General features: G+C 44.1%; 1 protein-coding gene across 1 annotated transcript; it reads left to right on the forward strand.

The window, feature by feature from the left end:
• Window positions 1–44,905: 44,905 nt before the first annotated feature.
• LOC147629692 (Metallo-hydrolase/oxidoreductase superfamily protein) lies at window positions 44,906–116,710 on the forward strand. Its single transcript, XM_086811232.1, has 8 exons — window positions 44,906–45,165; window positions 45,278–45,416; window positions 78,001–78,126; window positions 111,717–111,875; window positions 111,972–112,090; window positions 112,243–112,434; window positions 112,521–112,611; window positions 116,431–116,710. Exons 1-8 carry the CDS (start codon window positions 45,032–45,034, stop codon window positions 116,512–116,514), a joined length of 1,044 nt encoding a protein of 347 aa, XP_086667358.1. The 5' UTR covers window positions 44,906–45,031; the 3' UTR covers window positions 116,515–116,710.
• The last annotated feature ends 27,469 nt before the right edge of the window (window positions 116,711–144,179 follow it).

Below are 144,179 nucleotides of genomic sequence, written 5' to 3' on the forward strand. Positions count from 1 at the left end.
AAATAATTAGCAAGATAATGTGCTCACAAAATGATGGATTCTAGGCATGGCTCTGATACCATGTTGAAATTAGGGCAATGTGATGAGCTATGGTGGATCAAACACTAGAATCAACATCATTAACAAAGTGATTAGTAAATAATTAAGATGTAATTAGTGAGTAATTAGCAAATAGCTTAATGTAGACATGGATAATCAAAAACCAGTAAATTCTCATTAGGCCAATGCCTCAATTTATAGAGTTTAGATCCAAGCATCAAATCCCACTGATTTCTCCTTGATTCACTCCACCTCTCCCAGAATATCTCCACCTCTTTTGCTTGATTCTCTCCACCTCTTCACTTTTCCCAGAATATCTCCCAGAATATCTCCACACTTCCAAAATCTTCTCATGCTACCCTTTATTCTCTCCCAGTAGATTCTTCTCACCTTTTCACAGGTTCTTTCACATTTACACATTCTCTTTTATAGCCTCTAACCAAGGGCTTGTTCTCGCACACACCCTATTCACTTGTATATTTCAATAGCCCTCAACCTTTCAGAGAACATCACATCTGAAGCCTCAAAGAAGGGATTGTCCAGGCTGGCCCATGGAGCTACGGAGCTATTGACCAATTGGTCTTTCATGCGCTCATTTTCTTTGTGCATAGGGCTTGGTTGGTGTCATGCAACTCTGGACCTCAACCAGTAGCTCTCCGGGCTCCTTTATGGGTACTCCGGGCTCCTTTCTGGGTACTCCGGGCGGCGACAGCATCGGCCTTTACCTTTGCGAGTTTTGCTTGGAGTCTGGCCATTTCTTCTTTTGCTTCCCTTAGCTATGGTTGGTGTCGTGCAACTTTCGGACCTCAACCACCAGTAGCTCTCCGTGCTCCTTTATGGGTACTCCGGGCTCCTTTCTGGGTCCGGGCAACAGCATCTTTGTGCCTTCTATGGCTAGGTCTACATCGGCCTTTACCTTTGCGAGTTCTACTTGGAGTCTGGCCATTTCTTCTTTTGCTTCCCTTAGTTATGGTTTCCACTGTAGCCTTGTCTTTTAGGTCTGCTGTACCCTTTCTGCTACTTGATGTGCCTCCTCTATTTGTATCTAAAGAGCAGTTTTGTAATTTTCCTAATCTCTGGGCCCTTCTTTTCTGAGCTGATTTTCAGTTTCCATGCAGTGGTGCCTTTCCAACTCCAGTGCATTTAGCTCATTGATGGTGTCTATTTTAAATTTTGTCCTCCTTTCAAGATTCTGTTTGTATTCTTTTGCCTGATCTTTGGCCTTGTCTCTGTCTTGGAGCATACTCCTTGGAGGGTGTGGCATCAATCAACTCCTACTGGAATGTCTTATTTCTTTCTTCGCCTCCTCCCTCTCCCAGTGCTCTGCTTTCTCAAGTAGTAGCCTTCAGTGCTTTTTCCAGACTCTGGTCTTCATTTTCCACTTGTTTTGGGGGATTCCTTGCCTATTAGCTGTTGCTGTGGCTGCTGTTGTTGTTACTGTGGTGTCCTGTCTGCATCGTCATCTTCCTCTAGGTCCTCATGAATGAAATGTTGTGGTTTGTAAGACATCTACTCTTGAATTTCTATTAGGGCTTGTAGTGCATAATCCCAGACTTTGCTGAGTCTAGCTTTCACTGTTTTTATTACTATTGCTTTGGCATCTAGCTAGCGGAAGGCAAATACTCTCTTCTTCTTCCTGCTTCTTCAAGACTTGGGCTTCTGACTGGGCAACCTCCAATGCCGTTGTCCTGATTGATGATGCTCCTGGCCTTCGTCTCATATTCCTCCATCAAAGAGAGAGCCTATGAGAGGATGTTTTGGGCCACAGACATCAACCCTTTGTTCATGTGCAGCTCCTGTGGCTGGGGAGTTCCGCCTCCAGCTCCCCGGCTAGTTTGAAGCTATAGCTTGGGCCTTCCTGCATCTTCTATGCTAGAGTCGCCACCCAAGGCCAGAGTTCTGCTCTGGTACGACAATTTCTGTTCTTGTAGGCAGCTTCCCCTTTTGAGCTACTTCTTCCCTCTTTTTCTGATGTTCTTCTTCTCTCCTCTTTTTCTCTTCTTCCTCCTTCCTTCTCTTTTCTTCTTCCTCTTTTTTCTTTTCCTCTTCTTCTAGCTTCTTCTTCTTTTCTACTTTTGCAGTGGCTTCCTACTTCTATCTCTCCTCCAACTCCCTTTTTCTTTATGTTTCTTGACATCTTTCAGGTCAGGTAGCATTTCTTCATCTATTATGTGTTTTCTCTTCTCGCTGGCTTTTTGTGCAATCTTCTGCCATTCCTCCTCAACATCTATATCATCTTCAAACGATCTGAAGGTCACTTTGGCAGCTTTCCAGGATCCTTCAGCTTCCCTGTGATGTTGTTTGGTGTAGGCATCTCTCATGTCGTCCTGAGATCCATCGACCTGGCAGCCTGAGCAATTTCCCTTAGATGCGCATGCACTACTATTGGCTATTTCTCCTTAGCCTAGGTGGCTGCCCTTTTCACCAGATTTTCTTTGTAGATGGTGGCCCATTTTATCTTCTCTCCTGCTTCTGCTGCTCTGAGCAGTCTGTAATTTTTATTGGACATATCCTCTGGCTTGCCCATGAACATGACGTTCTGCAAGAAAAAGATGAACTATTCTCGCGCCGGGTCGCATCAGCCATGTCCTTCACCTGGCATGTTGTCAGCCTTTGGGATTTCTTCTTCCACCCTAGGCTTTAAGTTTGTGTCCATCGCTTTATCCATTGACAATCCTAGTGCATGATGCACTGCGAGCTTCGAAGCCTCTATAGACTCCTTCCCCTCTATATGTAGAGTGTTGGTCTCTAGAAATTCATTAATAAGCTTTCCCCCATCCGCGGGGTCTTGCATTTCCTCCCACTGGTGCTCCAGTAGTTTTTTGAACCCGCACTTCCTCGCCCACTCATGATGTTCTTTCTTCCTCATGTCAGGGATTATCATGGTCATATAGAGGCTTTTATTAGGTATTTTGTCTGGCCTTAGGGACTTGTTGATCTTTGGCATGGCGCTGTCTTGTGAGAGTGCTATAGATGGGTGAGAAAGTTGTGAGAAAGAGGGCAGATTGTGAATTTGCATGTTTCGACTCCTTGTGCTCTTTTTTGTGATGTTTTCTCCTTTTCGCTTCCTTTTTTGGGGCGTTGTCGTTTTCGGCTTCTCAATTTTTGATATGATGTGATCCCCTTGATTCGTATCATGCCTGCCGTCTCAACTTTAATGGCATTAAAGCATCCTTGGTGTCTTCCCATCTTACTGTTTACAAGTGAAGTTTCAATGATATTGTGACACTTGTCCTTCATGAAGTTGCTTATGCCGACATCGTGGCTTTTTGAGTTGTTGACGTGGATCAAGCTAGCTACACCTGATTATTTTATTTTTTCCTGACCTCGATTTGATTGGTTGTGGAAATCTAAGCTTTTGCGGGGACTGGCCACCCTTCTATGGCTTTGTGGTTTTTTGAATTCTTTGCATCCACCTCCACTAGTGAGATCATGCCACAACCTATGCTCTGGGAGGACCAGCTCCTTGTCCTCTGCTTATCCTTCTTTTGGTGGCCCTTGTATTTTCTTATCTTGAAGCCATTTCCTGTCTTTGGAAAAAGTGTACCATCCAAGTTCTCTAAGGTAAAGCCATTTTGGCTGACCGGGTCTTTTACTATGAATGGTCCTATCACTGGATTTTGAACTTTTCGGGGTGAGATCCTAGCTTGGAGTTGTAGACCAATACAAGGTCTCCTTTTCAAAAATCATGTGCTTGAGATGCCTAGCAGTCCAAGCCTTTCTTCTCCGCTACACTATCTCCGCCTGTAGAGAGCTGATTTGCCTTCCTTCCTCTAAGGCTAGGAGTTCCTGTATTCTATGCTCCCAGATTCTTCCATTGGTGGCTTCTCTTGGATGGCCACTCTCAAACTGGCACCACAAATTCCATAGGCTTTACTGCTTCCAACCCATAAACTAGCTTGAATGGTGTTTGCCCAGTTGAGACTTTGTAGGATATGTAGAATGCCCATAGGGTAGCATCTAGCTTCTGGTCCCAATCATTTTTGTTTGCATTTATATTTTTCTTTAGAATTTTTGTTAGAACCTTGTTGGTAGATTCCACCTAGCCGTTGCACTGTGGGTAATAGGGTGAGGGCTTCTTGTGATATCTCTCCATCAACCCTTTCATTACTTTGTTCATGAAATGTGTGTCCTGGTCAATGACTATTTCCACTGGTAACCCATTCCTGGTCAATGACTATTTCCATTGGTAACCCATTCCTAGCAATGATGTCCTTAAAGATGAACTTCACCACCTCTTTTGTGGAGTTACTCTTTAGAGCTTTAGCTTTCGGCCACTTGATGAATGCTGTCCTTAAAGATGAACTTCACCACCTCTTTTGTGGAGTTACTCTTTAGAGCTTTAGCTTTCGGCCACTTGGTGAAACAGCCACAATGATTTACTCACATCTGCTGCCTTTTGTGGGTGACTTGATTGGTCCAAAAAAATCCAATCCCCACTTCATGAATGGAGATAGCAGCAATATAGGTAAGATGCCCAATCTACTGGAATCTCCGGGTTGACCCATCCGTTGTGACAGACATCACATTGCTTTGCTTCACTATTGGCATCCCTCATGTTAGTTGGCCACCACAGGCCTGCTTGCAAAATTTTTGGGGCTGTTATTTCTCCACCCATGTGTCCTCCGGTGATACCACAGTGTGCTTCTTTTAACACTGCTTGCTACTCATGATCCGGGACACATTTGTGTAGGATCTGGTCTATGTCTCTTTTGTAGAGCTACCTAGTAATCATGGTGAAATGTCTGCTTCTTAGGACAATTCTCTTCTTCTTGTCAACAGTGTATCCTTTCGAAAAAGTCCCATCTTCCAGAAACTGCATCATATCATAATATTAGTTTTCTTCTAGTTCACTTGCTGCTATTGTGAATAAGTTGGTATCTGGGAGTTGATTATCTACACCATCCAGAGCATGTTCTCTGCAATCCACTCTAGACAAAAAGTCCGCCCCACTGCATTTTCTTTTTCGGGTGTGTGTTGGATGGTGAACTCAAATTCTTAAAGTAGGAGCATCCATCTTGCCATTTTTTCCACCAGAAAAGCTTTGTTCACTAGATAAATGAGGGCTTGATGGTTCACATGGAAAACAAATTTGTTTCCCAAGAGATAGTGTCGGAACTTGTTCATGGCATAGATCATTGAAAGGGCTTCATGCTATGTTGTGCTGTAGTTCCTTTCCGCCCTTGTAAGGACTTTGCTAGCATAATGGATGGGCTACATATATCCTTTTTTCTTTTCTTGCATTAGTGCACTACCCATTTGTCTAATGCATCTACATACACATGGAACATTAGATTCTATTTCGGATTGATCGTCTCACTGGTGCACGACACCATGCTCTTCAACCATTGGAATGCCTTTTGACACTTCGAACTCCATTCATACTTTGCATCCTTCTTGGTAAGTGCAAATAATGGGTAAGCTACATGTGCTAGATATTTCAAAAATCTAGCATGCCACTTCTCCTTACCAAGGAACATGTCAAGTTGCTTAATGTTCTGAGGAGTAGACATTTTGGATATGGCCTCCACTTTAGTCGGATCTATAGCCAATCCTTGGATTGACACAATGTGTCCTATAACAGTGTTCCTGATTTTATTGCAACAACAGCACACTTGATTGGTTTTAACTTCAGCCTTGTATCTCTGCATCTCTACAGACATAGCCTCAAATGATAGATGTGTTTTGCCTTGTCTATGGACACACTAAAATATTCCACAAAAGCCTCCATGAAATCTGTCAGGTAGTCATAGAAAATCTCCTGCATCATTCTCTGGAAGGTAGCAGGTGCATTTTTCAAGCCAAACATCATGAACGGTTGCCACAAAGACACATCAGTGATGAAGGCAGTCTTCTCCCTGTCTTCTAGAGCTATCTTCACCTGGTTGTATCTCGATGAAAACATCCAAAAAAGAGTACATTTCTTTTTCGGTTATCTCATCTAGCAAGGATTCCGTGAACGGAAGTGGAAAGGGATCTGAGTTAGTTGTGGCATTCAACAAATTTTGATTTTCCAGGTAGATTTTTGCACTGGCACGATGAAACCCACCCTTAGTAGTCTATCAATTTCTTCTTTGACTTGATTTGCATAATTTGGGTTCATTCTGTACCTCTACTGTGTGTGACAGGTATAGCTCCCTCTTTTAAGTTGATGCTGTATTCGAAGAATTTAGGGTCGATGCCCTCCATGTCTTCATATGACCAAGCAAAGACATCTTAGTATTCCTTTAGCAAGGACACCAACTCCTGTTTTGAATTCTTTTTCCAGTTCCAGGCTGATCTTCACATGCCTTTTTTCTTTTCCATCCCCTAGATTTACCTCTTGTAGTTTGTCTGGGCTTACTTTTGCAGCATTGTTTTTCTGGTTCTCCTTTTGCTTTTGCACCCAGTATATCGGATCTCCTAGATCTCTTCTTCTTACTCCAGATTCCGGGCCCATTTAATTTCTTTCGAGGATTTCTCCTTCAAGGTTTTGCTCAGTTTTGAGCCCTCTGCTTTTGCGGAATTTGCTTCTTTTTTCTTGATTTGTTTGTTTGCCACTTCCGTGTTTTTACCCTTTGCTTCCGCATAATGCCCTATTACTTCATCCACATGTAACATGTACAAGGGCACCAAGTCCAGGTGTTTGTGGAGTATTCTGTTCTCTTTATCATCATCAAAGCCTTTTGACATGTTTTATGTTTCAGCATGGACTGGCCTCTGAGCAGGTTTTACTGATCCCCTTGCATTAGAAAGATCAACATGAACTTTTCGCTTTCCCTTTTTGATGGTGATTTTGTTCTTACCCCAGTCCTGCTTTACCTTGCCATGTCTCAGCCAAGGCCTTCCCAATAACACTTGGTAAGACCCAGTGTGGTTTTTTGTGGTAATAACCACTAAGTGGACCTTAAAGTCAACTTGTTTAATTTTCATTGGGACATTTTTGATGATTCCTTTAGGTGCTACCACCCTGTTATCTGCCATTCTTATGTTGAATGGAATGGGCTCCCACTTGAGGCCCAAACCCAATGCAGTTTCCTCAGTGATGACATTCACTCCAGATCCTCCATCCAGTTTACATTGGGAACAAAACACATATTCGTGAAAATTTGAGCCTTTGCTCTTTTTCATTTCTTGCATCAGTTGCTTTTACCTGCAGCATCAATTCTCTGGGGCTTGCTTGTGCCTTCCCAATTTTCTTCTTTTTGTCTTTCTTTTTCTTTACCGCCACTGGCGTGTCCTGTGAGGAGTCGCTTTAATCATCCTCTTTAGTGGTGACACTCTTCCTGGGTTTCCTCTTTTTTCTTCTTTCTCGACTTCATTTTTCCTGACATTTTGGCTAGCTCAACCAGTTCCTCGAACTCCTCTTCAGTTTCTTTTTACTTTGTGCTGACTGTTGCATGAATGTCTAGCTTAAGCCTTTGGAAAAACCAATGAGCAACAACAACAATGTGCATAGAGGGTCAGGTTTGTTCTGCCACTCTCTATCTCAAGCTCAGTAGCTTTGTTGCATAGGCTTCTACATTCATGTCCTCTTGTCGGAGCTCTCTCATTTGAACAGAAAGTTGAGTTACAGACTTTATCTTCTAAAATCTTTCCAGAAAAGCAGCCATGACCTCTTCATAGGTTTGGAAATGGTTGTCTTGATATCTTGACACCCACTTCGTAGCTCTGTCTTTTGTTGCCATATGTATAGGCAGTGATGTGTGTGAACACACTTAGGACCGCCGGGGTACTTTTTCCCTCTTTAGGAGGTTTTTTCCCCCGGCTTGTATATACACCCATCACTCTAGGGCTAACTTATCTTTTGTACATTGACACAATCTAATACACTTTGTGTTGTGTGCAATCTTGTTCCTTCTTCTCCAAGCTTTGTGTGCTTTCCTGCAACCCTAATTCCAACAATTGGTATCAGAGCAGGCATCGGCTCCCAGGGCTACGCCGCCAGCACCCTCCGACTCACGTTCTCCGACTGAGGTGAGTTTTCACGAGCGCTTGCAGGTCCCTAAACTCTGCAAATAAGCCCATAGGGCTTGGCGTTCTCAGAATTCGCATCTGAGGTCGTTTCGGGCTCCGTTTTTGCATTTCAAGTTCTGCACAAGTGTTTTCATCATTTTCTGCAGAAATTTTGACAGTGCAGTTTTCTGCAAAATAGGCATACGTGTTCTATTGTGGATCGTGCTACATAGCACAAGTTGTCTTCTGTTCAGTCTTTGCTTCATTACAGGTAGCTTTTGCATTACTTTTCAGTCAGTGGCCATGGCTGATAACAGTAATGATGTATTTCGCATGTTGTCTGCTGAAGACAAACTGGATGGAGACAGCAACTACCCACTTTGGGCATACATGATGCAGCATGTTTTGGTTGCAAAAGGAGTGTGGAACATTGTGCAGGGTACGGATGTACGTCCAGGTTCTGTGGATGTAGGATCTGTTTTGAGGATGTTGCAGGTTCTAGCAGCTCTACTGTTGCTACTGTTTTACCCATTGCTGAACAAGCTCGTTGGGATGGTAAAGATGCGTAGGCTCATGCCTTGATTGCACTTTCTGTCAAACGTAACATCACCCCACATATTCGTTCAGCTAAAATAGCAAAACAGGCTTCGGATATTCTAGCTGGTTTGTATGCAGGTCATAACGAGGTAAAAATCGCTTACCTGCGTAAAGAGCTAGAATTGAAGATTATGCAAGAAGATGATGACATGAATGTTTTTCTTGCTGAGATTAAAGATCTCAAAGAACAGTTGATTTCTACAGGTGAGATTATTCCTGATCATTCTCTTGTGCAGACTGTTCTTGATGCTTTACCTGAGACATATCAGACTTTTGCTTCCACGTGGAGACTTCTTAATGAGGACAGACCTGATGCTGTCAAGTATGATACTTTAGTCAACAAGCTCTTGCAAGAAGCACAGTCCAGGCAAAACAGGGCCAGGCAGCGTGCAGTTGATCAAGCATTTATTGCTGCTTAGCAGTAGAGAAGAAGTGGTAAGGCAGCCCCTTCCACTGTTTCTTCTCCTATTAGTAGGTCTGTAACTTCTTCTCCTTCCACAGGTAGCAACAATAAGTCTGAGAAGGCTCTTGATAAAGGCAAGAAAAAGACCAAGTGCAACTATTGTAAGGCAAATGATCATGTCATTAAGAATTGCCCTAAGCTAAAGGCTAAAGAGGCAAAGAAGAAAGAGTCAAATGCAGCCACAATAGCGGATGCTTCTACAAATGCAGATTCTGTAAATGTTGTGCAGGATACAGAATGGGCGTTTAGCGTGTATTGCCAGTATGACCCATCTGTACATGATGCATGTTTGGCAGTTTCTGTTGACTCTCATGTATGGTATTTTGACAGTGGTGCTACAAAGCACATTACCTCGCATCGTGATATGTTCACTTCTCTTGAGGCTGTCGCTAATGGGAATACTATCACATGTGCCAATAATGCTTCTTACCCAGTGAAGGGCATTGGTAAAATTATGCTTACTGCTGCAAATGGCAGCGCTTTCACACTTTCAGATGCTTTGTATGTGCCAGGGATAAAGAAGAATCTATTGTCTGTCTCTGCGCTTGCTAGACTTGGACTTGTAATCAAATTTGTGGATGACAGATGTACTGTTCATGATTTGACTTCTGGTGATACGATTATTGTATCTGGCACCTTGTTTCGTGGGCTATATAGGCTCAATTCTTATAACAAGTGTGTGGAAGATTCAGCAAATGCAGTTTTTGATGAAAAGGCAGTTTCAGATGTAAAACTATGGCATGCTCGTTTTGGTCATCAGAACTTTGCTAGTTTGCTGCGTTTGCAGAAATTTGATATGGTTGCTTCATTGCCCCCTCTCTTGAGGCAGAAACATGTTTGTGAAGGCTGTATTTTGGGCAAAATACAACGTTCTGCGTTTTCAAAGGATGGTTCTGTGTGGGCCACTCGCAAATTGCAGCTTGTACATAGTGATGTATGTGGGCCTATGCAAACTCCGTCATTTGGTAAACACTTGTACTTCGTGACTTTCATTGATGATTACTCAAGGCATGCATGGGTATATCCACTGAAGGCAAAGTCCGAAGTGTTTTTGTGCTTCAAACAGTTTTTTCTTATGGTTGAAAATGTATCCAATTATACTGTGGGAACCCTCCGTACTACTGATCGAGGGGGGGAGTACATGTCTAAAGAGTTTGATGCATTTCTGGCTAGTCGTGGGATAAAACACCAATGTACAGTGCCGTATACCCCTCAACAAAATGGTGTTGCTGAGAGGAAAAACAGGTCACTTATGGAGATGGCACGATGTATGGTCAAGAGCCAAGCTTTGCCACATGCGTTTTGGCTTGAGGCTGTCATGTGTACTGCATATGTACTCAACAGGTGTCCCACTAAGGCCTTGCAGTCTATTACTCCATACGAAGCTTGGCATGGTAGTAGGAAGCCTTCTATTGGTCACTTGCATGTCTTTGGTTGCTTGGCCTATGCTTTAGTGCCTGTGCAACAACGCAGAAAATTGGATGATAAGGCTGTCAAATGCATTTTTGTTGGTTACAGTGCTGAGAGCAAGGGTTACAGATTGTATCATCCACAGTCAAAGCATATCTTGATTAGTCGAGATGTTGTTTTTGTGGAAGATGCTGTGCAGCCTTTATTATCATGTACCAAAGAGACAGGTGTGAGCTCACGCGATGTATTTGATACATTGTTGCCTCTGTTTACAGGTGGAAATTCAAATGTAAGTCCTAATGAGGCAAATATTCAGCCTATGCAGATTTCAAACGACATCATAGATCAGCCTATTCCTGATGCAGATTTACAGAATGTAATTCATGAGGATAGGGCTGAAAATGAGCAGGCTAGAGGTATGCCTAAATGGCTGGTGCAAACCTTGCGTGATAGTAAGATTGATGCACCTATGACTAGTCGTACTCGTTCAGGTTTTCAGCATGCCTCTTATGCATCAGATTGTTATGCTTTGGCTGTGTCTAGTATGTGTGAAGAGGAAGAACCTCTTTCATTTGATGAGGCACAAAATTCAGAAAATTGGTTGGCTGCAATGCAAAGTGAATATGATGCTATAATCAAGAATGGTACATGGTCTTTGTGTGATTTGCCCATTGGAAAAAGGCCATTGGATGTAAGTGGGTTTTTAAGTTGAAACGAAAGCCAGATGGCAGTGTTGATCGCTATAAGGCGAGACTTGTTGCAAAGGGTTATGCTCAAGAAAAGGGCATTGATTTTGATGAGACCTTTGCTCCCACTTGTCGTATGACTACCATTCGTAGCATTTGTGCATTGGCAGCTCATAATGGTTGGAATGTACATCAGTTGGACATAAAGACTGCAGGAAAACAAAGTGTGCAGGTTGAAAAAGGCTTTATATGGTTTAAAGCAAGCTCCACGAGCTTGGTATGAAAAGATACATGCATATTTGACTGCACATGGTTTTCAGAATAGTCCAACAGAAAGCACTTTGTATGTTAAACATGTGGATGATGTACATCTAATCATTGCTCTCTATGTCGATGACATGCTGCTCACAGGACCAAATGAGATGACATATTGCTGATTTTAAGACTGATTTGAATGCCTCTTTTGAAATGTCAGATTTGGGGCATTTGCATCATTATTTGGGGATACAATTTAAGCAGTGTGATGGAGGTATTGCTTTGTGTCAGACAAAGTATATTGAGACATTGTTGCGGAGATTTGGCCTTGAAGACTGCAAGCCTATTGCTACTCCAATGGAGACAGGTTTGAAGTTGAGTCTTCATGATGCTGGAGATCACTTTGATGTCACACTCTATCAGACAGCTGTTGGTTGCCTCATTTATGTATGCATTACGAGGCCAGACATTCAGTTTGCAGTCTCACAGGTGAGCAGGTTTATGCATAGCCCAGGGTCTCAGCATTGGAAGGCAGTTAAACGCATCTTTCGCTACTTGAGTGGCACCATACATCTTGGGTTGTTTTATCCCAAGGGGGGATCGTTGCCGCCAGATTTACATGCTTTTTCGGACTCAGATTGGCCTGGTTGCTATGACACAAGAGTGTCCACAAGTGGTTTTTGTTTCATGCTCGGTAACTCATGCATATCTTGGTTGAGCAAGAAGCAATCTACTGTGGCCACTTCTAGTTGTGAAGCTGAGTACAGGGCAGCTTTCACAGCTATGGTTGAGTGTGTGTGGCTCAGACGGCTTATGGCTGACTTGGGTGTTGGACAGGAGTCTGCCACCTCTATCTTCACTGACAGTCAGAGCGCACTGGCAGTTGCGAGAAACCCTGTTTTTCATGCTTGCACAAAGCACATTGAGGTGCATTATCACTATGTGAGGGAGAGACTCTCAGCAGGAGAGATCAGCTTGGCCTATGTGCCAACACAGGACAACCTCGCCGATCTTTTCCCAAAGGCGCTTCCTCGTGAGAAGTTCGAAGCTTTCCGCAAAGCTTTGGGCTTGCTCCCCTTTGTGGATTGATCTACTTTGGGCAATGAGTGCCAGCTCTCGTTCACACCATCACTCCCAGGGGGGATTTGTTGCCATATGTATAGGCAGTGATGTGTGTGAACACACTTAGGACCGCCGGGGCACTTTTTCCCTCTTTAGGAGATTTTTTTCCCCGGCTTGTATATACGCCCATCACTCTAGGGCTAACTTATCTTTTGTACATTGACACAATCTAATACACTTTGTGTTGTGTGCAATCTTGCTCCTTCTTCTCCAAGCTTTGTGTGCTTTCCTACAACCTTAATTCCAACATCTTTGAAGGTATTCATGAAAGCATCTCTGCGGATTTCACTAAGCTCTGGCTCTTCCACATCTCAAGGTGTGGCTACTTTCCAGTATTGCTCAAACCTCCTCACATGTGCAGATATGCATCTTCCCCTTTCCTCTTGAGAACACCAGGAAAATTTTGGCTAATGATACAATGGCTCCCTTGAACCTCTGGGGGTTTTGTTATGGTTGTTCTTCTTGGTTTTGTTGCTCCACCCTTTTTGGGCTTTCCGAACTTGGACTGTGGACGGCTTCTTGCTCTTGGTACTCCTTTTCTTGGTCCAAATTGTGCCTGAATTCGGACATTTCTCTTGTTTGTGTGGGATTGCAGAAGTTTTTGCATTGACTCCTTGATTGTAATGGTGTGATGCACTCCCAGTTACGAGCTTCCTAGAGTATCTCTTGGAAGGCATTACTTTTCACCATCCTTAGATTCTTGAACATGCGGAAAGCATGCTTGAATCTGGTTGGGTTGTGTGGTGAAAGGTTCTCCGCACTGACATTTTCGGAAAGTTTCTTCCATGTTATGGTTTCTATGTAGACTTGTTTTAAGTGGACCCACAACTTTCCTTCGCCTGAAAGTGTGGAATGCTACTCGGCGGAGGTCTTCTTGCTTTGCTACAATTTCCTCAACTTGAGAGTTTTCCAGCCAGGATACTGTAGAGTTTCTTCCCGCAGGAAGTTTGCTCGTGGAGTTGCAGTAGCGGTCTAGTAGAGTTGCGGCGGTAAGGGTTTTCCTCAGCACAGTTCTCAATAGGAAGTTTATCCTAGGAGAAAATTTATTTTCCTTAACAGAATGTTTATATTCCCTAGCAAGATCGCCAAGTATTTCTCGCTGATTTCCCTCTTAGAGCGGAATGGCAAGATAACAGTCTGGTGTGATAGACCAGCTAGGCAATGCTATGGGAGATGTGTAGTCACCCATTGGAGTTTCTGGATACAAATACAAACTCTTAAGTGGTCATGGGGATACATAGAACACTACTCTATTGTGCAAACCTTCACTCACACTCTGGATACAAATACAAACTCTTAAGTGGTCATGGGGATACATAGAACACTACTCTATTGTGTAAACCTTCACTCACACTCTCTCAGTTCTTACTCTGCAATCCTCCAGTGCATATCTCACTCACTCTCATTCATACGCATCATGTTTATTAAAACAAAAACATATCATACTTAATCCACATAATTCAGAGAGTAATATAGAAATATGATGGAATGGCAATATTGCTCTTGATTACTTTCTAGAAGTATTGTAGAATATTACAGAGAAATTGCCTGACACAAGCTATCACTTCCTGAGTACTATCTCTATAACAGGCTTTATAACACAGACTATTAACTACTAGTTGAGAGCATACAATAACTGCACCCTTTATACATTCCTTCTCTCTTTGAGTGTTTGTCTCCCTCTCTATCTATCATCAGTAGTGATCAGTTGCCCTTTTAAGCTGAGACTTCTTGTTCTCTGGCAATGACTCTCTGGTGGTTACAGTCCGCCACCTTCACATGTGCGATACCGACGTGGTGCTCACGACATGTGGAGTGGGTTGACTGCACCTTCTGCCCACCATTGAGCTGCTGGGCATAGCAATGTACAAAGAGTGATGTAATCCAATCACATAGTAATACAAACGCCATGATTATGATAATTTTTTGTGTCCTGTATGGTGTACAAGAGAGGCTTTTGAAGTGGATTTAGGTACTGTTTTACAAGTAATTTCTGTCTCGTATGGTGTACAAGAGGATGAAAGTAGAGCTTTGAGAATCCCAAATACATGTTTCCTCGAGAAACCTGTTTCCATATGAAACCCTTAGGGCTGTTTCTCTTTGAAACTTTTGTCCTGTTTTCATATAGAACCATTCACAGCACCATTCAACAACAGCGCCAACGACGGCATACATCTAGTTACCTGTTCCCTCATGAAACATATGGAAACATAGAGATGCCCATAACTGTAGGTTCCTCTGTTCCTTTCTAGCCTTACTTCCATACCTTCTTTCAGCTCTGGTAGCTGATTCAACCACTGAAATCATGTGCATTGGCTAATGGAGGTCTCCTTGCTACTGCACTTCTATATTGCTTGTTAAGACCCTTACAAAAGTAATCTCCCAACTGCTCCATGGAAGGCTCCTGTGCTACTTCCAACCTATTATTCAAGTTTCTGAACTTTTGTGCATGCCCTATCAACTTTCGATGGTAGGATAGAGGCCTACCATGGTGGTGACGGGTGACGGAGAATTAGGGTTCGATTCTGGAGAGGGAGCCTGAGAAACGGCTACCACATCCAACGAAGGCAGCAGGCGCGCAAATTACCCAATCCCGACACGGGGAGGTAGTGACAATAAATAACAATACTGGTCAATAGAAAAATCATCAACAATCTAGATCCTATGTGAAATCCTAGTAGTTATCATGCCCCCCACCGCCCCCCCTTGGGATTTCTATCCGGAGGGGTGTGGTGCTCTCGAGGTGTGCTAGCCCGCGCCAAAAATTTTGCCTCTATATGGGTGGTGGTGCTCGCTTGAGACGGGAACGGGGCGGACCGCAGAGCGGGGGAAGGGTGAGGTGAGGAGTTATAAAAAGCAAGTGAAATACTCTTTAACCCCCTAAAGTGTGGCACTACTCAGTTGTCGATGTAACCTACCTTTCTAATGCATGCAACATTTGTTGTCCCTTACAACAATAGTAGTTGTCCACTCTTGTAAACTGGGTAGATCATAATAAAAACTGACGTATTTTCCCTTGCACCATACCATTACTTAAATCCACTTGTAACCAATACTTAAAAACCCACTTTTAAATCAATACTTACATCCACTTGATTGCATCATAGTAGAGAGCTTGATTACAAGCACAGTATCAGCATGTACAATTTCTGTTGTAGCATTTTTTAATAGAACATAACTGCTACGGCCTGAAAGTAGTTTTTGGTAGTATACACCGTGGATAACTTTGTCCCTCTCACGAGGGTTGAAGACATTACCCCAGCCATCCTTCACCTACTTCTCTAGTACCATCTTTTGTGTCTTACTACAGAGGTCTAGTAGACCTCGTTCTATGCATTCATAGTAGGTGCGGAGAGCACTACAAACTTGTCACCGATCTCCACCATATCTGGCAAGCACTTCGTCATATAACAGTACAGATATCATCTAAACTACTCTCATCATATCGCCCTATCTCATTGTAAGATTCGTCCTCAGCCTAAATATCAAATAAGCCTCTACTTCAATCCCTTGTAATCATTTTATGATTCTGAATACAAGAAAATATCATTTTTCCTTGTTTTGCCTAGTGAGATAAAAAAAATTATAGAGAGTGGTAAATCAAAATTGGGATATTTTTGGATAAATAAATTCTTCAAATATCAAAAAAATGTTTCCCTGAAATAGAAAATCAAAATAGATTTTCCAAGGTGCAATTGGAATTAATTAAAATTGATTCAGAAGACCTTAGCCTAGCACCCAAAGTCACCAAAGTTGACGCGAGAAGTTTCAAGTGAAAGTGCAGAAAAGTTATTCACGTCGTGAAATGATTTCTTGCAATTTCACACCACGAATCGCTCACACAATTAGCGTTATAATTAACGTCGAAAATCATGGGATTCCCCTTCCAAAAATAGAAAACATTATCTTGGCACCTCTGACACCTTGCAATCTGCCAAAATTTTTGAGCACGTGTAAGTTCAGGAAGGCGTTCATGACGTGAAACGATCTAAAGCTTTCACGACGTGAAACCCTTACGGTTTCACGATGTGAAGTGACCTGAAGCTATTCACGGCATGAAACCGTTACTGTTTCACAACGTGAACTGATTCGAACTGTTCACAGCGTGAACTGATCCGAACTGTTCACAGTGTGAAACCCTTACTGTTTCATGACGTGAAATGCACGGCGTGAAATGATTTTTCTATTGATTCACGACGGCGGGTAGGCTGCCAAAACCAATGATTGGACAGGTCGAGGCCACAAGGGTCAGCTAAGGAATGCGTATTATACCAAAAAGAGGGAATCCAATCTTAAGGGTACACAAATTTTTGAGCATGTGAAAGTGCAGGAGAACTTTCACGACATGAACCAATTCTGGCAGTTTCACGATGTGAACCACTATCTGCAGTTTCACGGCATCTGAAACAGAGCGACAAAATCAAACGTAAAATAAAATTAGGTTGACAAATAGCTCATCAAATCATATATACATGCACTTAAGATCCGTAAAACTCATCGGAGACGATCTTACGCCTGACGATAAACAGAGCGACAAAATCAAACGTAAAATCAAATTAGGTTGACAAATAGCTCATCAAATCATGTATACATGCACTTAAGATCCGTAAAACTCATCAAATCATGTATACATGCACTTAAGATCCGTAAAACTCATCGGAGACGATCTTACGCCTGACGATAGTGCATCGAATCACCCAGGATCTTCCTACCAAAGAAGTGTGGGATCAAGACATTCCGCAACACACACCTGAGTGTCTTAAGAAACCTGACCACCTCTGAAACTAGTAGTGAAGAGTCCATGGAAGAAGGACTGAGATACGCTGGGTTTGGGGAAGAGGATAAACCACCCTCCCCAACTAGGTCTAGTAGTATCATTGATATCGTCTGGTGATTTTTTGGTCTCCAAATTAGCCATGAGGAAGAAGCGCAATCTGCGGGCATGGGTCCGTCAACCAGCACTGGACTCGGGGTCCATGACAAGAAGTGCCATTCCAATTGTCGAATTCTAGGCTGTCAAATACCGGCACCCCTCAAATAAGATAAGACATGGAAAGTGCGACTAGGACGGGTCAAATATTCTTCCCCACTACTGAGGAAGTAGAGTTAGACCTCAAACGAAGTGAGGTGGAACGACAACTACGAGAGTTGAGCTTAAGGAAACAAGAGCTCAACACTCGTAGGACAAGAGCTGAGAAGAAGGAAACTAGAAGTCTTAACCCACTTCAGTCACGGGGGAAGGAACCAGAAATAGCTATGGGTAGAAGTGAGGGAGAAATTCCAAACTTAGAATCCATAAACGAGGAATCCAGAACGGAGGAAGGATTTACAACCATAGAAGAAGAGGGTAACCTGGTTGGTAGGGTAGTTGAAGTAGAGGACCGACTCTACACCAAAAAAGATATTGAGCAAATGATCAATAATCCTACGTTCTTATAAGACATGGAACTCTTGATTCTACAAAAACGTACGGAGTCTCGATGATGAATGGGGGTCATTCCAAGATACCACAGGCTGGACCATCCCATCATGGACCCGAAATACCTAGAAGGATCAATACAGATAGGGGACGTGGCCTAGGAAGGGGGGGGAGAAATTCCCCAAGGACCTAGGATAGATCCAAACATGGACCTTAATGTAGCCACAAGGGCGGATCTGCTCGATATGGCGGTAGAGATGGGTCGGGGGATGGTCAGAGAACTAGGTACTACTCTAGAATCCGGACCTTCCCAAATGAAACCACATATGATTTCAAAACTTGTCCAAAAGTTCTCTGGGGGATCCTATCCAACATGTAGAGATTTTTGAATCCACATGTGAAACCTGTGGGCCGGTTAGTGATGTGACCATGATACATGCTTTCTCACTGACCTTGGAAGGAAAAGCTCATCAATGGTTCCGAACTCTTAAGCCTGAGGATAAAGTTAACTTCGTAAGGCTAAAGAATGTTTTTGTGCCCAGTTTTTCCCGTAGTGGTGACAGGTGGAGCCCTATGGCACAATTACATAATAATAAACAAAAGGAAGAAGAGTCAATAAGAGACTATGTTTCTTGTCTGAAGCACTTAAATTGAGACCATAAAATGCACAATTACATAGTATTAGCCCGACCTGCTACTCTTGATGCATGCTACAAATTGGCAATCGAATATGAAGACAATATGTTAGAATTGCCACAACCAGAAGATGTTAAAACATCTTCAGCAGCTACGACTTCGCATGTCTCGAGTCACCAAGAAATTGGAACCCGAAGCAAGCAAGTTAGAAACATGACGGTGGATGAGCTCAGTAATGCCATACTAGAAAAATTGAAAGTCGAGGGAAGTGAAACATCTGGGCATGGGCATAATCACCTTTACCCCCGCAAGGGAATTGGTGTGGTGCTCTATGTGTAGATTAAATCACACCACCATCAAGTGTCCACAGAGGCCATTACTCTATTGTGTTCACTGTGTAAAATTAGGAAATCATGACACTTCAATATGTAGATATCCAAGGTTTCAAAATGTTACATAGCTACCAGTACTTAGAGCCCCATTGGCTTTATCCGTGCCACCTGTACAGATCACCCCGCTACTGTGGGATAACCCAACTCTTCCTACTTACCTAGGGGGATGTTTCGGGTGCAAGACACTTCACCTTTGCTGCCACCAGTTCTACCACCACAACCACCACAGGCTAAGATCAATTAAGTGTTGATTAAAGAGCCGTTAGAAGATGTTAATATGGTGCGGGAAATAGAACTTAGTGGAGAGTATTACGAGGATACGGCTGAGGTCACACCGGAATACTACGTCCTACACACCAGTACCTGTGTTTCAAACCACCATACAATGGAAGGCCAAGGACATGAATTGGAATTCGAGAAGGGGACCGCTACAATGGTTTGGCTGCGGAGGGCTACATCGAGTAGCCGATTGCCCAAACAAGAATATGAGTCATACACATCAACCACAACAAGTGGCGGTTTCACCCAATGACATGCCAGTGCTCACCTGTACTAAATGTGGAATTGATCATTTGATCAAAGACTGTCTATACCGAACAAGTAGCCCTGCTTCTACTACCAATCCAATCACCATCCGGACCATTAGTGTACAACCTGGGAAGATCACACCGCTCAATGTCCTGACAAGAGCTCAAGCTCAACTAGAAGACAAGGGAAGAAATCGAGCGAATGCGACTATTCCCAAAACTGGCCAAAGGAGAAGAGTTAAAAAAGTGGGTAAGCGTGAGACACGAGTCACAATCCAAGACGAATCCGAAGAAGATACAATTGATACCGGATCCACCCAATCGAAGGATGAAGGGGGTCAAGAGATCAATCATAGAGGATCAGATCAAGGGAAGCAAGGAGAGCAACCGATGACTCCTAAGGGGGTCGATGAATATCCTAATGCCGAAGAAGAAATAAAAAAGCTTGAAGATGCCAAGGCCTTAGTTGAAGGATACCAATGGCTTCATGATGCCAAGCTAAGGGCCAACAGGGTAAGGGATAAAGTTTACCCACGAAATGTGCCAAACCGAGATAGGGTATTTCAACTCCAATTCAAGAAGGAACAGAAGTTTTCCAGGGAGATGCAAAACGGAGGGTGGTCCGAATGATAACTACTAGGGTGAAAGAGGATGGGCTGTCCGCATCATACGATGGCCTTGCAAAGTCAAGGAGGTGGATATTGCAGGACCGGGGGAAGAAGTTCGGCCTGTATACTTTGCTAAAGATTTGACTTCGGTTGAAGAGGAAGAGCTCATTGCTCTCCTTAAGGAATTTAAAGATTTTTTCGCTTGGAATTACAAGGAGATGAAAGGGGTACCACCTGAGGTGGTATAGCATACGATTCCAATCATGGAAGGTTCGAGACCAACTAGGTAGAAACCATACCAGATGAATCCTAAGTATGCAACAATGTAATAAGCTTATTGCTGCAGATTTCATCTATGAAATTGAACATACGGATTGGTTGTCACCCATCGTGATAGTGCCTAAAAAGAATGGAAACCTTAGGGTATGTGTTGATCTTAAAAAGGTTACTGTAGCCACTAGGAAAGACCATTACCCACCATTACCTTATACAGAACACGTTTTGGAAAGAGTGGCTTTGGGAGAGAAGCGTACAGCTTCTTGGATGGTTTCTCCGGCTACGATCAGCTGTCCATAGCACCAGGGGATGAACACAAGACAGCTTTCAACACAATGTGGGGGACATATGCATAGAGTATGCATACAAGGTTATGTCGTTCGGCCTCACAAATGCCCCAAGAACCTTTCAACGGTTGATGTGCATAGTAAGGACTACTTACAAAAGTGGTTGAAAGTATTCATTGACGATCTATGTGCACACTCTTAATGGGTAGACCTTTTGACCTTGCTTAAGGAAAGTGTTCAAGCGATGTCAATTATATTGTATTTCGTTGAATCCCTTGAAGTGTCAGTTTTTGGGTCAAGCATGGTGTGATATTAGGACACATTGTCTTAAAGAATGGTATATCCACTGATGATAATAAGGTCAAACTAATATTAGAGCTGCCACCACCTACCAATTACAAAGGAGTGCAAAAGTTTATGGGTCATGTGGGGTATTATCGACGCTTCATAATTTTTTATGTTGAGATAGCCAGACCTTTATACAAGCTTCTCATTGTCTTTGAGTGGACTCAGGAGTGTCAGGAAGCATATGATCATCGAAAGCAAGCATTGGCTAGCGCACCAATTCTACAACACCCCAATTGTGATCTCGTATTTCACGTGCATATTGATGCATCAAATTTTACAATTGGTTGCCTATTAGCCCACCAGCCTGGTGAGTTTAAATTGGACTATCTAATTTGCTTCGATAGTCGTCAGTTAAACGATGCAGAGGTGAATTACACCACCACCATAGAGAGAGAAGGATTGGTCATGGTTTACGCCGTCAAGAAATACCGACATTACCTCTTGGCCAACAAATTTATATTTTTCGTGGACCATCAAGCCTTACTATACCTAGTAAATAAACCTTGCACCATGGGGAGAATCACACGATGGTTGCTATTATTATTGGAATTCGACTTTACAGTCATGGTGAGAAAGGGAACACAGCATGTGTTAGCCAATCACATGTCAAGAATTCCAAATGGGAATGCCTGTTTATTTAAGTTAGACATGGTACCCGAATGGAGTGAAGAAATCTTGGAGTATCTAGCTTATGGGTTTCCACAGGAAATACCTTTCAACAAAGACAAAATGCGACGGCTTATCAAGCTTGCTGCACCTTATCAACTGATTTTGCAGGTGAGCTATATAAGCTAGAAAAGATAACGTACTCAAAAGATGCATTAGAGAGGATGAGTTCGTCATCACCATATTGGAAGAAGCTCATTCAGGGACAGTTGGCGGGCATTTTGCTGGAGAAATCATAGCTTGAAAAGTTCTTCAAGCACGACTATGGTGGCCTACGTTATTCAAAGATGCCATTGAATTTGTCAAAAGATGCGAAGAATGTCAACGTTTCGCTATCCCACAGCAAAGGGACGAGATGCCAGTTAACCCCCATCATTGTAAGACAACCATTTGAGAAATGGGGGATAGATTTTGTGGCACCTATTAGTCCAGTGACACATCCATCTCCCAAGCCCGATATGTAATCGTAGCCACTGACTATTTCACAAAGTGGGCAGAAGCCCGAGCCTCAAAGAGAGCTGATGCTAGCAAGATTTATATATGAGCAAATCATCTCAAGCTCACATTTTATCAATGAGGTGATTGATCATTTACTTGCAGGGTTCCTAGTAATCCATCGAAAATCACCTTATTACCCACAGGCCAATGGTTAAGCAGAGAGTACAAACAAGATTTTGTGTACTATCTTGACAAAGACATTGGAAGCAAATTGAACAGACTGGGAGCATAAACTGACAGCAGCCCTCTGGGCCCATCACACATCATATAAGGTAGTGACGGGATATACTCCCTTTCGTCTAGCTTATGGGGTTGAAGCAGTTATGCCCATGGAAAACCTAGTCCCAAGCTAAAACTACACAGGAAACTTTGGTTCGACAAAAACCTTAAGCAAAAAGAACTAGAAACGGGGGATCTTGTCCTCATGTATGGTGTCGGTAGCACCAGGAAAAAGAAACTTAAATACCAAGGTCTGGGATCGTTCCGAGTGGTGTCGAAAATCACACGTCAGGGATCTGTCCGAATTGAAACAATTGACGGCATCCAAATGGAGGGTTATGTCAATGGAAGTAAACTAAAAAATATTTTGGACCACTGACCCAAGAGATGCTCTTGTAAGAACATCTCTTAAAACAACAAAAACAACTTGCAAAAGAAAAAATCCAGCAACCGCAAGAAGAGGCTAAGGCTAGGGAGGCCAAGGCCAAACAATTAACGCACAAAAGATTGATACATGTCAACATGGCAAATGTGACCCTTTTGGACGAAGGGGAACTAAATATTGAACTAGCGCGACTCAAGGTGGGATTGATTGTAGCTAAGAGCCATGCAATAAGTATTGCAATAATTGATACAGGATCAAGTCATAACTTGATCGCCTATGAGACGTGGGTAGCATTAGATAAACCAAATCTTGAACCCACTGATGCACAAGTTCGTAGCGTTCATTTGACAACCACAAAAGCGGAAGGGTATTTTAATGTTAATATTTCCATCAGAAATAATTCCTTGGTCGGAAAGGTGTGTGTCGTGCCTGCAGGTTCCATGGAAGAAGAGATGATTCTAGGAGACCCCATTCACCCTTCAGACAAACACTTAAAAAGCTCCAATCCAGAAGGAATTTTTATCGACATGTGTTTGACTAGGTCTTCCGACCTAGGTAATAGGTTTTGAGGACTGAACCTACATCAGAAAGGTGGGGGATGTTAATCCCATTTTGGATTAACAAACATGATTCTCAATTGAGAACATTAATAAGTGTCATAAAATGGCACTATAAAAGTTGTACATTATGAGATATTGGCCACCCAAGGCCTTGTAAGTTTTGGGCACCCAAGTGTGAATAAGGGCCAATTGTATATAAGGCATTTTCTCATAATGAAGAGACACAATCCCCTTTGTGCTATTGAGAGTTCTCCCTTTGGGTCTTGAGAGAGATTGAAGTAGTGAGAGCATTCTAGCATTGTCCCTCTTTTATGCTTGTGTGAGAGAGTGAGAGAGAGAGTGATTGTCCTATGCAAAGGTGTGAGCAACTCCATGGTGATAGCATGGAGGTGGAGCTTGGAGTTTGGAGCTTAACGACGAGTGAGCTTGGAGGCCTCAAGGGACTCAAGATCGAAGCATTGGTAAGTACCCTATGACAGTTGTGATCTATTGCTCATCCAGTAGGTGAATGTGTAGAGTTCCCTCTTGGAGGTGTGGTAGCCCATAACACCTTACCATGCCTGCTCCCAAACACATGCGAACACCTATCAGAGATAAGTACTTGTAAATGTAGTGAGTTCATAGCATGGTGTTAAAACAATGAATTCTGTGATTCATTACTGTAGAAAGCAACTGAAGTCTTGAAGAGACATGGCATGCAGAGGGTCTTATCGACCTATGAAGTAGAAAGGTCAAGCCGCTTTGAATTGGAACGCTGCGCCATACGACCGAACCCAATGACATCTGAAGGAGAAGCCTTTTTCAATCAACCGCTTGTGATGTTGTAAGAGACAATGCTGCAGAAATAAAGTGTCGTGCTGCTTGTCATTAGAGATATAGAAGATGGACTGCTTCTTTATTTCACCATTTCCCTTTCAGTACCATATATGTACAAGAATAGTGCACTGATTGCTTTGCCAATGCATTGACTAAATTTCATTCTGAATTTTGAAGGTGTAATTCTCAGCAAATCAATGACAGAAACCACTACATCATCAGGGAAGTGGTGGATGCATTCTTTAAATTGTGCATGGTGCCAATGACTGTGAAAATTGTGGGTGATGAAGATCTTCAAATGGTCTTTGAACTATTTGATGAAGACCGATGGAACGGTCTCCTTATGCACCAGCTTGATTCTCTTACTGTCACCTCACTAATTTTTTTCTATGACGTGCTGATATGCCTTCCGCCTAATTGAGTCACCAACATCATTCAGCTCGTGTGGGTAGAATGGAGGCTCAGGGCAATGTCCACATTTACCATAGATTGTGCCATTTCGATGATGACTCCTTTGGACACTCTCCAAATCTGTGTGACTAACTGGTAAGTGGTGGTGTTTGCTGAGCACTTTACTTGCTCTGTCCCCGTAGACCTACACAGCATACATTCACAATTGCAAGTGACTCCATGTAGGTTCACAACATTAGACTACATGGAGTTAACTGCTTGACAGAGAAGTTCCATGTGCGAGCATGATATACACAACAGTAAGGGTTCCTCACTTTGCATTAAAGATTATATCAATGAGTTTAAAAAGTGCGAAGAAAGGAAATAAAAACTTGTCCCATGCCACCAATTACACTAGAATGTTGCCTCAATACATCTCAAAACTGGAATGTATTACCTCAACTACCGACTATACTATTTGAAAAGTGTTGTGTACTGTCAATCAGAGTGTTGGGCACTATGTACATAGAGTACTATGTACTAATAGAGTACTTTTCTTATACAATACTTTCTTGTGAGATAGTAGCATGTATTATGTACTAAGATAGTATTGTGGTACTATCTTCATAATTGTACTACTTTTTTACTATGACTTGCAAGAGAGTAATAATAATAGAAGACTGGGGATAAGTATCAAAATGTAAAGTACTCTAGGCTACTAAACAAACATGAAATTATACTGTGTCTCATGCACTTCTACTATACTGATATGATAATGAAATGCTACTATGGCATGTGAAAAAAGACAACAAAAAAAATAGAAAGGATTCAAACATGTGAAAAAAGAGAAAAATTGTAATATCAAGGCTAATCATGCATGAAGTTGGAGATATGTACCGATGTCACCTCCAAAAAATGGATAAGACGGACTTCATACTGTTTGTGACTAACCCGATTTCTCCAAATGTCTTTCTTATTTGGAGAGACCCTAGTATTACACTTTAAAAAATCCACCACAAAGGTCCACTACCTCTGGACTCAAACAGTCAAACCTGTGTTTGGGACCACCACATTTGCATTTGAAATCTACATCGTGGTGGATGTCGACCCTTTGTTTCTTCAAAAATCGAGCTTGAATGTTAAGAAATCACTTATCTGAATCTCATGGTGGCTATTGTTTGCAATCATATATAGTGTAGCCCTCTTGGCAGCCAACTTATCTTTGCTCTGTTCTCCTTTTATATTAGAAAGAGAGTCCTTCAAGTTCTCCACAATTGCACTTTTGACGTCCATGATGGGAAGAGCAGTAGCTTGTATGACATCTTGCATTTCAGAGGGTTATAAAACTTTCTTGAGAACTCCAACTTTCATTCCCAAATCAAGGTTGAGCATAATTTGTTTAAAATGTCACACTGCTGAGGACAAGCCCAACTAACGCGTTTTCCTTTTAGAGATAAGTGGATGTTGTGACTTCCATCTTTCATCTACCTCTTAGACACTTGAATTGCTGTTGTGAGAATCTTCATAGTGTGGTGTGCAGTCAAATCTTTGTGACCCATGGAACGTGCTTGTAAACAAAAAGAAAAGTAAAGCAATTTAGATCATGTATCTTGGTTGATTCTATCAAGTCCATGGACCTTATTTATTAATTTATAATATAAAGCAGGGTAAAGATAATAATGGAGCACTAGACACTCTGGTACAATACCTACATATTATTGAAATTATTGGTGCAATCTTGAAATTATAATGATTAAAGAACAAAATGGACTTTAATACAGAAGGATTAATTGACTAGACTCCAACACAGTAGAGAATTGCAACTACAACAATTAACAAGAACACCAAGACAAGTACTTACAGATAGGGTTGAAGAACGACTCTCTCTCTTCGTGCAAAGTAGAGTAGCCATAATTTAATAAGAAATCTCTCTATCCGTGCAAAGAAAAGGTAGGAGTTGCTTCATAAGTAGTCTCTGCATGTGCATGGAAGAGTACGAATGCTTTGACATGAAGCTAAACTAGCAGTGCCTTAACATGAAGAAAGAGTGGCCATAGACCATTAGAAGATAGCCTGAAAATACTATTTTTAGAAGTGTGAAAAGAGCATTTCAATGGTTAATAGTATTTCAAAGTACCATTAGTATTCAACCTTTCTTACTAAAAATAAGTTCAATTAAGAAGCTTGAAAATACTATTTTTAGAAGTGTAAAAAAAACGTTTCAACCGTTTTAATAGTATTTCAAAGTACCATTAGTACTCAACCTTTCTTTGCCAAAATAGTACTATTTTTGGACACCCTTTCATGCATCCACCCAGTGGCTAACACCTGTCTAATGCCAGCATGATAAGGGGCTACAACTACACAAGTGATTCAAAAAATCACGCTCTGTTTGACTCCATCAGCAACCTAATCTTGGTTTGCCATGTGAGGAAGTTGTTCCCGTTGAATCTCTCTAGGTGGTTTGCCATGTGAGGAAGTTGTTCCCGTTGAATCTCTCTAGGGCTAGGTTACCTTTGTCTGACTCCATCATGCTCTCAATAATGACGGTGATGAGAAGCTAGCAGTGTAGCTCCAGAGATTTGGTGATGGAAATGGTGAGAAGCTGGTGGTGCAGCTCCTCAAAGACAGGACAGCTAATGGCGCAGCTCACGTTAGAGAAGATGTCATTATTGCAGAGGCAGGATGGGGGCGCCGACCTTGACAGCTTGCAGCAGCAGATGGGAACATTCAGCCAATGAGGCAGCTGCATCAAACTTGATAGGTGACAGCGACATGAATACCTTATCAGGGTGGGTGGAAGTGGGAAAAAAGCATTGCAACAAGTGTGGCATACGATGACTATCGTAGGTCGTCGGCATCAGTAGAAGTGATGGATATGTGAGGCACAAGAAGTAGCGGGCACGTTCGCAGTGCTCCACACTACTCATGGTGGTGGGGATATGGCTAGAGAGGGCTAGAGGTGTGGCAGTAGACGGGGACTGTCGCGTAGGTCATCGGCATTAGCAGAAGTGATGGATATGTGGGGCTGCTGAGGCACAGGTAGTATAGCGGGCAAGTCAGCAATGCTCCCCACTACTCATGGTAGTGGGGACATGGCTAGAGAAGGCGCAGGCAGAGGAACGCGCATGCGACTATGGAGTTGGCTGTCAGCAGAGTGGCACGAAGGTGTAGCAGTGGTGGCTATCACAGTAGCAGGCGTCCGGACGATGATCATCTATTGGCAACGGGCAATGTATCCAAGGGCGATTTCTTCTATTAGACCAGTAGTTGTGCTGACCATCGTACTGCTGAGTTGGCGAAAGCAGGAGAGTAGCCAACTCTGATACCAAATGGTAGTTTAGGGTTAGACAGGTGAGTTCCTAATGTGGTTGGTGGAGAGCCATGTTGTATGAGTGGTGATAGAGGAAGAGAGAGACAATACGAGAGAGAGAGAGAGAGAGAGAGAGAGAGAGAGAGAGAGATATGTTGCACTCCTGATTGATAGCTTCACTAAGTACAATGCTTTTATACCCTTAGAGGCTCCTTTGAGTGACATCATAGATTATTTCAAATAGCTATTATTATTGAACTACTCTAAGAATGTCTTCACACACTCTTACTCACTTACTCACATAAATGAGTGTTCACACACACATAAAGAAACAATAACGTTTATCATAGATTATTTCAAATAGCTATATAATATCTAGATATTATTCTAACCACTCTAAGAATGGCTTCACACACTCTTACTCACTTACTCACATAAATGAGTGTTCACACACACATAAAGAAACAATAACGTTTTTAGGGGTTGTTTACATTAGACACACATGGGTACACATACTGAGACTCTGCTAACCCACCTATCAGACAAGGACCTCCTATGGTATATTATTCTCCCAGCCCTGCTCCTCCACCAAACATTCCTCAAGCTACACCCACTCTAGCTATGGCAGGGTTGAAACCATAAATGTTAAGATTAGTCATGGAAATAGGGAGGGGGTGGTTGCGGGTATCACGCCCCCAGTAGGAGTACAACCTGCACTTGCACCAAGATTAGAGCAGAATAAACCCGCTAACATCTCGAAGCTTATCACTAACTTTGATGGGAATGGAGATCCTATCCCACACCTGGAGACGTTGAAGTAGATTTGTGAAGCTTTTGGCCATGTAGAAGATCAAGTCAAGGTGAGTGCCTTCGGCCTCACCCTTGATGGCAAAGAAGGCCAATGGTTCAGGTCATCCTTAAAAGCTAAGGATAAGGCCACCTTTGAAGCTTTGAAAGAGGCCTTCAAGGTAGGATATTCTCGGCAATGCACCAGATGGAGCCCGATGGAGTAGTTGCATAACGTTAGATAGAAGAAAGGAGAAACCATCAGAGACTACATCAATAGAGTTAGATATCTCCACTCAAGCTGCAGTGCCAGAGACAACTTCTTGACAAAATATTAATAGGGAGATTTCTAGAGGGTCTTGATGATGTGCTCTTACACAACTCATTGTATGCTAGCACCCCAGAATTCATTGCGCGGAGGGGATAGGGATCTTTCAGCGAGCAAATTGGCTAAAGTGGATAAAGGAGGTCCTAATCAAGCACACAACGAGATGCTATGAACTATAGTGGATGGATTAAAGAGGCCATGGACACTATATTAGAGGGGGGAACGTGTGAGTTATGTGAAGGAGGTCGTAATCAGGCACACAAGGAGATGCTATAAACTATAGTGGATGGAGTAGAGAGGCCATAGGCACTGCACTGGAGGGGAGAAGGTGTAAGTTCCTTGAAGGGGGAAGGAGGAGGTCCACGGTGGACGGGAGTTGGAGTGGGAGATCACTGAGTGTGGCCACACCCACGTGAGCAAGCTTTGAGACTCTTGAAGGGGGCGGGAGTTGTGGGTGGAAGGGAGTTGGAGTAGGAGATCATTGAGTGTGGCCACACCCACGTGAGTAAGATTTGAGACTCTTGAAGGGGGCAGGAGTGTTGCCATATATATAGGCAGTGATGTGTGTGAACACACTTAGGACAGCCGGGGCACTTTTTCCCTCCTTAGGAGGTTTTTTTCCCCGGCTTGTATATACGCCTATCATTCTAGGGCTAACTTATCTTTGTACATTGACACAATCTAATACACTGTGTATTGTGTGCATTCTTGCTGTGCTTTCCTGCAACCCTAATTCCAACAATTGGTATCAGAGAAGGCATTGGCTCCCAGGGCTACGCCGCTAGCACCCTCCGACTCACGCTCTCCGATTGAGGTGAGCTTTCACGAGCACTTACAGGTCCCTATACTCTGTAAATAAGCCCGTAGTGCTATGCGTTCTCAGAAATTGCATCTGAGGTCGTTTCGGGCTCCGTTTTTGCATTACAGGTTCTGTACAGGTGTTTTCGTCATTTTGTGTAAAAATTTTGACAGTGTAGTTTTCTGCAAAACAGGCATACGTATTCTATTGTGGACCGTGCTACATAGCACGAGTTGTTTTCTGTTCAGTCTTTGCTTCATTACAGGTAGCTTTTGCATCAGTTTCAGTCAGTTGGCCATGGTTGAGAACAGCAAGGATGTATTTCGCATGTTGTCTGCTGATGACAAATTGGATGGAGACAGCAACTACCCACTTTGGGCATACATGATGCAGCATGTTTTGGTTGCAAAAGGAGTGTGGAACATTGTGCAGGGTATGGATGTACGTCCAGGTTCTGTGGATGTAGGATCTGTTGAGGATGTTGCAGGTTCTAGCAGCTCTACTATTGCTGCTGTTTTACCCACTCCTGAACAAGCTCGTTGGGATGGTAAAGATGCGTAGGCTCATGCCTTAATTGCACTTTCTGTCAAACGTAACATCACTCCACATATTCGTTCAGCTAAAACAGCAAAACAGGCTTGGGATATTCTAGCTGGTTTGTATGCAGGTCGTAAACAAGGCAAAAATCTCTTACCTGCGTAAAGAGATAGAATCGAAGATTATGCAGGAAGATGATGACATGAATGTTTTTCTTGCTCAGATTAAAGATCTCAAGGAACAGTTGATTTCTGCAGGTGAGATTATTCCTGATCATTCTCTTGTGCAGACTGTTCTTGATGCTTTACTTGAGTCATATCAGACTTTTGCTTCCACGTGGAGACTTGTTACTGAGGACAGACCTGATGTTGTCAAGTATGATACTTTAGTTAATAAGCTCTTGCAAGAAGCGCAGTCCACCAGGCAAAACAGGGCTAGGCAGCGTGCAGTTGATCAGGCATTTGTTGCTGCCCAATAGAGAAGCCCAACAGAGAAGAAGTGGTCAGGTAGTCCCTTCCACTGTTTCTTCTCCTATTAGTAGGTCTGCAACTTCTTCTCCTTCCGCAGGTAGCAACAATAGGTCTGAGAAGGCTCTTAATAAAGGCAAGAAAAAAATCAGGTGAAACTATTATAAGGCAACTGATCATGTCATTAAGAATTGCCCTAAGCTAAAGGCTAAAGAGGCAAAGAAGAAAGAGTCAAATGTAGCCACAATAGCGGATGCTTCTACAAATGCACATTCTGCAAATGTTGTGCAGGATACAGAATGGGCTTTTAGCGTGTATTGCCAGTATGACCCATGTGTACATGATGCATGTTTGGCAGTTTCTGTTGACTCTGATGTATGGTATTTTGATAGTGGTGCTACAAAGCACATTACCTCGCATCGTGATATGTTCACTTGTCTTGAGGCTGTCTCTAATGGGAATACTGTCACATGTGCCAATAATGCTTCTTACCCCCACCAGTGATGAAGGGCAATGGTGCTACAAAGCACATTACCTCGCATCGTGATATGTTCACTTGTCTTGAGGCTGTCTCTAATGGGAATACCGTCACATGTGCTAATAATGCTTCTTACCCAGTGAAGGGCGTTGGTAAAATTATGCTTACTGCTCTGCAAATGGCAGCGCTTTCACACTTTCAGATGCTTTGTATGTGCCAGGGATAAAGAAGAATCTATTGTCTGTCTCTGCGCTTGCTAGACTTAGACTTGGACTTATAGTCAAATTTGTGGATGACAGATGTACTATTCATGATTTGACTTCTGGTGATACGATTATTGCATCTGGCACCTTGTTTCGTGGGCTGTATAGGCTCAATTCTTATGACAAGTGTGTGGAAGATTCAGCAAATGCAGTTTCTGATGAAAAGGCAGTTTCAGATGCAAAACTATGGCATGCTCGTTTTGGTCATCTAAACTTTGCTAGTTTGCTGCGTTTGCAGAAATTTGATATGGTTGCTTCATTGCCCCCTCTTGAGGCACCATTGAAACATGTTTGTGAAGGCTGTATTTTGGGCAAAATGCAGCGTTCTGCGTTTCCAAAGGATGGTTCTGTGCGGGCCACTCGCAAATTGCAACTTGTACATAGTGATGTATGTGGGCCTATGCAAACTCCGTCATTTGGTAAACACTTGTACTTCGTGACTTTCATTGATGATTACTCAAGGCATGCATGGGAATATCTACTGAAGGCAAAGTCCGAAGTGTTTTTGTGCTTCAAACGGTTTTTGCTTATGGTTGAAGATGTATCCAATTGTAATGTGGGCACCCTCTGTTTTGATCGAGGGGGGGAGTACATGTCTAAAGAGTTTGATGCATTTCTGGCTAGTCGTGGGATAAAACACCAATGTACAGTGCCGTATACCCCTCAGCAAAATGGTGTTGCTGAGAGGAAAAACAGCTCACTTATGGAGATGGCACGATATACGGTCAAGAGCCAAGCTTTGCCACATGCGTTTTGGCATGAGGCTATCATGTGTGCTGTATATGTACTCAACAGGTGTCCCACTAAGGCCTTGCAGTCTGTTACTCCATACGAAACTTGGCATGGCAGGAAGCCTTCTATTGCACTTGCGTGTCTTTGGTTGCTTGGCCTATGCTTTAGTGCCTGTGCAACAACGTAGAAAATTGGATGATAAGGCTGTCAAATGCATTTTTGTTGGTTACAGTGCTGAGAGAGCAAGGGTTACAGATTGTATCATCCGCAGTCAAAGCGTATCTTGATTAGTCGAGACGTTGTTTTTGTGGAAGATGTTGTGCAGCCTTTGTTATCATGTACCAAAGAGACAGGTGTGAGCTCACGGGATGTATTTGATACGTTGTTGCCTCTGTTTACAAGTGGGAATTCAAATGTAAGTCCTAATATGAGGCAAATATTCAGCCTATGCAGATTTCAAATGACATCATAGATCAGTCTATTTTTGATGTAGATTTACAGGATGTAATTTATGAGGATAGGGATGAAAATGAGCAGGCTAGAGGTATGCCTAAATGGCTGGTGCAAACCTTGCGTGATAGTAAAATTGATGAACCTATTTCTAGTCGTACTCGTTCAGGTTTTCAGCATGCCTCTTATGCATCAGATTGTTATGCTTTGGCTGTGTCTAGTATGTGTGAAGAGGAAGAACCTCTTTCATTTGATGAGGCACAAAAATCAAAAAATTGGTTGGCTGTAATGCAAAGTGAATACGATGCTATAATGAAGAATGGTACATGGTCTTTGTGTGATTTGCCTATTGGTAAAAAGGTCATTGGATGTAAGTGGGTTTTTAAGTTGAAACGAAAGCCAGATGGCAGTGTTGATCGCTATAAGGCTAGACTTGTTGCAAAGGGTTATACTCGTGGCTTGAAAATGTGGAAGCTTTCCCAACTCGTAAAAATAACTAGTCAAAATAAGAGCTAGACAAGCTTAGAACACTCAAGAAAAGGGCATTGATTTTGATGAGACCTTTGCTCCCACTTGTCGTATGACTACCATTCGTAGCATTTGTGCATTGGTAGCTCATAATGGTTGGAATGTACATCAGTTGGACATAAAGACTACGTTCTTGAATGGAGATTTGCATGAGGAGGTGTATGTATCGCAGCCTTGTGGTTTTGTTCAAAGAGGGCAAGAAAACAAAGTGTGTAGGTTGAAAAAGGCTTTGTATGGTTTAAAGCAAGCTCCACGAGCTTGGTATGAAAAGATACATGCATATTTGACTGCACATGGTTTTCAAAATAGTCCAACAGAAAGCACTTTGTATGTTAAATGTGTGGATGATGTACATTTAATCATTGCTCTCTATGTCGATGACATGCTGCTCACACGACCAAATGATAGTCATATTGCTGATTTTAAGGCTGATTTGAATGCCTCTTTTGAGATGCCAGATTTGGGGCATTTGCATCATTATTTGGGGATACAATTTAAGCAGTGTGATGGAGGTATTGGCTTTGTGTCAGACAAAGTATATTGAGACATTGTTGCGGAGATTTGGCCTTGAAGACTGCAAGCCTATTGCTACTCCAATGGAGACAAGTTTGAAGTTGAGTCTTCATGGTGCTGGAGACTTTGATGTCACACTCTATCAGACAGCTGTTGGTTGCCTCATTTATGTATGCATTACGCGGCCGGACATTTAGTTTGCAGTCTCACAGGTGAGCAGGTTTATGCATAGCTCAGGGTCTCAGCATTGGAAGGCAGTTAAACGCATCTTTCGCTACTTGAGTGGCACCATACATCTTGGGTTGTTTTATCCCAAGGGGGGTCGTTGCCGCCAGATTTACATGCTTTTTCGGACTCAGATTAGGCTGGTTGTTATGACACAAGAGTGTCCACAAGTGGTTTTTGTTTCATGCTCGGTAGCTCATGCATATCTTGGTTGAGCAAGAAGCAACCTACTGTGGCCACTTCTAGTTGTGAAGCTGAGTACAGGGCAGCTTTCACAGCTACGGTTGAGTGTGTGTGGCTCAAACGGCTTATGGTGGCTGACTTGGGTGTTGGACAGGAGTCTGCCACCTCTATCTACACTGACAGTCAGAGTGCATTGGCAGTTGCGAGAAACCCAATTTTTCATGCTCGCACAAAGCACATTGAGGTGCATTATCACTATGTCAGGGAGAGACTCTCAGCAGGAGAGATCAGCTTGGCATATGTGCCAACATAGGACCTTGCCCCGATCTTTTCACAAAGGCGTTTCCTCGTGAGAAGTTTGAAGCTTTCCGCAAAGCTTTGGGCTTGCTCCCCTTTGTGGACTGATCTACTTCGGGCATGGCACTTCCCTATACATGAGTGCCAGCTCTCGTTCACGCCATCACTCCCAAGGGGGATTTGTTGTATATATAGGCAGTGATGTGTGCGAACACACTTAGGACCGCCGGGGCACTTTTTCCCTCCTTAGGAGGTTTTTTCCCCCGGCTTGTATATACGCCCATTATATTCTAGGGCTAACTTATCTTTATACATTGACACAATTTAATACACTGTGTGTTGTGTGCATTCTTGCTTCTTCTTCTCCAAGCTTTGTGTGCTTTCCTGCAACCCTAATTCCAACAAGGAGGTGGGTGGAAGGAGGTTATAGTGGGAGCTCACTACGTGTGGCCTTTCTAACTAGGGGAAGAAGGGCCAAGGCAAGGTAGCAAGTTTGAAACTCCATTTCAATCACTTATGATAGTTTCCACAAGCCCCCATCATTGTAATCCTCTCATTCAAGTACTTCTTTATCACTCTTAGGCCATAGTGGTGGGGGCTATTATGGTTACTCTAGTAAACATACGGTTAAAACCTTAGGGTATCTCCTATTAATTGATTAGGGTGATAGTCTTTCTTAATTAATAAGAGAGTATTTGTGGTATGAATAAAGGGCTTTCTTGGGGCTTTCAAATCTAGCAGGCTATGATTAACTATAAAATTGCAAAATAAAAACACAAAAATCCTTTAGGTTTTTTAAGTCAAAATAGAAAATTTCAATTTCACCTTATGTATAAATTAACAAAAAATTGTTTGAATGAAAGTACAAGACATTGCCCTCCCCCTCTCAAATCCCCCAACAATACCTCTTTCTCCATGCACTTAGTACAAATAAAAAATGGTTTTCATATAAAAAGTCTTTCAAATCTATTAGGTTAGGATTAATAAAAAAGATGCCCAAATGAAAATACAAAAGTTATTTTTGTAAGTTTGATAGGGGTTAAATGATGTTTTTGTTTGTTACTTGTGACCGGGCATGACCCATTATTTATTTAGGCTTCTACACATTTCATTAATTAGTGTACGCAAGTGTGCACTAATTAATGAAATAGTGCTACGGTTTAAACCTTAGTAATGTTTTTTTAAATTCTTTCAAATCCTCGTCGACGTAGAGCAGGTTTAAAGCTAACACAAGCATGCTCTCTCTATTTGCCATTCTTGATTGCAGCCACACATACGTAATCTCTTACTCTCTCATTCGTAATCTCACCACATACACACTCTCTCTCTGCCCATCGATCTCTCTCTTTTTCTCTCTCATGCGCACATGGGGCTACTGCCCAGTCCGAAAACTAGGTGTTATAGCCTCCATTCGAAGTCTCCAGAAGGGAGATGCTTCCAGACAAATCGTCACCACCTTTAACTGTTGTCACTTACACAGTGGAGAACATTAAAAAAAAAACTTAATCAAAGGTTCAAGCCCCTCACTAATTAATTAATTGGTGAAAAGAATTTGGCACACATATTATGTAATCATTTGTACAATCAATGTTAGATATCCATAACGCCACTACGGGCGTTACCATGAGAGGGGACGGCCTCTGGTTCACCACCCAGCCATAGAGGAAGAATGAGGATTGCCCCTCATCCCCCAGGCTATATAGTGTGTGGCCTGCCGTCCACACTAGCCTGGCCGCCCATGACTCCGCATGGGCGTCCTCTCCCACTGAACCCCGGACATGGCCATCCGGTCTGCCGTCGGTCACATGCATTACAGCCTACGTGACATTACCCCCCCCTTAAGAAGAGTTTTCGTCCTCGAAAACAAACTAGGGAAACCTTTTGGAAATTGCACTACGGCGTTCCCAGGTTGCTACCTCCTCATCCCTATCTGTCCATTTAACAAGTACCTCTTGGTACACTTTATGTCGGGTTTGTCTATCACAATACTGTAGAATCTTTTCAGGTTCATGTGGTCTATCAAGTCCACCAAAATCTCTGGAGAAACTGCGTTCTCTAACCTGTGAACTGATTTCTTCAGTTTACTGACATGGAAGACAGGATGGACTTGAGAACTCTCCGGTAACTCAAGTTTATATGCTACGTCCCCAATCTTCTTAAGGATTTTAAAAGGACCACAATATCTCGGAGAAAGTTTATTACACTTTCTCATTTTCATGGTTTCTGACTGCGCAGGAACCTTGAGGAATACAAAGTCACCTTTCTTCGTCCTTTATCCGCATAAGTTTTAGTGCGATCCTAAGCGCTACGAATGCTCTCACGTGCGGCTCTGAGCATATCATCCATATCTTCAAGGAAATCCTTGACAGATTGAATCTTCTCCTTTTCTAGGCCTACAGCCATCGGAGATCTCGGTTGGAATCCATACATTAACATGAATGGTGTAAATCCAGTCTCGCTGAGTGTTTGGAGCTGTTATATGCAAACTCCAGTAAGGGCAAGTACTCTTCCCAATTAGATTGCTTCTTACTAACATAAGAACGCAACATATCCTCTAGAATTTGGTTAACTCTTTCGGTTTGACCATCAGACTCCAGATGATCTGCCGTACTCATACTCAGAGTAGTATCCAGCTTTTTGAAGACTTCCCTCCAAAAATGACTGTTGAACTTTCTATCTCTATCCGACACTATATCTGCGGGCAGACCATATAGCTTGTAGAGATGTTCAATAAAGAGTTTTGCCAACTCTGGCGTTTTTACAGTTTTCTTCGTGGCGATAAACTTTGCCATTTTAGTTAACCTGTCCACTACCACCCACACCGAGTCATTCCCTCGACTCGGGTAAACCGGTAATGAAATCCATGGAAATGCTTTCCCATTTCCCTTGAGGAATCTCCAGTGGATGGAGTAGTCCTCCAACTTTAAGACGTTTGTGTTTATTGACCTGGCACTTACTGCATTTCAGCACATAAGTCTGGACGTCCTTAAACAAACTAGGCCAATAAAACTGTCTTTTTACTAGTGCATAGGTCTTCTGAATCCCAGGATGACCCGCACTTGGACTATCATGACTTTCTTTAAGAATTTGGGCCCGAAAGTCACCAATAGTTGGTACACATATTCTACCCTTGTAGAGTAAGTACCCATCGTCAATGGAGTAATTAGCATATTTCTCCCCCCGACGAAGTTTATCACTCCCCTTTGAAGCCGTGGCAGTCAAAGGTGATGAAGGGCCTACGTTAGAGCTCTCCGGCTCCAAACTATACCCAGAAGACACGGCTAGTCTCTCCGGACTAACTCTCGCTTCCCTTCCCGCACCTTCGGCCAGTCTCTCCGGACTAGCAATCCGTGCCAATGAGGGAGGTGGTCGCGTCTGTGAAGAAGTGTGTACGCGTACAGCGCGCCAGACCTCTGTAAAAGATGGATCATGCTCACATAGACCACGTAGTGACTCCAAGAAATCATTCTTAAAGACTGTGAAACTAAGTTCATTAATCTGTGGCATGCGACTAAGTGCATCTGCCACCACGTTATACTTACCTTTCTGGTAACGTATCTGAAGGTCAAACTCCTGTAGAATCTCCGCCCACCGAGCTTTTCTACTTCAGTTCATTTTGACTTGAAAGCCATTTCAGACTTTCATGGTCCGTCCGGACCTCAAAAGTAGCACCGTATAAATAGTGTCTCCACTTTTTCAGTGCATGAACTATCGCTAGTAACTCTCGCACATAAGCCGAGTAGTTACGCTGCGCATGATCTAACTTTTTACTCTCAAATGCAATTGGGCGTCCCCTTTGCATAAGTACGGCCCCAATGGTCTCATTACTAGCGTCTGTTTCCAAAACAAACGGCTCATTTGGATCCACAATAGTCAAAACAAGTGCAGCTGCTACGGTCACCTTAAGCTTATCAAAGCTCTTCTGTTGGGCGTCCCCTCAACTAATGTTTTTAGTTTTGACCGTAACTGGTCAGTCAACGGGATTGCGATCTTCGCGTAGTCCTTCACATACTGTCAGTAGAACCCCCACATGCCAAGAAAAATCTGCAGTTCCTCAAGATTCTTTGGCGCTGGCCATTTAAGAATAGCCTCTACTTTTTCTGGCTCCATCCGCGTACCATCGGCGGATATAATATGGCCAAGGTAGTGAATTTCTGTTTCAAAAAATTCACATTTGGTCTTCTTTGCAAATAGTTTGTGCTGTCGCAACAACTCGAATACGAGACGCAAATGCTCTATGCGTTCTTTCTGTGTCTTACTGTACACAAGAATATCATCTAGGAAAACTACTACAAATTTTCCCAGATATGGACGTAAAATATTGTCCATCAGCGTCATAAATGTTGCTGGAGCATTGGTTAGCCCAAATGGCATAACCAAAAACTCAAAATGCCCGAAACGGGTCCTAAATGCTGTCTTCGCAACATCTTCTTCTTTTATTCTAACCTGATGATACCCAGATCTCAGGTCTATTTTTGTAAAGTATCTCGATCCATAGAGTTGATCAAACAACTCATCCATGCGTGGCATTGGATACTTGTTCTTAATCGTTATCTGATTAAGAGCCCTATAGTCTATGCACATCCGCATAGATCCGTCTTTCTTCTTTACCAGAAGAATAGGCGATGCCCACGGACTTGAACTAGGCCGAATAAAGCCTTTGTTCAAATATTCCGTCAATTGTTTTTCCACCTCCTGTGCCTCGGAGTGGCTTAATCTATAAGCAGGTTTGCTTATAGGTTTTGATCCTGGCATAACTTCGATGCCATGGTCTACTTCTCTAGATGGTGGTAAACCATTTGGTAAATCATCAGGAAAAACATCCTGAAATTCTTCTAATAAATTCATTAAAGTATCTACGTACTTTTTCTTTAATGTCTCATTCACCTTGGCTTTTTTCTTGTTTGAATCACATGCATGCCAAACAGGGTTTTCAAAAAGTGGGTCTCGTCCAAGGTTATTTTGTTTTTCTTGTTTGTCTATGCAAACATCATTTATCGTTTCATCTACGGAAACAGAATTCAAAAGAGCGTAACAAGCATATACCTCTGCTATCTGGTCTCTGCGGACCGCTGTACACAACTCCATGGAGGAAATAAGTGGTGTGGCAGGGACAGTACGGTCGCCCTGTAGGGTGATGACTCTACCTCCGTGCTCAAAACATAGTGTATTATGTAAGTAATTCCGAGCTAGACTAGGCCCAAGCCATACAGCCTTTCCCTGCCTAGATATACGTCTGCTCTGGCTAAGTGCATGACCTGAAAGTCAAGCGGAGCCTCATAGTCCTGCATAGATAATGGGACCCCCAATACTATAGTATTCCATACCGTTTTGTCATATCCATTGGCTAGGCCAACAGTATATTCATGATCACTCCGGGTCTCAGTCAATCCCAACTTCTTGACTAACGAGTAGTTCAAGAAGTTGTGGCTAGCTCCATCATCAATAAAAACTGACTCTACGGCCACCTATGTGCCATACATGCGCACCATGTCATGCGGACCTACAGTAGGTTGGCACATCGCTGGTGTCACTGAACAAGCGTGATGCTCACAATGACACACTGTCACCTCTCTGAACTCTGCGGAACTGAGAGAGAGTCTCTACACTGTATGCAACTGCCTAGAAGATTTACCATCTTTTTTCGGCTCGTTGCCACTCGTGCTGGCTTTAGGCTTTGGACACTCAGCCTTCGTGTGCCCTACTTCATTGCAATTAAAGCAGCGATTTTCCTTTCGCCCTTTAATATACGGTTCTTTCTTTTGGATTTCGGTGTCTCTTTTTTTCCTGGATGGTCGCAGTTTTTTAGACCAATGACCACCCTGTCCTTCCTGGTCCGTCCTATCCCCTTGTTTCTCACTGCGGAACCCTTTTCTTTTGAGGCCTGACCTCCTCTTTTCACTACTCTCGGCCCTGCCAGAACCACCATGCGCACTACGGCGCTTGATGTCATCAAATATCTGTGCATATTGAATTGCCTCTGCTAAGTCTTTAGGCTGTAAGGGTTCTACGTACTCAAGGTAATCATCTTTGAGGCCTCTCTTAAAGCCTCGCAATGTTTGGAATGCATCGATTCCCTTTAGCTTGAGTACTATCTCCCTGTAGTTTGAGATGTACTGAGTTAGGGATTTGTTCTCCATCGAGCACTTGTCCCATAACTCCCAGCTTCTCTCTGCCTCATTAACATGCAAAAATTCTTTTCGAAACATTGTTTCAAATTCCGTCCAAGTGGCAGGGCGAGTTGTCAAACTCATCCACCACTTGTACGCTTTGCCGGTTAATGAGAGACTAGCCTCTACGGGTTGTATACGGCTAGGCTGCTGTCGCAGTGCGTGCAAATCTGACCACTTCGCTAGAAACATATTGACTGAGTCCTTGTTTCTCTCCTTTTCCTCGCCACCAAAACTAGGCGGCTTTAAGTCTTTTAACAACGACGAATCTGTCGTCGCTACGGACGGCCCCGCAGGCGCATCGACTTGTATTCCTACAATTACTGGCGAGGCTACGCTCACCCTTGCCCCGCAGGAGCTCGGCTACCACGAGGAGTCGGAGTACTAGTTGAGGCGGCTGTCAGTGCATCTAACCGTGTGGAGATGCTCTGTAGCATCGTGACTAAATCAGCCTGGACTTTACCCATAGTGTTCAATTTGGCATTAAGATATTTAAACAGTCCACTAGAGAGCTCCGTCTCTGTCAGGACATCAGCAGGGTCCAATAGGTCATAGTTGTTGTCGTCATAATCCAAGAGGTCCTCCTTGGTCCCCTCGGCGACGTCAGTGTTCATGTCCTCTGGCTCATCGGCCAGAAAGGGGTCATCAGCCAATGCGGCCTGCGGGCTCGCTGGGTCCTAAGGTGGGGTCAATAAACAAGGAGGGCGCTGGCAGATCACGTGTGATCGAGCGTACTCCGGACCGAACAACGGTCGGGCATGTACGGCCTGACAATTCGGTTGGGGTCAAACCCGCGAGACCGAGGACAAGAGATAGGAAAAACCTAGAGAAGTAGAAGGCGGTGGGGACACACTACGCCTAGCAGACATTTTTAATTCTTGCAAAAAATAATGCGAGAACTCGAAAATTACTAAAAAAAACGCTAATAAAATGAGCAGTGTGGAGAGAGAATAGTCACCCCCCTTTACGGTTGCCTGTCGATTTGTGTTGCGTTGCGAGCCTCTACAAGGACGCTTCCGGGATGCTCCGATCCACGAGAAAAATGCCTGCAACTCATAACAAAAATTAAAATGATCGAGAGGCTGTGCCTTGCCGGGATTATTTCTTGCGGGGATTATCCTTCCTCCCCAGCCGAGAGAGAGCATTTGTTTGATTTTTTTTATTTTTAATTTTTATTAAAATTGAATAATGAAAATATATAAAAAAAAGAAATGGTTTTTTTTCTCCTCTTTTTCTGGCCGCTGGTGGCCAGAAAAAGAAATGGTTTTTTTTCTCCTCTTTTTTCTGGCCGCTGGTGGCCGCTGGTGGCCGGTTTGCTGGCCGTGGCCCTGGCCGCCCGCTGGGCTGGCGCCTGCCTGGCCGCCCACTAGGCTGGCCGCCTAAGGGCTGGCTGGCCGTGGCCCTGGCCGCCCGCTGCCTGGGCGCCGTCATGGGGCTGCCGCCGCCCTGGCTGCCCGCTGGGCTGGCCGCCTAAGGGCTGGCCTGGCCTGCCTGGGCGCCTCCTCCTGTGACGTCACTGCACGCAGACTCCCTCGCAAGGCTGTTCGACGGCGCACAAAGGTCAGTGTGTTTTCGTCTCACACACAACAGCTCCCACACGGAGCTTTAACGCAGCTCGTGGGGCTGCCATTTCCGTGGGCTTGCTCTTCGCCTCCCCCCCCACACAAAAGCTTTGCTTTTCTTCGCTGACAATTTCCACGGCAGACAGTGGGGCTGGTGTTCGCCCCCCCCCACACACAAGCTTCAACCGGCAAACAATTTCCATGCAGAAAAAAAAAACAAAACGAAATTGCTTTTGCTTACCTGCAATGCTGCTTGCTGTGTGTGAGACGGGGAGAGAGAGAGAGAGAGAGAGAGAGAGAGAGAGAGAAAGAGTTCTTCCCTTCAAAATCTTGGCCGCCTCCCTCCACACACTCCCTTGTGGAGATAAGGGTGAGAAGATTGTGGATGAAAACCATCGAGTGGGCTCGGTCCCCCGTTCACGCGCGGACTCTCACGATCCCCTCGAACCACGCTCTGATACCAGTGTTAGATATCCGTAACGCCACTACGGGCTTTACCACGAGAGGGGACGGCGGCCTCTGGTTCACCACCCAGCCATAGAGGAAGAATGAGGATTGCCCCTCATCCCCCAGGCTATATAGTGTGTGGCCTGCCGTCCACACTAGCCTGGCTGCCCATGACTCTGCATGGGCGTCCTCTCCCACTGAACCCCGGACATGGCCATCTGGTCTGCCGTCAGTCACTCACAGGCATTACAGCCTACGTGACATTAGTGTTAGATAACCGTAACGCCACTACGGGCGTTACCACGAGAGGGGACGGCCTTTGGTTCACCACCCAGCCATAGAGGAAGAATGAGGATTGCCCCTCATCCCCCAGGCTATATAGTGTGTGGCTTGCCGTCCACACTAGCCTGGCCGCCCATGACTCCGCATGGGCGTCCTCTCCCACTGAACCCCGGACATGGCCATCCGGTCTGCCCCGTCGGTCACTCACAGGCATTACAGCCTACGTGACAATCAATATAACATAAAGTTTGACAAACCGATGACCAAATTGAAGACTTTTCTATTTGTTATTCCCCAATTTGATTCTTGTGGAGCAACACGACCATATACTAGTGAACCCCTAACTTTTACATGTGTAAGAGCAAGATATGAAGCCTTAATTTAAGCATTATGCATTCAAGAGGAGACATATAAAGCCTTAATTTAAGCAACATGCATTTCATAAGAATAAGAGAATTACAATAGTAAAACTTGGATTCAGATTGCATTCCAAGCCCCATTTCTAGCTCGCTACAGAGCAAAGCACTAGGTAAATTTTGCCATTTCAAGGCAAAGAACTAACAAAGGCTCTAGTTGTTGCAGAATAAACTTAAACAAAGGTACATGGCAATCATGGATATAAATTTTAAAAGCTTACTCGTTTTTTTTGAAAGATACCTTTGAATTTGACATTAGGAGGGTTATAATTGATGAAACTAAGAAATACTTATATTTCTACATATAAAGTTTTTTCACCTTAAACAAAAACTTTAATTTTGCAAACTGGAAATCCTAGCTTACATAGATGCATTTCATGTAACAAATAGATCCATCCCATTTGCATGAATGCAGTCACCGCCGTGAAGGTGGACACTGGAGACCTTAAAAAGATCATCAGTAAGCTTCCCTCCTTCTCACTTTTACTCCTAATGTTCAAAAAAATATTTTTCCTGAACAAATAAACTAAAGCCAACTACTGAAGAAGGCAATTTATTTTTCATCGATTATAATGATACTACCTGCTAGGCCTATATAATTTAAAGGCTCTTGTACCCTTCCAAGGGGTGTTTATCCTTGAGTATAAAAAAATAACTCTTTAAAGGAAAGAAGATAAGGTTTTAGAAAAAAAGTGAGTATGAACTTTGAATTCACATTGAAATGGTGGTTTAATTTTAGCCTTCCAATTCAAGGGCTAACTTGCCATGAGTATATAACCATGCGATAGTAATTTGAGCCTTTCAACTCAAGAGCTAATTTGCCATGAGTAGGCCTTTATAACCATGCGATAGTAATTTGAACCTTTTAATTCAAGGGCATACTTGCCATGAGTAGGCCTTTATAACCACGGGTAGGCCTTATCTTTATACTTTTAGTTTTTCAATATAAAGGTAAACTTAAAACACAGTAAAAGTGAGGTTTCCTTAGTGAGGGCTAGATTAGATCGAAGGGATTATTGTTGGATGACTACTATGCATTCACACTTTGAACTTTCGGGCACTTATTTGATTAGCTGAGTTAGCATGATCTCTTTAGGCGTACTACATATAACCAAGAAACCTTTATCCCCTGCCACCATCAACATGGGCATTCATGTCCATGCAAGGTGGGGACCAGCAAGCCTAGTGGTAGTGCCCTTATCTCCCAAAGTGGCCGTACTGGGTTTGAATCTACCCTAGTGGCATGTGATTTTTGTGTTTGCTGCTGGAAAGTGGAGTGTATCCATCGGCTCAAAACACGGTACCCTTGTCGCGCAATGCGATGGCATCGAACTCGGGTCGTCCCATTGCACTCCGGTCCTTGCAATGGGATCCAACTGCTCTTCCAAATCGCTTACGCCGCTTACGCGCACGTGGACAGTGGCATGTGATCTTTATACCCACAAAAGGCAACCTGTTTGGTTTGTACCTAGGCGAACGGACATGCCTATTAGCGTCAGTAGTGGACCCGGACAAAGCAAGCTGGGCGCCACGTGTCGAAGTCTGTTGGGTATGTCAAGTAGGTGACAAAAAAAGGTGGCAAGTAGCCACGTAGGCATAGGGAGTAAGAAGATCATCAGAGCCATGTGGAGAATGTAGAGCCGCACCATCTTTCAATCATCACACACTGCGACGCACACACAAATCTCTGTCCGGAATAAGCAAGTTTCCTGACATACTCCATGGCGGCCCTCTCCTCCTCTGCGTTTTTGTATCATCATCATCATCATCATCATCATCGTCCTCTTGACCCTTCGTACCAACTCCCTCTTCAACAACGGATACGGTGCACTGCTTGCACATCTCGGTTTTCCAGGTAATTGCTTTCTGTTCACGAAATGCGGTGCATTTTTCTGCAGTTTGGTACTACCGGAGAATAACCAACACTTTTCTGTAGTAAGGTTTCTGTGTTTTTTTTGGCTGAGCAGCCCTCTCAGGTGTTGTGTGAGAAGGTCTACAATTATGGCGCCTGCTGCTGCTCGGACTGCAAATGCCCCTACGGAAGCCGAAAAGAAGCAAGGCTCATTAGGCGAGTCTTGTGCTCCGCTGCAGCTTACTTACTTGGAGGTAACATTCTTCCTTGCCTCTGCTTATGTGCCCTCTACATAGGGTCCGGAATAGGCTATGGTAGCGTAAAGTAAAGCTAAAACAGATACAGCACCTGCATGTAGGCCACCTCTTGGGGATATGATATTTACATGTATTTTCTTAGTAATTGCAATATCCAGCCACCCAAAAGGATATTACATTTGTGTATTAATGCAGCTAAATTTACTCATGGTCTGTCATGGACGCTAGTTGTCATCAAATTGCATACCAGCCGTGTAAGAATTAGCAGATAGACAGACTAATTACAAGATCACACAATTACACAGTACACGAGGACGATAAGTGAGATAGTCGGAGTTCGTGTAACCACGTAGGGTGAACCCAGGACTGAAGTGAAGTTTGAACATATAGGCCGAAAGGCCTTGTCTTATACAAAAGGGCAGCGTCAGTTAAGATGAGGCGTCATTAGTATCTTTTAATATATGTTCTTATTCTAAGGTTTATTATGTTTATATATGAAACTGTTTAAACATATAGGCCGAAAGGCCTTGTCTTATGCAAAAGGGCAGCGTCAGTTAAGATGAGGCTTCATTAGTATCTTTTAATATATGTTCTTATTCTAAGGTTTATTATGTTTATATATGAAACGTTCATTACACCCGTTAACCATCGTGGCCTCTCTACAGCACAAATCAGAATTGCTTGATCACTTCCAAGCATAACCAACTTGATCTTTCAATCAAGGCAATCCGCACGGATAACGGTGGTGAATACATTTCCAAAGACTTTGCAGCTTTATTGCTGCCAACTGCATGGCATCAAACATCAATACACAGTTCCCTATACCCGTCAGCAAAATGGACTTCCAGATGGGAAGAACAGGATGATGCTGCTAGATCAATGCTCAAAGTTTCCGGATTGCCCAATTTTACTGGGAAGAGGCTGTTTCTACAGCAAGTTGTGTCCGAAATAGAGAGGAAGAACAGGACACTTATGAATGCTGCTAGATCGCTCAAAGAAGAGACTGTTTCTAGAGTATGTTATGCCCAAAAAGATTGCATACAACAGCATTACCAAATTGTACCCCGTATGAGGCATGGACAGTTATCAAGCCTGAAGTCTCATCAATGAGGAACGAATGTTTTATTTATCAGATACTGCCAAACCTAGCTTACCATGTGTTGCCCCCCATTGTGCCCAAAACAGATTGCATACAACAACATTTCCAAATTGTACCCTGTATGAGGCATGGACAGGTCTCAAGCCCGAAGTCTCATCAATGAGGAACGAACATTTTATTTATCAGATACTGCCTACCCGAGCTTACGATGTGTTGCTCCCCGTTGTGTTGATGGGCCAGAATGGCCGTACGCATTCTGCAGGTGGTGGGGTGACCAGTGGTAGCCTACCTGCAGAATGTCTCTCGCCATCGTCTAGATATGAATGATGCCCTTGTAAATTAACTGATATGCTCATTGCGTTGCACATGAGTTATTTCTTTATGCAATTCTTGAATTTTCATTGTCTTTATTCGTTCTCATGGTCTGTTTGCTTCAAGCGTTTGTATTCTCTGAATGCAAGTGGGCTTAGCTCTTATACTCTCATGTAGGGCCTATAGCAGATCAAGTAGGCGGGCACAATTCCTCTCCCATCTCATCTTTTATCACCTGCTTCATGTGACCGCATAGCTGCAAGTCTTGGCTCCCTTTGCTCTTCAGATGAGCAGAGAGAGGAGAGAATGATGGTAGTCAATGGAAGTTGCCTAGGTGCAGATGTGTTCCTCTTGTTCTAGGTTGCATGCAGGGCCTCCTTGGAGGCAATGCATATTGTGTGCTGATGTCATGGGACATAGGTGGGAAGAAATTTCATGTGTTGCCCTCTTCATGCTTGACACCTCGTCTTAGTTTTCAACATAGAATTAGTGCTTTTCTTTTTTCTGAAAGATATGCTTACATGCACACGGGTGTGCACGCGCTTGCACATGCACACCCAAAACTGGCAGTTTGTCTTTGTTTTTAGCCTTCTCCCTGGCATGTAGATCAGTATGGCATCTCCATTTGGACCACTCGAGGAGATACAGGGAGCCATGTCTCTTCAATTTGTTACTACTGGTATGGCAAACTTAGAAAAAGCAAGCTGAAACTGAGCACGTCAAATGCCTTGAAAATAGATATCAATATAATGATAGTGGAGAAGACAAGATGGCTGGAGGAGAAAAATGAACGTGGAAGAGAGGAGATACAGGGAGCCATGTCTCTGCATTGCTACTGGTATGTTAAGCTTAGAAAAAGCAAGCTGAAACTGAGCATGGCAAATGCCTTGAAAATAGATATTAATATAATGATAGTGGAGACGACAAGATGGCTGGAGGAGAAAGATGAATGTGGCAGAGAGGAGAAGAGGGGGTGCAATCATAGCGAGAATTTAAACAAGTTACTAATCCAAGAGAATAAATTCCTGAAAGTCGAGCGCTCCCTCTGAATCCCCCCCACCCCCCCCCTCCCCTCCCTTCTTGTGCTGTTCTGCGCCTGCCCCCCTGTGCCTGCCTATCCTGCCTGCTTCCCCTCCCTCTTACTTGGTCTGTGCCCGCACTGCCTTCGTCTCCTCTGCCCCCCTTTTTCGCACTGTTCTGCGCCCCGGGCCCCCCTCCCCCCCCCTCTTTTGCCTTTGTTCCACCCCCCTGCGCCCTCCTCCCCAGCCCGTTCCCCGTTCCCATTCGCCGCTGAGCCCCCCCATTTTTTCTGCGCTGCCCTGCTTCCCCTTTCCCCTACGCCTGTGCCTGCCCCACCCATAGTCACCAGAAATGGGAAACGCAAACAGAAACGGCACCCCCCTCGGAAACGGAAACAGCAACCATGGGAAATGGAAATGGCTAGGAAATGGCACATATACTTGATAAATTAAACTTTAGAACCAAAAACTAGTAATTACAAACTCAACAGCGAGACTTTCTCAAATTTGCATAAAGGACACCTCAAGATGAAGTCAATTTCTTGTTGAATTAAGAATAGAAAGTACAGTGCAAATACATCAGCCAAGTTTGGAACTCATGAGCAGACTCAAACTTGCGAGAGATGCACATCGTCTGAGCCCAAATCATCATAGACGAGAAACTCGTTGGAGCCGCTATCCCTTGCTTCACCCAAAGTAGCTATTGGCGTAGGCGGTAAACTGGCATGCTCCTTTGCCTCTGAACCCTTCTCATCCTCCTTTGACCAATGCTTCCAAGATTGGGGGTTCTCATTTCGCTCAAGAAGATGCAAATTGGCACTCACAAAAATTAGATCATTGGTCTTTTGAGTGCCAAGCCGGTTTCGCTTCTTTGAAGCGATATGGCTAAATGAGCTCCATAGTTGCTCCAAACAAGATGAATTGACCGCTTGGCTCACAAATCTTGATGGCCAATTGTTGCAACTCTGGAGTGTCTGCCCCATAGTCCTCCCACCAAACACATGGATTAGTGGTGAAGCGATCTGCCAAAGCATTGGCTCTTCCAAACCTCCTCTTGCAAGCCCTGTAATCTGCCAGTTGATCCTTGATAGTTCTCTGCTTTGCAATGTCAGGCTCAAGTCTCTCCAAAATTATGTCCCATCCATCTGCCACCTCTGAATCTGTGTATTGATTGCCTGCTTGAAACAAGGGATCAACCATGAAACCTGCTGCATGCATAGGTGAATGGTACATATCCCATCTATCTTACCCCCCCTCCCTTGCCCCTTTTGCTGCCCCATGCTGCCCTTCTCTTTGTTTTTCCTTCCCTCCCCCGTTTGTTTTTCTTTCCTCTCTCCCGCCTTCAGCGCCCCCCCCCTTCCCCCCCTTTTCCCCCTTCCTTCCCCGTTTCCCTGCCTTCCCTCCACCGTGTTTCCTTCTCACAGGTTGATTTTCAGGTTCTTCGGGGCGTTCTCATCTCCGCCCCATCATCCCCAACCGAGGCTGCTGTTGCTTGCTTATCCTTTTCCGAAGCGGACTTTCAGATCCTTGCCACAACAGTTGCTACATTAGAGGCCTCGACCTTGGTTTGCAAAATTGTTGGTAGCCGCCCTGCACGCGGACAACTGAGAGATCTTTTATTGGCTACTACTAGGTGGAGTTTGACTTGACCTTGGTTTGCAAAATTGTTGGTAGCCGCCCTGCCTCCCTCGACTCTCAATGCCCAGTGAGGCCGGTAGACCCCACTGAGCCCCCGGTGAGCCTCTCCCAGCAGCCTTCTTCTCCGACGGATCTCTCTCAGTAGCACCCCACTCCGGCCTCTCCGCTCCCCCCGCCCCCCTCCGCCTTGTCCCTTGTCCCCTCCCCTCCTCCTCCATCCTCGCCCCCGTCTTTACCCGCAACAGTTCCTTCACCCTCGTCCTCCGCATCAAAGCCCGCCCTCCCCCCCTCTCTTTGTGTCTCTAGAGCACTCCCGTTGACCCCCAGCAGCCCTTGACCCGGAGCGGAGGCAGTCGGCGAGTCTCATTCGCCGCTGGATTAATCGTTTCTCTGTGCCATTGAGATGAGCTTCCCCGCTTCCCCAGTGAGGGCTCTCCTGCTAGAGTCCCGAGGTGGGCCCCCCAGCATCTTGGAGTAGCCTATGGATTATAGTTTCTTCCGATGCATGCCGGCAGAAGGGACATATATGTTTGAGGAGACAGTAGCCCCTATTTGGTATGTGGGGTTTTTCACCACTCGAGACCCTCTACGCTAGAGAATGGCGCGATGATTTTCTCTTTCCCCTTGAGTGCAGCCCCGAGGATGGAGTGGAACTTAGATTTGGTGGCTGCCGCCATCTAGGGACAAGCAGTTGAGCTCTCCCATCATCTTCATGATCTTTGCATCACTGATGTACTCACCCATCTATGGCCATTGGCTAGGATGGAGCTTGGAGGCTCAAGCCACAGAAACTAGGATAGAGAGATGGTGACCTCTAGCCTGGAGGTGCTGCTTTTTGTGGTCACAGTACCTCTCCCCCCTTCTTACAGGTACCTCCATTGTGACCGATGCAGTTCGGAGTATGCATACTCTCGCGCTCGGACAGAGTGGCGCCACATGGAGGACAGGATCTGTGCCCACTTGGCGAGACTTCGTCCTAGGACGAATTGTGATTATTCCCTGTCTCAACCTTTGCCCAAGACTCTTCGAGTGGATGACAGTTTTGCTAGTTCTGCCTCACACAGAGATTGATATGCGGATAGTCTCATGGAACATTTGGGGTTTAGGGGGGCCTCAGTGCTTTTAGAGACGAGGCGTCCTCAGAGGAGAGCTGTAGAGATCTATAGTTGGGGGACCTATTGACATTCTTTTCCTCCAGGAGCATCACCTTGGTGAGGGTTTCACCCGCTGACACGGGAAGATTTTACCAGGTAGGAGTCACACCTTTTGGTCTCCATCCTTTGGCCCTTCAGGGATGCAGGGAGGAGTTTGTATTTCTGTCAGTGAGCAGCTTTTGCCAGCAGTGTGATAGGCTTAGGAGTCGTAGTTCTTGGGCGAGCATAGTGCGTTACCATTCTGATTGGAGAAGAAAGTGTGGGCTTCCTCAATGTCTATGCCCCAAACGCCATTGTAGGTAGAGCCCTCTTTTGGAGCACAGTCCGGCGGGCCCTCCCCCAAGCCGACTTTTGGTGCATAGGCGGTGACTTCAACATGATTGAGGCAGCAGAGGATAGACTTGGAGGAGGCACGGCCACAGTCTCAAGAGTAGAGTACTTTGCCTGGGAGGAGCTGATGCTGGTACTCAGAGGACAGGACCCTTGGCATCTTCCAGAGTTTGGGCGCAACCTTGCGAGTCTTAGCTTCTCGCGTTTGGATAGGAGGAGCACCGGCCCCAACTTGTCTAGACTTGACAGGTTTTATGTTGATGAGTGGGCTTGTGGCCGTAGGGGCATGATTGATATCTTGGCAGGTACTACTTTTTTAGATCACGCCCCAATTATCTTGTCCCTAGAGGACCCCTGGAGGCATGACAGGCATGTGAGCTCTAGGATTCCGGACAGCCTTAGTTAGGACCTCGAGATCTGCAGAGCAGGATAGAGCTGATATGGGCGGGACTGGACTTTATCTCAGGCAGCTGTGTGCGCAGTGGATGAGGGCCTAGGGGAGATTAACGGTTTCTTACAGGAGATCGCCTAGAGTAGATTGGAGGGATTTCGAGAGCACGAGAGGAGTCCGAGGAGGGGTTTGGCATCTTTATAGCGACTCCAGGAGAGTTCCCTAGATAGCCCATGGATCGAGAGTCAGCTTGCTACCGCCCGCAGGGAGATTAGATCCATTGAGGAGAGGAGGGTAGAGTACAGGTAGCATGCTAGAGCTTCATTCTGGACCTAGGCTAGTTTTGATTAGAAATAGGGGATTTCTTTGCTATAGCCGGCCCCCACGGAAGGAGAGATGGTATCCGCAGGCTGCGTGGCCAGGATGGAGCTATTGTTTTTGATCCCCCCCCATCTAAGAGCCAACGCCATGGATTTTTTCCGATCTCCTCTCACTGGTGCCCCATTATCCCCACAGGTGATGGACGTGCGCGAGAGGGTCTGGTGGCACACGAGAGGTGGTTCCCCCCTCTCTTTGGTGCTTCTTATTGACCCCATTTATGGCGGAGGAGTTGTTGGAGGCGTTGACGGCATTGCCTAGGGGCAAATGCCTAGGGGCGGATGGGCTTCCTGTCTCTCTCTTCCTTCGTCACTGGGACCTCATGGAAGGCGCCTTCGAGAGGCTCCTTCAATGAGATCCTGCTCACAGGAGAGGCTCTCAGAGGGTCTGATGCATTTGATTCCTAAGGAGGGTGGTGACACATTGAAGATCCGGCAGTGGAGACCCATCATTCTTCTAGGGACCACCTATAAGATCTTGTCCAAATCCATTAGTAGGAGACTTCAGCCCTTCCTCTCGGACTTGATTCATGACACTCAGATTATTTTGTTTAGGATTAGAGCATCTTGTATAATATCTTCACCTTCTGGGAGGCGACCGCGTTGGCCAGGATGAGACAGCAGGACCTCGTAGTGCTACTACTAGATTTTGAGAGCTTATACTAGGGTGGATTGGAGCTTTCTGGAGGACACGATGTGCCGTATGGAATTCCCCGTGAAGTGGATTCGTGGGGTTTTAGGACTCAACTCAGCCTCGCACAGCTAGGTTCTCATTTAGGGAGCCAGTGGCGACAGATTCCCCCTTTCCCGCTCGGTACGACATGGCTGTCCTCTGCCACCCTACCTCTTCCTATTCGTCGTTGAGGCCATGTGCAGTTTTCTCGCAGCTCGGGCTTCAGGGATTGCATCTCCCCCTCTGCCATCACGAGGAGCTTCTTGACTCAGAGTTTGTAGATGATACAACGGCTTACCTTTCAGGAGATGTGGGGAATCTCCAGAGATTGGTGGAGGCGATTGAGATCTTTTGTCGTGCATCAAGAGCATGGATCAACTGACACAAGTTGTGTGGTTTTTGGGTAGGCTCTACACCCGCCCCGACTTGGTGCCCAGTTCAGGCTTTCCAGTGGATCCCGAGGGGCACTCCAGTTCGCTATCTTGGATGCTAGGTGGGCATTGATATCTTTCTTGAGTAGTAGCTCACACCTCTTCTTCTGAGTACTTAGAAGAAGCTTTTATATTGGAGCTCTGCGAGACTCTCCCTTGTAGGTAGAGTGGTGGTGGCGAACCAGGTTCTTCTTGCCACTATGTGGTACGTCACTTCGTGCTGGGCCTTCTCTTGAGCTTGTATTGGCCAGGTACAACGGTTGATCCAGAACTTCTTATGGGCCGGTAGTGATGGGAGGCCTACTAGGGCCAAGGTGGCATGAGAGTGATCATTCAGCCATGACTTTGAGGGGCGCTAGGCCTCATTGACCCAGCTATTTAGAACCGTGCCCTGCTGGGCAAGCTGATTGTTGGAGGACGACTCCTCAACAAGGTTGCATCCAAACGCAGTTTGGAAAGGATCCAAACGTTTGAAACGTTCCAAACGTTTCCAAACGTTAGTGAACGTGGGAGTTTGATTAATGTAGGTTAAAAAGTGAAGGGCGAACGCACGTCAACATCACGTTTTTTTTTCTTCTGTTTCTTACGTGCGTGCGGCTCTCTCTGTTCGGCGGCGGGCGCTCGTGGGCTGGTCGTGTTGGGCTTCGCCGCTTCTCTGGTCGTGCTGGTCGTGCTCGCTCATCGTAAGTCAGTCTCTCACTCTCTCTCTCTCTCTCTCTCTCTTTTCCACGCATAGGCCAACCTCTCTCTTTCTCCCTCCTGCACTCTCTCAACTCTCTCTCTCTCTCTCTCTCTCCCCCTCCCTCCGCCTCTCCAGAGCACTCTCGTCACCCTCCGCCAGCACTCAACCCGGAGCAGAGGTAGCCGACGAGCTCCGTCCGCCACTTGATTCATTGATTCTCGGAGCTGGTAGAGATGACCATCGCTGCTTCCATGGGGAGGGCTCTCCCGCCAGAGTCCCTAGGTTGGCCTCCCAAGATCTTGGGTCTGCTTGTCGATTACAGTTTCTTTTTTGGGTAGGAGACCGGTGGTGAAAGTTTGGACTAAAGGTGACTACTTTGAAGAGTAGTCTCGCAAGGGATGCACTTCTAACACTCTCTTGGTTGCTTGTATGTAGTTGGGTTACCATATATCTTGGGAGATGTCTTCTTTTGTATGGGAGGATGAGAGATGAAGGGACATACATTTTGAGGAGACAGTAGCTCCCATTTAGATATGTGTGGTGTTTCATGACTCTAGACCTTCTACACCAGAGAGTGGCGCGATGATCTCCTCCTTTCCCTTCAGTGCAGCCCCGGAGATGGAGTGGGTCTTGGAGGCGGTGGTTGCCGCCATCCAGGGGAAGGCACTAGAGCTCTCACACCACCTTCATGATCTTTGCATCACCAACGTGCTTACCCACCTCTGGCCCTTACTAGGATGGAGCTTGGAGGCTTAGGCCATAGAGACCAGGATGGGGAGGTGGTGGCCTCGAGCCTGGAGGTGCTGCTCTCTGTGTTCCTTCATATTTCAGTCGCAATACCCCCCTCTCCCCCCCCCCCCCCCCCCCCCCCCCTTCCCCCCCTCCCTTCTCATAGATACCCTCCATTGTGATCGATGGAGTTTAGATAGAGTGGGGACACATGGAGCATAGGATCTGTGCCCACATGGCACACCTTCGCCCTAGGATTGATTGTTATTATTCCCCATCTAAACCCACGCCGAAGACTCTTCGAGTGGAGAGCAGTTCCGATAGTTTCGCCTCCCTATGCGGATAGCCTCATGGAACCTTCAGGGTTTAGGGGGGCCTTAGTGCTTTCAGAGGCGAGGCGTCCTTAGAGGAGAGCTTCATAGAGCTACAATTGGGAGACCCATTGACATTCTTTTCCTCCAAGAGTACCACCTTTCCGAGGGGCGTACCCGTCGTCGTGGGAAGAGTTTACTAGGCAGGAGCCACACGTTTTGGTCTCCCTCTTTCGGCCCATTGGGGACGTAGGGAGGAGTTTGTATTTCTGTCTGTGAGCAGAACTTGCTGGCAGTGACTGGCTCAGGTGTCATAGTGTCCGGGCGAGCACAATGGGTTACCATTATGGTTGTAGAGGATTGCGTGGGCTTCTTCAATGTTTATGCCCCGAATGTCGCAGCAGGTAGAGCCATCTTTTGGAGCACTGTCCGTCAGGCCCTTCCTTAGGCTGACTTTTGGTGCACGGGTGGAGACTTTAACATGATTGAGGCACTAGAGCACAAACTTGGAGGAGGCACGGCTACAGTCTCAGGCGCGGAGTACTCTCCATGGGAGGAGTTAATCCTAGCACTTAGACCCTTGGCATCTCCCAGAGTTTGGGCGCAACCCTGGGAGCGTGTGCTTGTCGCAGTCTCATAGGAAGAGCATTGGCCCCGGCCTCTCTTGACTTGACAGGTTTTATGTGGATGAGTGGGCTTGTGGCCGTGGGGGCATGATCGGCATCTTGGCAGGTACTACTTTTTCTGATCATGCTCCTGTTATTCTGTCCTTAGGGGACCCCTGGAGGCAGGACATGCACGCGAGTACTAGGATTCCAGACAACCTTATAGAGGACCTTGAGATCTGCAGCATGATAGAGTAGTTATGGGCGGGACTGGATTTTATGATAGGCTTTGCTGCGTGCATCTTGGATGCGGGCCTTGGTGAGATCAACAGATTTTTGTAGGAGGCAGCTCAGAGCAAATTGGAGGGATTTCGTGAGCAGGAGAGGAGCTTGAGGAGGACTCTTGCTTCTCTCCAACGCTCTTCAGGAGAGTTCCTTCGATAGCCCGTGGATTGAGAGTCAGCTTGCTACCGCCCGTACGGAGATCAAATCTATCTAGGTGAGGAGGGTGGAGTACAGGTACCATGCCAGAGCTTCCTTTTGGACCCAGGCAGGTGATATAGAGTCACGGGGGACTTCTTTGAGATCGCAGGCACTCACAGGTGAAGAGATGGTATTCGTAGGTTGCGTGGCCAGGATGGAGCTATTGTTTTTGACTCCCCCCATGTGAGAGCCATCGCCACTATTTTTTTCGCTCTCTCATCATGAGTGCCCCATTATCCCCACAGGTGATGGACACGTGCGAGAGGGTATGATCACAGGTGCCATGCCAGAGAGGCTTTTAGAGGGTTTGATACACTTGATTCCTAAGGAGGATGGTGATAGATTGGAGATCCGGCAGTGGAGACCCATCACCCTTTCTTGGGACCGCTTACAAGATCTTGCCCAAGGCCATCAGCTGAAGACTTGAGCCTTTCCTCCCTGATTTGATCCATGATACTTAGACAGGTTTTGTTCAGGATCGGAGCATTCTGGACAACATCTTCACCTTTTGGGAGGCGACGGCTTCAGCCATGATGTGATAGCAGGACCTCATAGTGATACTCCTAGACTTTGAGAAAGCTGAGCCGGATGGGGTTCCCCAGTGGAGTGGATCCATGGTGTCTCAGGACTTTACTTAGCCTCTCACGGTTAGGTTCTCATTCAGGGAGCTTGAGGCGACAGATCCCCCCTTTCGTGCTGGGTCCAGCAGGGCTGTTCCTGGCATGTTACCTTTTCCTATTTGTCGCCGAGGCCATGAGCAGTTTTCTCTCAGCTCAAGAGACTGGGCTCTAGGGATTGGGTCTCCCCCTCTGTACTCAGGAGGAGCTGTTGGACTGAGAGTTTGCAGATGACACAGCAGCTTACCTTTCAGGAGATGTTGGGAATCTCCAGAGATTTGCTGAGGTGTTCGATATCTTTTGTCACGCATCAGGAGTGTAGATCAACTGGCACAAGCCCTGTGGTTTCTGGGTAGGTTTTGCATCCGCCTCGACTTGGCGTCCAGTTGAGGCTTTCCAGTGGATCTAGATGGGCACTCTAGTCCGCTATCTTGGATGCGAGGTGGGCATCGACATCTCTCCGGAGCAGCAGCTCACCCCTCTTCTTCTGAGCATTTGTAAGAAGCTTTTGTACTGGAGTTCTGCGAGACTCTCTTTTGGTGGTTGAGTGGTAGTGGCGAACCACGTCCTTCTCGCTACCATGTGGTACATTACTTCTTGTTGGGCCCTCTCCCGAGCATGCATTGGCCAGGTATAGCGGTTGATCCGGAACTTCTTGTGGGCTAGTAGTGACGGGAGGCTTGCCTGGGCCAAGGTGGCATTGAGAGTGATCATTCAGCCACGACGTAGAGGGGGCTAGGCATTATTGACCCCGCTATTCAGAGCCAGGCCTTGCTGGGCAAGCTAATTGTTACTCCTTCCCGGTGGTGAGCCTTGGAAGGACTTCCTCTTGGCCCCGATTTCAGCCCGTACCTAGAGCCTCAAGGCCCCTGACCACCGTAGATGGATCTTCATAGAGATGGGGGCCTGCGAATTTAGCCCAACTTTTGAGGACAGATTTGCAGCCAGCTTACTCCGAGCTTGGGATCACCTCAAGCCGGCCCTTAGGCGGTAGCTACCTCCGATAGCCTCAGAGGAGCGTATGTGGCAACCATGATCTGGAACCCCCTGATCCGTTTACCCAGTGGCCACATGTTGAGGGCCCGACCTCATGTATCATGGGGCGCGTTGAGTGTAGGACTTGCCAGGTCCCTTGGAGATTGGCTTCTACACAGACAGCTGCCCCCGAGAGAGGCATGGCATCCCTCTCTATTGTGTCGACTCTCTCTCCGCCTTTTTCTCTTGTGTGCAATGCCATAGCCACAGCCATGTTCCCCCTTTTAGCCCCCATAGGTGGGCTGAAGCTCTAAAAAAAACAGAGAGACTGAGCCTAAAAAGACGCTTGAGGAGAAGGCCAAGGAGGGCAGTACTAGAGGTTATCTCCAGCCAGACGAGAAAAAGTGGTATGAGGTAGAGAATTGATGTTTCTTTTGCCACCAAGTGGGCAAGTGAGTTTTGATCGCCCAAAACTTAATAAAGTGTGCACACACTCACTTATAAATTAATGTTAGTTTCTAGGCTAGGTTTTGACCAGTACTTATCACCTATCACATGCCACAATCATGTCAGCAGACAGTTTCACGCAGGGTTCACGGGTGGGCGTCCCCTTTCCCTGAACTACACATTTTCTAGGCTAGGTTTTGACCAGTACTTATCACCTATCACATGCCACAATCATGTCAGCAGACAGTTTCACGCAGGGTTCACGGGTGGGCGTCCCCTTTCCCTGAACTACACATTGGCCAAGCAAGCATTAAACAACATGCAAATTCAATTTGCAGGCAAGCACATAAAGATGTTATGCAATGGAGCATTAGTATGGACAATCCCTGCTGCTACCAAAGTAGACGTGTTCTAGGCAAGTATACGAGGGACCAGACCCAATGGAACACTAATCCTCTAGGCATTTTTGGGCATGTACACATAGTCACAAGTCCCAACGGAAAGCCAAGTCCACAGTATCACATGAGTGACATGAATCCCCGGCGTATGCAACTGCCATGGACGCCATTGGGTGGCCAATGGTGGCAATTCCCAAAACTGCTCAAGGAATCAGATTGTTTGTGGGTCTTTGCTAGGCCTATAGTATCCATATGGACAAGTTTTCCGACCTTGTAGCACCTTTCACAGATATGCTCAAGGGAGTGAAGGTGTGTCGCCAAAAAGTTACCTTTATAGGAAAGGTTCTTGAGGCCTTCCATGCATTAAAGAAAGTGGCCTTAGAAGCACAAGTTCTTAAGCTAGCATCATTGACGTGATTGAGCAATCTTGCCATTGGCGCCGTTTTATAGCAAGATGACAGACCTATAGCTGGAAGTTGAATGTGGCTGGCAAGAACTATGCGGTGTATGACAAGGTGCTATTAGGGGTGATCACAACTCTCAAGAATTGGAAACCATTCCTTTATGGGAGGGAATTCATAGTGAAGATTGATCCCCAGCAGGCACTTAAATGGCTGCAGATCATTTAAGTGAATTCACAGTGAAGATTGTCACGAGACACATAAATGGTTGTAGACCATGCCTAGTGCCCAATGGAGTGATAGGCAAGCGAGGTTGTAGACCATGCCTAGTGCCCAAAGGAGTCAACTTTTCTAGCTGTTTGGAGACATGATTATGTCCTCGGAAAAAATAACCTCGTTGTTGATGCTCTTAGTAAGAAGGCTACCAATTCGACATTGCAAGAATCCATTGTGAGGAGATTTAAGACAAAGATTTGGATAGAATGAAGGCACAGTATGTGGATTCTGTGGAGTTTGAGACTCCTTATAATTTGGCTCTTAGTTCAGATTCGAGCGAGTATACAGTTCAGGATGGCTGGTTGGTCTACGAAAACAGGCTATCTATACTAAGGGAGAAGGTGCTTCTTCATGATGCCCATGATTCTCTTGTTGGGAGCCATCATGGTATCAACATTACCTTGGAGAAGTTGGTGAGGTTATTCTATTGACCATAAATGAGAAGGGATGTCTACCAATATGTCGAGGCATGCCAAATTTGTCAAAAAGTAAAGGTTCCACACTCCAAGCAAGTTAGGTTGCTTCAACCTTTGCGTGTTTCTGAGAGACCTTTTCAGGATATTAGCATGGACTTGGTAGGTAGAGATCCCAAATTTACTTCACATTTCTGGAGAGCATATTTGATATCTCTGGGACTAAGTTACAGTCGTCTAGTGCATTTTATCCACAGATAGATGGTCAGAGATAAATTCATAATTAGTTGGCCATTGATGTTCTCAAATCATATTGCCATGACAAGCAATCGAAATGGGAACATTATCTTCCTTTAGTGCAAGCTATCTTGAACGACACTCATTTATCCACTATTGACAGGATTCCATATGAGGTAGCATTTGGTCGCCGTTTCTCATCTCGTCTTACGAGGATGGTGTCACCCTCATTGGAGGCCAACAAGACCAAATGAACATTTTTAGAGATTATTTAGTCCATGAAGGGTGACACCATCCTCGTCTTACGAGGATGGTGTCACCCTCATTGGAGGCCAACAAGACCAAATAAACATTTTTAGAGATTATTTAGTCCATGAAGGAGAACCTAACCGAAGCTCAAGAACCCTACACTAGCCAAGCCAACAAGTCTAGATGAGATGTCAACTACAAGGAGGGAGATTGGGTATTTCTCTGAATCATGAAGCAACGGTTAAAGAGTAAGCGTTGTCCCAAGCTCTCTTTCCGAAGCTTTGTTCCATTTCCTATTGTGAAGAAGCTCAGTGATGTCTCCATGAAGTTGAAGTCACCAGATGGTTGGACAATGCAGGATGTCTTTCTTATCTCATAGTTGAAGCCTTATGTTGGATCATCTTTGCAAGAGGTTTCGGATGAGTAACAGCGGTAAGTGGTTGACGAGGCTGAATTTATCGACCCGAGTCCATTCTCCTCCACAAGTGGAAGCATGGTTCCGATCGAAGACTGAGATAGTTCTACACCAAGTTCAAAGGCCATGGCACTCATGAAGCTGTTTGGCTGGAGGAGGATGAGTATCCACGGATATTGGCGGGCAAGGTTTCCCACTCGGGGGCCTCGCCCTCGAATGTCTGGGCACGAGACTAAGCTGGTGGTCATTCCGAAAACCGAAACCGGGAAAATTTTCCATGCTCGGAAAACGGGGACGATTCCACCATTTTGAATTTCTTAACGAATTTTTCTAACGAGGTCAAGATACTGAACTAACCATCATATGAATAAACCAGATAGAAGGGAAACTATTACAGACTTAACTTGAAGGGATCAACGCTTTTTTCCTAATTGAATCAGGCACAGTCGTTGATCTATTCATTAGAGAAGTCTTCAGGCTTTTATTTAACTACTCGAGTTCTAAACGTATTCCTATTAATCAATTTTATTATTAAAACTCTATTGATTCCAGCTTAAATCCATCCGGCCCATGGGTTAGCCACCGCTCAACCACTGGAATTGGTAGAACCGGACAAGTACTCACCCACCCATAATTGAATGCCTTTCTTAACTTTTGCTTTAGAATACAGATACGCACACACTTCTCTTTAAACTTTAACTTTTAAAACAATCCATTGACAAACAATTATTGGTTACAGATGTCATAACTCAAAATTTCCATTCAATCCTTGTTTCTCACAAAACAGTACCACTCTGGACTCTCTGTTGAGACCAGCAGGTCAGCAATGAGATCCAGTAATTTTCTCGTTATCATACATATATATATCTTCCACGATATACGCATGGGTGTCCTAAGCACTGCGAGCCCGTGCATCGCCTGGCCAGAACTCTCCAGGATCCTCCTTAGGTGTCGGTGTCCTGGCACTTCACTTAGGGATCGCTTCGTCGGCCCTCGCCCATCGTACCGGAAGCACACCATTTTTCACCATACCCAGGCTGGTTAAGACCTGGGCAGGTTTTTGCCGTGTTAGCCGTCCTTTGAATACTCCCCACCAGTTGTTGCAACCGAACTTCCCTTAGAAAAACATATATACCAAATGCTTCCTTCAACATTCTGGCGTAAGACAGTTCTTTAAGAAAATAGGGTTTCTATGCAAGTTTTCAGTTTTGATTTTCTTTTGAATACAATGGGTATATCTTAAATTCGTATCCCAATACTTCTAAATCACAGGTCTAAAATTCCAACAAAATTTCCTGAATTTTGTAACCTTGATCCTCAGATCAAAATCAAGGGTCTTAACTTGATTTCAGATTCGGTGGGTGATTTGAGTGAAATTTTCCTGAACTGGTCACATCGTCTTTTCTTAAAACTGACGAAGGAGATTAAGTCTTGGTTATAGTCTGATTCAGGGTTTGAGTCTGGAAAGGTTCTCCCTGAACGAACTTTCTCGAAGGGTAATATTTCAATTACTACTTTACTGAATTTCAATCATTGAGTATTTTGCTTAACTGAATTTAAAACTAATCATGAATTCCTATGAGGAATAAATTAATCATTTATCTAAAATTCCGACTTCGATAGTTTTTTTGAATTTTCTTATTACCATCCTAGAGAATATGAAACGGTAGAATTTTCTCTCACAGAGTATTTACTTATTCATTTATCAATATTCATGGGATTTAAACATAGGATTAAAGAGAACTTTATTTTGATCTAAAAATTTTGTATGCATCTATTTATGCATAAAATCCAGCTTCTATGGAAATAACACTTTTATATAAAAGAAAATCCTTTTATGCATCTATTTATGTAAAAAAATCAATTTTAATGAAAGTAACACTTTTATAATAAAAAAATTCTTTTATGCATCATTTTATGCATAAAAATCAATATTGGTGAAAACACTTTTATGATAAAAAAATTATTTTATGCATTTTTTTTATGTAAAAAAATCAATACTGATGAAAGTAACACTTTTATAATAAAAAAATTATTTCCAATATGCATCTTTCTATGCATAGAATTCAAATCTAATGAAAATCACTCTTTTATAAAAAAAAAAAAAACCAATATGCATCTTTCTATGTATAGAATTTAAATTTTAATGGAAATTACTCTTTTATAATAAAAAAATAACCAATATGCATCTTTCTATGCATCTAATGAAAATCACTCTTTTATAATAAAAAAATAACCAATATGCATCTTTCTATGCATAGAATTTAAATTTTGATGAAAATAACACTTTTATAATAAAAATATTTCTACTATGCATTTTTCTATGCCTAGAATAAAAATAACACTTTTAGAATACACAAATAGTGGGGATTACTCTTTTTGAATAATAAAAGATAAAACTTATTTCACAAAATTTAAGAAAATTTCGCCATAACCTCCTTTGTATGGTTGATCATTTTTCAATTTTTTCTATCTTCAAGTTACTTAAAAATTATCCCAAATAATTTAAAGCATTCTAAACTAATCAAATTTCACTTTTAAAAGAGAAACAATATGAAAAGTTTAATTCTAACAATTTGATTACTTATCTAGGATAAAGAAAGGCTGAATTTAAGAATGAAGAGAGGGGAAAAGCCTTTCCAACAAGGTATAACATCATTTTTTTCATTTTAAAGAAAACAAAAATTAGAAAACCATTAAAAGGAATAAAGAAAAAGTAGGATTTCTAGCTTACTTGAATTTCTGTGAGCTTTCCTTTGGCTTGATGGTTTGAGGGATCTACTCTTGTTTGCAACAAGAGTGGCCACGAATTCTTTTGAAGAGGGAAAGGTCAAAAACTAATGAATTATCAATAAATTCACTGTTTTTGGCTCTGGGGTGGAGTAGAGTAACAGTGTATAAAATACTATTAAGCTTCTACAAAGGGGGAGGCTTCTATTTATAAGAAAAAGTGAGCTTCTAACCAAGCAAACTGATTCTAGAATTTTTCAAATCAGTTTGGTCAATTTTTGACTATTTTTGGGTCAGTTTAGCTTACTTTTTGGAACTAGACTTGAATTAGGAGAGAGGAGAGATGAAATATCTCAATATTTGAGAATTTAAAACTCTATCACACATGTGAAATAGGCGCCTCCTCATGAGGGGGAATCCCTACTCTGAGGTGTCAAAAATTTATTTTTTTTGTATTTCCTTTGGTTCTTAGTCCACTCTTCATCTTATGTGAGTACTTACTCATTTTTGGGAGGATTTTCTTTATATCTCCTCCATACATTTGGATGAATTTGATTGGCTCCTCAGAACCTTAATTTAAAATTTTCAGAAAATTTGGACCCTTAGGATAAGGCCTTTTGAACATATTATAATTTATTTCTAATGCACCTTCTGAAAATCTTTTTGAACTCTTATTTCGGGGGAATTTATTTTAATAAGAAGAGATATTTTTCCATCCAAAAATATCTAAAATGTGAATAACCTCTCTCTATAATATTTTCTCTCTCTAAGCCAAAATAGGTAGAAACAAGATCTTTTATTATTCTGAAGAGGGAATCGATTACAAGGGAAGATACTGGACATCTTGAGGGGCTGGGGAAGAATCTTACATTCTCTCCCACTTGAAAAACGCGAGATTTTCTCATCTCGCAAACTGGGGGTAGTCCCGCAACAGTTCGGCTTCTTTCTCCCAGGTGGCATCTTCAAAAGGATAGAACTTTCATTTAACCAATAATTCTCTCAGAATTCTATTCCTGAGAACCTTTTCTCGAACATGTAAGATTTCTTTAGGTTGGAGTTCCATCTGTCCTTGGGTTGAAGAAGTTAAGATTTCATCATCAAGCACATGATTCGGGCTTGGTATATACTTTTTAAGAAGGTTGACATGAAATACATTATGTACTTTAAGTTGAGGAGGCAGAAGAAGCTCGTAGGCTAAGTCACCTACTTTCTTTGTAATCAGATATGGTCCACAATATCTGGGGGATAACTTCTTGTACTTCCCAAGAGATAGAGAACTACTTTTGGGACGTACTCGAATGAAGACCATATCTGCTTCTTCGAATTTTCTGTCTGTCCTCTTCTTATCTGCATACTGCTTTTGTCTACCTTGGGCAGCTTTTATATCTTTGCGAATTGACTGCATCTGCTGCTCCATGTCGTCAAGCATATGTCTGGACATCTCGACCCTAATCAATGGGTCGGATCAAGTTAACAAGTTAATGGAGTTAAGCAATCTTGTCCATACAGAGCTTTGAAAGGGCTCATCCCAATAATGCGGTGATAAGAAGCATTGTAGGCGAACTCGACTAGGTGCAGATAGCTTAGCCACTTCTTGGGTTCCTTGCCACAGCACGACCGAAGTATATCTTCGATTACTTGGTTCACCCTTTTAGTTTGACCATCGGTCTCGGGGTGGTAAGCTGTGCTGAGATCCAAGAAAGTTCCTACTGCTTCGAAAAATGCAGTCCAGAATCTTGACGTGAACTTGGGATCTCGATCACTTACTATTCTCCTGGGTAGGCCATGCAATCTGAAGATTTCCTTGAGGAACACTCTGGTCCACTACAGTGTAGGTTTCTTTTACTGGAATCAGATGGACAACTTTGGTTAGTCTATCAACTACCATGAAGATGGAGTTGTAACTTGATTGCACTGAAGGTAATCCAGTGATAAAATCCATAGTGATACATTCCCACTTCATGTGGGGGATGTCTAATGGATGTAACTTCCCAGGCATTTTTACTCTCTCAGCCTTGACTTTTTGACAGGTCAGACATTGACGTACATGATTAAGTACATCCTTTTTTAGACCAGGCCAAAAGAAGCTTTTCTTCACTGACATGTAGGTTTTGATGAAACCTGGATGTCCTGCAATAAGGCTGTCATGGGCTTCATTCAGAATTTGACCCTTAGTTCCCTCATCATTGGGAATGCATAGCCTGCGATTATAATACATAATTCCATCATCCAGGCTGTACCCTTGAACTCGGTTCAACTCCTGTGGAGTTTTGCTTTCCTGCATAAGTAGGGTAGCAATAGGGCCAAAGAATCTATCCTGCATGATCTTCTCTCTTGCTTCAATAATCAAAGGATTTGACACTACAGTAATTGCAAGCAAGGAGGCTTTTCTGCTGAGGGCATCTGCTACCACATTTTCTTTGCCTGGGCGGTACTTGATTTCAAAATCAAATTCCTGCAGGGTCTACATCCACCTTCTTTGGCGCATGTTGAGATCCTTCTGAGTGAAGATCCACTTTAAGCTCTGATGATCTGTCATCAAAGTGAATCTTTGACCCAGTAGGTAATGTCTTCATAACTTCAGGGCATATACTACTGAAAGTAGTTCCAAGTCGTGGACAGCATAATTTCTCTCATGCGTTCTGAGTTTTCGGGATTCATAGGCTACTGCATGACCTTCCTGCATGAGTGCACCTCCCAGGGCAAAACCACTGGCATCAGTTACTACCTCAAAGGGTAGAGAGAAATCTGGCAACTTCAAAACGGGATTGGTTACCAAGGCGGTCTTCAGCTTATCAAAAGCACTCTGGCACCTGGCAGACCATTGAAACGGGATATTCTTCTTGAGAAGATTAGTCATGGGGAAAGCTACGAGAGCATACTTTGGTATAAAAATTCTATACCAACCAGTCAATCCCAAGAATCCTCTGACTTCTTTCACTGTCTTTGGTTCAGGCCAATCTATGACTGCTTGGACTTTTGCGAAATCTAGAGAAATTCCATCTTTGGATACCAGAAAGCCCAAGTATTCAACATGGTCGGCAGAGAAAGTGCATTTGCTCATTTTTGCAAAGAGTTGGTGCTTTCTTAGAATCTCAAGAACTTTTCTGACATGAGCTTCATGGTCAGCTGCCTTCTTTGAGTAAATCAGAATATCATCAAAGAAAACAAGAACAAAATCATCCAAGTATTCTCTGAGAATGTCCTGCATTAGGTGATTGAATGTAGTTGGGGCATTTGTCAATCCAAACGGCATGACAGTGAATTCATAATGCCCATATCGAGGATTGATGGCTATCTTCGAGATATCTTGCTCATTAATCCTGATCTGATAATATCATGATTTGAGATCTATCTTTGTGAAGATCTAGGCTCCACTTAGTCTGTCCAGAAGCTCATCAATTCTGGGAATAGGATACTTATTCTTAACTGTCAGCTGATTGAGATCTCTGTAGTCCACGGAGAGTCTTAGCGTTCCATCTTTCTTTTTCTGAAAGAGAACTGGCGCACCCCAAGGTGAAACACTGGGTCTTACAAACCCTTGTTCTAACAGTTGTCTAAGCTGTTCCTTAAGTTCGATGGCTTGAGGAACTGACATTTTGTATGTGCGCAGGGCTACTGGCTGAGCTCCAGGGGTCAATTCTATCACATGATCTACTTCCCGAATTGGAGGCATCTCTGTTAATTCTGCTGGGAATAAATCATCATAATCACTTAACCATTCAGGTTCTTTAGCTTCTAACTTTGTGTCTACTGGATTCATTTTGACAACATAAATGAGCTGCTTCTTTCTAAGTTCTTTTAGTAACTTAGAAGCCTTTACTAACTGCAGACTTGGGGATCCTGAAATTCCGGTTCCTTGAACTTTATTTCCGTGAAGGTCACGGAAGGAAATGGTTCCATTATGACAGTGAATGTTTGCTTGATTTTTGTGGAGCCAATCCATCCCAAGGATCCCGTCGAAAACTCCCAAAGGTATAACTCTGAACTGACAGTCAGTTAAATTCCCATCTAGATTGAACTGAATACGATCTGTCTCTCAAGGTGAGTGAAAAGAATCTTTCCACTGGCCAATTCAACTTGCATAGGTTTCCCTGATTTTTGTTCTAAGACTAGCTTACGCAAGCATCCTGGGAAAATGAAAGAATGAGTATTGCCTGAATCAATCAAAAGCTTAAAAGGCTTACCTTGATACTCAGCTGGAGTATGGATGACGGAGAATTGGCGATTGGGCCCTTGGTTTTCAATTGCTGCATAAATCTGTCCTCTTTCCTCTTACACTACTTTTGCTATTGTGACTGCTCTGGCTGCTGCAGTCTGAGGCGGAACTCTTTCTCTTTGGTTGCCCCAGTTTTGGGAAGGAGTTCTGAGGCTACTCTGGACAGAGGCAGATGGCTGAGCTGGAGTTCTCCTGGGATTGCCCTGATTTTGACGAGATGGACCTTGATTTGATTGATAGGAAGGGGTTGGTCTCTGCACTCTTGGTCCTTGACTTCCCTGTCCCCTTGACATGGCAGGAGTTGGGCAGTCTTTCAGCTGGTGACCAAAACCCTGACATTCAAAACACCTGTTCTCACTTCTGAGCGCATCTTTGTGAATCCTTGAAAGAGGTGGGGCTCCTGAGAAAGTGTTTTGTGGGAAGGGTCTTCCTTCACTTCTGAATCTCCCAGTACCCTGATTTTGATTTGGGCCTTGCTGTCTCTTTGGAGGGGAGGAAAGTTTGAAGTACTTCTCGGGGTTTGGAATCTTTTAAAGTTAGAGGGTGCAGGCTTTGGCGGGACCTTAACAACAAAGCCTTTGGCAAAGTCCTTTGCCATTCTTACAGCTTCAGCCATTGAGACAGGTTTGGCATTCTTCACTAAGGTGTCCAATGGCTCGTTCATTCCTCGAATGAATCTGGCCATCGGCTGCTCCTCATCCAATTGCGGGGAATATTTGAGGAGAAGGGCAAAAGCTTGATGATACTCTTCAATTGTCCGGCTATCCTGCTTTAGTTCCAAGAATCATGGCTAAGGAAATATTTTGCCTGAGCCTCTAACGCTGATTGGTACTGACATTAATACATTGTCCTCCAAAGAACCACATATACCGACATCAGGAAAGTAAAGACTCTCAAAATGACGTGCGAGTCTTACTCTGCTTACTCGGGTCGTAGCAGAGTTGATGAGGTGCTCGAATGCAAAGGCTATCATATCCTGACTCTGGGAGAGTTCAGGAATGCCAGATAGATTCGGGGTATCCATCTATAAATTTTTAATTCAATTTATGAGTTTTCAATTTTTGAAGTTCATCCAACATAATATTAACAAGATTTACTTTAAAATTTTAAGCAATTTCTGTTGCTGTTACGTAAATTTACAACAGCGCTCTGATACCAATTGTAGGATCCCACTGCCTCCTCCGCACACCGGATTCCCGGTAGCTGGCAGCGGAAGCAGCTCCCTCATGCGCGGGGCAGGGTTTCCCACTTGGGGCCTCGCCCTCGAATGGCTGGGCACGAGACTAAGCTGATGGTCATTCCGAAAACCGAAACCGAGAAAATTTCCCATGCCCAGAAAACGGGGACGATTCCACCATTTTGAATTTCTTAACGAATTTTTCTAACGAGGTCAAGATACTGAACTAACCTTCATTTGAATAAACCAGATAGAAGGGAAACTATTACAGACTTAACTTGAAGGGATCAACGCTTTTTTCCTAATTGAATCAGACACAGCCGTTGATCTATTCATTAGAGAAGTCTTCAGGCTTTTATTTAACTACTCGAGTTCTAAACGTATTTCTATTAATCAATTTTATTATTAAAACTTTACTGATTCCAGCCTAACCCCATCCGGCCCATGGGTTAGCCACTGCCCAACCACTGGAATTGGTAGAACCAGACAAGTACTCACCCACCCATAATTGAATGCCTTTCTTAACTTTTGCTTTAGAATACAGATACGCACACACTCCTCTTTAAACTTTAACTTTTAAAACAATCCATTGACAAACAATTATTGGTTACAGATGTCATAACTCAAAATTTCCATTCAATCCTTGTTTCTCACAAAACAGTATCACTCTGGACTCTCCGTTGAGACCAGCAGGTCAGCAACGAGATCCAGTAAACAGATTATAATAATTTTCTCGTCATCATACATATATATATATCTTCCACGACATACGCATGGGTGTCCTAAGCACTGCGAGCCCTCCAAGATTCTTCGGTGTCCTGGCACTTTACTCAAGGACCGCTTCGTCGGCCCTCGCCCATCGTACCTGAAGCACACCATTTTTCACCATCCCCAGGCTGGTCAAGACCTGGGTAGGTTTTTTGCCGCGTGAGCCGTCCTTTGAAAACTCCCCGCCAGCTGTTGCAACCGAACTTCCCTTAGAAAAACACATATACCAAATGCTCCTTCCAGCATTCTGGCGACGACAGTCCTTTAAGAAAACAGGGTTTCTATGCAAGTTTTCAGCTTTGATTTTCTTTTGAATACAATGGGTATATCTTAAATCCGTATCCCAATACTTCTAGATCACAGGTCTAAAATTCCAACAGAATTTCTTGAATTCTGTAACCTTGATCCTCAGATCAGAATCAAGGGTCTTAACTTGATTTCAGATTCGGTGGTCTTAACTTGATTTCAGATTCGGTGGGGTGATTTGAGTGAAATTTTCCTGAACTGGTCACATCGTCTTTTCTTGAAACTGACAAAGGAGATTAAGTCTTGGTCATAGTCTGATTCAGGGTTTGAGTCTAGAAAGGTTCTTCCTGAACTAACTTTCTCGAAGGGTAATATTTCAATTACTACTTTACTGAATTTCAATCATTGAGTATTTTGCTTAACTGAATTTAAAACTAATCATGAATTCCTATGAGGAATAAATTAATCATTGAGTATTTTGCTTAACTGAATTTAAAACTAATCATGAATTCCTATGAGCAATAAATTAATCATTTATCTAAAATTCCGACTTCGATAGTTTTTCTGAATTTTCTCATTACCATCCTAGAGAATATGAAACGGTAGAATTTTCTCTCACAGAGTATTTACTTATTCATTTACCAATATTCATGGGATTTAAATATAGGATTAAAGAGAACTCTTATTTTGATATAAAAATTCTGTATGCATCTATTTATGCATAAAATCCAACTTTATAGAAATAACACTTTTATATAAAAGAAAATCCTTTTATGCATCTATTTATGTAAAAAAATCAATTTTGATGAAAGTAACACTTTTATAATTAAAAAAATTATTTTATGCATAAAAATCAATATTGATGAAAGTAACACTTTTATAATATTTTTTTTATATGCATCTATTTATGTAAAAAAATCCATTTTGATGAAGTAACACTTTTATAATAAAGAAAATTCTTTTATGCATCATTTTATGCATAAAAAACAATATTGGTGAAAGTAACACTTTTATAATAAAAAAATTCTTTTATGCATCATTTTATGCATAAAAATAAATATTGATGAAAGTAACACTTTTATAATAAAAAATTCTTTTATACATCATTTTATGCATAAAAATCAATATTGATGAAAGTAACACTTTTATAATAGAAAAATTATTTCGAATATACATCTTTCTATACATAGAATTTAAATCTAATGAAAATCACTCTTTTATATAAAAAAAAAAACCAATATGCATCTTTCTATGCATAGAATTTAAATCTAATGAAAATCACTCTTTTATAATAGAAAAATAACCAATATGCATCTTTTCATGCATAGAAATTAAAATTTAATGAAAATCACTCTTTTATAATAAAAAAATAAGCAATTTGCATCTTTCTATGCATAGAATTTAAATCTAATGAAAATCACTCTTTTATAATAAAAAAATAACCAATATGCATCTTTTTATGCATAGAATTTAAATTTTAATGGAAATAACACTTTTATAATAAAAATATTTCTACTATGCATTTTTCTATGCCTAGAATGAAAATAATACTTTTAGAATACACAAATGGTGGGGATTACTCTTTTTGAATAATAAAGGATAAAACTTATTTCACAAAATTTAAGAAAATTTCGCTATAACCTCCTTTGTATGGCTGACCATTTTTTAATTTTTTCTATCCTCAAGTTACTTAAAAATTACCCAAATGGTTTAAAGCATTCTAAACTAATGAAATTTCACTTTTAGAAGAGAAACAATATGAAAAGTTTAATTCTAACAATTTGATTACTTATCTAGGATAAAGAAAGGCTGAATTTAAGAATGAAGAGAGGGAGAAAGCCTTTCCAACAAGGCATAACATCATTTTTTCATTTTAAAGAAAACAAAAATTAGAAAACCATTAAAAGGAATAAAGAAATGTTAGGATTTTTAGCTTGCTTGAATTTCTGTGAGCTTTCGTTTGGCTTGATGGTTTGAGGGATTTACTCTTGTTTGCAACAAGAGTGGCCACGAATTCTTTTGAAGAGGGAAAGGTCAAAAACTAATGAATTATCAATAAATTCACTGTTTTTGGCTCTGGGGTGGAGTAGAGTAACAGTGCATAAAATACTATTAAGCTTCTACAAAGCGGGAGGCTTCTATTTATAGGAAAAAGTGAGCTTCTAACCAAGCAAACTGATTCTAAAATTTTTCAGATCAATTTGGTCAATTTTTGACTATTTTTGGGTCAGTTTAGCTTACTTTTTGGAACTAGACTTGAATTAGGAGAGAGGAGAGATGAAATATCTCAATATTTGAGAATTTAAAACTCCATCACACATGTGAAATAGGCGCCTCCTTCATGAGGGGGAATCCCCACTCTGAGATGTCAAAAATTCATTTTTTTAGTATTTCCTTTGGTTCTTAGTCCACTCTTCATCTTATGTGAGTATTTATTCATTTTTGGGAGGATTTTCTTTATTTTTTCAATTTATCTCCTCCATACATTTGGATGAATCTGATTGGCCCCTCGGAACCTTAATTTAAAATTTTCAGAAAATCTGGACCCTTAGAATAAGGCCTTTTGAACAGATTATAATTTATTTCTAATGCACCTTCTGAAAATCTTTTTGAACTTCTGTTTCGGAGGAATTTATTTTAGTAAGAAATGATATTTTTCAAAAATATCTAAAATGTGAATAACCTCTCTCTAGAGCATTTTCTCTCTCTAAACCAAAATAGGTAGAAACAAGATCTTTTATTATTCTGAAGAGGGAATTGATTACAAGAGAAGATACTGGACATCTTGAGGGGCTGGGGAGGAATCTTACACACATCCACTAGAAGCGAGAGATTGTTCTTGCTCGCAGAAGATTACCAGTTAAAGGAACTTGTTCCTAGAGAAGCAATAGAAAGGTTGTTCAAATCCACTAGAAGCGAGAGATCCTCCTTCAATCACCAAGCTTCTTGCTCATCGAAGATTACCAATTGAAGGAACTTGTTCCTAGAGAAGAATCATTCTTTCAACTCACCTTCAAGCATTGGCCTAAAAAGGCCCGACTCCTTGAGTCATTCCAACTCCTCCAGTCATCTTGCATTCCTTGAGCCATCCATTGGAAAGGCAATAAGCTCGTCCGGATACCATATGCTCTCTGAATGCCAGTAGCATGTATGAACAACCAACTATCACAAGTTTAGTTGTTCAGTTCCGGCCACTCTTTCACCCCACCAAATTGGTCAAAAACTAAAGGTCGGCTTTTCTAAAAACTACCAAATATCTCGGCAATCTCGACCATCCAGAGAGATCCTAAAGGACAATTTTCACAGTGTCTAGAACAAGAGAGGTTCTATCAACGATTTCTCATACTAGTTCCTCTAGGACTCAAGTGTTTTTTAACCCCAACGTTCATAAGGATGAAATATTTTGAGAGACCAACAAAACTAATGAAAGTTCCGATTGTTAGTCTACCTTTTGGGCAAAAAAAACTCCCCATCAGGTGTTTTGTGTATCCTTTGTCCTTGTAAATCTTGAAGAAGTTTCCCTTGGAATAGAAATCCCACCTAATGAAAGTTTTGACTATTAGTCTACCAACTCCCCATCCAGTTTTTTGTGTGTCCTTTGTCCTCGTAAATCTTGAAGAAGTTTCCCTTGGAATAGAAATCCCACCAAAGGAAAATATTCGCGTCACTACTCAGGGCCTATGGAGTCAAGACTATTGAACGAGGCGGATAGCTTGCATGCCCATTTGCTATTTGGTCTGGGTTGTGTCAATTTGGCCGGCTTGTCTGGCCGCCTAGTGGGCTGCCTTGTGTGCCCTCTTGGTCGGCTGCCCTTGACTATGCCTCTAGACCGCTCGCCCAGGCCCGATCTGGCCGGTTGGTCTGGCCACCTTCTCTCCTATGTGGCCATCAGGCAGGTTGGTCCAGCTGCCTTGTGCACCGTCTTGGTCGGACGCCCTTGACTACACCTCTAGGCCACATGATGGCTGCACTCCGGCGAGGGCTGCCGTCTCTGCGCCCAAACTTGGCCATGCACTGGTTGTTCTGGTCGCTCCCTTGGTTTGGCTCCAAGGCACCTCTCCGAGACCTTGTCTCCGTGGCTGTGCCAAACTATTTACCTTATAGGCCCAACTTCCCTACACACAAGCTATACACCCATGCGCGGTTGCCCCTCTCCTTCTTGTGTGCATATGATCCCTCATACATGCCCATCTCTCTCGCTCGTCTGCTTGTCTGCCATCCTGTGTGGCGAATGACTCACCACCCAACTGTAGGTTCAATGCTTCAAAGCACCCCGAGCATGAGGTCTGATTGCTGCGCGAGCATGCCAAGCCGAGATGACCCCAACCTAGCATCCCATACCACCAGGCCGAGTCACCTGCTTGCAACTCCATGGCCCTAAGGTCTTGCACGGCTCTGGCAGCTCTCCTGTCCGCCGCGTGGGTACCTTTAATAAAGTGTCTCCCAAGGTCACTTAGCAATAACCCTGTTATTATTGGCCTTTGCTTTATTTATAAGCTTTCCTATTTTATAGATTTTATCTATAACTAGACCTTGGTGACCTCCTTGTAGTACACCTTTCCTACACTCTCAACCTTGCGGTGTATGGAGCACACATTGGTTTACACCAGTAGAGTGGGTTCAATTCTTAGTAGGGTTGGTTTGTTATCTAAGTCAAGCTGCAACTTAGGGCCAAGCTTGTATTGCATATCTCAATTGATACTTGCTGTGTTAATCAAATCGTTTTCACATCAGTTGTTGTGAAGGTTAATGATTAATCCCATTGATTTGCACTAATCTTTATTCTTAAATCACTTTCTTGATCAAGAACATCTTAGATAGCAACTCAATCACCTAGTGATGCAAAATGTTCAATATGCATCAAATTGTTGCGCAATAATCTTGCACCACCTCCACGAAGATTCAATAATCTTGTTTCTTGCATTAAATTTTGTAATATCTCATGATTTTCTTAAAGTTTTTACAATTTCTCTTAAAGAAACACAATTCTTACAAAGTATAATTAAGATATAAAAGATTTGATCAAGACTCACTCATCAAGACTCACTCATTGTTATAGTTTTACCCCAAGATTTGATTTTTGCACTCATGTCTTTGTAAACTTTACAAATCTACACCAAGGTTCTTGTAAACTTCACTCTTCATAGTAAACTCTGCACAAATATGTAATAGAATTATAAACTGCACTTAAATCTGCTCAAAATTTGTAACAGAGCTGTAATCTTCACATAAATTTGCTTAAATCTGCAAATAGAACTATGATCTTCACATAAATCTGCTCAACATTTGGACTTCCTTGAAGTAAGGAGCCAACATAAATCTACACTTGGGAGGAAAGGAAGGCAAAGAGTCCAGCTATGTCTCTAGGTGTTTGTCCGTTATCACATACATAGCTTTAGAGGCTAGTAATGAGGCATCCTCCTAGGTGAAGGAAGAAGACTATAGCATGTGTAGTTAATGTATTTAACTAAAATTTGGCATGTTTCGGCACGATTCAGGAACCTCGTTTTGGCTCTGCAAGTTTTCCGTAGGCACTCTATGAAGTGTCGATTTTGATTGTATATGCCCAATTTCTAGTTCGGTGCAAAAGTTGTAGCAGAAATTTGGTTTGCAAGACAGTTTATGTAGAGAATCTAAGTGTTGCAGGTGTTGGCGGATGTATGTGTATGTGATTGGTTCACATATAGTGGCATTACAAAGGTTTTACATGGTTTAATATCTTTTAAAGAGTGTTGTGTAAGGTCAGATAACTTCTTTAAGAGTTAAGGTAGCTATTTGTAAGAAGGATCAAGACTGCATAATGAAAAAATGCTTTCAGTAGGATGTTTTTATTGACATTCTTAACAAAGCCCATTCTAGTAGCGACGAAGGACACTTTGTAATAGACAAGGTTCTCTAGGCTGGTGGCCTACACACTTTGGGACACTTTACCATCGATACGATAGCTTGCAAGCAAGGTTCTCTTCCAATCCAGACCTCATCCTAATATCACCCTTAGTCTGCATGTGAACCCTCCAAGTTTCCACGCCTTGCTAAGCCTTAACCCTAATCTTGGGTTAGCACATGCCCCTAAACTCGGGTCACCCTAATCCTAGGGTGGTCGAGATGTAACATTATCCTTGGGTTAGCAATAGGTTACTGGTAGTTTCAGAATGTGTGGTTAAGATATAATGTAGTCTTACCTTGTGCTTAATGTCAAATAGGGACTTTGTGAGAGCAGGTGACCGATTGATAAATTGCAAGCTATGGTTTATTTTATGAAGTTCATTTACATACAGGGTTTATACGCTGAGGATGGTGTCTGGACAGCAATGTTATGTACACATATAGGCCATTATCTGATTTCCATGTTACCTTTGGTTCACATGATTGAAACTTTGTGATGTTGGGATTTACTGTTTCTTTTGAAAATCAGTACCATACTATTCTTGGTAAGATTAGTTTCCCAAGATATTTGTCCATAGATTCTCCCTCATTCACATGCAGAGTGCACAAAAAAATAAGCAACAACGGTCATGGAGATCTTACCTTGCTTCCAAGCTCAGGTCTCTTGGAGCCATCCAAGCTTGACCGGTGGTTGTGCCAGCTCCTCTCCTTCGAGCTCTCTTCCTTTTTGTCACCAAGGAAACAGCTTCATCTTCTTGCAAGGACTCACTCACCTTTTTTGCTCAGCTGTTTGAAGATGGAGTAGGCCGCCGAGAAGCCTTTCCCTGGAGGAGAGAGGGGCAACCGCCGTCTTATGGTTCGGCCTTTATGGTTGATATGGGTGCTAGTGTTGAAATTATGGGGGACATTTTTTGCGGAGTCAGCTTGTTATTTTTGAGCACAAGCAATGTTGGAGACCGCAGATTCGGAGATGATGAGAACTGGTTGTGGGAATATTTGGTAAGGTATATTGATGTGGAGTGCACCTAAAGGTTTGACCATGACATTGAGGATAAAGATTAGTTGGATCAAGGCAGGGGCTGAGAAGGGATTGATCACTCCGACTTAGTGTTATGTGTCTGAAGGAGATTTTATATAGGGGGTATGGGACGCTAGGATCTATTTTATGTAGAGTTTCTCGATGTACCTATATTTATTTCTATCTTGGGGTGTCCTATTCCAAGGGGGGGTAGTCAATCTACAATAAGCGGATTGATTTTGGTAAATCCGATATAGGAAAGAGATTTATGATTTGGATTGCTTGTGGTTTTAATTGGTGGTGGTGAAGCATTTATGTTTCCACCAAATTTGAATGAATTCTTTACTGATTTTGTGTTATGATTTGGATTCCTCGTGGTTTTGATTGGTGGTGGTGAAGCATTTAGGTTTCCACCAAAATTGAATGAATGATTCTCTGACTGATTTTGCGAACCGTTGTGCATTGATTGGTTTTGGCATTAGGTCTCCATGTGCGCACATTTGTATATGACCTAGACTTGGAGAATGATAACACTGATGTTGAGATCAGTTGTTTCATCAGATAGATTCATCTTCCGAGATGATATAGTTTGTGTGTTGGGTGTTGTTTTGGAACAAGTACTCATTACATTCCTACAGTAGGCACATCTAGGAGTCCACAAAGTGACATTGATGTTTTTTTGAGCTCCAATGAGGCATTTGTATTGGCCTTCGATAAAGCTTAAATGTAACTTGTTGTGGCTGAGAGTTTCGTCTTTTGTTCCACTTGAGCTGGATCTCACATAGGATTTCCAGGAAATACAAGCTTTGATTTAAGCTTGTGTATGGTTACTGGATTGTGTAATGATAAGGCAGGGGTTGACTCAACGTGGGAGTCAGGTTTCTAGTAGGATTTTCCCAGATTCATTTATGAGCCTGTAAATGTTTGAAGAGGGGAAGTATTTAATGTACTTGAAGCTAACCCGGGGGTTAGGTTGGCTAATCTGTGGGTAGGGGTACCCAAATGATTAGTAAAAGCAAGTTGATTGTAAGTGCTAAGGCTTATAAGTTAATAAAATGACTAATAAGTTAATAATCCCATAAGTATAGCTTTATTGGAAAAATCTATATAAGTGAGGGTTATGTGATGAGTGGGTGGTTGTATTGTTGTAGCCTTGTGGTATGATGGTCCATGGGTGAAATCCACTCCGGATTGTCCATCCTTGATGTAGAGACGGTCCACCTATGGCCCCGTTAGTGCAGGTGTCCTGGCGGTATGGCACACTAGGGCTAACTCATGTGGGCTGAATGGATGGAGCCTAAGTCCATATGCTCAAGGAGATCCTATGTTGTATGGGATCTATGGTTGGGTGGTGAGCTAGCCTGTGGAACCCTAGTTTTGGCTTAATCCTTGTGCTTGTGTTAAGGTGATCTTGGAAGGATTCCGTCACCAGAATCCGAGATTCCGGACATCAAACCACACACACTTTAAACCTTAAGGCTCACAAGACAATGTTATTGTTTCTCTCTCAGGTTCTCTGAAGACATCTCATATTCCCTTGCATAATATACACTAATGAATCAATATTGTAGGGAGAACTACTAGCATAGTGGTTTTTTAAAGACTTTGAACCCATATGTGGCTTGTCAGTTTCCTTGATTATGCACTCTTGGCCAAACTGCTAGGGAGACCACCTAGGTCCATCAAAATACTCCTATCATGCAGGTCTCAATATAACTATTAACAATAATATTAGCATCATAACCTACATATAACAAACATGCATGACGCTTTTGTGCAAAACAGTCGTGGTTCACCAATGTAGGTCAACTTTTCTTTTGCCTTATAGCTGCAGGCAACGCGAGTAAAAAAGCCAGCTTTGTCTATATGTTGCAGGGAAATAGTTGGCTTTGGAATGTGTTAGGATTACAAATGTTGGTTGATCCAGTATTGGTTGGGAACCTTGACTTTGGCATTCCTTGGCTATATGATGCTAGCAAAAAGGAGTTGAAAGAGTTTCAGGTATTCTGTTTCTTCTTGATCAGTGAGTTGATGTTATTTCTTGTTTATAATATTGCCATGACATCATGTTTATGCAGTATGTGATTGGTTTTTAGTGCTTTTTCGTTCTTAGAAGAAGCTATCACATCAAATTTATTGGAATATTTATCTTTAATGTTACAATTGGATCTCATGATCTTTATGGAGATGAAGGGGGAGCATAACTCTTTTTTTTTTGTGTGTATGAGTTTGAAGGTCAGTTGCAACTTGTAAATGGTGTAGAATGATGAAAAAGGTAGAGCCTTGGTAATGAAGGGGGAGCATAACCTTTTTTTTGTGTGTGTGTGTATGGTTGAGAGTTTGAAGGTTAGTTGCAACTTGTAAAGGGCATAGAATGATGAAAAAGGTAGAGCCTCGGTAATGTCTTTGTTGATGATGAATTCTTTGTAAGGTCACAGTCGCATGGGTTGATCAAGAGGTTTTAGGGAATGATTGAGTGATCGAGGAGGGAATCGGGTATCTAGATGCTCTTCCTCTTGGGCCATAAAGTGATGTACTGGAGCTTACATTTATGTTTTTTTTTTGCAATAGAATATGATTGAGCTTTGATTCTATTCATTGTTTATTCTTCCTGTAATGGATTGTAAGTTTTCATGACGGTGTCACTAACTCACTACGATCTTCCATAGCTGCCCTAATTTTTTATATTGTTATCAGAGCCAACTTTTCTTGGGAAACTTCCTCCGTGGTTGTCTCTGAGCAGTAATTTGCTCTTTAAGGTTCATTATAGTGTCTGCATTATTAAAAGAAGAAGAAGAAGAATTATCTCTTGCAACCCAAGGGATAGAGATAACTTAGTTTCTGCTGGCAGCAGTCATTGGCATGTTTCTCCAACAACTTGCATTATCTTCCTCTCTTATGCAGGCAGTATTGCTAATAACAACCTTTGTCTACAAGGTGCAACCCTTCCATAGTCAATGATGATGATGAACCCCAGTGCTGCTGAGAGCATGGACGACTTTGCAACAAGAAGACTAGCTTTGGCTCCTTTGTAGCTTTACAAGGAACTTGTAGCATAGTGAGCTACATGGATTACTTCAGACATGAGACCTTTGTGAGCTGCATAGGCATCTTGGGTATTGGCTTGCAGATTGCTTATCTGGATTCTTGTAATACAGACAAAGCCTCCTCAGTAAGAGCAGCAGGCACATATCCAGGAAGCTCTACACTTCTTAGGGAGCAGGCTGTGGACAAATGCAACAGCAGAGCTGGCCGCAAAGCTGCTGACATCTGTCATCCTGGTGTCTTCGACGACAACAGAAGCATATCGTCAACAGTCAGCAGCAATCTTCATTAAGAAGAGTGTCTGCGTAGGCCCTGTAGTTTTGCATCACACATTGTACAAGGCGGAAGTTCTGCAATGCACATTGTGCTGCAACACGAACATTGTGATCTGGCTAAATGTGATCACTGTTTGCAAGGGCAATGGGTTTCTAAGGGGATTGAACTTTTTTGAGGGTTGAGATGGTGAGTCCTCCATGTATGCACGCAACATGCCCATAATTTACCTCTACACTGTGTGGTGTCCTCTAGGTAGGGGGCTGAGTTCCTCGAATCCTTGGTATTGGTAAGTAGGCTGAGGGTCTATGAGATGTCCTAAGACAAGTCCATGGGCGTTTAGATGCAGCTAACTGTCTTGAGGTCATGAAGAGGACTTCTTGGAGTTCTCTCTCAAGGCGTGCTCTAGTTGGGTGTGCTCGTGGTGTCTTCTCATCATTATCTGACTCTTTAGCTTGGTGTTGTCCAACATTCTTGAAAGAAATGTGTAAGGAGTTTTTGGCCATGGTCCTTCCACCTTCTTTACCCCCTCTGAGTTTGCTCCTGAGTTTGTATGTAATGCAAGAAAATTGCCAACATATGTGGTGCACATGTAACCAGCCTCCTACTTAAATCTTCAAATTGATCATTGTCATGGTCAAAACTGTTCCATATGTGAGTTGGTAATTACCAGATAGCCCATGGAGCATGAATTGCGATTTGTATATCGTTTGATAGGCACATAGTGTGAAAGCAAGAGTGAACCATTCGGGTGGCCAAATGGTGACAGTCAGAGCTCTGGCTATCATGCCAGATCCTCTCAATGTCCTCAGAAAGACTAGGATCTGTAAGTACCCTCTCTGGGATCCTCAACTGCAAGCTGGTCTCCCGTGTCCTCTCCTCAAGTGTCAAAATAACTGGCGCATGGTCTGAAAAAGAGGTGCGAGCGAGAATGCCAACGGAGCCCCCACGCTCCCCGAACCTGTCGCCCACATAGAAGCGATCAATCCGTGATAGATTAGTCCCTCCCTGCCGGCGATCCGACCGAGAAAAACTAAGACTGTCCTGAGAGCGGGGGAAAGTCTCATACTGCCATGCATTAGTGATCCGCAGTGTCATGCAAAATCGCTCCCAAGCTGCAAGCTCTGTGCCGTGCACTGTAACATGACTGCCTCCCACCCTATCGGTTGGGTCCTCAAGCATGTTGAAGTCTCCCCCGACACACCAATGTGCGGCCTCTGGCAATGCATCCGTAACATGGGTCCAGAACTCTGCACTGGCACTAGCATGGTTGGGCGCATAGACATTGAGCACGCCAAAGAGCTCATCATGCATCCTCAGAATGACATACTGTGCTCTACCAGGCACAATGACCCCGCGATCCACAATGGCCTGCCGCCATACATCCGCAATGACCATACATACTCCTCCCTGCCTACCCAAGGGGCCAAACCCTACAGACCAAAATGTGTCCCATCTACCAGGCATCACCGAACCGTATCTCCGGATCCTGCTCTCCGGCAAATGGTGCTCCTGCATCATCAGAATATCAATACTGCCCTCAACCAGGCATCTCTGAAGCTCCTGCCTCAAGCAACCACGATAACGTACATAGTGTGCGCCGCCAAGGCCCTGTACATTCCATGAGATGATCCTCATGGATGACCTGCTGAGGTGGAGACTGTCTCAGCCGTACGGCGGGCCTTCGCAAGCGGCTTGGATGGAGAATAGTCCCCGTCCGAGCGGCTACGAATCTGCCCACCCGGTGTGCTGCAAGAATCTTGGATCAGGCGCCAGTGGCTGTCCCCCTTGGCGACTGCCTCCTGCTCAGAGAGAGCAACCTCGTGTATGCATACATAACCAGGGTCGCGTGCTAAGTCTGCCACTATGCGAACCACCAAATGTCGAATCCCGGAGGCAGGTATTGAAGAAAAAATGAGAGTTGGCCTATCACGTCTGCCACCTCCAGATCGCTCACATGGTGAGAAAACTCAACTGCCTGAGTCTTCAAAATGCTAAGAGCGAGATCAAGAGTCCACTCCCGGTCGCTCACATGGTGAGAAAACTCAACTGCCTGAGTCTTCAAAATGCTAAGAGCGAGATCTAGAGTCCACTCCCGGTCGCTAGGGCCACAGAGAGGGAAGGAGAAGGCCACCGCTGAATCAAGTGCCTCCTCCCCTCGGGCCGGAGGTATCACTACATGAACTTTGATGGGTGCTGGCTCATGGGGGCCCTCCGCTCCAAAAAACCGTGTGAAGTAGTCAAAAGCCTCCGAGCGCTGTCTAGTGTCGAGATGACTTAGCCGACTGCGGATAGAGGATATTCGTGAAGCCCGAATCGGCATGGTAAGTCTCCTCTGCGGTGCTCGAGCAAGGTCGGTGCTCAGTGCCCGTCGGACTGCAGGTGAGCGCCAGGGAACTGCCAGGGCCTCCCGGGGAGCTGAGGCGAGCGGAGGGGGAGGAGGGGGGGGAGAAGGGGGTGGAGAAGGAGCCGCTGCCAAAACCGGAGCGGGAACGGGAGGAGGCGAAGGTGGAAGCGAGGCGGGAGGGGGGAACAGGGGAGGGGGGGTGGGGGCGAAGGAGGGGGTGCTGGCATCTCCTGGTCCTCAGTCGGCGCTGGGGTCTCCTCCTGGAGGGGAGCAAAGCTGTTCCTCACGGGAACCCAGTGATGCTGAGACTGGCTGCTACTGCATCGGTCTCTGGGCGTGCTGTTGTGGCTGTCTCCCTCTACGGCGCCCCTGTCCAGGCTGCCACTCCGAGGTCTCTGTGGGCTGAGCAGGTGTCCCGGAGGCTACCTGCCGAGCCGCATTTGTGGGCAAACAGTGGTTCGGGAGCCCCGAAAACTCCACTCTCTGATCAATCCATCCCCCCCTATCCTAGGTAGCTGAATGACCTTGGAAGGGAGGAGATGTCAGGAACCAAAACTCTGACCGAAGGTAGCCCAGCTGCTCTAGCCACCACCGAAGCTGCTGTGGGGCCAGTCTTAAGCACCGAGCCCACCAATGCTCCTAGCCTAGAAAGAAGCGGAAGGTACTCGCGGCGGAGTCCAGGGAAGCAAACTGTAACATGGAATAGGCGCTCTCCCTGCTCGGCCGCTGCTGGGTCAAAGCCATGCTGCCAAGGTATGAAGAATGCCCGAGCGCCCCTGATGTCAAGGGGACTGACTCATGGCTAGGACCTGGGCCACGCTCTAAGCTGTCTCGAACTCAATCTGGTAGTGTCCACGGCCCAGTAACTGAACATCCAGGATCTTGCCCACATCTGCAAGAAGGCGGGCCTGGAGAAGATCCCGGATCTCCCCTCTGCTGGGCGAGTGCCGACTATACGGCAGATGGTGGAATGTGCCTGGAGGCGTTCCACCTCTGCGGCGAGGCTCGCTTCCTCTTCTGGCCAAAGAGAAAGCCTGATGGGGGTATCCTGAGGGGCGGGCGAGGGGGCTGCGGAAGAGTCCCTCTGAGGTGGGGCGGGTGGAGCCTCCATCAGTGTGAGCATAGGCCAAGGAAAACTTTGAACTGCATGCACACTAGTCAACTCTGGCCATTCCATAATAGCTTGACCTTTTCTGGGTCTATCCTGACTCCTTCCTTCGACTCTATATGGCCCAAGTAGAGAATCTCTGACAAAAAGAATTCACTCTTCTTGCCATTCACATACAACTTGTGCTTCCATAGTTCCTGAAATACCATATCCAAGTGCTCTCGATGCTCTTCTTCATTCTTTGAATGCACAATAATGTCATCAAAGAAAGTAGCTGCAAACTCTCTATGTGCTCGAAATACTCTTTCCATCATTCGGTTGAAAGTAGCTGGGGCATTGGTAAGACCAAAAGGCATCACCAAACACTCATAGAGTCTAAAAGTAGTCCTGAATGCAGTCTTGTGAATGTCCTCTAGAACAATCCTGACTTATGGTAACCACTCTTCAAGTCAATCCTGCTAAAGATAGTGGCTCCATCCAATCTATCCAGGATATCGTCAATCCTAGGAATAGGAAACCTATTCTTTACAGTGATCTTGTTAGGAGCCCCGTAATCAATGCACATACGCCGAGAACCATCCTTTTTCTAAACCAATAAAACTGGGGAGCAAAAAGATGATGAGCTAGGTCTAATCAAACCCTTTTTCAATAGCCTGGTCACTTGCTTCATAGTCTTGTGTTGTTGAGCTTGACTCACACGATAAGGAGGTTTGTTAGGAGGTGAGCTTCCTGGCATGATGTCAATCTGATGATCTTCTGGTCTCCTGGAAGAGTCTGCAAAACGATCTCCATACTTCTTTAGGAAATCTTTTCTTTCATGATCAAGAGTTGGGAGTGACTCATCACTCTCAGATTGATTTGGATCTCACTAAGGACTCCCTGTGTCTACGGAGCTCTAGAAGAAAAAGTCTGAGGCATCTTTGATCCGGGAAGTCCATGATCCTGGAAAGTGGTCGGAACCTAGCTCGGAAGAGGCAGTGGAACCTCCCCCGAATCTCATAGTATACAGGGCATCGGCATTTGTAATGATCTCGGGCTCTGTGTGACAGAGCTGGCATATCCTGTCCTCTGGTGCGGCCGCCCTAGGCCCATATCTGGCAGTCTCCACTCTCAGCTGGTGGGACGAGGTGCGGATCTGGCCAATCGCGCATCTCACCCCAAAGGATAGGTGTATGTCCATGTAGCGTGGGTGGATGAAGAACCCATCATCTGTCAGGCATAGGAGGTGATCTCTGTAGAAGGCCATCTTGGTCCCCAGTGGACAACTAGGTGAACTCCATGCCCTCTGAGTATCCAGTCTGACAATGTCCTTCCTAATAACCCTGTTCCACTCTATGCGGCTGAGAGCAAATGACGGGGCCTCTATGCTGTACTGGAACGGGGGGAGTGCCTCCATCTGCATACTGTGCATGCCAAACCAAACCAAGTGCCTACCTGTGCATACCAGCACTTTGTATCTCCCTCAAGTGTCAACTGTCTCGAGGACTCTAGGGCTAGCCGGGGGTATCTATCAAGTGGAAGCTCCCATAGCCTATGCCAGTATGTCACTGTCTAGAATAGAGCCTCTATCACTATCGGTGCAGCCCCCATCTGTGCCCGCACAATCTCATGTGGCACTGATGGCTTACTCCTAATCATGCGTGAGATCATCGCCACAAGGGGCCTCTCCATACCCATCATATACGTCCTTTGTATTTGTCTCGGCCGGCTCTCTCCTCTGTCTCCTGCTGTGGTATAAACTAGGACCCCAAATGGGGGCACCATACAGTAGTGCAAGTGTAACTAGAGTATCAAATAGCCAAAGCTTCGTCCTTGGCTCCTGAAATTGTATCTGTGAGCATTGCCCCTCTAGCGAGCCAAGGGCTGCATATCCCCTCATCAATCTAGCGTCGGCCGCCTTCCGCATTGAGAATTGAGGTCCAGCAAAAGTGATCCCAAGGTATACATATGAGGTAACATACTCCACAGGCTCTCCACTATATGTAAACTATACTACAGATCTACTTATCCACTCTGAGGAGGTGTTAAAGATCATGACCTTGGTCTTTCCAAGGTTCACAGTGAGGTCCCGGTCCTCGCAAAAGGCCCGTAATGCATCCAAATGCCTCTGCACCCCCTCTGGTGAATCAGAAATAAGAACAATATCATTTGCATACAAGAGGATTGGTATCAGGACTCCTGCCAAATGTGCTCCTGGTCCTCCTTGTTTGTCTATGTAATCCGAGATCTCATCAATGTATAGACCAAATAGAGTAGGAGACAAGGGGAAGCCTTGCTTCACCCCGATAGTGCTGTGTATGATCTCTGAGAGTCACCTCCCGGAGCCCGTACTCTGCCTGTGACCGACTCATAGAGTGTAATGATCCCCCACAGCATCTTTGCTGGCACTCCCATATCCTGCAGTCTCCTCATCAGTCTGGCCCGTGGGAAAGTATCAAAAGCTTTGCGAAAATCCACAAAGCAGCAGTATATCCGATGCCCTTGAGCTCTCCCCTCCTCAATGATCCCCTGTAGTGTAAAGATATGATCTAGTGTGGAGTGCCCTCTCCTGAAGCCTGCCTGCCCTGGTGCTGTGAGTCTCTGCTCCTTGAACCATCTACTAAGCTAATGCTCCAAAATCGAACCATAAATCTTGGCCAAGGTGTGAGCAATCATGATAGTCCTATAGTTGTTGGGGTCCATGGGGTCACCTCCTTTCAAGATAGGTACAATAGTATTCGATGGCCAGCTGACGGGAAGCCCTCACATAAAGCCCTGTTAAACATGTCAACTAGTAAAGGAGCTAGCGTGTCCCTAGCATGGGAGAAATGCTCGGTGACGAGTCCATCATGATCCTGTGCTCTCCCAGTCTGCATCCTATCAATAGCATCTCTCACCATGCTGAGGTGAAAGAAGGAAGAGCGTGGGGGACGAGGTTCGGGCGGATGGGGGTTTAGGGTTCCCCTTCCTGCAGTCATTCTCTCTCTTCGCCGCCCTTCCTGCAATCATTCTCTCTCTTCGTTGCCCCTTTCTCTCTTCGCCCCCCTTCCTGCAGTCATTTCTCTCTCTTCGCCCCCCTTCCTGCAGTCATTCTCTCTTCGCTGCCCTCCTACAGTCATTCTCTCTCTTCGTTGCCCCTTTCTCTCTCTTCGCCCCCCCTTCCTGCAGTCGTTCTCTCTTCGCCCCCTTCCTGCAGTCATTCTCTCTCTTCGTTGCCCCTTTCTCTCTCTTCGCTGCCCTCCTGCAGTCATTCTCTCCCCCCCCTTTCCCCACGTGCCCTTGCTCAGGCTCCCAAGGCAGAAACATAATCCTATCTGCTGCTACTTGCCTCCCCACTTGCAGCTGGCCATCTATGGGGGCCACCAGCTGAGGACCAAAATCAGTACTAGAAGGGGGACCCCTTCAGTCCATCATGGACAGCTTGCCGGCAACAAGGAGAGGTGAGAAGGGGAGGAAATACAGCTCGATTTGGGTGAGCACACAAAAGATCGGCGATCCCCATATCAAAACATGCCTGACCACTATGAGAGAAGTATGCAAAATGCAGGATACAGACATTGAGCACATACAAAAGAAGCTCGGGGAGAACAAGGATAGTATGCGTGCCTCCATGGAAGAGGAGATGGATAGGTGGAAGGCAGACATGCAGGCATACATGGCAACTCAGGTAAGCAAGATGCAGGAGGAAATGGTCCAAATGTTGGATGCAAAAACCAGCCACCACACCTCACTAATTACGGAGCTGGAGGCCCAAGTTGCCACCCTTAAAGTGGAAAACGAGACCTTGAGGGCACGTACTCGATTCGAAGAAGGAGAAATTCAACTATCCCTCAATGATGAGCTGAATACACTTAGAGAGCAAATGAAGACCCTCCAGGAACAAGAGGAGTAGGCAGCAAACGAGGCAACCACATGGGCTGAGGCGATTAAGAAGACACAGAAACAAGTGGAAGAAGCGGGCAGCTGGATTGAGGTTGCCAAGAAGCAACGGGACCCGCCATCATCCCCAAACATCATCAATGACACACTCAAAGAGGAGAAAAGAAGGAAGATTAGGGCATTGAATGTGAGAGTGGTGGGATGGAAGGAAGGAGCCTCGCCGAAAGAGGACGCTATAGCACTATGCAGAAAGCTGGAAATCGCTGATACCCCCTTCGTCGAGGCATGGAGGGTGGGCAAAGACACCACCAAAGACTTACCTCGAAGACGATCTCACACTAGCACAGGTGGCACACAGGAGGGAGTGCATGCCACGCATCTTGGATGCACGGAAGGGAGGGAAATGGGCAGTGTACAGAGATGGGAGGGTGATCATCACCGAGCGACGTGCCCAATGACGGTGTGAGACCAATAAGACCAAGCTAGAGATTGCGGTTTGGAACTGCAATGGCGCCTTGAGGATAGATGCAGGTTTGTTCGAGGAGACATTTAGAGGGAGAGACTTGGTCTTATACACAGATACACATCAGTGCTGTAGGAAGGGGGATGAGGTTCGGGCAGGATGGTGGAAGGAGGGAGGTTCATGGCTTCAACTACTCAAGGATGAATGTAGTGGTGGATAGCACCACTGTCGAAATGGATAAGCACGGGTTGGTTTGCCACTTTGCCCAAAGTTGCCTTTTCTCTTGGCGGTGTATCATCCTATTGTTGGAGTTCCTTTGGCAACGCGTTATTTTCGGGCGGTTTGGCTTCTTGATTTGGTCTATCAGGACATTTTACGGCCATACGTCCCTTCTTCCCACCTTGGAAACATTTACCTTCTTGACATAATCTTCAAGTTGCTTGCGGGATAGCTTCTTTTGGTAAAGTGGAGGCTTATCCTCATTCTTGTTCTTCTTTTCTTGTGGCTCATTCCTTGCTTGAGATCCTCCTTTGAACTTCTTCTTTTGGGGAGAATCTTGATTCTCGTTCTTTGCATTGCCCACCATCCAAGGCATATATAGAGCTTTGGCTTGCAAGGCTATCTTGAGCTTCTTCCAAAGTTTTAAGTCCCGCCATATTATCTGCTTGCCTAAGTTTTGGTTGCAATCCAATGAGACGAACTTACGCATTTCCATCAGGGATGGGATGGGGGTATAAGAGGTAAACTTCAATGAGATGGCTGGAAAATTATGAAGGTATGTTTATACACTCTCGCCGGCCTTTTGCTTTACCTCATCCCATTCCTTCTGCTCATCTTCCTCGAAGTTTGCTCCTTCTACTCCAAAGGTGGCATGAAACTCTTTGATGAAAGATAAGGTTTTCTGGGTGTCCCGCTTTCCATAGAAGGTATCAAATTTGATTCTTTTCCCTCCCGGCTTAAAGTCCACTTTGCCGGTTGAAGGCTCCTTTGCCTTCTTCTCCGTTTCCGGACCTGAGGAAGCTGCATCGGATAGAGTGGTTCTAGGGGCAACTTCTCTATGTCCTCCATGGGTAATAGATCTGGTAGCTTTGGATTCCTCTCCAATGGTAACCCCTTTAGCTCGTAGGTAAGCTTTGGCAGCTTCCACTCCTTCGGCTTTAGTAGCCTGGTTTTTGATAAAGTCTTTGAACATTTGAGCTCTTTTGTAATCTTGTTCCTTCTTGGCTCTCCAAGCTAGGAACTCTTCATCTTGGAGAAACTGTCTGAATTTTTGAAAGTCTTGCCGCTCGGTATTTTGCTGATGTCATGGCCGCAGTCTCATGAGAGAGAGATTGACGGCCTTGCTTCCCTCCTAGAACTTCTGTGTTGGCTTCATAGTTGTTCTCTTCTTGAGGCCCTTGATCTCCCTCTGCTGTTGACATGGCTCTGTCATCCCAAGAAAGATTTCTTCAAGAGAAATCCTTGCTCTAATACCACTGTAAGCCCAATGGAGCATGCAGTGATAGATTCAACAACGTGTCCAAGAGATATAGATAGACAGAGAGAGGTATAGGGGTTTTTTTTACACAGTACACCACATTGAGTGGGGAACAGGCCTCACCTCCTTTTCAGGAATTTATTTCAGGAGCAATCCTTGGTCTTTTCCAAGTGAGGACCCATGAGCAACGGTGAAGACGGGCGCTGTAGAGGTGGTGCACGGCGGAGCAACGGTGAAGACGGGCAGCTTAAGGCGGCATAGCCAGAATTGCGCGCTGCAAGGGGCGGCGCTTGGTGCAAAAGGGCGTTGCAGAGACAACGCTCGGCAAGGCAGCGGACGGGGATGGCGGAGCAGGGTGGCGCAAGGAGGTGGAGAGGAAGATGATGTCGATGATGCTCTTGTTCTTCACAAGATGAATCTTGCAAGATGGCTCTCCACAAGTTGTGATGATCTCTTCAAGATGGTACAAGCTTCTTATATATAGTTGAAGGGGGGGACTGTGCTTTTTGCCATGCCTTCCTTTTGCTTTGTCTTTTTGCTTTTCTCTTTTAAATATTTTAATAATAGTCAAAAATAGGCTAGATGCACCAAGGCCATTGAGGGTACTCCCGTTCTTGTTTCTCAGTGTCTTTGCAGGATTTGGAGTGATATTATTCACACCATCATGGCTACCTGGGCCAGAATCCAGGGATCTTCGAGGGCTGCGGAGAGGAAGCGCGGCCAGTTTATGAGAGAGTGGGACATTGGTATCTTTTTCACGTCCTCTCACTCGGGACCCTATTGGCAGCACAGGGCTCCTGATTGGTTGAGATCTCCACCTTTCTTGGTGTGAAATCACCATTTTGTAAAAAAATTTCATACTTAATAGAAGTCTCCTTTCTGGGGGGGGGGGGGGGGGGGGGGGGGGTGGGGGGGGGAAAGCCAAAGTTCTTGATTTGTGCTTTTGTAGCTTCAGGGCCTTACTTATTTGCCCTGGAACTGCTTTTTGGAAAAGCAGCTTTAGCTTTTTGATCCAGTTCGATGTCCTTTTTCCAATGGTGCCCTCAAGTCTCGGTCAACATAGTTTTGACTTTTTGCTTTTTCTTGCTTTTTGACCAAGACTGGTGCTTTTTCATGTTCTAGCTTTAGGATCCTTGTTGCCATGTCTCCATCAGCTTGTCCATGTATCTGGGCATGAGTTCTATCATGTGAAAAGAGCTCGGAGGGCCAAATAGTTACACGCTGTCTAGAAGGGGGCATCAACTACCGAGGGGGCTGCTCCAAACTGTGCAAGAATAATGGAGTGGGGCCGTGAAGGCTCACTTCAAATCATCCATGAAAACATCATGACATGTAATCTCTCTATCCTCCTCCAATCATCCTCCCCGATGTCTGATCATCCTTCCCGAGGTCACGAAGTGTTGGAGATCATAACCTTGGTCTTGCCAAGGTTAACTGTGAGATGTCGCTTCTCACAAAAGGCCTGCAGTGCCATCAAGAGACAAAGGGCATGAGGTGTTGGAGATCATAACCTTGGACTTGCAAAAGCTAACTCTTGGGTCTCGCTCCTCACAAAAGGCCTGTAGTGCCATCAAGTGTCTCTGTAGCCTTTGTTGAGTCTGAGATGAGTACTATGTCGTTTGCTTAAAGTAAAATGGGTACCAACGTATCACACAATGTGGAACCCGGCCCACCAAGTCTGCCAATGAAGTTAGAGATTTCATCTATTTAAAGTCCAAAGAGTGTGAGACAGAGAGGGCATCCTTGCTTCACCCGTAGGGTTCTAGTGATCACATCTGACATGCCTTCTAGTGCTTGCACTCTCCTCGTCATTGACTTATACAATGTTGTGTCTCCACTAGAAGGGCCAACTTCTGAAGGCAGAGCGCCCGGGGTACAGTATCAAAGGCCTTGTGGAAGTCAGCAAAGTAGCAATAGACCTACCGCCCCTTCAACTCGGCCTCCTCAAAGACGGCTCTCAATGTAAAAACATGATTCAGGGTGGAATAGGTCCGCTGAAAACCTACCTGTCCCCTAGCTCTGCGCCCATGTCTCTCTGCAAAGGCATTGACCTCAGACTCCAACATTGTCCCATAAAGTTAGGCCAATGTGTGGCTACCAATCATGATCGTGCGGTAGTTATTTGTATCGAATGGGTCCTTGGCCTTATGGATTGGCACAATAGTGCTACTAGACCATGAGGGTGGAAAACCTTGGCAAACATATCAACTAGGAAGGGAGCGAGAGTGTTGTGGAGTGTGATGGAGGAGCGCACAAGGAGGAGGGGGGCAATGACGGAGTGTGCGAGGACGAAGGGGGAGGCCCTAGGTTGCTTGGTGGTGGAGCTCCAGTTGTGAAAATCAAGCTCTTTGACTAGATGATTTTCAAAAAGACCCGGTATAACTTTGTATAAATAACTTCAACATTACTTGGGATGAAAATCTTGGAAGTATTTGATTTAGATTACCTCAATGGTAACAAATCTGAAAAAATCTCATAATTTCTTTTAGAGTAGATTCCTTGATAACACCGCTCTTATCCTTTTAATATGGGAATAGGAATTTTCATGAAATTCCAGCATTCAGGTTATGTTCTTGGAATTCTGTCTTCACATTGGCCACCTCAAGCACTAGCTTCATAGTTATTTCTCGTACGGGTACGAATGGGTTCGTATCGTACGGTACGTTTTCCCCCCCCCCCAAAATTCTTTTTTCCTTGAAAGAAAAAATTCCAAATGCTAAAAAAAGATATAGAAACCCTGCTTTACGAAGATCCCAAATGCTCGCAATACTTCGCAACTTTCGTGTCCACTCAGTATTCCATATGGGGTTGTTGAGAGACCTAAAAAATCTGGCGAGATAGACTAGTAGTGTACACTTGATTGGTAGGATGAGAGAATCTTGCCACATCACTTGGGGATCCCTGGTATAGGTAGGCTAGACAATTAGATTCTCAAGTTATGTACGAGGGAGAAGATTTGGACATGGCCATTTTGATCTAGAGAGGAGTCCCTAAACTTATCACCCTAGATGCACTCCTGATATTTGTGCAAGGACGGTCCCTTAGTCATAAACGCTACACTGGGAGACCTTTGGTATTGCATTATCCATCCAGGTTCTTTTTTGGAGACAATCGGGAGATCCAACCGGGAGAGACACATATCCATGTTCTGGTTCCTCAAGCACTGTAGACTCCTTCCCTCCCAACCTTCCCTCACATTCAAGCTTGAAGCTCCATAGGTTGTAAGTGTAAAAAATAAAAACCATATTTTATCGTACGGTATCCGAAAATTTCATATCGTACCAAAAATTCCCGTACGGTATCGTATTTTCGTACCGTGACAACCATGAAGTCTGGCTTAGCCCTTGATTTCCTTATTATGCATGCAATCTTAAGGGGAATCCTCTTAATACAAGACCTATAATAGACTCTCTACCACTTTGGTAAGAAAACTTATTATGGCAAAATTGATTCTTCGACTAAGCTTGAATACATAGCAGGCTCCCTCCCTTGGGGTTGCTAGTTTTGTAGTTTGCTTTTCTGTGGACGTTTTGACTAATGAAAGAGCTCCATGGTGGGGCGGTTAAATCTTTTGTCTAGTTATTTTTTTGACGAGTAGATCCTTCGATAGTAGCAGTTTTTCTCTGCCCATAGGCACCAGTGTAGCACACATCTTTGCCCGGCATGCCTAAGATAGTGTACACCACAGTGAACAGAGGGTCCCCTCTAGGACAGTATGCCCTCAGGTGTTGTCACAAGCTAGGAGGGACGTGAGCTATGGGGCGCACGCATAGCTCACACGCGCATAGCTCACTAGCACAGAGAACACACACACGAGCAAGAACACAAATGAACAAGAACATAGATGAGCAAGAGCACGCAGATGAGCAAGAATAGTGAGAGTGGCGAGAACACCAGAACACAAAAATAGATGAGACTAGTATTGCTAGAATGATCCCCATCACACAATCCCATATCCCTTTGTACAATGCCGCTTGGCCTTTGGACTAGTGACTGTCAAGAGCAGCGTGGTGTTCATTAAGTGAGCACAAGAGACAAGTGGTGCATCATTGTAGTATTAGTGCAAGTGGTGCGCTGGCCTAGGTGTCGATGCAATGGGCTGGACTGGTCCAAGGTAGCTGGCACTTTTGTCCGGTCCAAAAGTGAAGGACCAAGGTAGCCGCAAAAATGGGCAGCCAGGGTGGCTACAGATCACCCACCACTAATTGATTCATCGTCCTCGGCGAATGGCAGAGAAAAGCCGATGTAGAGGATGGAGAGGTTGCCAAGAAATTGAGGTGATATTTATGAGTTAAAAAATAGAGATTACAATAGAGATAGTTTGATCAACCTGTTCAATGATATATACAATTAAATGAAATAAAATCCTACATAGTAAACTTCAAAGGTAACAATAACCAAAACTGAACTAGAGGTTTTAGATGTGAGGAGGAGCGGTAGAGCCATTCTTTCCTTTAGTTGGGGGTCCACTAGTAGCTGCACTCTGACTCTGGGTGGGACTGGGCGGCCTGCTCCTTGAGAGAGGGAAGCTGTGCAAGATCTATATCAACCATAGCAAGGTGTGACCTAGCATATTGAAGCTCCACCTCTAGCATGGTGGCACGATGCTGGGAATCGGGATACTGTAAGAGAAGATCTGAGAGTAGCAACTTCTGCACGAAGTTGAGTAATAGGAGCGTAGTTGCTGGATGGTGTGGTTGGCACAGCTCTCCATGTAACCGGGACCATTCCTTTGATAGTAGGATGAAATAATCTGCTAGGTACTCAAGAGTAGATGCGTGCCTCAAGGGACACACTGTCAAAGTTGCCCACCAGACGTCGGGCACGGGTGGCACATGGAAGATCCAAGGTGTGCGGAAGCCTGGTGAAGGGAAGCTCATCCCATAAGGGATCAGGAGTAGCCTCTGTGAAAGGAGATTCTCGGGGATACCAAGGTGGGCAGGAGTCTCCAGAATCGGAAGAAGATGCCGATGGCAAGGATGGAGATGAAGATGGTGGGTGTGCAGCAAGGCCTAGAGAGGTATTCACCCCGATGGGTGCAGGAGAAGCATCAGTGACCTGCGGGCTCAACGGTGGGGTGTGCTCCAAGTCAAGAGGGAATAGAAAAGGAAAAGAGTCCTGTGTTGAAGTGATCAGAGCAGGACGAGGGGGTGAGGAGAAATACGAGAAAGAGTAGAGGTGCTCAATTCAGTGGTGGGGATGCTGGTGATGAGGATGTTGGACCGGCGCCTATGAATGGAAGGGCTAGGGGGGCCAACCACATCTGAAAGAGCTATGACAGAGAGATGACAGGTGAGGTTATTGGCAAGACCAAAGTGAGGGAAGTTGCGGATGAGGGAGGCGCGCAAGGCAGGATTGGCAGGAAGAAGTTGGATGGTAGCCAAGCGTGTCAGGCCGAGTGTGGTGAGCTCGGAGGGAGTGAGGAGGGAATGGAGAGGGGGGCTTGGGAATGGGTTAGGCTCATGGAAGTTAATATAAAAAGTGTACTGGTTAGAGTTGCGGTAGGGGGCGTTTGGAAAGGGGTGATGAGAAGATTGGAAGGAGGTGGGGAAGCCGGTGGCAAGTGGTTCGGTGGTTCAGGTTCCTCATCAGATGGCACGTAGGTTGGGTCGTTTGGTGAGGGGGTGGAGTAGGGGGAGCCTTCAAGGGTGGTGGTGGAAGAAGAGGATAAATCAATGTTATCCTCTGGAATGTTATTATCTGTGGCAATGGTGATGAAGTTCTCTGCCCTCGGCCGCGTGGAGTGGAAGAGGTAGACATGTTCCGGTTGTGGGTGAGGCCGTAGTGGACGGCCTTGGGTTTATGGCCTGGTCCGAAGTGGAGACGAGGAAGGTGAGGAAACTGAAGTGTAGATTTCGGGCCAGAGCTGCAAGTTGTCCACATTTGAAACTGGTGGAGAAGTCGAACAAAGAGGTAGTGTGGAGTGGGATGGGCAGGTGAGCCTGCGCCTGCAACAGGCTTGCCAAAGTGTGAGCTTGTACCTGCAAGTGGTGCCCAAATATGAAGCTTTGGTTGGGAGAAAAACTTGGACTTGCAGGTGGCCCATAGAAGGGGGTTGGGCCGGCAAACAATCGCGGACCGGCAGGGGTACCGAAGATGTAGCTTGGGCTTGCAAAAAATCCAGTGTGTGGATTGAAGCTTGGTCCGGCAAATGGAAGTGTGCCAACTTGTAGACGGGCATGTGGACAGGTAGGAGTCGGTGTTCCAAATTGGCCGGCAAAAGGAGATGGAACAAGGGTCGGACCTCCAATAGGTGCACCCACATGAGGAACACTAGTGGAGGAGTGGGGGTGATATTGGAGACGGGAAGGTCCCTTGGGATTGACAAGGGTGGGGAAGTTGAGGAGCTATGTGGGGTAGAAGTGGTGAATGTTGAAGTTGATGGAGAGAATGCCATGGGGCTATTGATATGCGATAGAAGAATGGGAAAGATGATGTGGTGAAGCGGTGTGCCAAAAGGGTAAGGAGAGGGATAGGTAAGTCGCCAAAGTTAAGGCTGAAATTGATGGAAAGAGGTGCGCAAAAAGCAGGATGGTTGATGTGCCAAGAGGCTTGAAGGTGAGGTGGTGAGCTAAAGTGGAGGGGGGATGAGGGTGAGCCGGTGAGAGAGTGGGCCAAAAAGAGGTGGAGTAGGTGTGAAGGAAGCAAGTGTAGGAGGGTGTGGCAGTGTGCGGCGATGGCCATCTTTCAAGAATAAAATAAAACAAAACTAATGAAAAGAAATCGTGAAGGTGTGTTACAGAGTGGGGAAAAAAACAAAAGCTTGACCAGCATGGCGGATGGTAAATGCTTGCCTAGGAGTGGGAAGTGGGACCTTTTTTTTTGGGGGGGGGGGGGGGTGTGGGGGGGTGTGGGGGGTAAGTGAACACCAAAGATGAGGATAAAGAATGGAATGGAAGGGGGTAGGACTTGCCCGAAGAAATTGGCATAGGGTTGGCAAGTAGGGAGGTGAAGAATAGGTTTAAGTCGGTGTTGGAGGGTCTAATTGGTGGTACCGTTTGGTCTGGGATCCATTGACTAATGGGTGAGGTTGATCATCCATGGTGGTGAGTTGAACAACTCCGTGATCCAAGATTTGTTGAACGATGAATGGGCCTTCCCATGCTGGTACTAACTTTTTTGCCCTTTTGAGGTACCGCGCTTGGTACACTAGTATTAGATCACCTGTTCCAAGTGTGGCCGGCGCAAGTGACGGTCATGCCATAGTTTTCTTCTGTGTTGCTCTGTATGCAGTGCTTGAGAGACTCTTGCCCTTGTCTCCTCTTAAATAGAGAGATGAAGGATGTTGGCGGTGTGCATGACCATGGGGTGAGTGAGGCGAGAGAAACCTACTCTGAGTGATACACAGTTGAATTCAAAAGGAAAGATTGCCTCCAAGCCAAAAGCCAATTGAAAAGGGCTGTGTTGAGTTGTGGCCTTAAAAGCAATGCGGTATGCCCAAAGGGTGCCGAGGAGAGCCTCCAGCTATTTGTTTGGGTGCTGGTGACACATCTTTTTTAAAAGTTAGCACAAAACTTTGTTGGTGCTCTCGGCTTGTCCATTGGCTCGGGGGTAGTAGGCACATGATTTTCGGTAGTTGGCTAGAAGGGTGGAGATAAGTTCATTGAGAAAGTGAGAACCTCTATCGCTTGTGATTTCAAGTGGACATCCAAACTTGGTGAAGATATGCTTGTACAGAAATCGAGCCACTATGTGGGCAGTGCAATCTTTTGTGGCTTGAGCCTCTGCCCACTTTGTTGCATAATCTGGGGCCACTAGAAGGTACTTGCATCTGTGTGGATGGGCGGTGGGTTCAATTGGCCCAACAAAATCAATTCCCCACCTCTCAAAGGGGGACCATGCGAGAGAAATGTGTAGAGGACGATGAGATTGTTTGGTGGGCTTTGGGCCACACCTTTGGCACGTGGCACAACACATGACAAACTCTTTACAACCCTTGAAACAAGCCTGATTGAAAAAGATGGATGGTTGTGACTAGACTAGCATGAGCATCTTCCACCAAATGTGGCTCCCCATGAGGCTGACATATCGGCAGAGAATCCCGTCATGTCCTACTTTGTACAGTTGACCAGTCCCACCACCTGGAAGGGCCTGCTTTTGACCAGCAGATGACGCTTGTCTTTGGGGGAGAGGCCAATCGGGTAGGAACTTGTAGACAAAAGCAAGAGCACATCCCCGTACCAGTTTGGGGTAGCATCAACTTTGAAATGGACATTATCGGGTAGGTCATCATCAATACTTGAGGGTGTGGCTGGTTCTCCGGAGTCCATTCTAGAAAGATGATTTGCCATGACGTGATATTTGCCCAGCCGAAGAAGAATTTCGAAGTCAAACTCTTCAAAAAGGAGGAGCCACCACCACACCCTCCCAACCACTTGCGGTTTGTTGAGAAGGTATTTCAAGGCACGATGGCCGGTGATGACAATGAAATTAACACCCAAAAGATAGTGCCTAAAGTTTTGATAGGCATACACAATTGCTAGACCTTCCCGCTCAGTGGTCTTGTAATTCCTTTCTGCTTGGTTGAGTAAGCGATTGGCATAGTGGATTGGCCTATCCACTGTAGGCATATGCTCACTTATGGTAGTGCTATGTGTGAACAGGGCTTAACCAAGGGCACTTTTTCCCATGTGGTTTTTTCCCTTGGATATCAAGTGTGAAAGGACACTCATATAATATTTTGTACCTCTACATTATATGGATGTGGCACACATGCAAGGGTTGACTTGCATTTTGTGGATACCACACTTTTGGCTCTCTCTCCCTCTCTCTCTCATTTCTGTGTGAGCTTCTCCATCCTGCACCTAACCCTAATGTGCAGGTTTGTGTGTGTGAGTGTGTGAGTCCAACACCAACAATTGGTATCAGAGCAGGGAGCTGGCCCTGGAATTTTGCTGCTGGAAGAAATCCTGCAGATTTCCGTCGCCGACGCTTCCGTCCGACAGTTCTGTCATAGCTCCACCGTCCGGCCACCAGAAACCGGCGGCACTAGTGGGGAGCCCACCACCGCCGCTCAGCCCACGGGCGGCACCTCCCTCTCCAGCCGGCGGCGACAGTGCTGCCAGAACCGCCTCTGCCCGTCAATGTTCCGTTCCGGCTCGGTTCAGGACGCCTAGAGCCGCTGTCGACGTTGCGTTCCAGCCGCCCAGACCCGCCGTCGACGTTGCTGCTCCGTTCCGGCCGGCAATAGCCACGCCATCTGCTCCAAGCTCCGCACGAGCCCAGCCATCGGCTCCAACCTGTTCCGGGCCCCCGCGGACTTGCTTGCCCCCTCCGTGCTCGCCCTCGGCTGCCGCCGGGTCCTGGTGCAGCTACGCGTGCTTGCGCTGCCTCCGCCTACCTCGTCAGCTTTGTTCGCCGACATGGACCCTGTGCTTCAGCTCCCCATCGACCCTGCACTCCAACTCCTAGTCAGCTCTGCAGCTCCATGTGCTCCTCTCTCCAGTTCCGGCGGCTCCACGCCTGCGCCTCGCTGTTGGCCCGTCAACGTATGCGATTGTGTGCTCCCCGCCTAACGCTTGCGCCATCGCCCAAAGGTATTATTTGTACACAATTTTATTCAAACACAAATACAAATTCTGCAGCCATTTCAGGGCAGGTCAGATTCAAACAAAATTTTGGGAATTTGCCAAAGGTTACCCTCTGCCAAAAAAATTGCAGGTGGTGCCATTCAATTTGTTTGGTTTGGAATTTGGGGGTTTTCAAAATTGAGGTCAAAATCAGCAAATTGAACCTCTTTCATTTGCAGAAATTTGGGGCTTTTGTGAAAATTGGCCAATTAAAGGCACATTGAAGCGATTGGAGTGCATAAAAATTGGGGATTTTCAGATTGGAGCATGTAATTGGGCATTACAGCTGTGATTTGTCGCGTATGTATACACATTGTGTGTAATTGGACAATTTGGTGCAGGTTTACACTTGCTCTGGTTTGCAGGCATACATTTGCACAGGACATTTGGTTGCCTGGCAGTGCACATTGGTGCTTGGTTTGCTTGCAGGTATATTTTGTTGACATGGCACAGAATGCTATAGATGTATTTGGTGTGCTCACCTAGGAGGACAAGTTGGATGGATCTAACTACTCCCTCTGGAGTTTCATGATCCGTAATTTGCTGGTAGCCAAAGGGCTTTGGGGCATCGTGTGTGGTGATGACACACGCCCACTTACCATATAGCCAGCCACGCCTCAAAGGGGAGGTGCTTAAAGAGCTCCTGATATAGAACTTGCTCCCACACAAGAGCAGAAGAGATGGGACTCTAGAGATGCACAGGCCATGTCATTGATAGCCCTTTCAAGAAAAAGGACTATTATTCTGCACATTCGTTCTTGCGAGACATCGAAGCTTGCATGGGACACATTGGAAGCAATGTATCAGGTACGCAACGAGGCAAGAGTTGCCTACTTGAAGAGGCAATTGGATCTTCTTTCTATGGATGAGGGTGACTCCATGGCAGATCATCTCACCAAAGTGAAAGATTTGCAGGAACAATTGCTCAACATTGATGAGGTTATCCCAGACAAACAGATGGTCACCAACACTCTTCATTCTTTACCACCTTCCTACTTGGGCTTTCACACCTCTCTCAACCTCTCAATGAGAGGAGGTGGTGATCCCGTCACTTTTGAAGAGCTGGTGAGTTTACTCTTGCAGGAAGAGCAAACAAGAGCAAACTTATCGAGCAACCGTGGTGGAGACAAGGCATTTACAGCCAAGGATAAGGGTAAAGCAAAGAGCTTTAAGCATGGGGGACAACAGTCTAGCAAGGCTGGTCATGGACAGCCCTCTTCTGGTGGTGAAAAGTCTGACAAAGGGGATGCAAACAAGCCCAAAAAGAAGGGCAAATGTCACTACTGCCATAAGCCTGGACACTACATCAGTGAATGTAGGAAGCGGATTGCAAAAGAGAAAAGGAAAGAAGCAGGCAATGCAGTAGCAGACTCTTCTGATGACAAAGCACAGCAATCAGCTAATGTAATCCAGGAAGAGTACACTTTTTTGGTCACATGCACTAGTGGCACACCAAGTGCTTCAGACACTGATATGTCTTGCATTGCATCTGACAGACAGAATGCATCATGGTATTTTGATAGTGGTGCTTCGAGCCACATCACTTCATGCAAAGATGTATTTCAGCACTTGGTTTATGCTTCAAATGGCCGCACTGTATCATGTGCAGATCATACCACATATCTAGTAAAGGGAATTGGCAATGTCAATACTTATTTCAGCCAATGGTGCCAATATTTGTATGAAAAATGTATTGTATGTTCCAGGGATAAAGAAAACTGCTCTCCGTCTCAGCCATAAACGACCAAGGTTTAAAGGTTGAATTTGATGATGGGAAGTGTTTGGTAAAAGACCCATCAAAGGGTTATGAAATAGTCACTTCTGGAACACGATACTATCTATCAAGGTCCATCTCTCTGTCTATCTACAGTCAGTCAGTCTCTCTGTCTATGTGTCTATCTTGTGTGATCTTACAGTCATATATCTCTGACACTCTGTCTATCAGTCTATATGCCTATCTTTTGTGGATTAGTTACCCACATGTCTTTGGCATTTTTGTCTATGTCCCCATTTATCTTCTATTTGTCAGTCTCTCTCATGTCTATCTAAAAGTCTCTCTCTATGTGGGACCACTCTACTGGCTGATTGTCTCTCTCTCTGTCTGTCTATGATCCACTCTTGTCCCTACCCTTGTGGACCCATATGAGGATATCACTTGAGGAGGGGTGTCTCAGGATCTTTTGTCTCTCATGTCTTGTCTCTCAGTCTATCAGTCTTTATGTCTGTCTTCTAGTCTTGTCCATCTTGTCTTTTAGCTTGTCTCTCAATCCTTGTCTAGTCTCTCTGTCTTGGTCTTATCTTTTGTCATGTCATAGTCTTGTCTTTTTTTTTCTCCTAGTGTCCACTTAAGGAGGGTGTTGGAAATAAGTGCTCACTAGGAGTACTTTTAGTCTTGGTCATCTCAGTGTATGCCACGTGGCACTCAGGGATTTATCCCATATGCACTCATGCTCAGCTCTTGTACTTTCCCCTATATATTCAAGGGGTCACATCAATGGAATTATCTCAGTTTGCTTCATCCCTCTTGCACTTTTCCCATGTTCTAGTTTTGTGTGATACCATGCTAGATTTCTAACATGGTATCAGAGCCATGTAGATTCCTCTTCTCCTCAGCCCTTTAGTCTAGATCTAGCCATAGATTTTCTCTAGGTCTAGCTTCCTTTTTAGCTTTGCCCCATCGGGGGTCTTAGATCCAGCTCTAGCTACTCTGCTCTCCTATTCTTTGAGGTGTTGCTGATCTCCCACAAGCTGCCCTCAACATGATCTGCCGCTTCTGTCGACACCTTTCTTGCTGCTGGTGCTGCAACAACAACTCGTTTTTTTTTCTCTCAAGGCTGCGCACCTCTTGTTTTCAGTATGGGCAGCCCCCATTCTCTGTTCAAGACATATTCTCTACTGGCTGCTCCACTCCTATATCAAAACAAGGTATGAGTTGGTGCTCCTTTGCTTCTGACATGCCCGTATGCCTCTCTCTCTGCAGCAACATTTCCTCTAAGAAATCTCTGTTTGCAGCTGCCTTTCTCTCGGGTTACCTCCTGGATAGCATGTCTGTGACATGGGCTTGAAAGGGTGGAAGACCTGAGGTAAAAACTAAAATGGATTATCCTTTGTATGCTGCAATATTCTCAGTTCTATTTTATTCTTAAAAATCAATTTTCAAAACTGAATTTTATCTTGTAAGAGAACAGACACTGCCCATCAGAATAGGGGTAAGACCTTCTCATTTCTGATGCTGTCTCTCATTTATTTATCTTTGGCATCTCTTCTTGGGTACTCTGCCCTTGCTCTCTGCATAAAAAGACCTTTTTTTTATCTCTCCTACTTTGGTCACCACATGATGTAGGCCAAAGAGGACCCTGTTCTGGACTTACCTTCCCATCTCTCTCATATTTGTCTATGCTTTCATGCTATCTACCACCATTGATCACCAATGATGTAGATCATGGGGTAATGTCATGTCTACATGGACTTATCTTTGTCCCTATCCAAGAGGCACCCCTGCATTACTCACTCTAGCAGGAGGATTGACCTTGAGGAGGGATTATCTATCAAGGTCCATCTCTCTGTCTATCTACAGTCAGTCAGTCTCTCTGTCTATGTGTCTATCTTGTGTGATCTTACAGTCATATATCTCTGACACTCTGTCTATCAGTCTATATGCCTATCTTTTGTGGATTAGTTACCCACATGTCTTTGGCATTTTTGTCTATGTCCCCATTTATCTTCTATTTGTCAGTCTCTCTCATGTCTATCTAAAAGTCTCTCTCTCTGTGGGACCACTCTACTGGCTGATTGTCTCTCTCTCTCTCTGTCTATGATCCACTCTTGTCCCTACCCTTGTGGACCCATATGAGGATATCACTTGAGGAGGGGTGTCTCAGGATCTTTTGTCTCTCATGTCTTGTCTCTCAGTCTATCAGTCTTTATGTCTGTCTTCTAGTCTTGTCCATCTTGTCTTTTAGCTTGTCTCTCAATCCTTGTCTAGTCTCTCTGTCTGGGTCGTATCTTTTGTCATGTCATAGTCTTGTCTTTTTTTTTCTCCTAGTGTCCACTTAAGGAGGGTGTTGGAAATAAGTGCTCACTAGGAGTACTTTTAGTCTTGGTCATCTCAGTGTATGCCACGTGGCACTCAGGGATTTATCCCATATGCACTCATGCTCAGCTCTTGTACTTTCCCCTATATATTCAAGGGGTCACATCAATGGAATTATCTCAGTTTGCTTCATCCCTCTTGCACTTTTCCCATGTTCTAGTTTTGTGTGATACCATGCTAGATTTCTAACATGGTATCAGAGCCATGTAGATTCCTCTTCTCCTCAGCCCTTTAGTCTAGATCTAGCTGTAGATTTTCTCTAGGTCTAGCTTCCTTTTTAGCTTTGCCCCATCGGGGGTCTTAGATCCAGCTCTAGCTACTCTCCTCTCCTATTCTTTGAGGTGTTGCTGATCTCCCACAAGCTGCCCTCAACATGATCTGCTGCAGCAGCCCGCTATGGTGTCGCCCTTCTCTATACTGCTGAAACAGGCCGCTTCTGTCGACACCTTTCTTGCTGCTGGTGCTGCAACAACAACTCGTTTTTTTTTCTCTCAAGGCTGCGCACCTCTTGTTTTCAGTATGGGCAGCCCCCATTCTCTGTTCAAGACATATTCTCTACTGGCTGCTCCACTCCTATATCAAAACAAGGTATGAGTTGGTGCTCCTTTGCTTCTGACAGGCCCGTATGCCTCTCTCTCTGCAGCAACATTTCCTCTAAGAAATCTCTGTTTGCAGCTGCCTTTCTCTCGGGTTACCTCCTGGATAGCATGTCTGTGACATGGGCTGGAAAGGGTGGAAGACCTGAGGTAAAAGCTAAAATGGATTATCCTTTGTATGCTGCAATATTCTCAGTTCTATTTTATTCTTAAAAATTAATTTTCAAAACTGAATTTTATCTTGTAAGAGAACAGACACTGCCCATCAGAATAGGGGTAAGACCTTCTCATTTCTGATGCTGTCTCTCATTTATTTATCTTTGGCATCTCTTCTTGGGTACTCTGCCCTTGCTCTCTGCATAAAAAGACCTTTTTTTTATCTCTCCTACTTTGGTCACCACATGATGTAGGCCAAAGAGGACCCTGTTCTGGACTTACCTTCCCATCTCTCTCATATTTGTCTATGCTTTCATGCTATCTACCACCATTGATCACCAATGATGTAGATCATGGGGTAATGTCATGTCTACATGGACTTATCTTTGTCCCTATCCAAGAGGCACCCCTGCATTACTCACTCTAGCAGGAGGATTGACCTTGAGGAGGGATTATCTATCAAGGTCCATCTCTCTGTCTATCTACAGTCAGTCAGTCTCTCTGTCTATGTGTCTATCTTGTGTGATCTTACAGTCATATATCTCTGACACTCTGTCTATCAGTCTATATGCCTATCTTTTGTGGATTAGTTACCCACATGTCTTTGGCATTTTTGTCTATGTCCCCATTTATCTTCTATTTGTCAGTCTCTCTCATGTCTATCTAAAAGTCTCTCTCTCTGTGGGACCACTCTACTGGCTGATTGTCTCTCTCTCTCTCTGTCTATGATCCACTCTTGTCCCTACCCTTGTGGACCCATATGAGGATATCACTTGAGGAGGGGTGTCTCAGGATCTTTTGTCTCTCATGTCTTGTCTCTCAGTCTATCAGTCTTTATGTCTGTCTTCTAGTCTTGTCCATCTTGTCTTTTAGCTTGTCTCTAAATCCTTGTCTAGTCTCTCTGTCTTGGTCTTATCTTTTTTTTTCTCCTAGTGTCCACTTAAGGAGGGTGTTGGAAATAAGTGCTCACTAGGAGTACTTTTAGTCTTGGTCATCTCAGTGTATGCCACGTGGCACTCAGGGATTTATCCCATATGCACTCATGCTCAGCTCTTGTACTTTCCCCTATATATTCAAGGGGTCACATCAATGGAATTATCTCAGTTTGCTTCATCCCTCTTGCACTTTTCCCATGTTCTAGTTTTGTGTGATACCATGCTAGATTTCTATTTCTAACAGATACAAAGGCTTGTATAAGCTGGACAGCTATGACAAGCGTACTTATGATGCAAATACAGTGGCTGCCCACACTCCTGCTATGCATGATGCAGAGGTATGGCATGCTCGTTTTGGGCATGTAAATTTTCGGAGTTTGATGCTTTTGCAAAAGCATCATATGGTTGATAATATGCCGCCTCTTGAGTCTCCACCAAGACATGTATGTGAGGGGTGTATTTTGGGAAAGATGCAACGAAAACCATTCCCCAAAGATGGAGCTATTAGAGCTGAAAGTAAATTACAGCTCATACATAGTGATGTATGTGGTCCAATGCGGACACCATCCATAGGGGGGCATCTTTACTTCGTCACATTCATTGATGACTACTCCAGGTTTGCTTGGGCTTACCCCTTGAAAGCGAAAGCAGATGTGTTTACATGCTTTCGACACTTTGTAGCAATGGCTGAAAATATGTGTGGATGTAAAGTCCAAACACTCCGCTCAGATAGAGGTGGAGAATACATGTCAAATGCATTTATGGATTATATGCTTCAAAAGGACATCAAACACCAATGTACTGTGCCTTATACACCGCAGCAGAATGGTGTAGCTGAAAGGAAAAATAGATCTCTCATGGAGATGGCAAGATGCATGGTGAAAGCACAAAAGTTGTCTCACAAATTTTGGATGGAAGCTATAATGTGTGCAACTCATGTGTTGAACAGGTATCCAACAAAAGCTTTGAAAACCATAACACCATTTGAGGCTTGGTATAGCCGAAAGCCAACAGTGGACTATATGCGTACATTTGGGTGTTTGGCATATGCACATGTGCCAGAACAACTCCGAACAAAGCTAGATGACAAAGCAATGAAATGCATTTTTGTGGGCTACAGCAATGAGAGCAAAGGATACCGTCTTTATAATCCAACTACACGAAGGATTTTTGTCAGTAGAGATGTGGTATTTGCTGAAAATTTAGAACAGCCCATGTACACCTTGTATAAAAGCAATAATACAGGCATACAGGACATGTTTGAAGGACTTTTACCCATTGCAAATAGGGGGGATTCACATCAGCCAGCCCCTACACAAGAAAATCCTCATGTAGAACATGTGGAACAGCCAGCCATTCAGCCCCCTTTTATGGAAGAAGTGGAAGATCTTGTCAGGGAAGAGCAAACAGTCATAGACACAGCCAAGTCAGTGCCAAGATGGTTGCTGAAAACTTTGCAAGAAAGCAAACTTGCAGCTCCACTCACAGGTAGAACAAGGGCTAGTTCCAGCCATGCTTTGAATATACATCGTGGAGAGTCTGCATTAGCAATGGGTGGTCTCTTTGATTCAGAAGAGCCTTTTTCTTATGAAGAAGCACATGAGAATGAGCATTGGTTGCAAGCTATGCAAGCTGAAATTTCTTCTATCATGAAGAACAATACATGGGATCTTGTGGAATTGCCTAAAGGCAAGCATGTCATTGGAACAAAGTGGGTGTACAAAGTCAAAAGAAAGTCTGATGGTACTATTGACAGGCACAAAGCAAGACTTGTGGCTAAAGGCTACTCCCAGAAAAAGGGAATAGATTATGAAGAGACTTTTGCTCCTACTTCGAGAATGACCACAATAAGATCAATGATTGCATTGGCTGCACATAAAGGATGGATAGTGCATCAATCGGACATCAAAACTGCATTCTTAAATGGGAATTTACAGGAGGAAGTATATGTAAATCAGCCCATTGGTTTTGTAGTTCCTGATGAGGAACATAAAGTATGCAGGTTACACAAAGCATTGTATGGGTTAAAGCAAGCTCCAAGAGCTTGGTATGATAAGATACATGCTCATCTAACCAGCCAAGGTTATGTGAATAGTCCAGCTGAAAGCACATTGTATGTGAAGAAAACCGATGCCGATATTCTCATAGTCATCTTGTATGTAGATGACATGCTCATTACAGGTACTAGCAAAGCACAAATTTCAGATTTCAAAGCTGATTTGAAAGCTGAATTTGATATGTCAGATTTGGGACCTTTACACTACTATCTCGGCATACAGTTTATGCATACAGATGATGGCATTGTTATGCAGCAAACTAAGTACATAAAAAGTTTGCTAAAAAGGTTTCACATGGATGAATGTAAGCACATTTCTACTCCGGTAGAACCAGGTGTACGGCTTGCTATGCATGATATTGGAGAACCTTTTGAGGCCGGCATTTACAGCCAGGCAGGCATTTACAGCCAGACAGTGGGATGCCTCATTTACTTGTGTAACACGAGGCTAGACATATCTTTTGGGGTGTCTTTGTTAAGCAAATTCATGCACAGCCCAAGCACAAAGCATTGGCAAGCAGTCAAATGCATTTTTCGTTATCTTAAGGGTACCCTGGATCTTGGTTTGTTCTATCCCAGGGGAGGCAGCTTGCAACTTTATGCATTCAGTGATTCAGATTGGGCTCGTGATTATAATACCAGGCAATCCACCAGGGGGAATTGTTTTTTTCTTGGCAGTTCATGCATATCTTGGTTGAGTAAAAAGCAACCCACTATTGCCACATCTACTTGTGAGGCTGAGTACAGGGCAATCTTCACAGCTACAGTAGATTGTGTATGGTTGAGGAGACTATTGGCTAATCTTCATGAGTGTCAACAGACACCCACCACCATTCTCAGTGATAGCCAGAGTGCTATGGCCGTGGCATGAAATCTAGTATTTCATGCACGTACCAAGCACATTGAGATTCATCATCACTATGTCAGAGAGAGGCTACATGCAGGGGAGATCAGTTTATCTTACTGCCCTACACAGGATAATGTTGCAGATCTATTCACAAAGGCTTTACCTATATTTTGTACTTCTATATTATATGGATGTGGCACACATGCAAGGGTTGACTTGCATTTTGTGGATACCACACTTTTGGCTCTCTCTCTCTCTCTCTCTCTCTCTCTCTCATTTCTGTGTGTGAGCTTCTCCATCCTGCACCTAACCCTAATGTGCAGGTTTGTGTGTGTGAGTGTGTGAGTCCAACACCAACATCCACTTGATGCTCCTAGCTCGGCTGGACCAATACTGCACCAACAACAGTTTGGCTGGCGTTTGTATGGACATGGAAGATGATGGACCAATCAAGTGGACTGAGGATGGGGGCCTCAGTGAGCCGTTTTTTGAGATAAGCAAAAGCATTGGATTTTGTGGTAAACCATTGGAAGGGAGTGGAGGGACTGACTAGATAGGTTAATGGTAGGGCTATGACAACATACATTCTTATGAATCTTCTGTGATAATCAGTGTGGCCAACAAATACTTGAGTGCTTTTGGGACTGATGGGAGGGGGCAACCTGAGAATGGCTACAATTTTGTCGAGGTCAGGTGCAAGGCCTTGTGCAGAGATTATGTGACCAAGGAGGGTACCTTGCACTGCTAGAAAATGACACTTAAAAGGGTTAAGGCACAACGTGGAGGACCTACATTTGGCGAATATCAAGGATAATTGAGATAAGTGTTCAGCAAAGGCTTCTATACAAGTAGATAAGTGAGTACCGGTGAAATTGGGAAAATCATCAATGAAAGCACTGAGGAAATTGAGGAGAAATTCCCTAAAGATGTTAGTGACAAGGCGTTGAAATGTGGCCGGTGTGTTGCACAAGCCGAAGGGCATCTTATTGTAGAAGTATGTGCCTCATTGTGTTACAAAGGCTGTTTTAGCCCGGTCATCTGGGTGGATTGCCACTTGGTTGTAGCTGCTAAACCCATCCATGAAGCTGTAGAGATTGTGACCAGCCACATCCTCGAGAACCTGGTCCATGAAAGGGAGAGGAAACCCATCTTTCATTGTGGCTTTATTGAGAGAACGGAAATCAACACATACCCGAATCTTATTTGTTTTCTTTTTGGGTGTGATGACCATAGTGTTCCATTGGAGAGATTATTTTGGCAGATTCCATCTTTTCCAACTCCACTTTGATTGCCTCTGCATATTTTGGATTCAGCTTGTAAGCCCGTCCCCTAACTGACTTGGTACCTTCTTGGAGGGGAATAAATGGTGTGAACCCCAATGTTTGCCAGCACACCATCTAGATCTTTGTAGGTCCAGGCGAACACATCTTTGAAGGAATGGAAAAAAGAGGTGGCTTGGTCCAAGAGGGTGGGGTGATCCCACAACCATGATGCTAGCAGGATGGGACGAGGATCTTGTGAAGTACCAAGATTATATTCCCTGACTGGATCTTGGCACGTTGGAATGGGGAGAGGTTCACCTGTATCGGTTGCTTTGTAGAGGGCAGTTGGGTCATGAGTAGGGTGTGGATCAAGTGGAAAATCCTCATACTGCTCCTTTTTCCAGGAAGTTGGGAGCTCCTCTGGATGGATGACAGGCTCATCGAAGGAATCATTAGTTTGTTGTTGGCGTGGGCGAGTAATACGGAGAGTAGCACTATCGGCCTTGGTGGGTTGGGTGGTAGGTGGTTTATTAGTAAACTTCTTGCCCCGACGTCGGTCTGTAATTGGCTCTCCCAAGCCAACCACTTCAAATTGTTCTGATGGTTCCAGGGGAGGAGGAAGTTCTGAAGTTTCCACCATGTAGCATGTGAGCTTGTGAGCAGCTTCCAACCAGTCCAATAACTCGGACTCCTCACTGTAAGGTACTATACCTTCTTTGGGGTCAATGAGGGTTGTTATGGACAATGTGGATTTGAGTGTGGCCCTTGCACGCCTTGGTACGGTCCCCCCTCCAACTTGAATTCCGTGGAGCCCTGCTGTTGAGGAAGGTTAAACTTATCTCTCCCGCAATCATGCAGCACACCTGCACCTCTTAACCAAGGTCTGCCAATGAGTAAGGAGTAAGCACCTTTAATAGTTGGAAGCCTGAGAACCACAAAATCAAGTAAGAAGGTAGTATCCTGAATCTGTACTGTGACTCCTTTAACCAACCCAAGGGGTTGCACTTCACGTTGGTCCGCCATGCGGACACAGAAGTTGGCCGGACGAGTGATCTGAAGTCCCAGGCAGAGGGGTGCCATTAAATTTGCACAGTGAGCCGAGGACTCCGGTAATCTGTGAGAGAGGTACTGAATGAACCAACTCCCATGCACCTTGCGATCTACTTACCCTTGTCTTGCCTTTGCCCACCACTATGAGATTCCTCTTAGGTTTCTTTTTCCATTTGGTGGAGAAGGGATGCCAGTTGCTGTCTAGCAATATGGCTGATGCCCAGCAATTGGTACATGGACACCCCAGCTTGGGTTTCTTGAAGGAGACTCCTCATGGAGAAAGCTGATGTAGTGGTGCCGGCGGGCAGAAGTGGGACTCTTGGCGCAGGTGTATCTACCATTGGGTTCTATGCTCCCCATGGCCTTGGATTGAGCATGGGTGACAGCTGCAGTGGTGAGGTGCTGAGGTTGTGTTGAGGAGAGTGGTGAAGGGGTTATACCCAAGGAAGAAGATGGGATGGGAAGGGTGTGTGGTGCTTCATTTTCTACTGAGATTAGATGGGCAGCAGGTGGGGTTGGAAACGTGAAGTCAGTGGAGGTTGATGCCTGTTGTTTGGGACAATCGTGGGTATATTGATTCTTGTCCTCTGGACAGTGTCGGCAAGGAGGTGTACCTTCTGGAAGGGAACAACGGCTTTGGTAATGGCCATACACCCCACACCTGTAGCAGAGGATTGGATGATTACGGGGAGCTGGTGGACGAGGCGGCTGTGAAGGAGCAGCTGGTGTAGGGGCAGCAGCGAAAGCAGTGGGAAGAGCAGGTGGGATAGGGATGAGAGCCTGGAGGTGGAAGGTATGATGGTGGTGGGGCGGGGTTGTGTGGATAGGAAGGTGTGGCAGGTGCATAGGCTTGTGTGGAAGGAGTAGGAGATTGGTGGTACACTGGTGGGGGAGAAGGGGCATAAGTTGTAGTGTGGTGAACAGTGGCTTGGGCAGGTGCAAGTTGCTGTTGTTGTTAGTGAAGTTGGCGGACACCTTTGAGATAGTAGCAATCCTTGTCTTCATGGCCACTTTTGGCACAGAATGTGCAATATCTTCTTTTGGAACATTCTTGTGGAGTATGGCCTGGTGTTTGGCAAATGGCACACCATACTCCTTGCTTTGCTTCTTGCTGTCCTTTTAGTGCTTCAATCTCCCTTTTCAGCTGAGCCAAGGTGCCATCCTCTCCTTGTGTCTTTTGAAGCTTCAAAGCTTCCAGCTCCCTTTTGAGGATAGCCACTGGATCTTCCGTGAGGTTGCAGCATCTGAGGTTGAGCCTTCAAACATTTGCCTTGCATTTTCTAGCTGGGAAGCTAGCTCTTGAAACTCCAGCAAGGTGGTGGCCGGCTTACTCTCCCAGATCTTTTGTTCGGTGGTCCGAGGCAAGGCTTGCAACACCAATTGTCACACCATGAAATCACCAGGGTAGGCCAGCAAACGGGCCACCAACACTGTGTTTCTTGTCATGAGTTCAGATATTCTCTCTCCATGACGTAATTGTAGAGTTCCGAGTTCTTGGAGAAGTTGTAGTGTAAGTGCCAAGTGGTGCAAGTGGTGCACTGGCCCAAGTGTCAATGCAATGGGCTGGACCAGTCCAAGGTAGCTGGCACTTTTGTCCGGTCCAAAAGTGAATGACCAAGGTGGCGGCGGGAGTGGGCAGCTAGGGTCGCCCACCACTAATCGATTCACTGTCCTCGGTGAATGCCATAGAAAAGCCGATGTAGAGGATGGAGAGGCTGCCAAGACATTGAGGTGATATTTATGAGTTCAAAATAGAGATTACAATAGAGATATTTTGATCAACCTGTACAATGATATATACAATGAAATGAAATAAAATCGTACATATAGTAAACTTCGAATGTAACAGTAACCAAAACTGAACTAGAGGTTTTAGGTTTGAGGAGGAGCGGTAGAGCCATTCTGCCCTGTAGATGGGGGTCCACTAGTAGCTGCACTCTGACTCGGGGTGGGACCGGCAACAGGTGTGGCCATGAGGCCTCCAAAAGCAAACTGCTGAGTCTGCCGCACAGCCTGAAACTGGGTGGCCTGCTCCCACTGAGAGGGAAGCTGTGCAAGATCCATATCAACCGTAGCAAGGTGTGACCTAGCAAACTGAAGCTCCACCTCTAGTGTGGCGGCATGAATGCTGGGATGCTGTAAGAGAAGATCGGAGTGATATTTTGTTGTGGCCAAGGCCACGGACCAAGGGGTGCACCAGTGGGGATTTGATTTCATGACACCCCATCAAGAGTCACGAACCCACACCGCTGCATTGCCACCCCGTTGGCAGAAAGCATGAGACCTGAGTAGAGATTTAGCAGAAACTGTGCTCTTGAGCACATAAATGAGAAGTGACAAGTTTAATTGGAAAAAGAGAGCTTTCCTTATTAAGGACGTCTGTTTGTAAATGTTTCTTTGGGGTTACATACTAGAAATATAAGCAATGCCTGCTACTTTCTTTCCTTGGGTGACAGTTGGAGGATCTGCCTGAGCTAGACTTATTGCTCATTACCCAAAATTTTGATGATCATTGCCATGAGAGAACCCTGGAACCACTGTCGAGAATGTTTCCAGATCTTCAAGTCATCTCGACTCCAAATGCTGAGCCTACATTGAGTAAACTCTTCAAGAGGGTATGCTATATGGGTGGCCCTTCATGATGTTGCAATAGGACTTGGTTTATATCTGAGATATTGAAGCTGTTTTTTTTTTGGGTGTATAATCTGTAGGTTATTTATTTAGAACCTGGCCATAGCACTTGGTTTACAGGAAGCAATGGCTCAGAACTCACTATACGTGCATCAGCTGGTCCAGTACTTGGCCCTCCTTGGCAGCGACCAGAAAATGGGTAGCTTTTGAATGCATTCTCTTTATATACTAATCTAGTGTTAGTGCTTTATGGCTGGCATAACCAATAACAAGCTTACGAAAGATGGTGTGCTAATGTACTGCAGTGCCTGAAGCATTGGTAGTTAGGTACTGATGTATTGCATATGATAGGTATTTTGTTGAGGCCAAGGACCCTACATTCAGCATTTATTATGAGCCACATTGTGTGTTTGACCGCTCTTTGCTGCAACGGGAGAAAGCAGATATTGTCATTACGCCTGTCATCAAGCAAGTTCTACCCCTCTTTACTTTAGTCTCTGGACAAAAAGATGCAGTGGATCTGGTCAGGTTATTGCAAGCAAAGTAAGTTTGTCTCGGCTACAGCTCTGCAATGCACCTACATTAGTATTTATGATAGTTGGCTGATGCATTTTGACTTGTGATTGCAGGATTGTGGTGCCTTTGCAAAATGGAGACTTGGAAAGCAAGGGCATTCTAGCAAAGATTGTCGCTTCGGTTGGCACAGTACAAGAATTCAGGGTAGGCTCAACAAGCTCCCGTGTTAAAAAAGAATCAACTAAAAATGCTTTGCTTTATCTAAATCCCATGCTCCAAAAACCCATTGTCTTTGTGCAATCGATTTTATCCTTGTGCAGGCCCCTTTATTTTATCCTTGTATATCTCATATTCGAAGCTGTTAAAAGCATATCGATTCTCTTATGAATGAGCAATAAATTATGGCTGTCCCGAAATATTTTTTCCTCGTATTTTCATCCATTAATATTACTTTTCATACCTACTTAAAGGCCCGCCGTTTCTCAACTTAGGTCGTTCCCACTGTTCCCGGTCACTTTCACTGCAACTATGCCCTAGTCTCATATTGGCATGGTTTCTTTGTAGACCTTTAACTGGTCAATTCCTGAGCTTAAGTCTCTTCTTGAGCCTTCCTAAGCTTCTTGTCAACTGTGAGCACCTTCTGCAGGTGGTTGAGTTGCCTAGGATTGCAGCATAAACCCTGAGATGCGCACGTGGCATTCCATTGATTCACTAATGGTTGATTGTCCTGACATAGCCTCAATGCATGCTCGGATGGTTAAACCATTCTTCAAAGGGTGTAGTTAACACTGTTCTCAAGGTTAGTGCTTCACTTTTTTATATGGGATACCTTGTGTCAGAATGGCCTGGCCTAAGCAACAAAGGAAAAGGCTCAGCGCTAGTCCAATCCTTGTGTAGGGAAACTTGGGTGGTGAAGGGAAGCAAGCCTTGTGATGAATTTAGGGTTTTTTCCTTGTTGATGTTAATTCACTAGTTCCTGCTAATTGAAGAAATCAGTGTTTCAGAATAGTGCTAGTACCTCAGAGAGCTAATTTACTAATGGCGAATCTTGCATGCCTATGCCCAGCCACCACACAAGGCCTACAGCCTTGGGCTCCTTAGTAAGACCAGGCGGCCCTAAACCAAAGCGCATAGCCACATGCATAAACCTTGTCCTGTCTACACTCATGTGCCCACCATAACCAACCCTTTCGTGACCAAGGCTAGCTTACTTGGGCACATGATTTTCACGACACAAAACTTGACAGCACCCGTTTTCATATATACGCAACACTTGGAGTAACATACAGCATTAGTGCTAGGCTTCATTATCGCTGAGCCTACCTTGCATCTCCGGAGGTTTGACAAAAACTCAGTATGAAGAGCTTTGTGTGAATATATGCTCTTATGTGTGTGTGTGTGTGTGTGTGTGTGTGGAGTGCGTGTGTGAGAGCATATCTTGATACAGAGTTCTACACCCACTATTGGGCACTGATGACGTTAGTGGGGATGTCGTAGTATCTAGTCCATACTATGCATGATGGAGTTGATAGTTACATAGTCTTGTGGGTTGACTACCATGAGTATATAGCATGCACGTTCCTGAAAGGTGAATTTGGGCATGTTCTTGGATTCATCTAGGTATATAATTCAGCCGTATTAGCGGACATGCAGATTTCACATTGTGTGAAGTTTTCATCCGAGTTGCGGCCAGTTGATATTGTGCTTATTCTTTCTATCTTTAGTATTGCATTTGCCCTATCAACTACTTATTTGATGTACTAATTCTTTCTATTTGCTTGTCCCTTAGTGCTAGGCATCATTATGGCTGAGTCTGCTTTGCATCTCCGGAGGTTTGACAGAAACTCAGTACGAAGGGCTTTGTGTGAATATATGCTCTTATGTGTGTGTGTGTGTTTGTGTGGAGTGCGTGTGTGAGAGTGTATCTTGATACAGAGTTCTACACCCACTATTGGGCACTGATGACGTTAGTGGGGATGTCGTAGTATCTAGTCCATACTATGCATAATGGAGTTGATAGTTATATAGTCTTGTGGGTTGACTACCATGAGTATATAGCATGCACGTTCCTAAAAGGTGAATTTGGGCATGTTCCTGGATTCATCTAGGTATATAATTCAGCCGTATTAGCGGACATGCAGGTTTCACATTGGTTTGCCAAGGAAAAAGCCCTTGCATAGCTCATAATAGGTCTAAGTTTTATGTGGATCAGATGAAAGTTCTAGGTTGGTCGAATGGTTTATCTAAGATTCGTGAAGGATTCCAATGTTAAGAGATTACAAGATTTCTCCTCGGTTTAGCGGTTTTTATAAAATCACTAAGGTGATCAATGACAAACTTTATTTGCCATCAAGGGTGAGGATTCATCCCATCTCTTTTGCTAATATATTAAAAGGGATGTTGGGGACGGGGGATAGATCATCTTAACTTAGTACGTTCCACATGAGCCAAGAATAGTTCTGGAAACAGGATTGTTCTAGAGATGTTAATCAAGAAGATAGTATTTTGGAGATTGTGGAGTCTCTTAAAAGTCAGCTTCTTTGCTTTCTTGCTAGTAATTTCTTCATTGGGTAAATAGGTCTAGTTTAAAGGTGTTACGGCCCTAAAGGCCACCACAAGTCATGTTAGAGGTTAGGTTTATATTTATGGGCGGCCTTGAATAGGGACACTTAAGGCTATTTGGGTCACTCGCGGCATGGACTAGTATGTAAAGATGTATTTATTAATAGATGTTCTTTTATTTTAACCAAATGAGTTATTAGTGCATAAGTGGCATCCTTCATGGTGAGGAGAATTCCCAAGGATGGGGACATATTTTAGCCATACACTTGGATAGTGGACGTCGACGTTACGGGATACTGGAGTTTGGGCAACAAGCATGGTTCAGTATTGGCCACTTCTATGGGTGTGCGCTTTGTAGGAACTGTTTGGGAGTAAAGTGGCTATTTCACACCATGTTATCTTTTTATGTATGGAATCATCAGCCTATATCGTACATGGCCTCATTGAAGGTATACATGAGATTGAGCTTACATTCATAACCCCCTCAGTCTGTTGGGCACTCATCTTATCTCTAGAATGATTTTGTAGTGGTGCTGATGGGTGCCGTGGAGGGTTACCGTGTAGCTGGAGGCCCCTTGGGCGATGTGAGCGACCCCATCTACCCGGGAGGTCAATTCGATCCCTTGGGGATTCTCTCTCTCTCTCTCTCTCTCTCTCTCTCTCTCTCCGAGTAGTAGAGCTAGGTTGCATATCATGATTGTATACTCCATGCATATAGCTTTGCATTCTCCTAGTAGTAGAGCTCCATCCCTTGTACACCCAGATTCAGCTTTTTTGTTCAGTACTTTTTCATTTTGTTGGGATGACAGAGGATACCCCATACAGGTACTCCGATTTGTCTCATAGGCCGAGTTCGGTCTTTTGGAAGACGTTAATAAAATCTTTCTTTCTTTCTTTCTTTCTCTCTACATGAGATTCTCCGACGACATGACATGCCCTCACCATAGCCACATCTGCCATCAGGAGGCTTATAGAGTCATGTTTCAGTTTTTAGTTTTCACATTCTTTCCATGGCACTGTATACCCATGGTATCATTGTATTATTTATGGTCTCATAGGCCCTTTGCATCTTTTGTAGACATTAATCTCTCTCTCATGACGTGATTTCATCCATGGCACTGCGTAAACATTATTTTGGTCTCATAGATCCTTTGGGTCTTTTGAAGAAGTTAATATAACTCTCTCTCTCTCTCGCTCTCTCTCTCTTCTCTTTTGATGAGATATGCCATGGACAATATTGTATCACTTTGGTCTCATAGGCCCATTGGGTCTTTAGTGGATGCTTAATATATCTTTCTCTCTCTCTCTCTCTCTCTCTCTCTCACACACACACACACGCACGCGCACACACACACGTCTACATATTTTGAATGATTTGTCTGATTTATACCACGTATGTGTCATTTTGAACCCTTTGTGAATATGTACGTGAGATTGTGATTTCAAACTCTTCATGAACAGGAATTACTTCAGAAGGATTTACCGAATGTGCAAGTCTTGGAAGCTAAACCGGGCATTCCTCTAGATGTACCAGTGGCAACTTGATGTTGTGAGATAAGGGTAAGAAACCACTCGAAACTTTGGTATGGTAGGTGGGTTTATTAGAAGCTTAAGTTTTTCTATGTAGATTTGTATTGTACACCCCATAGAGTACATATGTAAGAAGAACCATTACACACCTGTTGGCTTGTATTATGTAAAACATGGGCACATTATAAGATTGTTTTGAAATCATAATAAATCAGTGGGCAGAGTATTAATTTGTTTCTCTAGTGCAAATAGGCACTGTGTACAGGTTAAAAACAAGTGATCAGATTGAGGTTATTATAAGTCTGCATAGTTGTGGTGTAAAATGTACGTCTCCTTTGCCTCCCACCTATGTTCTTTATCTCCACCATCTTATCATCTGTCATGAAGGCGTGCCTTATTTCCTTCACCTCACAGGGAGGGGTTTCTGACACAAATGGATTTGAAGTCCATGAGCATTGATTACACAGATGCTTCTCTTGCAAATCATGCAACCCATGTGAACATTATACAACGCATGTGAGCCCACTCAAACCATGTGGACTAAACCATGTAAACCATGTGACTGTCATCATCCATGTGCCATACAATGACACCTACACCTTCACCTTCACCTTTACCAAATTACATTCACCACTTACGTTTCACTTAATGAACCATACACAATACCAAAGAAGCCTTGCCTCCCCTCAATATGCAAATTCAGATGAACTCTTGCCACCCTCTCGATGCATAACCAATATTTTACTAACCTCCCCTTTGGGGATGCATCCGGAACTCCACTATCTTTGAGATCTTGCATCTTTGACTCAACATGACTCAACATGGTCAAGATGGTATGCATTGGGGTCATGGGTACCTTCCAAACCCGTGATGGTTCTGGACCCATTACGATTGCTTGTAGTGTGGCAATCTTATCCTAAAGGTGAAGGCACTACACTTCCCTCCCTCTAGCATAGTGAGTGCGAGTGCAAGCTTGCCCTTCACACACCACATACGGAATGGTTCATGCACATCTCAAATTGGCTATCCCAAATTACAAAGTGAAAATTTGATGAAGAAGAAGTTAACACCTGATTCAATGAAGATGTCGCCGATGACGGTGCTCTTCTCAGTCAAGATACCATGGTGTTGCCCAAAACTAATGATGTTCATGCGCACACTTTTTCCGTACATGTGAACAACCACTTAACCAAACAAAACACATTCACAACCACCAAAATCTTGTTTTAGGGTTTCAAGCCATAAAAGTCTCGTCACACCCTTCCAAAGAAAATGCAAATTTGACTGACAACTTTGGTATTGAGCATCTGAGATTTGTTTTTTGGAACTTTGATTTGAGCACGTTAGTATTGAAGGATGAAACATTGTACATGCAACTTGAACATGAAGCATTTAAGTTTGTCATGTCACAGTATAGCTTATATCTTAGTAGCCAGAAATGTTGCTAAATCTTGATAAGAAGCTAAATGTTGCTGCAATAATCAGTTACACAGCCTCATGCAGGTGGAGTTCCTCCGTCTACAGAAGTGAAACGTAGCCAAGATCCATTTTTGAGAGAGAACCTCAAAATAGGGTGCCAAGAGTTTGTAAAAAAAACCAGCAAGATGGTCAATGGCATTGTATCTTGCAGTTTGGAAGGCTTGTTTGCTGCTGTGAGCTATGCAGGAGAGAGACGATGCAAGCAATAGCCTACCTGTGAACACCGCGGGAAGCTTGAACTGGTGCGGGTCTTAGAGAGGCAGGAAAAGCACAGGCTCATGCTAGGATCTGGAACCAACTTGACGTGGAGATGATGTGGGTGAAGCTCTGATACCAACTTAGAACCTAATTCGCTAAGGTGGACTAAAGTAAAATTTGAGAATTTCATTGGCTCTATGATGAATAAAACTCTATTCAGAGGCCTTAAGCAAATGCACACTAATCAAGGCTAAAGCTTAAGAATTTCATTGCCTCTAAGACAAGTAAAACCTCAATAAAGAGGGCTTAAGTAAATGCACAGTAATCAAGGCTAAAGCATAGCATAATAATCATCTTCATTCCAAATGAGAGCACCCAAATACATTTCTTTTAACTCCATGAGCATTGACTATACACGACACTTTTTGTGCAAACCACAACCCGTGTGAACATCACACAAAGCATGTGAGCCCACTCAAACCATGTGACTGGCATCATACGCGTGCCATATAATGACACCTATACCAAATTACATTCGACACTTTTGAGTTAATTGAGGTAAAAACAATATTGGGTGTAACTTAGGAAAAAATTTCCATATAGGTAATTTGATCAATTCATAACTTATGCATTACTTAACTAATTTGACAAAATTGGTCTCTAGTATAATTTATACTTTTCAAGAGGATAACAAAATTTTCCATGTTTTTTTTATCAATGAACCATTGCAAATGAAATTTTCCTACTTAAGCATGTTCCTTAAATTGTATATTATATTTAAATTTATTTAGAAACATCAAAAATATATTCTGTGCATATATAAAATCAAGTGTTTATTGAAAAGTGCACTTATTGACCTCCTCAAGAAAAAGAAAGGCGACAAGTAATTGATAACATTTGCTCTGGTATAGGAGGTGTGCACATTTGGGAATATGCTCCATAACTTTCTCTACCTTGGTTAAAAAAATAGAACCAGTTGATTAACATTGCTCCAAACTCATGGAGATGTTGCATAGTGGTCTTATAAACATTGATCTTTGATGATTTTCATAGTTTGATTCATTATTAAATGGATGTAATTATTTAACATTAGCTTTATATATATTGAATGATCTTTAATAAATCTAATATTACTTATCATATTGCAATGCTTCTTTTCCTCTGTAATTTCTTGAAAGAAGGCCCAGAAAAATGTAGAAGGCCTTGATGTATATCTGATAGCATGCCGAATCCCACTCTACATATCTAAAGCCCATCGTGAATTCGTAATAAGTGACGTGGCAAATCAGAGTGAAAAAATCATTATTTAGCCTTGTTGATGCAAGGGTCATTAGGGGACTTACTATAATGTTGATTGCTCAATCAGATCACTAAGTGACAAATAGAATCTACACATACTTGTTGATGCAAGGGTCATTAGGGGACTTACTATAATGTTGATTGCTCAATCAGATCACTGAGTGACAGTAGAATCTACACATACTTGAGCTCCACTCCGTTGTCACACTAGCATTGGGTATGGAGCAATGCTTGGATGAAGGGCTATGTAGGCACCTTCGATTACACAACACGCTAGCCCCACACAATCTTACGATAGGTAAAAGAAAGAAATCCCTCTCTCATATGTACTTAATCACACTTAGCACACATACAAGAGATTCACAACACAAGAGAGCAAGAAAGAAATCAAATTTGGTCAATAGAATTGTGTCTTTAGCACTAGAGTTCTCACTTTGCAAAAGGAGCAGATAATTTGCTATCTTGGAAGAATGTGCTTCTAACCCATTTAGGCATAAGCCTAGACTCATTGATTGTTGATCTTTCAAAACTTAATGTATCTTCCAGTTGATCAAAAGTTGGTGCATTAGTTTCTTGAGCATTCCCCCCTTGCAAACAAACGAGGATCAATACGCAAAATCTGCTTAGTATCAATAACAAACAAGAGATTCACAACACAAGAGAGCAAGAAAGAAATCAAATTTGGTCAATAGAATTGTGTCTATAGCAGAGTTCTACACTTTGCAAAGGAGCAAATAATTTCCTATCTTGGAATGTGCTTCTAACCCATTTAGGCATAAGCCTTTGAGCATTCCCTCCTTGCAACAAACGAGGATCAATACGTAAAATCTGCTTAGTCACTAACAAACAAGAGATTCACAACACAAGAGAGCAAGAAAGAAATCAAATTTGGTCAATAGAATTGTGTCTTTAGCACCAGAGTTCTACAATTTGCAAAGGAGCATATAATTTGCTATCTTGCAATGTGCTTCTAACCCATTTAGGCATAAGCCTAGACTCATTGATTGCTGATCTTTCAAAATTTAATGTATCTTCAAGTTGATTAGAAGTTAGTGCATTAGTTTCTTGAGCATTCCCCCCTTGCAAAACAAACGAGGATCAATACGCAAAATCTGTTTAGTATCAACAACAAACACTAGCAGAATCCTTAGCAAAGAGAAAAAAATTAGCAAAAGTATCTTATATATATGACCACTTTCTTACATGTGTTCATCTAGGACTATATGTGTAGGGTGCACATGGCCCAAAACTAATACATACAAGGCTCATATGCCCTCGCACTTACAAAAATATGGAGTTATGCCAAAAGGTAGGCAATGTTAACCATGGTAGCTACTTTACCTTACCGCCCTTCCTAGTTTGGATTTTCTCATTCTCATCCCACTCCATCACTAGATTAGCAGCATCTTGCTTGTCCACTTCTTCTATAACATCATGATCTGGCATTAGCTCTTTGAGGAACTGAGCATATAGGTTAGTTTGTTAGGGTGTGGACACACTTGAAACCCTTAGTCTTGGAGTGATCTCCTGGTTAGTTTGTTGGGGTGTGGGCACATGTGCAACCCTTAGTCTTAGAGTGATCTCTACAACATCCTATTGCATCTTCTCTCTTTGCCTTGTCTTTAGGTTTGTAATGACACTAGGATGGCTTTGATGGGGTTGGTTGTTTTGTCAACTCGAAGCTCCTACACACTTGCCTTGTTCATCTTTCTTGCTCTTGTTTGTATTTCCCTTGTTAGTGTTGCCCTATCCATTCTCTTTATCATCCTGCTTTGTCTTTGACTCCAATTGCTAAAAAAATTTGAAGGTATCCTGCACATTTTATCTTTAGCATTCTTATCTAAGTATGCTACACGGAGGGCATTATATGTATATTTTACCTTGTCAATACACCATTGAACATAGCATTTACTCTCGTGTAGAGCACTAGGATTCGTTGAGGTCAGTATGGTGTGTTTCATTGATTCTGCAAGTATACATAACTCTCTTCCAGGTGATATTCTAGCCAACCTTCTCTGGCCAAACTCTTAGGACACTTCCAGCATAATAAAATCATCTTCAGAGTTGTAAAGCATTAGCATAGTGCAATATTATGATCTAGAATTGGAGTTTGTGCACACTAGGGTGCATAGGAAGTGTGTATATAATATTCCCAAAGAAGAAGAAGAAGTGCATAGGAAGCTAGTGTCGAGCAAGTCTTAAAAATAATGATGCATTTGGCCATGCTTGAATTTGAATTACTCATAGTGCTGAAGTTGTTAGAAAAAATTAGGACCAATGTTAAGGTTGAAGAAAACACTATCATCGTACTCATAGTGCTGAAGTTGCTAGCAAAAATTAGGACCAATGTTAAGGTCGAAGAAAACACTTTCATCACACTCACTCCATTATTTGAATGGCACCTTCTAAAGAGTGAGGATGATTAGCTTTAAAAACTTTTATGTGTACACCAATGATAGAAAAGCAAGGAATATCCCAAAGTACTCTTCTACATCCAAACTTTCATGTTGCTTGTTGATAGTGGAGGTGGGCCTTCAAAGCAAGGAGAATTATAAACTTGGTTTTCTTGCATGGCTAGCAATTCTTATATTTCCTTCCATGTCCATCTTTGCTTGAGGAGCACATATTGAAGATCAATGCATTGCTTTACGAGATACCTCATAGTATATTTCCCACTACTTTGGATTCTTCATTTTGGTTGCAAAGCCATGTCCTCTTAAGTGATTATTTGCAAAGTGTTATCCCCTATCCTCCTCTTTTAGATGGCATCCGCTTCAGTGATTATTTACAAAGTGTTATCCCCTATCCTCCTCTTTTAGATGGCAACCCAGCCTCTGCTTCATTGTATTGTAGATAAGCTTGACCTTGGCCATGGTGCTTATGTATGGATCAAGTACATAATTACCTTGTTAGCAGGAGACGGTGTCCATGAAGTAGGTTCTCTTTCTTGATGGTTTCCATTGATTGCTCAATCACAAACTTGGATTCCAAAATCTGCCTAGGCAAATTCAAGATTCCAAGTGCACATTGACTTGGATTCTAGATTTTGGGAACACATCACGGCTTGGGAAGAAGAGATTAAGATTTTCCCAGTCAAGGCAACTATCCCCACATGGCTATTTGTGGGGCTATAAATTGTAGTAAAACGTTTCCAAGATAATGAGCTTAATGCCTTGAGTACAAAATCTTGTAGATAAACTACCATTATAATCACCCATTCAAAATATCAAACACCCTCATGTTGATCCTAGTACAAATGGTGGGCCACTTGAGGTAAGAGAGTTAAATGAAACATGGGTTTATAATTTGAAAATGACCATAAAAGCAAAGCCAGTTTACCAATGTCTTGCCTTATGTAGTCCTCGTAGATCCCTCCACATGCCCCAACAAAAGTTCTTTACAAGCCCCAGTCCACAGCACTCTCACACACTTTGTGTTGGGAGGAAATCATTCTTTGCAAAGCAAAGAAAGAGCTCAGCATCAAGTATTCACATGTTGAATCTTTCAAGCTAGCTCTTTCTTGGGTGTATGGAGGCTTAATAGATGAAGAAGCATAGCTTGTAGCTTGGGATCATAACATTCATGCAGATACAAGGTTACATATGAAATTCTTATAGAAGATTAGGTATTAAACAAAGAGTACATCAATCATGTGAACTTTGAAAATAATCTTGACGATGCATTTAGATTGAGGTTATGCCATCATGTGGGATTGTCTACCAAAAAACAAGGAAGGCCAAGGTCAACACAAAAGGAGGGCACGAAAGAACATGATAACTTTTTTCAACTTGCTTTTCGTGATGAAGGGGAAATATGGGACATGCAAGGATATATTTTTAAATTATAGGAGACTGGGAAAATCAAAGGTCAAAAGCTCATTAAGCCTCTAGTAGCTCCAAAATCCACTACAAGTGATTCTTGGCGGATTGTTTTCTTTCGTTCACTTGAACAAATAACGGCAGTGTGACAAAGGCCCTTTTTAATGTTGAAACGTCTCCCTAGTCCATTGTGTGGTAAGTATGTTCTTATGATAGTTTTGCTATTGTAAATTTTTAAATCATTTTCCTCCATTAAAAAGATTTATTTATTTTTGAGGACGAAACCTAATATTCATGATTATAAATTAGATCAACTTTATTTTGCTTTTAAAATGGGGACCATTAGTTTCCATTCGATGGAAGAAAGATGAAGTCGGGGTACCTACAACTTTATGGTAAAACTAAATGGCACAAATGTTTTTGATAGACTGCATTTCAATACCCCCCCTTGAAGCTAGATTGGGTGTAATTTTTAGGCTTTCACTCTTCATGTTTCTCCCATTCATAGGATTTTAGGCCATGCCGGACGGAATGGAATTGTCTATTCTACGTTTTGAGGCATGTAGGAAAAGTTATTAGCAGTATTAATTATTATTTTTAATTAAGGATAATTAGAAGGTTTCATGAGAGGAGAGAATCATTGTTGGGAGTGATTGGACATGAATTAGTGATGAGAAGCAGAAGATTGGGAGTCTAATATGCACATGGCAGTGGATTTTAAGGTTTAGTAAACCCTTATCAAAAGACACAGTTGTTATTGATGGACATCATTGAACTTCTTTCATATAAGGGAGATTGGATTTTAGATATGTTTGTAGGCACATGTACTACCACAATGAGTGCATTGAAAAAGAGAAAAATGTTGTTGCTATAGAGTTAGACCCTTTGCAAGTGAAGTTTATTGAGCAAAGGGTCACATCTATGAAAGAACTTCGAGATAAGTATAAAGAGGTGGCCATGAAAAATTAGTCTGACGCACTGAAAATAGTAAGTAACATCAGCTCTTCGAAAGAAATTCAGCAAACATGAGCCCAAAATTAAAAGAAAGGACCATGTGTTGGTAGCAAACTTCTACCATCACATCTGTATATACAACAAATTTGCATTGCTAGAGAATGGAGATGCTAACAGTAGCACATCTACAAAGATTTCTTTCAAGAACATGATACACAAGGTTAGTCATATAAACTCTCATTTGATCCTTCATCTCTGAAGTGCATATATCTCAAATACAATTGATATGTCTAATGAGCAGATGGAATGTAAAAGACATTAACACAAGCACAAATCACTCCTACACCAGCAACAACATTTCAAGCTACCCTCTAATGGTGCCAATGTTCGAGGTAGAAAGTCGTCACTTGCAGATAAAAGTATGTGTGATGCAAGGAAATCTCACCTCCCATGCTGGAATATTGTTGTAGTTTGGACAAGTAGTAGAGCTGATTTGTGTCAGTAGTATCATCAGTTAAACATAGATCAATTTGTGCATTACACCAGGGCTGCAAATGGCTAGACTATGAGTAAAAACAAGACAAACTTGTCGGCTTCTTTCATACTAAAATTGGCAGGAGAGTGGGGGCTAGAGAGTGCGCTAAAATTATACAAGCTTGGCTTTATTTTGGGCTGAAATCAGCTGCACTAGGGGCTGGACATTGGGCTGAATTCAGGCTGAGAAAGGGCTGAACAGTGGGATGAAACTATACCAACTTGTGGGCTTTCTTTCGGGCTCAGATTGGCTGTACTGTGGGCTACACTTTGGGCTGAAAATAGGAGGGCTTGTCGGATTGCATTCAAGGTGAGAAAGGGCTGGATTGTGGGCTGAAGATAGGCAAACTGATTGGCTATCTTTTGGCCCAAAATCAGCTGCACTGTGGGCTGAGATGGGGCTGCACTATAGGCTGAAATCTGGCAACCTTCTTTGCTAAAAACACGGCTAGACAATGGGCTAAGAAAAGCCACAACCTTGTTAGCTCGAAAGGAGAATGTACCTGCAAAACAGGAAGCCCTGTAGGCCACTAGCTGAAGGGAGTGAAGGAAGCCGAGTGGAGCCAGCAGATTTGTGAAAGAGGGATCTTTTTTGCATTATTTGTGGATAAGTGTGCGGGTTTTCATTATCTTGTGGAATACAGAGTTTTTGAGGTATCTCCGTGTGGTTTTGAAAGATTTCTGTTTCCAGCATTGTGCTGGTGGTGCCCCTTGTGTTTGTTGTGTCTTCCAAGGCTGCTGGGTAGGTAGCTATAGAGGCATTTCTTCTTTTCCCAGCCTCCCGATAGTTTTTTGGTGCCCCCACTGAGGATCTTTCTTCAGGTCCCTTCAGTTTACAGGTTGCAACCATGGCGTTTGCTTATCCTGAATTTCACGGTGATAAGAATGAGGATGTAGAGGATTTCTTGGAAAAAATGAAGTTGGCATGTATTACCAACCATGTGGATAATCCGGATAAAATTTTAAGGCTCTTCTAGATCTTTTTGAAGGGCACAACGGGTACATGGCTTTGAGGGTTTGAAGCAAAAAGAATGATTGGTAGCCCATCTCGAATGACGATGGTGGAAAACCTAAGAGAAGCCCTTACAAAGGAGTTTCAGAGAAGAGAAGATCCCAACGACGTTTGGCAGGAGCTCCAGCAAGCTGAAGCAAGGTGAAAGCCAGAGTGTGGAAAGTTATGTTACAATTTTCAGTGAGCTATGGACAAGATGGTGTTTAGCTCTTGAAACAGAAGTTCCCCCCATGTTTGTGAAGAAGATGCGATTCATAGCAGGTTTGAAGCAAAGTTTGTTGGTAAAAGTGGACTTGAAGCAACCTTCTACTTATGAAGAGGCGGTGAGGATTGCAGAAGAGAAAGAATGGAAGCTGAAGAAAATGGCGGATTATGGGATGATCAAGGAAGACAAAGTCGTTAAGAATGGTTGTCTTAATGTGAATATGGTCCAGGTTGATTTTGTGCAACAAACACCTACTATGTACCAACAAATTGGCAGGGGAATGTACCAGGTAAATCCTAAGGTAGTCGCCAAGGATTTTGGGCAGTTTAATGAGAGCACTGTGAAGTCTATAGCGGTGGATGTTATGCCAGCTTATGGTTATGAGAATTACCAGATTTCTGATAATGTTTCCACTAGTCAGGGTGTGTTAAGTGATGTTACTTATGCTTCTAAAGTTCAAACAGAGAAAATTCTTGCAGAGAATAAGGTTTTGCCAATCATAGGCAGGGATTTAGATGTTGGCAGTCTCTCGTCTGAAGAGGACAGTGGAAGTGGAAAGCTGGTCATCACACGGATAATCCTATGAATGAGAGCAATGCTTATCTGCTGGATTCTGGGAATTTTCTTATTGAACCGGTTGAAGAAGAACTAATGCTTGAGCAACCCGGCATGTGGGAGCCAGAGTCAGGTGAATTTGGGGTTATGAGGTCTGGGAATGCTATGCTGGAAAAAGACGAAAATTTTTCCACAACAGTGAATGCTTATGAGCCAGGTAATCAAAGGCCCAAGGATTTGGGTTGCAAAATGTTAATGCATATGCTTTTGACTGTGGCTGTGAAGTGGGCAAGTGAGGCCCAAGTATGTTTGGGATTGACCCAAGGAGAAAAAGAAGTGGATGAGGGTTATGCAGACCCAGTTTTTGGTGATGCTAAGAGTGTGCATGAAGAGGGTAGTCAGAATGGTGTGATGCCATTAGTTTTGAATGAAAGGAACTCCCAATTGGTATATCACCTAAATGAACTAGATGGGCAGGCGTGTATAATTGGAAGAGACATGCAACAGTGGCCTTTTGACCCTGGAGGCTGAGGACATGAATGTCCTGCAGACTAGGTGGTTGGCAAAATATGTTAGGCATTTTTCTGAAAGGTGTTTTGGGTCTGTGTACATATGGAATGCGTGGCGTGTGGAGAGTTTTGCCCGGGGATGCCTTGGCAGATGTATAGGGTGGACGGTTTTGCTGTGAGCATGTCGTCTGGAATGTGGGTTACTGAGATGATATCAATTGTTCGGCCGCTTGGTTTGTGTACGCGTCCCAAATAACTGGGCACTTGCAGGCTATGTTTAAAGAGGTGTGAAAGTAGTTGGGCAATTAATGGTTGGGATGCCAATTCAATGAGTGCATGAGTTAGATCTTTATTGTGAAATGGAAGGCTGCGATGGCTACGTGTGCACGGCAGCAGCGGAGGAGATGGCACTAGAATTTTTGATGGAAGGGATATGCTGAATTGATTGTGACCATAATTGAGGTTTTAGAAAAAAATAAAAAAAATAATGATCAGACGTGGCCAATAAAAGGAATAGCCACATGGAAGCTTATTTGGGCTGCCAGCGTGCCACCCTCTCGAAGGTTGGCGAACAGGAGGGGGTCGCTTCGAAAGCCTGGAGTAGGGAGTGTAGAAGGGGATTGCCTTGCAGAGGCGCTGTGGAGACAGGTTTCAAAGGAGCAGCCGCCTTGCTGGTGTGGCCGGCTGTAGAGGGGGTGGCCTGATAGAAGAGAGAGTGGTGGTCGCCTACAGCGCGAAGTACAAAGGCGTGGTGAGAGACCAAAGTAGAGCTGCGGTTGGCTATGCTAGCAGGGAGAGGGCGTAGCTGCAGGCAAAGAGAGGTGGTGACGGGCCAGAGTGTGGCCGGCTGTAGAGGGGGGCGTAGTCGACTGTATCACAGAAGGGAGAAGCCGCAGGTGTGAGCAGAGAGAGGTGCTGAAAGGCGACGAGCTGGTGAGTGCGCAAGACGGTCGACAGCGCAAAGGATGGCCTTGGAGACGGGTAGCTTTCGACAAGTGAGAGGTGCTGCAGGGACTGGTGACTGGAGCGACTAAAGGCAAGACAAGGCTGGCGGCTGCGCGGGCGATTGGAGACGCCGACATACAGGTCCAGCCGGTGATTGGAGTAGTGGCGCAGAGGAGAGGAGAGAGTGCAGAGCTAAGAGACTGCTGGGTTTTTCATGTGTGGCTAGCGAGAGTGTGGAGTCGCCTTCTGGCAGAGACAAAGAAGGGAGAGGTAGTAGCCGCCTGGAGATAAAGAGGACGCCTTGCTGTGATTCTGTAGAGCTGTAGCGAAGGCAGCCGCCTTGGATGAGTTGGCGTGGAGGCTGGTCAAGAGCAAAGGAGCCGCCTCTGGCAACTGTGAGACTAGGGGTTGGTGCAGCTGCTGCGGAGACAGAGGGTCTTTCAGGTTTGGGTGGCCTTGTTTGTTTGTGTGTGGCGAAGGCTGTAGCTGAAGGTGATTGTGGCTGCTGCTGAAGATAAGGTGGCAACGTCGACGTGCTTGAAGTGTAGAGGCCAGTAAGATGCATACAGAGAAGAAGCTGGTGTGAGGGTGATCACCTTCACGATGCAAAAGGAGGCCACTAGCTGAAGGGAGTGAAGGAAGCCGAGTGGAGCCACCGAATTTGTGAAAGAGGGATCTTCTTTTTTGCATTATTTGTGGATAAGTGTGCGGGTTTTCATTATCTTGTGGAATACAGAGTTTTTGAGGTATCTCTATGTGGTGTTTTGATAGATTTCTGTTTCCAGCATTGTGTTGGTGGTGCCCCTTGTGTTTGTTGTCTTCCAAGGCTGCTGGGTAGGTAGCTATAGAGGCATTTCTTCTTTTCCCAGTCTCCCGACAACGGAGTTTGCATAGGCCCACATACATCACTATGTACAAGTTGCAATTTGCGAGTGGCCCGCACAGAACCATCCTTTGGAAACGAAGAACGCTGTATTTTGCCCAAAATACACCCTTCACAAACATGTTTTAAAGGTGCCTCAAGAGGGGCAATGAAGCAACGCAGCAAATTTCTGCAAATGCAGCAAACTAGCAAAGTTCGGATGACCAAAACGAGCATGCCATAGTTTTGCATCTCAAACTGCCTTTTCATCAAAAGTTGCATTTGCTGAATCTTCCACACACTTGTCATAAGAATTGAGCCTATACAGCCCACGAAACAAGGTGCCAGATGCAATAATCGTATCACCAGAAGTCAAATCATAAACAGTACATCTGTCATCCACAAATTTGACTACAAGTCCAACTCTAGCAAGCGTAGAGACAGACAATAGATTCTTCTTTATCCCTGGCACATACAAAGCATCTGAAAGTGTGAAAGCGCTGCCATTTGTAGCAGTAAGCATAATTTTATCAATGCCCTTCATTGGGTAAGAAGCATTATTGGCACATGTGACAGTATTCCCATTAGGGATAGCCTCAAGACAAGTGAACATATCACGATGCGAGATAATGTGCTTTGTACCACCATTGTCAAAATACCAAACATCAGAGTCAATAAAAACTGCCAAACATGCATCATGTACAGATGGGTCAAACTGGCAATACACGCTAAACGCCCAATCAGTATCCTACACAACATTTGCAGAATCTGCATTTGTAGAAGCATCCGCTATTGTGGCTGCATTTAACTCTTTCTTCTTTGCCTCTTTAGCCTTTAGCTTAGGGAAATTCTTAATGACATAATCAGTTGCCTTACAATAGTTGCACTTGATCTTTTTCTTGCCTTTATCAAGAGCCTTCTCAGACATATTGTTGCTACCTGTGGAAGGAGAAGAAGTTGCAGACCTACTAATAGGAGAAGAAACAGTGGAAGGGGCTACCTTACCACTTCTTCTCTGCTGGGCAGCAACAAATGCCTGATCAATTGCACGTTGCCTAGCCCTGTTTTACCAGGACTACGCTTCTTGCAAGAGCTTGTTGACTAAAGTATCATACTTGACAATATCAGGTCTATCCTCAGTAACAAGTCTCCACGTGAAGCAAAAGTCTGATATGACTCAGGTAGTAAAGAATCAAGAACAGTATGCACAAGAGAATGATCAGGAATAATCTCACCTGCAGAAATCAATTGTTCCTTGAGATCTTTAATCTTAGCAAGGAAAACATTCGTGTCATCATCTTCCTGCATAATCTTCAATTCTAGCTCTTTACGCAGGTAAGAGATTTTTGCCTTGTTACGACCTGCATACAAACTAGCTAGAATATCCCAAGCCTATTTTGTTGTTTTAGCTGAACAAATATGTGGAGTGATGCTACGTTTGACAGAAAGTTCAATCAAGGCATGAGCCTTCGCATCTTTACCATCCCAAACGAGCTTGTTCAGTAGTGGTGGGTAAAACCAGCAGCAACAGTAGAGCTGCTAGAACCTGCAACATCCTCAACAGATCCTACATCCACAGAACTTGGACATACATCCATATCCTGCACAATGTTCCACACTCCTTTTGCAACCAAAACATGCTGCATCATGTATGCCCAAAGTGGGTAGTTGCTCTCTCCATCCAGTTTGTCATCAGCAGACAACATGCGAAATACATCATTGTTGTTATCAGCCATGGCCCACTGACTGAAACTGATGCAAAAGCTACCTGTAATGAAGCAAAGACTGAACAGAAAACAACTCCTGCTATGTAGCACGGTCCACAATAGAATACGTATGCCTGTTTTGCAAAAAACTGCACTGTTGAAATTTCTGCATAAAATGACGAAAACACTTGTACAGAACTTGTAATGCAAAAACGAAGCTCGAAACAACCTCAGATGCAATTTTTGGGAACGCAAAGCCCTGCGGGCCTATCTGCAGAGTATAGAGACTGCAAGCGCTCGTGAAAGCTCACCTCAATCATCGGAGAACGTGAGTCAGAGGGTGCTAGTGGCGTAGCCCTGGGAGCCGATGCCTACTCTGATACCAATTGTTGGAATTAGGGTTGCAGAAAAGCACACAAAGCTTAGAGAAGAAGAAGCAAGAATGCACACAACACACAATGTACAAAAGATAAGTTAGCCCTAGAATGATAGGCGTATATACAAGCTGGGAGAAAAAACCTCCTAAAGAGGGAAAAAGTGCCCCGGCGGTCCTAAGTGTGTTCACACACATCACTGCCTATATATATGGCAACAAATTTTGGGGCCCGAATTGCGCCGCGGACCCTGAAAATTTTGTATACTTCGTATACATCACATTACAGTATATACCTTCTTCTCCTAAGAGGGTATCTCAATCGGAGATAGAAAAACAAGGTCGTGAGGAGGGAGGCAGACTACTAGATCAAGTGTTAAGGAAACTAGCTCTGATACCAATTGTTAGAATTAGAGTTAGGGTTGCAAAAATATACACACACAAGATAGAGAAGCTTGAGAGCATACAAACTCACTAGATTAGAATGAACAAATGTGTGCTAGATACAAAAGATAAGTACACACCCCAAAATGAGTAGATAAGAGGGTGTACACCCCACACTCCCCCTCTCACGTCACCCCCTTCCCCCTCGCCTTCTCTCTCATGGGCAAACCCCCCCCTTTATGTCACTCCCCACCCTCTCCCTCTCACCCCCCCTCTCTCGTGCACTCACCAACCTATGCCCCCTCACTGAACACTCCCCCTCTCACCCGCCGATGCCCCCTTAGTAACCATAGAGCATAAGCAACGGTGAAGGGCAAAGGCCTTGCAAATGGTAGACCCAACTTATGCCAAGAGGGGGGGGTACTACATAACTAGTCACAGGTTGGCCTTATTGTTGGCAACTGCTATCACATAAGAGAAAGGTAGTCGTGTGGTGGCCACCATCAAGCACAACAGGCATGGAATTTGAGTGCAGCAGGTGGCCATCACCAAGAGAAGAGGAGTAGAAGTCATCATATTGCATAACAGAGAGCATATAGCCCAGGTGTCGCCTAGAGAATAGAGTAACTAGAGATTGGTGGTGGCCATTAGAGAGCATAGCTCGCAATTGTAGCTGAGCGTAGCTAGAGTACTATCATTAAGCATGCAGCAGAGCTATAGGAGTGCAACAACAGAGCTAGACGACTACATATGTAGAAGAACCCCTAGTCACTAGTCGCAAGCATCTATCGAAGCTCCCCACGGCAGCCATTGTTGTCAAACCATGCTTGCGAAGAAGAAAACATATTAAAATTTTAAAAGAATCCCTCACCCTAAAGTCTTAGCCCTGCCCCCTCCTCCTCTCATACTTTTGAAAAAACTCAAATTTAGGAATTTTGGGAAATATGCACAATTTTGGGACAATTCTTTGTTAGATCCAATACAATGTTTACTGTGTGATATGCAAGATTTATTATTGGATGTTCTCAACAAGCATTCTTTGTTAGATCCAATACAATGTTTACTATACGATATGCAAGATTTATTATTGGATGTTCTCAACAAGCATTTGAATAATGCGATATGATTTATATACTATTGTACATTTGTAACAAGTGTATATGATGTTGGTGGTGGGATGTAAATTTGCCTGCACACACACACACACACATGCACACCAGGAATTAAGCTTGTTTATATCACATAGCCTCCAATTGACCCCATCAAACACAGAAACTTTAACAAAGAAAGGATATTCAATGTAACTTTAAGTTGTAAGAAAGTCTAGGTGTACTGAATCAAAATTCTTGAACAATGGGTGAACCATAAATCTAAAAGCTTAAGAAAGCCTTACAATCTGAATAATGATCGAACTATGAGTTTGGTAGCTTCATACAACATTGCTAAAAGATTACGAAGCTAGTTGCCCATATGCTAACAAATCATTCTTGCTCAACTGCACTGACATGTTGATTCAATTGATTCTGTTTGGCCTTCAGTATTATAGCCTTTGGAATCTTGATTTTCTCTGGAAGTCGTCCACCCTTGGGCTTCCATGCCCAAATGATGCAGCTAGTATCTTCCCAGCGCTGAGAATCATTTCTGTTCTCTCGCCAATACTTGTTCCAGCAATCCTTATAAACCTCCACATCACTTGCATTCTTCTTCTTTGAAATTGGTGCCCAATATTGTATCTGAACTTGTAGGTAGTTTATCGAGTTGTTGTTTTGATCAACATCACTTGTTGTCACTCCCAACCATATTGGGTAATTTACATCACAAGGTTGTACAAGCGCAAAATCTCCTTTAGACACATCAAGAGTCGGGTTGAACTCTTCAGCAGGTTTGTTGCGCATTGGACCACAATAATGGTCCTCATTTACATCAAACCCTTCATCTACATTATCCTCCACTTGAAGGTTAAGAGGCTCAGCTTTTTTGCATACACTCCTTGGCCAAAAGTCATAAAATCCAATGTCTTCCCTTGCACTGGGGTTTGCATGTTTAGCATAAGATTCTCCCAATAGGCAAGGACCGGATTGATCCACTTAGCATAATCACTTTGGTCTCCTTTCTCTTGCAAGTGCTCTTTCCACCAATTGACATGTTTTTTTAAGCCCTCCACAACCTTCTCATTTTCCTTAACATACTCAAAGGGTGGCAATACTTTTGGAAAACCTTCAAGAAGCTTGGGTCCTCCTTGGTCATTTCTCTTCCATAACTCTATACCGCTTTCTAGTAACCAATCAACATTTTTGGGGTGTACTTTGTATTGCATCAAAGGTATTCCATCACTCATATAAAACCTGAATTGCAATGGCTTTGAATGTCCAATCAAGCTATCGGCTCCATCATGTAAGCATCCCTTGACAAAGCCTTTGAAGTCTGCCACCTTTTGTAGGAGAAAGGGTGCTGGATGCATGCTAACACACTCATTAAAGATCTTCATCAAATGTGGAAATGTGAAAATGGTTTGTTTCCTTAACTTCTCAGAGAAGCGACTGAACAATGCATCAATATCTTCATGAGTATGACCAACCATAAGAAAACCAAGCTGCACCATGTCAAACACTCCTCGTGCAACCAATAGGGATAGATAGGCAAATACATAACGGTTCTTATTTTCAGAACCACAGTTGTCAAGTTGCAACAACAACGTCCTTGGCAATCTCTTAAAAAATGTCCTTGAATTTGATGGCATTAAACTTGAGGCATTTCCATTGCCCCTATCTTGCACATGTGTGTTAGTATGAAAGACTGACTGCATATGTGAAGAACAATTTCCCTCTATATCCACATTTGTTTCTGTCTCTGCATCTGCATCCTCAATGCTCTGCTTGCAATATGCATTTCTCTCCTTTAGTACTTCCATATGCTGATAGAGGGCCATAGTAGACAAAACACAATCAAAAAGATCTGTTCGTGGTTCAGCATCTGAGTTTTGTGAGCTCAAGTCACCATACATATGTTGCTCTCCTCTTTCTAAGTTTCTTAAACATTTTGAGAGAGATGAAATTGTGAAGTTGGGATCACTTGGCCATAACCCCAAGGCAAAGTGACCATAAGCTGTTTGTCCATGTCCATGAGTGAGCATTCCTGTTAAGGATACTGGAAGCCTCTCAACCCCATTGAGAGATTTAGGAACTGGTTTAATTTGTGGTATGGCAGTCTTGCTCTGGTCCATCTTATCATGTATAATACACAAATACCTGTTTGGGTTCATTTCAGAAGAGCTCCTCCAAGCATAGTATAGATTTCTACAACTCATTTGTTTCAACATGTGTGCCCTTCTTTGTGCCATGTATCTGGCACGCTCCTCTTGATTTTTTGTTGATTCCAACTTGACCTTGATTGCCGTACAAATGTCGCAATTTGAGAAGGTGCTGGTTTTTGATAAACTAACTGTCTTGAACTCTGTGTTCCACAATCTTGAGAATGATGGTTGTGACAGTGGCCGGTATTCGAATGAGACAAGTGTGTCATTCACTTCACGCAATATGTCCACCTGTTTGTACATTGTTGGTAGAACACGTTGGGTCTCGCGGGCTCCCTGCATAGTTGTCCTTGACCTATGTGGCATTTGATCGGCATTATTATCTATGAAGCCCTGTATGATTGATTTTGCCATCTCAACATGTGTCATGCCCTTCCGTATTATCCCACTGTTGCCATGACTGACATTACATGCACCATTCAAGAACTTCTTTCTGAGCCTATAGAACGTTGACTTACCAATGCCATGCATTACATACCATGCTTTACTACAAACCTTCTTCCCATCAAATGTGAACTCATCAAAGCACTCGTCATCTTGACCTTGTCTATAGGCCATGCCCATGCAATCTAGTACAAATGTGTATCGTGTACTATAGCTCTGTCCCCAAAAGTGTACCCTAGCTTGCATGATTTTGGATCTATCTCCAATTTGACAACATCGGTTCTCGCAACAATCAATGGTTGCGACGTTGTGAATGTTTGTAACATCACAATTTTTTGCCAGCTCCATGGGTTTTATCGTAATTTTTCATTACCCTTACCCTATGGACATAGCTCCTTTTCTTATTTGTCCCTTCAATGATATCATAGTCAGTGATCATGGCATGATGGTGTTTGTCATCAGAACTATCGCCATCATTGCCCTCTACATCATCATCCTCTTTTTTGTCACTTGAATTGTTTAGGCTGTCAATATTTTTTTGCATGAAGTGATCTTGAATACCCTCATCAATAGAAGAAGATTCTGTGTCCACTAATGGTTCACCATTCTCAAATGTGAGTTGCCTGATCGGCCAACTAACCAAATTCAAACCTGAAACACAAGTTGAACTTGGATGCAAAGATCCTTCTATAATGACACCCAAGAATGAGAAATGTGTCATCAAAGCTTTGTTGAACATGTATTGCTGCACATGTCTCACCAATGAATTGAAAACCACATGTTTGAGATGCATCAATGGAATGAATAACCCCGCGTGCCTTCCTTGCAGAACCATCGATGAGAAACACTGAAGCACCTTGTTTTAGACCCTCCAATCCCTGAGAAAATCAAAATCTCAATAAGAAAGACTGAAGCGATGTTTTTGCGGTAGTACACAAAACTATAAATGTAATTCAATCTCAACATGAGTTCAGGCTCCAACCAAAGTTTGAATCTCACCTATCAATGCTAATTGCTAGGAGGCTAGGCTCCATCTAAAGCTTGAGCCTTTGCCTGCATATACTAGCTTGTTAGTAGGAGGCTCCATGAGGCTCACCATCATATGTTAGTTTGCTAGGAGGCTCCAGTTAAAGTTATCATCCTCACTTGCATCATATATTAGTTTGCATATGTTAGCTAGAATGGTAGGCTCCTCCAACAAAAGTTAAAGCCTCACCTGTGGATGCTAGTTCGCTTCTAGGAAGCTGCAAGTAAAGTTTGAACCTGACCCACAGATGCTAGTTTGCTTGGAGGCTCCAACCAAAGTTTGAGCCTCACCTTCATATGCTAGTTTGCTATTAAGAGGTCCCAATTGAAGTGATAATCCTCACCTCATGTATATGCTAGTTTCCCAAGAGGTAGGCTTCATCACCCTCTGCATCTGGCCACACCGTTTCATTGGGATATTGAATCAAGATATGGTGTCAATTAGCCATCAATGTTTCATAGCTACAAAAGGCAAAGGTGAGTGGTTACAACAACAGCAAAGGCAAAGAGAAAGCAATAGAGAGAAACGATATGCTAGTGAAGAGAATGTGACATGGAAATGAGCAAATGGACATTGGATTTGAGACTCTTCTCCTTCGTGAGACTCAAACTCAAGTTTGAGCCATTGTGCATTATATAGATTTTAGTTGAATTTTTAATCGCATAGTTCATAAGTATATTTGGGTGTATGGGGAAAGAGGGAAGAAAACAAGAAATCTCAAGCTCAAGGCTCGAACTTGAGTTTGAGCCTTGTCTATTACACAAGTAAGTAGGAATAGAGAGGGAAGCTAGGATAATCCAATAGAACAAGTGGGGTGTGGGTGAAGATGGGTATATAACCAAAAGTGAAAGTAACTATAATCAAAAGACCTGGGACCTGGGCCTGGGCTTGAGCTTGGGCTTGGGGAATGAGCCATTGTGCATTGTATAGATTTTAGTTGAATTTTTAATCGCATAGTTTATAAGTATATTTGGGTGTATGAGAAAAATAGGAAAGAAAACAAGAAATCTCAAGCTCAAGGTCAAGCTCAAGGCTCAAACTTGAGTTTGAGCCTTGTCTATTACACAAGTAAGTAGGAATAGAGAGGGAAGCTAGGATAATCCAATAGAACAAGTGGGGTGTGGGTGAAGATGGGTATATAATCAAAAGACCTGGGACCTGGGCTTGGCTGGGGAATGAGCCATTGTGCATTATATAGATTTTAGTTGAATTTTTAATCGCATAGTTTATAAGTATATTTGGGTGTATGGGAAAAATAGGGAAGAAAATAAGAAATTTCAAGCTCAAGGCTCGAACTTGAGTTTGAGCCTTGTCTATTACACAAGTAAGTAGGAATAGAGAGGGAAACTAGCCTAATCCCATAGAACAAGTGGGGTGTGGATGAAGATGAGTATATAACCAAAAGTGAAAGTAACTATTATCAAAAGACCTGGGACCTGGGGCCTGGGCCTGGGCTTGGGCTTGGGCTTGGGCTTGGGCTTGGGGAATGAAACCGAAACCAAAACCCGGCTTTCTGTCGGGTCGCCTCGGCGCTCCTCCGTCGACGTCCTCCTCTCCTGGGGAATGGAACCGAATCCTCCTCTCCCGGCATCGGTGCAGCCAGCCCTCTCCCGGCACAACCAACAGCCCCCTCCCTCCTCTCCCGGCGCAGCAGAACCCCCCCCTTGCGCAGCCAGCCGAACCCCCCCTTACGCAGCCAGCCCCCCTTCCTCCTCTCGGTGCAGCAGAACCCCCCCTCTCCGGCGCAACCCCAGCACGACCCCCCCTTCCTCCTCTCAGCGCAGCCAGCCCTCTCCCGGCAAGACCCCCCCTTCCTCCTCCGTCTCAGCGCGCACCAGCCAACCAGCCCCCTAACGGCTGCCCCCCCCAAAATTCGAATTCAAAAATCCCCCCCAACGGCCGCCCCCCCCCCAAATTCGAATTCAAAAATTGAATTCAAATTCAAAAATTTCGCCCAAAAAATCGAAATTCCCCCCCAACGGAATTCCGCCCGCACCCCGAAATTCCCCGCCGACCCCTAAAATTTTTTTCGCCTTCTCTCTCTCGAAAAAAAAATCTCCCTCGCAAAAAGAAGAATCGACCGACCTCGCATTTCGCCCAAACAAAAACCTGCGCACCCGCCTTCGCCTTCCCTCGCAAAAAGAAGAAACGACCGACCTCGCATTTCGCCCAAACAAAAACCTGCGCACCCTGGAGCAAATCTCTCGCAACAATAATCTCCGCTCCATGTGTCTCTGCAGCCCTGCGTTTCAAGCGCACCCTCTGCAGCCCTACGTTTCAAGCGCACCCTGGAGCAGATCTCTCGCAGCAATAATCTCCGCAACCTGTGTCTCTGCATCCCTGCGTTTCTAGCAGTTTCTTTTCCTCGGATACCTCAAGCATCCGTCAAGATCAAGACTCTGCAACATCGGAGACTTCAGCAAGTAAGTCCTTCTTTAATTGATTGTCTACACTAATATAAACGCTTACTTGATTGCACGCTAAGTGTGCCATTTGTCAATCGTTGCTCGTCGTAGATTGTTTGCACCTCTTGCTGCTCTCTTTTGTATCTTCACATATGTCGAGAACCTGTAAAACTGATCCAAGATAGACTCCACAACTTGGATATAGACTCCACCTTAAGTTCGAGCCTCCCCTACATAGAACTTATGTGTTAATGCTCGACCTAGATTGAGTCTTTGTTCTCCATGCTAGTGCACCGGCCTTAAGGCTCGAACTTGAGATGAAGCCTCTCGATGCTAGTGTACACCGGCCTTAAGGCTCGAACTTGAGTTGGAGCCTTGGCTCTCGATGCTAGTGTACACCGGCCTTAAGGCTCGAACTTGAGTTGGAGCCTTTGTTCTTCAATCTAGTGTACACCGGCCTTAAGACTCGAACTTGAGTTGGAGCCTTGGCTCTCGCCAGCCTTAAGGCTCGAACTTGAGTTGGAGCCTTGGCTCTCGATGCTAGTGTACACCGGGGCCTTAAGGCTCGAACTTGAGTTGGAGCCTTGGCTCTCGATGCTAGTGTACACTGGCCTTAAGGCTCGAACTTGAGTTGGAGCCTTGGCTCTCGATGCTAGTGTACACCGGCCTTAAGGCTCGAACTTGAGTTGGAGCCTTTGTTCTCCAATCTAGTGTACGTCTTAAGGCTCGAACTTGAGTTGGAGCCTTAGCTCTCGCCAGCCTTAAGGCTCGAACTTGAGTTGGAGCCTTGGCTCTCGATGCTAGTGTACACCGGCCTTAAGGCTCAAACTTGAGTTGGAGCCTTTGTTCTCCAATCTAGTGTACCCGGCCTTAAGGCTCGAACTTGAGTTGGAGCCTTGGCTCTCGATGCTAGTGTACACCGGCCTTAAGGCTCGAACTTCAGATTGAGCCTTTGTTCTCCATGCTAGTGTACTCTGGCTTTAAGGCTTGAACTTGAGTTTGAGCCTTTGCTCTCCATGCTAGTGCACCCCGGCCCCTTAAGGCTTGAACTTCAAATTGAGCCTTTGCTCTCCATGCTAGTGCATCCCGGTCCCTTAAGGCTCGAACTCCAATTTGCGCCTTTGCTCTCCATGCTAGTGCATCCTGGTCCCTTAAGGCTCGAACTTCAGAGTGAGCCTTTGATCTCCATGCTAGTGCACCCCGGCTCCTTAAGGCTCGAACTCCAGTTTGAGCCTTTGCTCTCCATGCTAGTGCATCCCGGTCCCTTAAGGCTCAAACTTCAAATTGAGCCTTTGCTCTCCATGCTAGTGCACCCCGGCCCTTTAAGGCTCGAACTTAAGTTTGAGCCTTTGCTCTCCATGCTAGTGCATCTCGGCCTTAAGGCTCGAACTTCAGATTGAGCCTTCGTTCTCCATGCTAGTGTACACCGGTCTTAAGGCTCGAACTAGAGTTGGAGCCTTGGCTCTCGATGCTAGTGTACATCGGCCTTAAGGCTCAAACTTGAGTTGAGCCTTGGCTCTCGATGCTAGTGTACACCGGCCTTAAGGCTCGAACTTCAGATTGAGCCTTTGCTCTCCATGCTAGTGTACTCTGGCCTCAAGGCTTGAACTTGAGTTTGAGCCTTTACTCTCCATGCTACTGCATCCCGGTCCTTTAAGGCTCGAACTTCAGGTTGAGCCTTTGCTCTCCATGCTAGTGCACCTCAGCCCCTTAAGGCTCGAACTTTAGTTGGAGCCTTTGTTCTCCATGCCAGTGTACACCGATCTTAAGGCTCGAACTTGAGTTGGAGCCTTGGCTCTCGATGCTAGTGTACATCGGCGGCCTTAATACTCAAACTTCAGATTGAGCCTTTGCTCTCCATGCTAGTGTACTCTGGCCTCAAGGATTAAACTTGAGTTTGAGCCTTTACTCTCCATGCTAGTGCATCCCGGTCCTTTAAGGCTCGAACTTCAGATTGAGCCTTTGCTCTCCATGCTAGTGTACCCTGGCCCCTTAAGGCTCGAACTTGAGTTTGAGCCTTTGTTCTCCATGCTAGTGTACACCGGTCTTAAGGCTCGAACTTGAGTTGGAGCCTTGGCTCTTGATGCTAGTGTACACGGGCCTTAAGGCTCGAGCTTAAGTTGGAGCCTTGGCTCTCGATGCTAGTGTACACTGGCCTTAAGGCTCGAACTTCAGATTGAGCCTTTGTTCTCCATGCTAGTGTACTCTGGCTTTAAGGCTCGAACTTGAGTTTGAGCCTTTGCTCTCCATGCTAGTGCACCCCGGCTCCTTAAGGCTCGAACTTCAGATTGAGCCTTTGCTCTCCATGCTAGTGCATCCCGGTCCCTTAAGGCTCGAACTCCAGTTTGAGCCTTTGCTCTCCATGCTAGTGCATCCCGGTCCCTTAAGGCTCGAACTTCAGATTGAGCCTTTGATCTCCATGCTAGTGCACCCCGGCTCCTTAAGGCTCGAACTCCAGTTTGAGCCTTTGCTCTCCATGCTAGTGCATCTCGGTCCCTTAAGGCTCGAACTTTAGATTGAGCCTTTGCTCTCCATGCTAATGCACCCCGGCCCCTTAAGGCTTGAACTTAAGTTTGAGCCTTTGCTCTCCATGCTAGTGCACCTCGGCCTTAAGGCTCAAACTTGAGCTGGAGCCTTTGTTCTCCATGCTAGTGTACACCGGCCTTAAGGCTCGAACTAGAGTTGGAGCCTTGGCTCTCGATGCTAGTGTACCTCGGCCTTAAGGCTCGAACTAGAGTTGGAGCCTTGGCTCTTGATGCTAGTGTACACTGGCCTTAAGGCTCGAACTTCAGATTGAGTCTTTGTTCTCCATGCTAGTGTACTCTGGCCTCTTAAGACTCCAACTTAAGTTCAAGCCTCCCATACATGGAACTTCGCCTTAAGGCTCAAACTTGAGTTTGAGCCTTGTCTCTCTATGCTAGCGTACCCCTAGCATATGAGTGCACAACTTGGATCTAGGCTCCAGCTTAAGTCGAGCTTCTGTATAGATTAAGTAAATGCAAGTGAGGCTCTTGCTATTCAAGAAAACTTTTTGTAGCATGCATTAAGTTTCTTAAGTTTGATAGGTTTTGGATTTGATATGTAGCATTTAAATCCATTTTTTTCTAAGGTTTTGAAACTTTTTTTTTGCTTCACAGGAATGGAAGCTAGCAGAGCGCCCGCTACCTCGCAACCACATGGTGCACCAATCTTTACTCTGGATGCTCTCGAAACAACAACTCAAGCTAAAAGTGTCACTCCTAGAATTAAGGTGGATAAAACCTTTGAATTGAGTAACAAAGAAGGAGTAAAATGGTTTGTGGATAGCTACAATGCTAGTGCAAACTTCAAAGGAGTCCTCCATTTGTTTTTGTCTCAAGGTGATACATCATATGGAGATATGGGGATTGTGGTAGGCACTAAGGATGATGTGGATGTAAGAGCAAACCCATGCTTCACATGCACTGTATTGCCAGAAGGAGAAACTACAAAAGCAAATAAGTTTTGCTTATCATTGGAAACTTTTCACCCAACCAGCAGACATGACTGGCAGTAAACTAGGAAAGGACAATTCTATTGTAAAGTACCACACCGCCTACAATACTATATATAGACATGGTTTCCATGAGCTAAGGCATCCAATGCTTGTGAGTATCCACCCCCTTCTACACCTCGTACATACTCCATCCAGAGTCTGTCTAGATCGCTATCTAAGCTCTATTTAAGAGCGCATGAGTGGATAGCACCATCAGTTATACCTCTTTGGTATAATCAAAATTTTAAATTCTCTCCATTGTCTATTGTGCTTTGTCTTACTATCTCTTTTCGATGTGCCATTATTTTATATGGTATCAGAGCTTAGGTGCTCTTAGCAAGAATAGTACATAAAGTTTAGCCTTTCTTTGTGGCATAGAACCCTAGGAGTGATGGCTTCTATCTCTACTCTGCTGTGCACCAATCTTGCGCATTTGTTCACCTGCCTTCACGGAAGGAAAGCTTGATGGGATGAACTATACTCTTTGGAAATTCAAAATCAATGCCATTCTAGACTCTTATGAGCTCCTAGAAACTATTCTGGGAATGGATACAGAACCAGTGGGAAGTCCTGACCCCCCCAATAACCCTACAAACATGTTTCCACCAGATGCTACACTCCTTTAGGCATGGAGAAGGTGCCAGTGCAAGTGATTCTGTTCTCACTCTGATGATTCAACATACTACCAAGGCACAGAGGCTTGGATCATACTGAGAAATCAGTATGAGACTCGCAATCAGACCAAGATTTTGAACCTGCCAAAGAAGAAGAAGTTTCAAGGGAGCCGTTATTTTACTGTGACAAGAAGGGTCACACTATCAAAGACTATAGAAAGAAGCAAGCAGAGAAGAACGGCACCTTGAAGTCTTCATGGAAGGGAAAGGAGTGAGTCAACAATGTCAAGACTGAGCTTAAACTTTGGGTTGCCATTGAAGAGGTATATTCATCTGCTCATGCTCCAGTTGATAATTCATGGATTTTGGATAGTAGAGCATCCTGACACATGACCAATAAGAAGGGCTGGTATAGTTCTTGGAAGCCTCTATAGGAACCCATCACTGTTGTTGTTGGGAATAATGCTAAATATCTAGCCGAAGGGTCTAGAACCATATCTTTTGTGGTAGCTACATGTGAAGAGAAGAAGCTATCAAATGTTCTCTATGTACCCCACATAAAGAGAAATCTACTATCAGTTTGTTGCGTGTGATAGATCGTGGGCTTGAATTACACTTCAAGAAAACTGAAGCAAAAATTATAGATGTTATTAGTAAGGTAGTTGGCAAAGGAGTAAGGCGCAACCATCTCTACGAGCTGGGTGCCCCTACAGTGTCTGCAGAAGATAAGAGCACAACCAAGCTTTGGCCCAAGCGATTTGGTCACATTGGATTTGCTGTGCTAAAGGAGATGTAAAAAAAGGGCATGGTAGCTAATTTGCCTGCATTTTCAGAATTGCAGGAACCATTTGAAGCGTGTATAATGGGCAAGTAACAACGCAAGGCATTTCCATAGAAAAGCAAAAATAGAGCAAAGACTCCTCTAGAGCTAGTACATGCTGATCTTTGTGGTAAAATGTCTACTATTGCATTAGGAGGATCTTCTTACTTTATGCTGTCAGTCAACGATTACAATAGGAAGATGTGGGTTTATTTCCTTTGGGATAAAGCTAAAGCTTTTGGCAAGTTCAAATAGTGGCATGAGCTTGTGGAAAATGAGACAGGAAAGAAGGTGAAGAAGTTTCGTATAGATGAAGGAGGAGAATTCCTTTCAATGGAATTTTGACAGCTACTACTGCAAGGAGAATGGCATCAAGTGCCAACTCACCATTGCTTACACACCTTAGAAAAATGGTGTTGTAGAACGCCGCAATCGAATTGTCATGGAGATGGCTCGATGCATGTTGAAGGCAAAGGGTTTGCCCAATACATTTTGGGCTGACACAACAGTTTATGTCCTCAATCGGAGTTACACAAAGGCACTCAAGGATGTTACACCTCAAGAGGCCTACTCTGGTAAGAAACCTTCAGTTTCTCATTTTAGAACATTTGGATGTGAATGTTATGTGCATATTATTCCAGATGCATCTAGGACCAAGCTAGATGCCAAAAGCAAGAAGTGTATCTTTCTTGGATATAGTCAAGAGTAAGGCATATCAGCTCTATGATACATAGGCAAAGAAGATTGTGGCCAGCTGAGATGTGGTATTT

This window comes from Cibotium barometz, chromosome 17, assembly GCF_041138505.1.
Source record: "Cibotium barometz isolate CiBa-2024 chromosome 17, ASM4113850v1, whole genome shotgun sequence".
Classification (NCBI taxonomy): Eukaryota; Viridiplantae; Streptophyta; class Polypodiopsida; order Cyatheales; family Cibotiaceae; genus Cibotium; species Cibotium barometz.

What these genes read in the sequence shown, in the direction of transcription:
- LOC147629692 (XM_086811232.1), top strand. Translation starts at nt 45,032, where the DNA reads ATGGCGGCCCTCTCCTCCTCTGCGTTTTTGTATCATCATCATCATCAT. An exon ending in AGGAGTTGAAAGAGTTTCAG is followed by an intron (nt 78,127 to 111,716) that starts GTATTCTGTTTC and finishes CTTGGGTGACAG; the next exon opens with TTGGAGGATCTGCCTGAGCT. An exon ending in TGAGTAAACTCTTCAAGAGG is followed by an intron (nt 111,876 to 111,971) that starts GTATGCTATATG and finishes TATAATCTGTAG; the next exon opens with GTTATTTATTTAGAACCTGG.